The sequence below is a fragment of the Pleurodeles waltl genome, chromosome 1_2 (genome assembly GCF_031143425.1).
Source record: "Pleurodeles waltl isolate 20211129_DDA chromosome 1_2, aPleWal1.hap1.20221129, whole genome shotgun sequence".
Taxonomy (NCBI): Eukaryota; Metazoa; Chordata; class Amphibia; order Caudata; family Salamandridae; genus Pleurodeles; species Pleurodeles waltl.
The window spans coordinates 596,860,445-597,004,623 of NC_090437.1; the positions used below are offsets into that span (position 1 = coordinate 596,860,445).

Sequence of the window (144,179 nt, forward strand, 5' to 3'; positions counted from 1 at the left end):
CTGCCAGCAGGTAAGTACCCGCGCCTTCGGAGGGCAGACCAGGGGGGTTTTGTAGAGCACCGGGGGGGACACAAGTCCACACAGAAAGTACACCCTCAGCAGCGCGGGGGCGGCCGGGTGCTGTGTGCAAACAAGCGTCTGGTTTGTAATAGGAATCAATGGGAGTCCAAGGGGTCTCTTCAGCAATGCAGGCAGGCAAGGGGGGGGCTCCTCGGGGTAGCCACCACCTGGGCAAGGGAGAGGGCCTCCTGGGGGTCACTCCTGCACTGGAGTTCCGATCCTTCTGGTCCTGGGGGCTGCGGGTGCAGGGTCTTTTCCAGGCGTCGGGATCTGGGAATCAGACAGTCGCGGTCAGGGGGAGCCTCGGGATTCCCTCTGCAGGCGTCGCTGTGGGGGCTCAGGGGGGACAACTTTGGTTACTCACAGTCTCGGAGTCGCCGGGGAGTCCTCCCTGAAGTGTTGTTTCTCCACCAGTCGAGTCTGGGTCGTCGGGTGCAGAGTTGCAAGTCTCACGCTTCTGGCGGGAAATGCAGTTGTCTTTAAGTTGCTTCTTTGGAAACAAAGTTGCAGTCTTGGATGAACAGGGCCGCTGTTCTCTGGAGTTTCTTGGTCCTTTTAGAGCAGGGCAGTTCTCTGAGGATTCAGAGGTCGCTGGTCCTGGGGAAAGCGTCGCTGGAGCAGTTTTCTTCCGAAGGGGGGAGACAGGCCGGTAGAGCTGGGGCCAAAGCAGTTGGTGTCTCCGTCTTCTCTGCAGGGTTTTTCAGCTCAGCAGTCCTCTTCTTCTTAGGTTGCAGAAATCTGAGTTCCTAGGTTCAGGGGAGCCCCTAAATACAGAATTTAGGAGCGTGTTTAGGTCAGGGAGGGCAGTAGCCAATGGCTACTAGCCCTGAGGGTGGCTACACCCTCTTTGTGCCTCCTCCCAAGGGGAGGGGGTCACATTCCTATCCCTATTGGGGGGATCCTCCATCTGCAAGATGGAGGATTCCTAAAAGTCAGAGTCACTTCAGCTCAGGTTGCCTTAGGGGCTGTCCTGACTGGTCAGTGACTCCTCCTTGTTTTTCTCATTATCTCCTCCGGCCTTGCCGCCAAAAGTGGGGCCGTGGCCGGAGGGGGCGGGCAACTCCACTAGCTGGAATGCCCTGTGGTGCTGGAACAAAGGGGGTGAGCCTTTGAGGCTCACCGCCAGGTGTTACAGCTCCTGCAAGGGGGAGGTGATAGCATCTCCACCCAGTGCAGGCTTTGTTACTAGCCACAGAGTGACAAAGGCACTCTCCCCATGTGGCCAGCAACATGTCTCGAGTGTGGCAGGCTGCTAAAACCAGTCAGCCTACACAGGTAGTTGGTTAAGGTTTCAGGGGGCACCTCTAAGGTGCCCTCTGGGGTGTATTTTACAATAAAATATACACTGGCATCAGTGTGCATTTATTGTGCTGAGAAGTTTGATACCAAACTTCCCAGTTTTCAGTGTAGCCATTATGGTGCTGTGGAGTTCGTGTTTGACAGACTCCCAGACCATTTACTCTTATGGCTACCCTGCACTTACAATGTCTAAGGTTTGGCTTAGACACTGTAGGGGCACAGTGCTCATGCACTGGTGCCCTCACCTATGGTATAGTGCACCCTGCCTTAGGGCTGTAAGGCCTGCTAGAGGGGGTGACTTATCCATACTGCATAGGCAGTGTGAGGTTGTCATGGCACCCTGAGGGGAGTGCCATGTCGACTTACTCGTTTTGCCCTCACCAGCACACACAAGCTGGCAAGCAGTGTGTCTGTGCTGAGTGAGGGGTCCCCAGGGTGGCATAAGATATGCTGCAGCCCTTAGAGACCTTCCCTGGCATCAGGGCCCTTGGTACCAGGGGTACCAGTTACAAGGGACTTACCTGGATGCCAGGGTGTGCCAATTGTGTAAACAAAAGTACAGGTTAGGGAAAGAACACTGGTGCTGGGGCCTGGTTAGCAGGCCTCAGCACACTTTCAATTCAAAACATAGCATCAGCATAGGCAAAAAGTCAGGGGGTAACCATGCCAAGGAGGCATTTCCTTACAACAGTGTTTTGTTGATTGATACAAAATTAATTTATTCTGATTCCTTTGTTTTCCGTTTGGCTTTAGAAGGCTATGAATATTGGCTGAAGTTGATTGACTTAAAGAGTGTGCGTAGAACAAAAAATTGGCAAATAAGGGGAAAGGAAGCTTTATTTAAAGCACGCCTGATACCCCTTTATATGATATTTATAAATAAAACTGTACAACAGACAAGTTGTTTAGGCTTGGCACAAATTAAGGAATCAAATGTGCCCAGTAAACCTACCCCTGCTAAATTCTATAACGGGCAAAAATATAGCAATGCATCGGAAGATCAGCGGTCCAAAATGGAACATTTAACACATCACGTTCATGTCCTGGTGGGTGGTTATTGTGGCCAATAGACACAAATGGTTGACATTCACTTTTTGTAAACTCCTCGGGGGTGTTTTAGAACAAGTAGATCAGACCCTCGCTGTGTGTCATCAGAACATTCAGGTATAGTAACAACATACAATGTAGGAAAATTATGCCAGCAATGATTAAAACGTTCCTCACTATATGCTGTTAAAGAACACCTCAGTCTCATGTCAAACAACACAGACTTGCAGGATTTTCTGTTAGGCCCCAAAAGACAGCGCAAAAAGTGGTTCTTATATCTAGTTTATAATGAAATTTGGGAACTTTCCCAACAAGAAGCCGCTGCCCGGTTATGGCAGATAGATCAGGAAAAGTTACAGAAAGCATTAGACGTTGTAGATAACACGATTAACAACTTGTCCAACTGCACATACATCTTAAACAATATTGTTTCATCTGCATTAGACATTGTACAAAGTGACATGTCATTTCTACAACATGGACAGAGCCAGCTTAAGTCCATTATGCAGTTAGGATGGACACAACAAACATTAAAATCTGGTCGCGTTCACTAGCAACATGTTAGCACAAGGGACATCTTTCCAGCTTTCAACTTGACATGATAGCAACAAATAATGGCTAAGAAGAAGCGACTTATGTTATGGTAAGCATCAAAAAGTTAGAAAAGTTGCATTTTACTGTGGCTAAAATGCCATCTGCCGACTGGTTAATACATGGGGTTATCAATCTGCCTATTTCAACACTGCAATTCACATCCTGTTAAAAACACATTCCACTGGGCAAATATGAAAGGCTGGGAAATAATTACTTCCATGAGGTGTGGGAGCTACCCTTTTCACGCAATTGTCTCAATGGCATGAAAGAGGCCTTTCTTAACTGCAGTGAGTGCAGGACTTCTGTGAGCCATTCGATGGTTTGTAAGCAGCTGTATTTGCACGGGACGTGCAAAGTTTCAGCAGCAAATTTGGCTCGCTATCTGAAGGGAGATCCAGTCCCCTTAATTGAACCAGCATTCCAGGTGCTCTCTAATGGAAACTATGTGCTTCTTCATAGTGAGAGTTGTTGTGGAGTGTGAGCCGGAATTGCTTATGTAGTTTGGGTCTCCCAGATTGTCACAGTAATGTTCTCTTCCCCCCACGCAACAGACAAAAGTAGTAGATATTTGGCTTCATATTGCTATTTCAAATGTGAATTTTGAAAAGTTAAGCAGGCTGAAAGCATTATTGTTTCAAAAACGTGTAGCTGACATCTGCACATGAGACCTATGCGCTTAAAGTGGTAAGGTCATCTTCAGATATACAGTCCCTATTAAGTGCAAACTTTCTGAGACACTTTGGTTTTAAACACATCCAGTACTAGATGGATTGTCCGTTTCTTTAAGGCGTTGGTTCTGGTTCCGTCTGCACTTTCTCCTCTATATTTGGCATAATACCTTCAGCCATACCCTCAATATTTTTGAGTATTTCGGGGGATTTCCAATTATTTTGGCTATAATAGAAAGCATCTTGCCGGTTTTTGTTTGCAATGGCTGTCCCTTTGCAGCAAGGAGGATTGATGGCGCTTCCACCAGCACAACTGTGTTGTGAATGCATGTTTCAGTATTTCAGAGCACCACTCATGGAAGAACTGGAGTGTCACTAGTTTCTGTCATTCAGACAGGTTTTGGATTGTGTGCAGCCCATGTTTCAATGCCTCTGGTGCCTTTTCGAATGTGCACTAAAAGTTTGTCTTTCTATGCAGCGCTTACTTTCATTGGGCGCTGATCTCTTGTTCTCCCTGAGGGCTCATTACCAGACATGCTCATTGAGGGTGCGTTTGCTATGGGAATTCATCTATGAGCTGTCCTTCTTGGATCATTCAACTCTTGCCTCGACATCTGGCACAACAAGGAGTGCTGCTGCCTCAGCTGGGACTCAGGCTTTGGAACATGAGTGCTCTTTCATTTTCCTTGGCACTGATTTGGTCACATTACCACCTGCCGAAGTGGAACATTTCCTTGCTTCAATTGTCCTGGCTGTAATTGCTGATTTTCAAAATGACACTGTGTAGGAAGCTGGCCTGGTGTGTGGTGGATACCTGAGGTACTTACTCCTTATTCCAGGTCTCCCCTATTAGTGTAGTGTAGGCAGTGTCTAAAAGCCAGGCTCTCTAGCGGTAGCTGTGGATGAGCAGCCAAGGCTTATCTAGGAGACATGCAAAGCTCATGCAATACCACTGTAGTCACACAGCACGTATACACATGAAAGAAAACACTCGGTGTTACAAAAATAAAGGTACTTTATTTTAGTGGCACAATACCAAAATGTTCTGGAAAGTAACACACTAGATATGTACACTAGTAATCAGCAATAGGCATAGAAAGTGATAGAAAACAGTGCAAATGAAGATAGACAATAGTGAGCCTAGGGGGAGCCCAAACCATATACTACAAAAATGGAATGCAAACACAGGACCCCCACCTAGGTAAGTGCAATGTGTAGAGGGGAGCTGGGGGTAAATTACTACATTTCCCCCAAACCACCAAAAAAGAAGAAAATGTAACACCCAGACAAGAATTGAGCAGTGAGTCCAGGAGTCACAGAAGAGTCCAGGAGGAGTAGGAGCTACTACCCACCCAGCTGTGGTTGCAGGAGTTGATCGACGGTAGGACGAAGACGGTCAGGACTGCAGCCCTGGAGCAGGGAAACAGTTCCTGAAAGATACAGTAGACGTCCCACGCCGGATGGATGATTGCAGTTGGTCAGTAGTGTGGAAAAGCCACCAATAAGCCTTGGCAAAGGCAGAAGTCATGATAAAGCAAAAGTGGAGCTGCTGGGGACCAGCAAGGTCCAGGAGGACTCAAATCATGGGGGAGTTCAAGTGGGACCCTAAGCAAGGCAGAGAGTCAAAAGAAGAAGAGGCATCCCCCACAGTAGACCCACTGGTCATGGATGCAGATTGTCGATTCCTGGAGGGTCCAGTCATGGTTCCAGTGGCTAGAAGTCGAAGTAGAGGTTGCAGAGGAGTCCTGCTGGAATCTTTCAAGCCGAATCTGAGGACCCACCCAAGAGAGAGACCCTAAATAGCCCTGAAAGGGGGATTGGTCACCTAGCCAGGTGACCACCTATCAAGAGGGGGGTCTGACATCACCTGTCTGACCAGGCCTCTCAGTTGCTCCCAGAGGTCCCTGCCAACCTTGGATTCAAGATGGCAGAACACAATGACCCCCTGGAGGAGCTCTGGGCACCACCCTTCTAGTGGTGATGGAGAGGGGAGTGGTCGCTCCCCTTTCCATTGCCCAGTTTCATGCCAGAGCAGGGACTGGAGGTCCCTGAACCGGTGTAGACTGGTTTATGCACATAGGGCACCAAATGTGCCCTTCAAAACATACCAGTGGCTTGGGGACGTTACCCCTCCCAAGCCATGTAACACCTATTTCCAAAGGGAGAGGGTATTACCCCCTCTCCCAAAGGAAATACTTTGTTCTGCCTTCCTGGGCTTGATCTGTTCAAGCAGCAGGAGGGCAAAAATCTGTCTGAGTGGTGGCAGCACCTTGGGCTGCCCGGATAACCCCAGAAGGCTGGTAGGAGCAATGCTGGGGGTCCTCTAAGGATCCCCCAGAGGGCATGGAATCATGCCTCCAATACTGGAAACAGTATTGGGGTATGATTCCGACATGTTTGATACCAAACATACCTAGGTTCGGAGTTATCATTATGTAGCTGGACATAGGCAGTGACCTATGTCCAGTACACACATAAAATGGTGTCCCGCACTCATGAAGTCCATGAAAATGGAACTGGAGTTCGTGGGGGCACCTCTGCTAGTGCAGGGGTGCCCTCACACACAGGTAATTGCACCCTGCCCTCTGGGCTAGTAGGGACTGCCTTAGGGGTGACTTACAGTGACCTGTAGTGAAAAGGGTGCATGCACCCTTTCATGCAGGCTGCAATGGTTGGCCTGCAGATACACTTTGCACGGGCTCACCATGGGCGGCATAAATCATGCTGCAGCCCATGGGGATTCCCTGGTACCCCGATTACCTGAGTACCATATACTAGGGACTTACATGGGGGGCACCAGTATGACAAATGTGTGGTGTAAGTGACCAAGTTAGAAGGGAGAGGGCATAATCACTGGGGTCCTGGTTAGCAGGATCCCAGTGAAGACAGTCAAACACACTGACAACAGGCAGAAAATGGGGGTAAGCACCCAAGGAAAAGGGTACTTTACTACACACTGACTTTTAAATTGTGCACATGCTCAAGTAAGTTTGACTTGTCACAGTTGACATTTATGTATATATGTTTTACAGTATTGCATTTTTAGTTGCTTTTATCTTAGGCGCTAGGCTGCTTAACCACTTCTGAACCAATAAGGGGAGAGCATTGTCGAGCCATCTTAGTAATGTTTCTGGTCACATTGTTGTAGCAACTAAGCCTGCTCCCTATGCCGAGTAATGTTTCATTTTTTTTCATTTTATTCTTTTAGAAACTATCACAATGAGAAGTGGTACTCTGGGTCTCTAACAATTGAGAGAAAAATACGTATTTTTGCGTGGGGACACTTTTCTCAGAACACTAGCTGTTTTATCATAAAAACATCTCACTGTCCCATACATGTTAGAGGGAGGTTCCAGTCAGCTGACCATGACTGCATGCTGTCTGACTTTGTTACAGCTACTTGCTCAGGCTACCAGTTCCATATGGGGATGGTTTCTCTGTAGACAACAAGCTTCTCCACTACAGTCATACTCAGGTATGGGGGATGATGTGTTCCTGGGGGGATCGTGAAGGGTAGATTAAGGCTTATCCTGCTGTGCTCTAACAAAACAGTAGTAGCGTAGGTAGGAATCACACATCTTGTATAGTGACTGTAGGAAGCTGGCTCTGTATATACTATATCAAAATGATATATAGACCCTCATTACAACCCTGGTGGTCGGTGGTAAAGCAGCGGTAAAACCGCCAACAGGCCGGCGGCAAAAAAAAAGAATTATGACCATGGCGGAAACCGCCAACATAGACAGCCACTTTAACACTCCGACCGCCACGGTGATACAAACAAACAGCATGGCGGTCACCGCCAACAGACAGGCGGAAGACAATGTACCGCCCACACTATTATGACAGGCCAATCTGCCACCTTTTCCCGGGGCAGATTCAACGCAAACAAAAACACGGCGGAAACAGGACTTGGAAGGGAAAACACCCACCTCTACACAGCCCACGAGGAACCAGGACGCCATGGAGCCTGAACTCCAAATACTCCCTGCAATAGTCTTCCTGCTCCTCTACCAGGAGTACGACTGACAGCGGCGATGACCACGGTGAGTACTGCACCTACAACACAGGGGGGGAGGGAAAAGAGAGTGACACACAAACGCAACACGCAACACCCCCACCCCCAACTACACCCACAACAACACACACACCAATACATGCTGAAACATTACATTTCCAACCCCCAACCCTCCCTGTAAGAACGCAAGGACAAAAAGAAATGATTGTAACCATTGTAATCAATAAACATCCATTAATCAAAAACGTATATACACTATAAACAAATATGTACACCAAGAATTCAAGTCCAGGTACTGCACCTATATAGTCCGTGGGCCACTGGGCCCAAAATGCATGGGCGAGGCCCACACTCGATACCCTATCGAAATGGAGAGAACACTGCAGGGGCATCAAATTGAAATAAAACAGGCACCTCACGGGGAAGGGAAGAGGGGGCACCTCAGCCGGATGAGTGCACGACGCCAGCTCCACGAGGGGGCTCCATGCCCATTGATGTATCCTGGGGAGTGCAAAGCCACGGTCTCTTAGGTGGATGCCTTTCTCCACTGGTTCTGGAGGGGGCTTTGTGCCCAGAGTGCTTCATCCTGCCAAGAACTGAGGTAGTGTGTGCCTTTCTCCACTGGTTCTGGAGGGGGCTTTGTGCCCAGAGTGCTTCATCCTGCCAAGGACTGAGGTAGTGGATGTGACACTCCACTGACGGTGGGGCAACATCAAAGATGCCCAGGCCCCTGGAACTGACCACCAGCCTTGTACGAATTACCACTGGGGATGGCAGCCATGTCTGCGGTGGTGCTACTGGCTCAGGATGTCGCGTGGCCGCTGGCGGTGCTTGCGGCGGGGTCAGTAGCAGCAGTGCTTGCGGCGGTCATTGGGCCGGTGGTGCTGGCGGCGGGTTCACTGACTGCGGGTTCTCTGACTGCCGTGCTGGCGGCGGTGTCAGTAGCGGCAGTGCTGGTGGTGGGCTCAATGACCGCGGAGCTGACGTGGTGTCAGTAGCGGCAGTGCTGGTGGCAGGCTCACTGACCGCAGTGCTGGCTTCGGTGTCAGTAGCGGTGGTGCTGGTGGCGGGCTCACTGACTGCGGTGCTGCTGAAGGGCACAGTGTCTGTGGTGCTGGTGAAGGGCTCAGTATCTGGGTTGCTGGCGGCGGTGTCTGTGGTGGCGGTGCATGTGGCGGTCTTGTCCGCCGTGCAGGGTGGCGGCGACGTTGACTTCTTCTGTTTTTGTGGTGGGGGAATGACCTTGGACCTTGGGACAATGGCAACCCTGTTGCTTGGCGCACTATAGAATCCGGATATTGCTGGCACCAATGTGCCCGGTGATGTGGTGGCTGAGGTGCTGGGTTGGGACCTGGAAAGGCGGGCCCTAGGGGACGGACGGGGGTGGGAATGTGTAGGGAAGAGGTCAACATTTGAGAGGAAAAGCTTTTTTGACACACTGGGACGGGTAGATGGAGGGGGTTTGGGAGTGGAGGAAAAGGTAGTGGTTGTAGGAGGTGTTCATATGCTGACTTTGGGTGAAGGTGCATGGGCTGGAGACTGTCGTGAGGTCGATGGCTGTTGGGTGGGTGTGTGACTGCGTTTGTGTAGTTTGGGAGGAGGGCTCACAGACACACTGGGAGAGGACACAGGGGATGTGTGAATGGTAGTGGGGGTGGTGAGTGCACGTGAGTGGTGTGTGGTGATGGAGGTAGTGGCTGAAGATGTAGTGCATGCAGGTGTGAGTGGAGACGTGACAGGGAGGGAGGAGGGAGACGTGGAGGAGGGGGACACAGTCGAGGCAGTGTATGTTGGTATGTGTGCATGGGTATGATGCTTGTATGAGTGCTTGTGGGATGTGTGGTGCTTATGTTTGGCAGAGCCACCCTTGTGTGTTGACGTGTGTGCACGCTGGTCTTATGGTGTGCTTGGGATAGGCTGAGGTACTGGGGATTGGGTCTGGGTGGAGGAAGTTGGAGGGGGGAGGCTGGACACAGGGACAATGGCTGCCATCAGTGCAGAGGCCAGAGCCTGAAATGCTCGCTGTTGGGCTGCCTGGCCAGAATGAATGCCCTCCAGGTATGCATTTGTCTGGTGCAACTGCCTCGCTACACCCTGGATGGCATTCAGAATGGTAGACTGCTCAACAGTGAGGGATCTCTGGAGGTCAATAGCCTCCTCACTGATGGCAGCAGGGCTGACTGGGACAGGGCCTGAGTTGCCTGGGGCAAAGGAGATGCCCACCCTCCTGGGTGAGCGGCCACGGGACACACGCTGAGGGGCTGCTGGGAGGGCGGTGCTGGTAGGGGGTGTGGTGGCTGTACCTGTAGATGCGGTGGGCACAGAGGGGCCCGCCACCGCAAGGGAGCTCCCATCAGAGGAAGAGTCGGTTTCGCTGGTCTCAACTCCTGTCCCCGCAGTGGAGCTCCCCTCGCCCTCCGTCCCACTGGTGACTTCAGACTCCGTTGTCTCGCCCTCCAGGGCCATGTGGGATGCAGCTCCCTCCTGCTCCGGTGGCACAGCTCCTCTGCCTGATGATGCTAATGCACACAAGAACAGGGAGACCACAAAAAGGGGGGGAGAAAGAAGGAAAACATGGTCAGTGCATACAATACCGCTACTGTCGGCTGACACCACAGACACAGCAGCCCTTTGCACTACGCCATACACTTAGAGTTCACTTATTAATTACAGGGACATGGGGTACATGGCCTATGCCCGATTGCTGCACACATGGAAGTCACAGGAGCCTGACTAGGTGTAGATGGCTCTTACCACTGGTGGGGATGTGGTGCCACTTAGCCTGCCTCACAAAGGGTCCTTGCCTACAAAGCTTGCCTAGCCTAGGGGAACCCACTGTCCAGCTCCCCCAACCAGACACCTCGTTATGCATGCAGAGTCAGCTGAATGAGAGTGTACTCACCCCCTTGTGGCTGCTGTGATGCCCTCATGCGCCCATCCAACTCCGGATAGGGCACCGCCAGGATCCAGAGCATCAGGGGGGTCATGGTGAGACAGGCACCACTCCCACGTTGGGAGGCCATCCCCAGCTGGGCCTCCGCCGTCTTCTTGCTCCGGAGGCGAATGTCCTCTAATCTTTTACGGCAGTGGGTGCTCTGTCTGTGGTGGACCTGTAAAACCTTAACCATCCGGACCGTCACAGTCATTGTCCCACGTTCCCACCTTTGCCCTGATGCACATACACTCACCGTCCGATCATGCAGGCCCCATATCCCCCCGTATCTTCCATCCACACCACCCCAAACAGGCGTTGCCCATACATCATGCTCACAGTGTACTCACCTGTTTGTCTGGAGGACCGTAAAGTAGCGTGTCCTGGGGAAGGACCCCATCCACTAGTTTATCCAACTCCTCCGATGTGAAGGCAGGGGCCCTTTCCCCAGACACAAGAGCCATTGTCGCTTCCAGACAGGTCACAGCAGCACTTGCAGTGTAGGTCCTCTCCTGTCGAAGATCAGGTATCAAGTGAGTGAACAGACAGGAAATGGTGGTCACGTCCGCGGCGGTGCGTACCGTCACCGCCGGCGTACATCGTTATTGGCTCCTGGACCTTCCACTACCTACCGCGACGGTGTAGAACGCTAGCGCAGTTACCTCATATCCCCTTGTCCCACATTACAGGTCAGGCAGCCGCCATTTCAGGGGGCCACATAGTATTAATTTTAAATGCGTCACACATATATAGCCCTTGCATATACACAGAGACAGGCACATAGCGTATTGACAAATGTGTGCAATAAAATCGTTTTTTTACTACCTCAGTGTTGGCTGACTCTGTGCTCGCTGTTCTCATCCATAGGGCACGTCTGCTGGGGCAGGTGAGGAGATGGCGGCATCCTCTGGTGTGCAGACCGCTGGTGGACCTGTCGACAATGGAAGAGAGACATGTAATAGTCACCTACAGACTTGATCGTGCCACAATCCAGGAACTGTGTGCCCAGTTGGAGCCAGACCTGATGTCAGCTATCCACCATACCACAGGAATCCCCCCTCTAGTGCAGGACCTGTCAGTACTCCATTTCCTGGCAAGTCGGTCTTTTCAAACAACTGTGGCCATAGCATCAGGGATGTCCCAGCCTATGTTCTCCAACGTGTTGTCCAGAGTGTTGTCTGCCCTGCTGAAACACATGCGCAGCTACATCGTGTTCCGTCAGGTGGAGGATTTGCCTACAGGGAAGGGTGACTTCTATGCCCTGGGACACATCCCCAACATCATAGGTGCCATTGATGGGACACATGTGGCCTTGCCCCCCCCCGCAGGAGTAAACAGGTGTACAGAAACCGGAAAAGCTACCATTCAATGAATGTGCAGATGGTGTGTTTGGCCGACCAGTACATCTCCCATGTGAACGCCAAGTTTCCTGGCTCAGTGCATGACGCTTACATTCTGAGGAATAGCAGCATCCTTTATGTGATGGGGCAAGTCCAGAGGCACCGTGTGTGGCTAATAGGTGAGGACAAGGACCCTATACCCTGTGAATAGTTGTCTGGGTTTGTCCCTAAGGGTTAGTGTGTGTCTAACAGATTTCCCCCGACATTTGCAGGTGACTCTGGTTACCCCACCCTGTCATGGCTACTGACCCCAGTGAGAAATCCCAGGACAAGGGCAGAGGAGAGCTACAATGAGGCACATCGGCGAACTAGGAGAGTGATAGGAAAGGACCTTCGGCCTCCTGAAGGCCAGGTTCCGGTGCCTCCATATGACAGGTGGTTCCCTGCACTACTCACCAAAGATGGTGTGTCAGATCATTGTGGCCTGCTGTATGCTGCACAACTTGGCTTTGCGACGACAGGTGCCTTTTCTGCAGGAGGAGGATGGTCCAGAAGGAGGTCTTGTGGCAGCTGTGGAGCCTGTGGACAGTGAAGAAGAGGAGGCAGAAGAAGACATAGACAACAGAAACAACGTGATCCAGCAATACTTCCAGTGAGACACAGGTAAGAAAACATCACTGCCTCCAACATCTGATAAAATTGTTAGACCTATCATCTGTCTGTCACTTTCACCCAGTGTATGGACCCTGAATTGTCACTTTGCCTTTCCATTTCACAGATGTGGGTCCCACTGTGTGACCTCTACTATGTTACCTCATGGACTAGAGCTGTGTGACATAGGTATGTTGACAATAGAATGGACATTGCTATTTTCCTCAGTTATTGCAAATACACATTTGTGAAAGCACAGACTGACTCCAGATTGTTTTGTGATTAAAGGTGTTTATTTAAGTGATAAATAGTGGAGGGGGTTGTAAAATGGTCAGGGGTGATGGTGGAGGAATGTCCATGGCAGAGTCCAGTTATTTGTCTTACAGGTGCATTGTCCAAAGGGGCATAGGAAGTGGAGCTAGTGCCTCCTGTCCACTAGCGCCGGCGAAGGTGGTGGGCAGTTCATCGTCCAGGCTAGTGTCAGGGGCCCCTTGTTGTGCCACAGTGTCCCTCCTGGTGTTCACAAGGTCCTTCAGCACCCCTACAATGGTGCCCAAGGTGGTGTTGATGGACTTGAGTTCCTCCCTGAACCCCAAATACCATTCCTCCTGCAGCTGCTGGGTCTCCTGAAACTTGGCCAGTACCATTGCCATGTTCTCCTGGGAATGATGGTACGCTCCCATGATGTTGGAGAGGGCCTCGTGGAGAGTGGGTTCCCTCGGCCTGTCCTCCCCCTGTCGCACAGCAGACCTCCCAGTTCCCCTGTTTTCCTGGGCCTCTGTCCCCTGAACCGTGTGCCCACTGCCACTGTCCCCAGGTCCCTGCTGTTCTTGGGGTGGTGGGTTTGCCTGGGTTCCCTGTAGTGGTGGACACACTGCTTCTTGACGTGTCCTGGGGACAGAGGTATGGGCCCGCTGGGTGGGTACTGAGCTGGTGTTTCCTGAGGGGGGGAGGCTCTGTGGTGGCCTGTGACTGTGTCAGGGGAACTGACTGTCCTGAGGTCGCAGATGGGCCAGGCTGGTCATCTAGATCCAGTTGGTCAGAGCTGCTGTCATCACTGTGGGCCTCTTCTGCGGGGGGTGGACATGTCTGGAACCTCCTGTCCGGTGACGTTGGGTAGGGGTCCTGCAGGGGTGTAATGGCATGATTATTGCATCTGTGTGAACCATGGTGTGCAATGGGTGGGTGACCCTGTACCCCAGTGCTTACGTTCTTGTGTAGGACCTTGTGTGATAATTGTTTTGGGGTCTGTGTGGGTATTTGTAGTGGACATGCTTTGGTGATGGGTGTCCATGCTTTGTTGTTGCATGCAGGGTTTGGTGTTGAGATGTGTGGTTTGTGAGAATGGGACATATGTGAGGAGTTGGAGTGATGGGGGTGAGGGCGAGTGTGGGGGTATGTGATAGCATGCAGGTAGGGTGGGGGATATGGTAGTTAAAGATTTGACTTACCAGAGTCCATTCCTCCTGCTACTCCTGCGAGGCCCTCAGGATGCATTATACCCAAGACCTGCTCCTCCCATGTTGTTAGTTGTGGAGGAGGAGGTGGGGGTCCGCCGCCAGTCCTCTGAACCGCAATGTCGTGTCTTGAGACCAAGGAACGCACCTTCCCCAGTAGGTCGTTCCACTTCTTCCTGATGTCATCTTGTCTTATTGGATGCTGTCCCACTTCGTTGACCCTGTCCACGATTTTGCACCATAGCTCCGTCTTCCTAGCTATGGAGGTGTGCTGCACCTGTGATCCGAATAGCTAGGGCTCTACCCGGATGATTTCCTCCACCATGACCCTGAGCTCCTCCTCAGAAAACCTGGGGTGTCTTTGCGGTCCCATGGGGTGGTGTGGGTGATGTGTGAGGTGGTGTGTGTTGTGATGTGTGAGGGGATGTGTTTGTGTGTGTTGTGTGAGGTGCGCGTGGATGTTGTTTGAGTGATGGTGTTGAGTGCCTGTGGATGCTAGTTTGTTGATGGTGGTGTCTCTCTCTGGCCTTCTGTCGCAATTCTGGTCTTAAGGGTTTGTGGGTTATGTGGGTGTGTGTTTTATATTGTATTGAGTGTGTGGGAGTGGTGTGTGTATGTGTATCAGGTGTGTGTATTTCAAATTGTCCAATGTGGTAGTGGTTTGTAAATGTGTGTGTATTTTGAGCGCGGCAGTGTGTACCGCCAATGGTTTACCGCAGTTGAAAGACCGCCGCGTGGATTCGTGGGTCGTGATAGTGTGGACGTATTCCTGTTGGCGTGACGGTGGAGGTTTTGTTATCGCCAGTTTATCACTGACCTTTGGTGTGGCGGACTTGTGTAGGTGTCTGGATTTTGGCGATTCCGAGCTGTGGGTCGTAATAGCTGTAGCGGAATTCTGCTGCCATGGCGGTGTGTTGGCGGTCTTCTGCACGGCAGTAAGCGGGATTTACCGCCAATGTTGTAATGAGGGCCATAGTGTGCACAGAGTCCAGGGGTTCCCCAAGAGGCTTGACAGAGGCAATAATAGATAATACTAATGCTCTATTTGTGGTAGTGTGGTCAAGCAGTTATGTTTATCAGAGGGTAGTTTTAAGCATTTGTTGTACAGTATACTCACAAGCAATAAGTGAAAAAACACACTCAATGACTTTACTCGAGACCAATATGTTTTTTTAAAGAAAAATATTCTTTCTTAATTTATTTCTAGAACCACAAGATTCCTTTAGCAGGTAAGTACCTTAAATTAAAGGTACTTTGCATAGTAATACTTAGAACGTTGAATGGAATCAACAATGTACAGTTTTTCTTAAAATGGCAAAAAGCTATTTTAAAAGTGGACACTGCAATTTTCAACAGTTACTGGGGGGGGGGGGGTAAGTAAAGTACAGTTTTTGAGGTAAGTAACAAACTTTCGAGTTCAGTCTCCGGGGCATAGGTAGCCCACCGTTGGGGGTTCAAGATAACCCCAAACACCCAGCACCAGCAACAAAGGGCCGGTTAGGTGCATAGGTCAAACAGGAGCCAAAATAACATGGGCCCCTATGGAGACAGGGGGTACTCCGGTTCCAGTCTGCCTGCAGGTAGGTACCCATGTTGTCGAAGGGTAGACCAGGTGGGTTTAGAGGAGCACTGTGGGGGGCCCAAGTAGGCACCAAACATGAACCCTCAGCAGCACTTGGGTGGCCGAATGCAGGGTGCGAACAGGGCATTGGGTTCTCAATGGAACTCAATGGGCGGACCCAGGGGTCACTTAGGCACTGCAGGCAAGGCACACGGGGGCTTCTCGGGCAAGCACTGACTGAGCAGGGAGGAGGGCCACCTGCTGGTCACTTCTGCACCGGTGACCATTTTTTCTTGAGTCTGGGGGATGCGGGTGCAGTGCTTCTCCGGGCATCAGATATCTTTGTACCGGGCAGTCACGGTCAGGGAGAGCTTCGGGATTCCCTCTGTAGGTGTTGTCATGGAGGAGTGGAGAGGTCAGCCCAGGGTGGACACTTGGTCGGGATCACCTGGGGGGTCCTCTCTGGCTGGTTGGTTCCTCGAAACACGTGCCAGGGGCGTTGGGTGCAGAGTAGTTTGGAGTCAGGCTTCTGGAGTGAGGGGAGATCCCTTTAAAGATGGTTTCTTTGTCTTCTTGTTGGACAGGTCCACTGTCCACCAGAGTTTCTTGGTCCTCGGTGAGGCAGGCAGTCCCCTAGGGGCTTTTCAGGGGCCGCTGGTCCTGCAGGACGCGTTGCTTCTTATTGTGCAGCTTTTCGAATCAGTTGTCTCCTTCTCTTCTCTGCTGGGTTTACAGCTCAGCAGTCCTCCTTCTTTCTTGAGGTCATTAGGAATCTGAAGAGCTGGGTTCAGGGTTGCCCTTAAATACTAAATTTAGGGGTGTGTTTAGGGTCAGGGGCGGTAGCCAATGGCTACTGTCCCTGAGGGTGGCTACACCCTCCTTTTGCCCACTTCCTCGGGAAGGGGGGGCACATCCCTATCCCTATTGGTCCTAATCCTCCAAAGTAAGATAGAGGAGGGGGTCACTTCAGCTCTGGACACCTTAGGGGGGGGTCCTGGCTGAGGGGGTGACTCCTCCTTATTTTTCTCATTATCCCTCTGGACTTGCTGCCTAAAGTAGGGTATCGTCTGGGGGGCGGACATCTCCACTGGATGGAGTGCCCTGGGGCACTGTAACACCAGGCCTGAGCTTCTGAGGCTCACCGCCAGGTGTTAGTTTCTGCAGGGGGAGGTGTGAAGCACCTCCACCCAGGGTAGGCTTTGTTTCTGACCACAGAGTGCACAAAGGCACTCACCCCATGTGGTCAGAATCTCGTCTAGGAGTGGCTGGCTGGCATAGACCGAGCAGCCTTACACTAGTAGTTGGACAAACATACAGGGGGGCATCTCTGTGATGCCCTCTATGTGCATTTTTCAATAAATCCCACACTGGCATCAGTGTGGGTTTACTGTGCTGAGAAGTTTGATACCATACTTCCCAGTGTTTAGTGTAACCATTATGGTGCTGTGGAGTTTGTAATGACAAACTCCCAGACCACATACTCAGTATGGCTACCATGCACTTACAATGTCTAAGAATTGACTTAGACACTGTAGGGACATAGTACTCATGTGGTATAGTGCACCCTGCTTTAGGGCTGTAAAGCCTGCCAGAGGGGTGACTTACCTATGCCACAGGCATGGTTTGTGGGCATGGCACTCTGAAGGCTGTGCCATGTCGACTTTGTCTTTTCTCCCCACTAGCACACACAAGCTGCAAGGCAGTGTGCATGTACTGAGTAAGGGGTCTCTTAGGGTGGCATAATACATGCTGCAGCCCTTCGGGACCTTCCCTGGCCACAGGGCCCTTAGTAATAGGAGTACCTTTCACGAGGTGCTTAATTATGTGCCAGAGCTGTGACAATTGTGGAAACAAAGGTACCCTTTTAGGATAAGAGGATTGGTGCTGGGGCCTGGTTAGCAGGGTCCCAGCACACTTTAAATGAAAGCTGGCATCAACACTAGGTAAAAGGTGGGGGTGACCATGCCAACAGTGGCCTTTTCCTACACATCCCCCCCAAACGAAAGATGATGAGACTAACCTTTCCCTAGAGAGTCTTCTTCGTCTAAGTGAAAGAGCCTAGAAAGGCCATCTGCATTGGCATGGGCAGTCCCAGGTCTGTGTTCCACTACCAAGTCCATTCCCTGTAGAGATATGGACCAACTCAAAAGTTTAGGGTTTTCTCCTTTCTTTTGCATGAGCCATCTGAGAGGTCTGTGGTCAGTTTGAACAATAAAGTGAGTGCCAAACAAGTATGGCCTCAACGTTTTCAGGGACCAAACCACAGCAAGAGCCTCCCTCTCGATGGCACTCCAACGCTGATCCTGGGGAGTAACATCCTGCTAATGAAAGCAACAGGCTGGTCAAGGCCATCATCATTGGCTTGGGATTGGACTGCTCCTATCCCATGTTCAGAGGCATCTGTCTGCACAATGAATTGCTTAGAATAATCTGGAGCTTTTAGAACTGGTGCTGAACACATAGCTTCTTTTAGGGTGTCAAAGGCCTTTTTACAGTCTAGGGTCCAGTTTACCTTCCTAGGCATTTTCTTAGAGGTCAGGTCTGTGAGAGGGGTCACACTGGACCCATATCTCTTCACAAATCTCCTGTAATACCCAGTCAAGCCAAGGAATGCCCTGACTTGAGTCTGGGTTTTTGGAGCCTCCCAGTCCAGAATTGTCTGGATCTTGGGTTGTAAAGGTTGCACTTGGCCTCCACCTACAAGGTGGCCCAGGTAAACCACTGTGCCATGCCCTATCTGGCATTTAGATGCTTAGATAGCGAGGCCTGCAGCTTGCAGGGCCTGCAAAACCTTCCCCTTGTGGATCAGGTGATCCTGCCAGTTGGAACTAAAGACAGTAATATCATCTAGATATGCTACACTAAAGGACTCCAAACCAGCAAGGACTTGATTCACCAACCTTTGGAAAGTGCAAGGGGCATTCTTTAAGCCAAAGGGCATAACACTAAACTGATAATGCCCATCAGGTGTTGAGAATGCTGTTTTCTCTTTTGCTCCAGGTGTCATCTTAATTTGCCAGTACCCTGCAGTTAACTCAAAGGTACTCAAATATTTGGCTGCACTTGTTCTGGGTATGGGGTGTGAATCTGTCTTAGTAACAGAATTGAGTCCTCTGCAGTCCACACAAAACCTAATTTCTCTCTTACCATCCTTGGTATGAGGTTTCGGGACCAAGACCACTGGACTAGCCAAGGGACTGTCGGAGTGCTCCATTACCCCTAAATCCAGCATCTTGTGGACTTCCACTTTGATGCTCTGTTGGACTTGGTCAGACTGTCTAAGTATTTTGTTTTTGACAGGTAGACTGTCTCCTATGTTCACATCATGGGTACACAGGTGTGTCTGACCAGGGGTCAACGAGAAGAGTTCATCATACTGCTGCAGGCTTGCCTACAGTCAGGCTGCTGTTGGGCAGAGAGGGTGTCTGAATAGACCACTCCATCGACTGAGCCATCTTTAGAGTCAGTTGAAAGGAGGTCAGAGAGAGGTTCACTCTCTGCCTCCTGATCCTCATCAGTAACCATCAGCATAGTTATGTCTGCCCTATCATTATAGAGTTTCAGGCAGTTAACATGGATCACCCTCTTGGGTGTCCTGCTAATGCTCAGGTCTACTAAGTAAGCGACCTGACTCTTTTTCTCAAGAACTGGGTAAGGGCCACCCCATCTGTCCTGGAGTGCCCTGGGAGCCACAGGCTCCAGAACCCAGACATTCTGCCCAGGTTGGAATTCCACTATTGCAGCCTTTTGGTCATAACACAACTTCTTGAGTTGTTGGCTGGCCTCAAGGTTTTAGGATGCCTTTTCCATGTACTCAGCCATTCTTGAGCAGAGGCCAAGCACATAGTCCACTACATCTTGTTTAGGCTCATAGAGAGGTCTCTCCCAACCTTCTCTAACAAGTGCCAGTGGTCCCCTTGCAAGATGGCCAAACAGAAGCTCAAAGAGGGAAAACCCGACTCCCTTCTGTGGTGAAAAGCAAGCATGGCAGGAGGACATCCCATCTCCTTTTGAGTTTTTCAGGGAGCCCCATTATCATGCCCTTCAATGTCTTGTTAAACCTTTCAACAAGGCCATTGGTTTGTGGATGATATGGTGTGGTGAACTTATAAGTCACCCCATACTCATTCCAAATGTGTTTGAGGTAAGCTGACATGAAATTGGTACCTCTGTTAGAAACCACCTCCTTAGGGAAACTAACTCTGGTAATAAAATACCTATGAGGGCTTTGGCTACTGCAGAGGAAGTAGGTGACCTAAGGGGAATTGCTCCAGGGTATCTGGTAGCATGATCTACTACTACCAGTATGTATTGGTTCCCTGAGGCTGTGGGAGGTTGAAGTGGACCCACAATGTCCACACCAACCCTTTCAAAGGGGACCCCACCACTGGAACAGGAAGGAGGGGCCCTTTGGATGGCCACCTATCTTGCCACTTGCTTGACAGGTGACACAGGAACTACAAAACTCCCTTACTTTCTGGGACATGTTGGGCCGATAGAAATGATTCACTGATCTGCCCCATGTCTTGGTTTGTCCCACATACCCAGCTAGGGAGATGTCACGGGCCAATGTGAGGATGACGTCTCTATACACTTGAAGCACTACTACTCTCCTAGTGGCACCAGGTTTGGGATCCATTGCGTCAGTGAAAAGGAGCCCATCCTCCCAATAGACCCTGTGGGAGCCACTGACATCTCCCTTCTCCTTTTCAGCAGCTTGTTGTCTCAGGCCTCCAAGAGTGGGACAAGTCTTTTGTCCCTGGCACAGCTGTTCCCATGAGGGTCCCCCTGGGCCCAAGAGCTCCACCTAGTAAGGTTCCAGCTCCATGGACTCAGTTCCCTAAGGGGATAGGCCATCTTCCTGGGAAGAGAGGTCCTGTTTCTTTTGCTATACAGAGGTTGGTCCCCCAGTCCTCTTACCTTTTCTCTTGGAAGTTTGGGCCATTATTCCAGGCTGCAACACTTCTTTTTCACCCTGTGCTCTGCTCTGTGGTTTTAGTTTTACACACACCAGTTCAGGGACACCCAGCATGGCTGCAGGGGTTTTGAGTCCCATGCCGAGGACTCAAAATCATTCCCTAGCAAACATTCTACTGGGATTGCAGAAGAGACCACCACCTGTTTCAGGCCAGTAACCCCTCCCCATTCTAAAGTCACCATAGCCATGGGATGGACTTTAGTTTCATTATCAGCATTGGTAACTAGATATGTCTGTCCAGCCAAATACTGTCCTGGGGAAACCAGCTTTTCTGTTACCATGGTGACACTGGCTCCTGTAGCCCTCAGGGCTTCTACTTTTGTGCCATTTATCAAGAGCTGCTGCCTGAATTTTTGAATACCCCACCCTCAGAGACTAAAGTAGCTTCAGTGTGAACCCTGATTTGCTCTGGGCACACTGTTGATCCCATCTGGAGACTGGCTATTCCAATGCTAACTGGAGTAGAATTTGTCAGGCTTCTCTTGGGACAGGCCTTGTCTCCAGTTTTATGTCCATGCTATCTACAGGTGTGATACCAGCCCTTCGTGGGATCAAAGTTTTTACCCGTATACCATTTGTGGACTGTGAAGAGGCTTGGGGCCCACCACCCTGGGCAGGTTTTTGGGGCCCTTGAGAAGACTCTTTAGTTTTGTCCTTGGATGTCTCACTATCCTTCCACTGGGGAGGCTTTGTGACCCCTTTCTTTTGGTCACCCCCTGTGGAAGTCTGGGTCACCCTTTTCTTGACCCAGCGGCCTGCCTTCTTTTCCAATTCTTGGGGAGAAATTGGGCCTAGGTCTACCAGATGTTGATGAATTTGTCATTGAAACAGTTACTTAACAGATGTTCTTTCATAAATAGATTATACAGCCCATGATAGTCATGCACCCAACTGCCAGTTATTCAACCATCTAGTGTTTTGACTGAGTAGTCAACAAAATCAACCCATAAGTGGCTTGAGGTTTTGTGAGCCCCCCTGAACCTAATTCTGTACTTCTCAGTTGAGAATCCAAAGCCCTCAATTAGGGTAGCCTTCATGAGGACATAGGATCCTGCATCCTTACCAGAGAGTGTGAGGAGTCTATCCCTACACTTAACAGTGAACAGTCCCCAAAGGAAAGCTCCCCAATGAGATCTGTTTAACTTTCTGGTTGCATAGGCCCTCTCAAAAGCTGTGAACCATTTGGTGATATCATCACATTCTTCATATTTTGAAACAATTCCTTTGGGGATTTTTAGGATGTCAGTATTCTTTCTGACCCTATTTATGTTGCTGCCACCATGTATGGATGCGAAGCCCATTTCTGCTCTCTCTCTTTCTATAGCTAGGAGCTGTTTTTCCAAAGCTAATCTTTTGGCCATCCTTGCTAAAAGGATGTCCTCCTCATTGAGGCTGCCCTAATTGTTCACAGAGGAACCGAACTCCCCTGTGAAAGAACCAGAGCCTGTGAGTCTGTGGAGGCAAGGGTCTTGGAATCCTGGTCTCCCTAGTTAGGTTTGGAGGAGGGAGTTCTACCTCCTGATCCCTAACTTCTTCCACATCTGAGGGGAGGTCTTCCTCCTCAGTAGGATGGTCCCTGGTGTACTCTGTCAAGAGGTCCTGGGCCTTGACCTTGGTAGGGTTGGAACCAGTTTCGATCTGTCTTAGCTTACAGAGGGACCTTAGCTCTGCCATCCCTAGATGGAGGTAAGGAGTGAGGTTGAGTTCTATCACTATATCCTATGAGCCATTCATTATGTTTCTAAAGTTAGGATTACTTTTTTTCAGAAACTAAAACTATCTCTAATAACTAAATCCTAACTTTTACAAAATCTTTAAACTTATAAAGCGATGCTAACAGGGACTTACACAAGGCCCTAGCAGGACTTTTAAAAATTTAGAAAAATAGTAAAAATTCAAAAATCAGTTTTCTAAAGGCAATTTTGGAGTTTAGTTGTGTCATCAAGTATTGGCTGAGTAGTCCAGCAAATGCAAAGTCTTAGACCCCACCGCTGATGCACCAATGTAGGAAGCTGGCTCTGCATATAATATATCAAAATGAGATAAAGGGGGTCATTACAACATTGGCGGTAAAAGCCGCTTACCGCCGTGCAGAAGACCACCAACACACCGCCGCGGCCGTGGAATACCGCCACTGCCATTATGACCCACAGCTCGAATCCGCCAAAATCTAGACACCCATACAAGTCCGCCACACCAAAGGTCAGTGATAAACTGGCGACAACAAAACCTCCACCGTCACGCCAACAGGAATACACCCACAATATCACGAATCCACGCGGTATTCCATTGGCGGTACACACCGCCACGATCAAAATACACATTCACTTACAAAACACTACCACATTGGACAATTCGAAATACACACACCTGATACACATACACACACCACTCCCACACACCACTCCCACACATCCAATACAATATAAAACACACACCCACATCACCCACAAACCCTTACGACAACAATTGCGACAGAAGGCCAGAGAGAGACACCACCAGAAAGAACAATAGCATCCACAGGCACTCAACACCATCACTCATACAACACACCTCTACATATCACCCCACACATCACAACACATCACCCACACCACCTCATGGTACCGCAAAGACACCCCAGGTTTTCTGAGGAGGAGCTCAGGGTCATGGTGGAGGAAATCATCCGGGTAGAGCTGCAGCTATTCGGATCACAGGTGCAGCACACCACCATAGCTAGGAAGATGGAGCTATGGCGAAGAATTGTGGACAGGGTCAACGCAGTGGGACAGCACCCAAGAACTAGGGTTGACATCCGGAAGAGGTGGAATGACCTACGGGGGAAGGTGCGTTCCGTGGTCTCAAGACACCAGATTGCGGTTCAGAGGACTGGCGGCAGACCCCCACCTCCTCCCCCAGAACTCACTACATGGGAGGAGCAGGTCTTGGCTATACTGCATCCTGAGGGCCTCGCAGGATTAGCTGGAGGAATGGACTCTGGTAAGTCAAACCTTTAACTACTTCATCCCCCACCCACCTGCATGCTATCACATACCCCCACACTCGCCCTCACCCCCATCACTCCAACTCCTCACATATGTCCCAATATCACAAACCACACATCCCAAACCCAAGCCCTGCATGCAACACCAAAGCATGGACACCCATCACCAAAGCATGTCCACTGCACATACCCATACACCCCCCTAAACCATTATCACACAAGGTCCCACACAAGAATGGAAGCACTGGGGTACAGGGTCACCCACCCATTGCACACCATGGCACACACAGATGCAATAATCATGCTTTTACACCCCTGCAGGACCCCTACCCAACATCACCGGACAGGAGGGTCCAGACATGTCCACTTCACCCACAGAAGAGGCCCACAGTGATGACAGCAGCTCTGTCCAACTGGCTCTAGATGACCAGCCTGGCTCATCTGGGACCTCAGGACAGTTGGTTCCCCTCACACTGGCACAAGCCACAACAGAGCCTCCCCCCTCTGGAAACACCAGCACAGCACCCACCCAGCAGGCCCATACCTCTGTCCCCAGGACACGTCAAGCAGCAGTGTGTCCACCACTACAGGGAGCCCAGGCTAACCCACCACCCCAACAATACCAGGGACCTGGGGGCAGTGGTAGTGGGTACACAGTTCAGGGGACAGAGGCCCAGGAACACAGGGGAACTGGGAGGGCTGCTGTGCGACAGGGGGAGCACAGGCCCAGGGAAACTGGCAAATTTCAGGAGACCCAGCGGCTGCAGGAGGAACAGTATTTGGGATTCAGGGAGGAACTCAAATCCATCAATTCCACCCTGGGCACCATTGTAGGGGTGCTGAATGAACGTGTCAACACCAGGAGGGACACTGTGGCACAACAAGGGGCCCCTGACACTAGCCTGGATGATGAACTGCCCACCACCTCTGCCGGCGCTAGTGGACAGGAGGCACCGCCACAGGAGCACGACACCAGCGCCCCACCCCCTGCAGATGGAGAACCACCCCACAAGCGGTCCTGAGATCCAGGACAAAGACAGAGAACAATGCCAACACCCCCGCCAAGAAATGAGACCACCCTGATTGTCATCCTTCTGTCCCACTTTGTCACCCTGTCCATCCATCAACTTCCCCAGCTCCAATTCCTATGCCCCTTTGGACAATGCACCTGTGAGACTAATAGACTGGACTCTGCCATGGACATTCCTCCACCATCACCCCTGACCATTTTACAACCCCTTCCACTATTTGGCACTGAAATAAACACCCTTAAATCACAAAACAATCTGGAGTCAGTCTGTGCTTTCGAGAATGTGTATTAGCAATAACATTGGCAAAATGCTATATCCAATGTAATGTCAACATACCTATGTCACACAGCTCTAGTCCATGCGGAAACAAAGCAGAGGTCACAGAGTGGGACCCACATCTGTGAAATCGAAAGGGAAAGTGACAACTGAATGTCCATACACTGGGTGAAAATGACAGACAGATGAGAGGTAGAAGAATTAAATCAGATGTAGCAGGCAGTGTTGTCTTCTTACCTGTGTCTCACTGGAAGTATTGCTGGATCACCGTGTTCCTGTTGTCTATGTCCTCTTCTTCTGCTTCCTCGTCTTCACTGTCCACAGGCTCCCCAGCTGCCACAACACCTCCATTTGGACCATCCTCCTGCAGAAAAGGCACCTGTCGTTGCAAAGCCAAGTTGTGAAGCATACAGCAGGCCACGATGATCTGGCACACCTTCTTTGGTGAGTAGAATAGGGAACCACCTGTCATATGGAGGCACCGGAACGTGGCCTTCAGGAGGCCGAAGGTCCCCTTTATAATCCTCCTAGTCCACCCATGGGCCTCATTGTAGCGTTCCTCTGCCCTTGTCCTTGGATTCCTTACTGGGGTCAGTAGCCATGACAGGTTGGGGAAACCAGAGTCACCTGCAAATGTCGAGGGACAACTGTTAGACACACACTAACTCTTAGGGACATCCCCAGACCCAGACACCTAGTCACACTGTATTGGGTCCATGTCCTCACCTAATAGCCACACACGGTGCCTGTGGAGTTGCCCCATCACATAAAGGATACTGCTATTCCACAGAATGTCAGCGTCATGCACTGAACCAGGAAATTTGGCATTCACATGGGAGATGTACTGATCTGCCAAACATTCATAGAATGGTATCTCTTCCAGTTTCGGTACACATGTTCACTCCTGCGGGGGGGGGCACCAAGGCTACGTGTGTCCCATCAGTGGCACCTATGATGTTGGGGATATGTCCCAGGGCATAGAAGTCACCTTTCACTGTAGGCAAGTCCTCCACCTGAGTGAAAATGATGTAGCTGTGCATGTGTTTCAGCAGGGCAGACAACACTCTGGACAACACGTTGGAGAACATAGGCTGGGACATCCCTGATGCTATGGCCACTGTCGTCTGAAAAGACCCACTTGCCAGGAAATGGAGTACTGACAGCACCTGCACTAGAGGGGGGATTCCTGCGGGATGGCGGATAGCTGACATCAGGTCTGGCTCCAACTGGGCACACAGTTCCAGGATTGTGGTACGATCAAGTCTGTAGGTGATAATTACATGTCGCTCCTCCATTGTCGACAGGTCCACCAGTGGTCTGTGCACTGGAGGATGCCGCCATCTCCTCACTTGCCCCAGCGGACGTGCTCTATGGAGGAGAACAACGAGCAGAGAGTCAACCAACACTGAGGTACGTAAACACAACTTAATCGGAAAATGTTTTAAAATCGACATATGGCTGTATTAATGTGTAAGCAAGGCCTAGATATGTGTGACGCAGTCAAAAATAATGCCATGTGGCCCCCTGAAATGGCAGCTGCCTGACCTGTAATGTGGGACAAGGGGATATGAGGCAACTGCACTGGCGCTGTCCCAGGAGCCAATGACGATGTACACCGGCGGTGATGGTACGCACCGCCGCGGACGTCACTGCCATTTTCTGTCTGTTCAATCACTCGATACCTGATCTTCGACAGGAGAGGACCTACACTGCAAGTGATGCTGTGACCTCAGTCTGGAAGAGACAATGGCTTGTGTGTCTGGGGAAAGGGCCCCTGCCTTCAGCACGGAGGAATTGGATAAACTAGTGGATGGGGTCCTCCCCCAGTACACGCTACTCTACGGTCCTCCAGACAAACAGGTGAGTACACTGTGACCATGCTGTATGGGCAATGCCTGTTTGGAGTGGTGTGGATGAAAGATAGGGGGGGGAATGAGGCGTGTATGAAACAACGGTGAGTGCATGTGCAGCATGGCAAGGGTAGGGATGCGGGCCAGTGACTATGACGGTGCGGGCGGTTATATCTTCTCCTTTTCCCCTGTACTATTCCTGTAGGTCAGCCCCCACCAGAAGAAGGATATTTGGCGTGCCATCGCCAAGGAAGTCCAGACCCTGGGGTCTACCACAGATGGAGCACTCACTGCCGTAAAAGATGGGAGGACATTCACTGCTGGAGCAAGAAGACTGTGGAGACCCAGCTGGGGATGGCCTCCCAACGTGGGAGGGGTGCCCGTCGCACCATGACCCCCCTGATGTTCCGGATCCTGGCGGTGGCGAACCCAGAGTTGGATGGGCGCTTGAGGGCATCACAGCAGCCACAAGGGGGTGAGTACACTCTCATTCAGCTGATTCAGCGTGCATTGTAGGTATCTGGGTGGGGGAGGTGGGCTGTGGGTTCCCCTAGGCCAGGGCGAGTTTAGTAGGCAAGGTCTCTTCTTAAGACAGGCCATGTGGCAACCCACCCCACCTGTGTACAGAGCCAACTACACCTAGTCAGGCTCCTGTGACTTCCATATGTGCAGCAATCAGGCATAGCCTTGTAACCCAAGTCCCTGTGATTGATTAGGGAACTCCAAGTGCACGGTATAGTGCAGGGGGCTCCTGTGTCCTTAGTGTCCGCCAACGGTAGCGGTATTGCATGCACTCAACATGTCTTTCTTCTGTCTTCCCCCCCTTTTTGTGGTCTTTTTGTGCATTAGCATCATCAGGCAGAGGAGCAGTGGCACCGGAGCAGGAGGAAGCTGCATCCCACAAGGCCCTGGAGGGCGACACAATGGAGTCAGAATTCACCAGTGGGACGGAGAGCGAGGGGAGGTCCGCAGCGGGGACAGGAGCTGAGACCAGCGTCACAGACTCCTCCTCTGATGGGAGCTCCCTTGCGGTGGGGGGCCCCTCTGTGCCCCCGTATCTACAGGTACAGCCGCCACCCCCCCACCAGCCCCGCCTTCCAGCACCCCCTCAGCGTTTGCCCCGTGGCCGCTCACCCTGGAGGGTGGGCATCTCCTTCACCCCAGGCACCTCAGGCCCTGCCCCAGTCAGCCCTGCTGCCTTCAGTGAGGAGGCCACTGAGCTCCTCAGGTCCCTCACTGTTGGGCAGTCTACCATTTTGAATGCCATCCAGGGTGTAGAGAGGCAGTTGCAACAGACCAATGCATACCTGGAGGGCATTCATTCTGGTTAGGCAGCCCAACAGCGAGCTTTTCAGACTCTGGCCTCAGCACTGATGGCAGCCATTGTCCCTGTCTCTAGCATCCCCCTCTAACTTCCTCCACCCAGACCCAAACCCCTGTACCTCAGCCTATCCCAAACACACCATCAGACCAGCATGCACACACGTCAACACACAAGGGAAGCTCAGGCAAACATAAGCACCACACATCCCAAAGGCACTCACGCAAGCATCATACACATACAGACATACCAACAGCCACTGCCTCCACTGTGTCCCCCTCCTCCTCTTCTCCCTCCTCCCTCCCAATCTTGTCTCCACTAACACCTGCATGCACTACATCTTCAGCCACTACCTCCATCACCAGCACACACATCACCACACTCCGCTCACGTGCAGTCACCACCCCACTGCAATTCACACATCCCCTGTGTCCTCTCCCAGTGTGTCTGTGAGCCCACCTCCCAAGGTACACAAATGCAGCCACACACCTACCCAACAGCCATCCACCTCACGACAGCCTCCAGCCCATGCACCTTCACCCAAAGTCACCAAACGTACACCTCCTACAACCACTACCTCTTCCTCCACTCCCAAACACCCTCCATCTACCCATCCCAGTGTGTCCAAAAACTTTTCCTGTCCAACCTTGACCTCTTCCCCTCACCTCCCCGACCCCTTCAGTCTCCTAGGGCCTACCTCTCCAGGTCCCAACCCAGCGCCTCAGCCACAACATCTGCGGGAACTGTGGTGCCAGTAGTAACCGGCTTCTGGAGTGCGCCAGGCAGCAGGGCAGCCAGTGTGCCAAGGAGCCAGAGCACGGACAGTTCCCCACCTCAAAAGCACAAAAAGTTGCCCAATGCCCGTGGGAGAGAGGAAAAAAAATCTTCCACCAAAGCCTCTCCCAGAGGTACAGTTGGGAGTGTGGAGACAGCTGCGCCACCATCCAAGGTGGGGCAGGGGCACAGTAAAACAGGCAAGTCTGGGAAAACCTGCACGGCGGACAAGACTGCCACAAGCACCGCTGGCAAGGACACCGCCGCCACAAGCACCACTGCTAAGGACACCGCCGCCACAAGCACTGCTGCCAAGGACACCGCCACCACAAACACCGTTGCCAAAGACACCACCGCCACCAGCACCGCTGAACAGGACACCGCTGCCACCAGCACTGCTGAACAGGACACCGCCGCTACCAGCACCGCTGAAGAGGACACCGCTGCCACCAGCACCGCTGAACAGGACACCGCCGCAACAAGCACTGCAGGCCAATGAGCGCCAAAGATTCCGACGCTACTGAGGCCACCACAAGCAGGATGAAGCACTCTGGGCACAAAGCCCCCTCCAGAACCAGTGGAGATTCACACCTACTACCTCAATCCTTGGCAGGATGAAGCACTCTGGGCACAAAGCCCCCTCCAGAGATTCACATCCGCTACCTCTGTCCTTTTCAGGATGAAGCACTCTGGGCACAAAGCCCCCTGCATAACCAGTGGAGAAAGACATCCACTGGAGAGACTGTGGCTTTGCACTCCCCAGGATGCAGCAGTGGGCAACCCGCCCACTGGAGAGACTTGAGAGACTGTAGCTTTGCACTCCCCAGGATGCAGCAGTGGGCAACCCACCCACTGGAGAGACTTGAGAGACTGTGGCTTTGCACTCCCCAGGATAAAGCAGTGGGCAACCCACCCACTGGAGAGACTTGAGAGACTGTGGCTTTGGATTCCCCAGGATGCAGCAGTAGGCAAACCACCCACTTGAGTGACTTGAGAGACAGTGGCTTTGCACTCCCCAGGATAAAGCAGTGGGCAACCCACCAACTGGAGAGACTTGAGAGACTGTGGCTTTGCCCCCCCAGGATAATGCAGTGGGCAACCCACCCACTGGAGAGACTGTGGCTTTGCACTCCCCAGGATAAAGCAGTAGGCCAACCACACACTTGAGTGACTTGCGAGACTGTGGCTTTGCACTCCCCAGGATAATGCAGTGGGCAAACCACCCACTGGAGAGACTTGAGAGACTGTGGCTTTGCACTCCCCAGGATACATCAATGGGCATGGAGCTCCCTCGTGGATCTGGTGTTGTGCACTCATCCGACTGAGGTGCCCTCCCTTCCCTTCCCCCTGAGGTGCCTGTAGTATTTCTATCTGATGCCCCAGCAGTGTTCTCTCTGTTTTGATCGGGTATTGAGTGTGGGCCTCGCCCATGCATTTTGGGCCCAGTGGTCCACAGACTATGATGGTGGAATACCTTGGACTTGTATTCTTGGTGTATATATTTGGTTCTAGTGTAAATATATGTATATGAATGCATATATTTTTGATTACTGTTTTTGAATAGATTACAAGCGTTCGACTCATTTCCTTTTGTCCTTGCATACTTCCAGGGGGAGTTGGGGGTTGTTAATGTAATGTATCAACATGTACTTGTGTGTGTGTTGTAGTGGGTGAGGGTGGGAGTGTTGCGTGTTGTGTGTGTGTGTAACTTTATTTTCCCTTCTCCCTCCCCTGTGTCGTAGGTGCAGTACTCACCGTGGTTTTCGCTGCTGTCTTTGTTGTTCCTGGTAGAGAAGCAGGAAGATAAAGGCTGGCAGTATCTGGAGCTCGGGTTCCATGGCATCCTGATTCCGCATGGGGTGTGTAGAGGTGAGCGTTTTCCCTTCCAAGTCCTGTTTCCGCCGTGTTTTTGTTCGCTGTGAATCCTTCCCGGAAAAGGTGGCGGATTGGACTGTTGTAAAACAGTGGGCAGAACCTTGTCTTCCCCCTGTCTGTTGGCGGTTACCGCCGCAGTGTTTGTTTGTACCGCCGTGGCAGTCGGAGTGTTAAAGTGGCTGTCTATGTTGGCGGTTTCCGCCACGGTCATGATTCTATTTTTTTTTACCGCTGGCCTGTTGGCGGTTTTACCACCGCTTTCACACCGACCGCCAGGGTTGTAATGACCACCATAGTGTGCACAAATCCCAGGGGTTCCCCAAGAGGCTTGACAGAGCCAATAATAAATAATACTAATGCTCTATTTGTGATAGTGTGGTTGACCAGTTAGGCTTATCAGAGGGTAGTGTTAAGCATTTGTTGTACACACACAAGCAAAAAGTGAAAACACACACTCAATGACTTAACTCGAGACCAATAGGTTTTTATATAGATAAATATTCTTTCTTAATTTATTTCTAGAACCACAAGATTCCTTTAGCAGGTAAGTACATTAAATGAGAGATACTTAGCATAGTAATACTTAGAACTTTGAATGGAATCAACACTGTACACAGTTTTTTCTTAAAATAGTAAAAAGCTATTTCAAAAGTGCACACTGCAACTTTCAACAGTTCCTGAGGGAGATAAGTAAAGTACAGTTTTTGAGGTAAGTAACAAACTTATGGGTGCAGTCTCCGGGGCATAGGTAGCCCACCGTTGGGGGGTTCAAGATAACCGCAAACACCCAGCACCAGCAACACAGGGCCGGTTAGGTGCAGAGGTCAAACGGAACCCAAATAATGTGGGCCCCCATAGAGACGGGGGTACTCCGGTTCCGGTCTGCTTGCAGGTAAGTGCCCACATTGTCGGAGAGCAAACCAGGGGGTGTTTAGAGGAGCACGGGGGCCCAAGAAGGCACTAAAGACGCACCATCAAAGGCACTTGGGCAGCTGGGTGGAGGGTGCAAACAGGGCATCAGGTTCCCAATGGAACTTAGTGGGCGGACCCGGGGGAGTCACTTAGTTGCTGCAGGCAAGGCACAAGGGGGCTTCTCGGGCAAGCCACCGACTGGGCAGAGAGGAGGGCGACCTGCTGGTCACTTCTGCACTGGTGGTCGGTTTCACTCAAGTCTAGGAGCTGTGGGTGCAGTGCTTCTCCAGGCGTCGGATATCTTCATCCCAGGCAGTTGCGGTCAGGAGGATCCTCAGGATTCCCTCTGCAGGCATCTTCGTGGAGGGGTGGAGAGGTCAGCCCAGGGTGGACACTTGGTCGGGATCCCCCGGGGGTCCTCTCCAGCTGGTTGGTTCCTCTAGACACGGGCCAGGGGCATCGGATGCAGAGTAGTTTGGAGTCACGCTTCTGGAATGAGGTGAGAGTCCATTTAAAGATGGTATCTTTGTCTTCTTGTTGGACAGGTCTGCTGTCTACAGAAGTTTCTTGGTCCTCGGTGAGGCAGGCAGTCCCCTGGAGGCTTTTCAGGGGTAGCTGGTCCTTCGGGATGCGTTGCTTCTTCTTGTGCAGCTTTTCGAAGCAGGTAGGGCTGGGGCCGAGTCAGTTGTTGTCTCCTTCTCTTCTCTGTGGGGTTTTCAGCTCAGCAGTCCTTCTTTCTTGAGGTCTTCAGGAATCTGAAGAGCTGGGTTCAGGGTCACCCCTAAATACTAAATGTAGGGGTATGTTTAGGGTCAGGGGGCAGTAGCCAGTGGCTACTGTCCCTGAGGGTGGCTGCACCCACCTTGTGCCCACTCCCTCTGGAGAGGGGGGAACATCCCTATCCCTATTGGTCCTAATCCTCCAAAGCAAGATGGAGGATTTCTCTAGGAGGGGGCCACTTTAGCTCTGGACACTTTGGACACCAAACTTCCCAGTGTTCAGTTTAGCCATTATGGTGCTGTGGAGTTCGTAATAACAAACTCCCAGACCATATACTCAGTATGGCTACCCTGCACTTACAATGTCTAAGAATTTACTTACACATCGTAGGGGCATAGTGCACATGCAGCCATGCCCTCACCTGTGGTATAGTGCACCCTGCCTTAGAGCTGTAAGGCTTGCTAGAGGGGTGACTTACCTATGCCAGAGGCAGTGGTTTGTGGGCATGGCACTCTGAGGGTTTTTTTCTCCCCACTAGCACACACAAGCTGCAAGGCAGTGTGCATGCACTGAATGAGGGGTCCCTTGGGATGGCATAATACATGCTACAGCCCTTGGTGTCCTTTCCTGGTCACAGGGCCCTTGGTACCAGGGGTACCTTTTACAAGGGACTTAACTGTGTACCAGGGCTGTGCCAATTGTGGGAACACTCACACTGCTTGTGGCATAGGTAAGTCACCCCTCTAGCAGGTCTTACAGCCCTAAGGCAGGGTGCACTCTACCACAGGCGAGGGCATATGTGCATGAGCACTATGCCCCTACAGTGTCTAAGCAAAACCTTAGACATTGTAAGTGCAGGGTAGCCATAAGAGTATATGTTCCTGGAGTTTGTCAAACACGAACTCCACAGTTTCATAATGGCAAAGCTGAAATCTGTGAAGTTTGGTATCAAATTTCTCATAAATGCACACTGATGACAGTGTGGAATTTATTGTAAAATGCATCCAGAGGGCATCTTAGAGATGCCTCCTGAATACCAATCTGACTTCTAGTGTTAGGCTGACCAGTTTCTCCCAGCCTGCCACCATACGAGTTGCTGGTCACATGGGGAGAGTGCCAATGTCACTCTGTGGCCAGGAACAAAGCCTGTACTGGGTGGAGGTGCTTCTCACCTCCCCCTGCAGGAACTGTAACACCTAGCGGTGAGCCTCAAAGGCTCACCCCCTTTGTTACAGCGCCAGGGGGCATCTCAGCTAGTGGAGATGCCCACCCCTCCGGCCGCTGCCCCCACTTTTGGCGGCAAGGCTGGAAGAGATAATTAGAAAAACAAGGAGGAGTCACCCACCAGTCAGGACAGCCCCTAAGGTGCCCTAAGCTGAGGTGACCCCTGCCTTTAGAAATCATCCATCTTACGTTTGGAGGATTCCCCCAATAGGATTAGGGATGTGCCCCCCCCGAGGGAAGAGGCACAAAGAGGGTGTATCATTGGCTACTGCCCTCCCAGACCTAAACACACTCCTAAATTTAGTATTTAGGGCCACCCAAGAACCCAGGAAATCAGATTCCTGCAACCTGAAACAAGAAGAACTGCTGACCTGCAAGCCCTGCAGAGACGACGGAAGACAACTGCTTTGGCCCCAGCCTTACCAGCCTGTCTCCTGACTCAAAAAACTGCAACAGCAACGCATCCAACAGGGACCAGCAACCTCTGAAGCCTAAGAGGACTGCCCTGAATCTAAGGACCAAGAAACTCCCGTGAGCAGCGGCTCTGCTCAACAACAAGCAACAACTTTGCAACTTTCTTGCAACTTCTAAAGACTTCATTCTTCCCGCCGGAAGCATGGGACTTCACGCTCTGCACCCGACGCCCCAGCTCAAGATCCAGAGAACCACCACCACAGGGAGGACTCCTAGTCGACTGCGACCTCGTCTGTAGCTGGAAACGACCCCCCTGGAGCCCCACAGCGACGCATGCAGAGAGAATCCAGAGGCTCCCCCTGACGGTGACTGCCTGTAACAAGGGACCTGACGCCTGGACCAAGCATTGCACCCGCAGCCCCAAGACCAGAAGGAACCGAACCTCAGTGCAGGAGTGACCCCCAGACGACCCTCTGCCTATCCCAGGTAGTGGTTGGCCCAAAAAGCCCCCCTGTGCCCTGCCTGCACCGCTAGAGTGACCCCCAGGTCCCTCCATTGAACCCAATACAAAACCCGACGCCTGCTTTGCACACTGCACCTGCCCGCCCCTGTGCCGCTGAAGGTGTGTTTTGTGTGCCTACTTGTGTCTCCCCTAGTGCTCTACAAAACCCCCCTGGTCTGCCTCCTGAGGACGTGGGTACTTACCTGCTGGCAGACTGGAACAAGGAGAACCCCTGTTCTCCATAGGCACCTATGTGTTTTGGGCACCTCTTTGACCTCTGCACCTGACCGGCCCTGAGCTGCTGGTGTGGTAACTTTGGGGTTGCCTTGAACCCCCAACGGTGGGCTGCCTATGCCCAGGAACTGAGATTTGTAAGTGTCTTACTTACCTTACAATCTAACCAATACTTACATCCCCCAGGAACTGTTGATTTTTGCACTGTCTACTTTCAAAATAGCTTATTGCAATTTTAACAAAAACTGTATATATTATTGCTCTAATTCAAAGTTCCTAACTTACCTGTGTGGAGTACCTTGCATTTTATGTATTTACTTCAAATCTTGAACTTGTGGTTCTAAAAATAAATCAAGAAAAGTTATTTTTCTATATAAAAACTATTGGCCTGGAGTTAAGTCTTTGAGTGTGTGTTCCTCATTTTTTGCCTGTATATGTACAACAAATGCTTAACACTACGCTCTGATAAGCCTACTGCTCGACCACACTACCACAAAATAGAGCATTAGAATTATCTAATTTTGCCACTATCTTACCTCTAAGGGGAACCCTTGGACTCTGTGCACACAATCTCTTACTTTGAGATAGTATATACAGAACCAACTTCCTACCTTGGTGGATCAGCGGTGGGGTCTAAGACTTTGCATTTGCTGGACTACTCAGCCAATACCTGATCACACGACTAAATTCCAAAAATTGTCATTAGAAACCGATTTTTGAAATTTTTGCTATTTTTCTAAATTTTGAAAAGTCCTGCTAGGGCCTTGTGGAAGTCCCCGCTAGCACATTTCTTTTAGAGTTTAAAAGTTTGTAAAAGTTTGGATTTAAGTTCTAGAAGTAGTTTGTGGATCCTTAAAAAGTAATCCCAACTTTTAGAGAAATAATGTCTAGCACAGATGAGATGGTGGCAGAACTCAACCTCACCTCTTACCTGCATCTAGGGATGTCAGAGTTAAGGAGTCTCTGTAAGCTAAGAAATATAAAGACTGTGTCCAGCCCTACCAAAGTGAAGCTCCAAGAGCTTTTGACAGAGTTTGCAAAGGACCACCCCTCTGAGGATAATCCTACAGAGGGAGAAGTTAGTGGCCAGGAGGATGACTCCCTCCCTCCTGTCCTAATTAGGGAGACCAGGGTCCCTCAAACCCTGACTCCACAAATGATAGTCAGAGAGACTGGTTCTTCCACAGGGGAGACCAATAACTCTGGAAGCGTTGAGGGCAGCCTCAATGAAGATGACCTCCTGTTAGCCAGGATGGCCAAAAGATTGGCTTTGGAGAGACAGCTCCCAGCCTTAGAGAGGGAAAGAAAAGAGATGGGTTTATCTCCCATCAATAGTGGCAGCAACATAACTAGGGTCAAAGAAGATACTGATATCCTAAAAATCCCCAAAGGGATTGTAACAAAATATGAAGATGGTGATGACATCACCAAATGGTTCACAGCTTTTGAGAGGGCTTGTGCAACCAGAAAAGTAAACACATCTCACTGGTGTGCTCTCCTTTTTGGAAATGTTCAATGGAAAGTGTAGGGATAGACTCCTCACACTCTCTGGTAAAGATGCAGAATCCAATGACCTCATGAAGGCTACCCTGATTGAGTGCTTTGGATTCTCAACTGAGGAGTACAGGATTAGGTTCAGGGGGGCTCAAAAATCCTCGAGTTAAACCTGGATTGATTTTGTTGGCTTCTCAGTCAAAACACTAGATAGTTGGATAAATGGCAGTGGTGTAAATGATTATGATGGGCTGTATAACTTGTTTATGAAAGAACATCTTTTAAGTAATTGTTTCAATGACAAACTGTATCAGCATCTGGTAGACCTAGGTCCAATTTCTCCCCAAGAATTGGGAAAGAACGCAGACCATTGGGTCAAGACTAGGGTGACCAAGACTTCCACAAGGGGTTGTCAGGAATAAGGCCAGACGCGGTTCAGGTCTCGCCCAAAATTCCGCTGCGCAACTCTGCGGCGCTTTATGCGCACCACTGGTCATCCCTGCTTGTTCCAAGAATGCCCATCAGCGTCATCTGCCCTGTGGTAAAGCTCACATAGCTGCAGGTTCAGGGCATTGGTGGTCAAGATGCACTTATCAGTGTTATCCTATGAAAGGAATACATTTCCCATGTTTTTAGAGGCAGCAACCATCTTGGGGAGTGGCAGGCCTTTAAAGCACAGCCACACCCAAGCACGTTGCTCACTATTTTGATGACTTCGATGCAGCCAGACCTCGTGGAGGTTTCTCTGGAAAAGTCCAGAGCTCTGAATGGCAGAGTATTGTCTAACCAGAGTCCATGTGCATCCAAAAACGAGTAGGTCGTACTCGTTGCGGTAAGGCCTTGCTGAATGCACGTTTGGAAGAGGTTGATACTTCAAAGAGGTAGTGCACATGTAATTCATGGTGTTTCCGTTCACAGATATAAAGCGCTCTTTTGGCTCAGTGATTCAGAGTTATTCAGTTCACAGAGATAATGCGTTTAGTGCACATGTAATTCATGGTGTTTCCGTTCACAGATGTAAAGCGCTCTTTTGGCTCAGTGATTCAAAGCGATTAATTTCACAGCGATAACGCGCTTAGTGCACAAGTAATTCATGGTGTTTCCATTCACAGATGTAAAGCGTTCTTTTGGCTCAGTGATTCAAAGCGATTCAGTTAACAGAGATAACGCGCTTAGTGCACATGTAATTCATGGTGTTTCTGTTCACAGATGTAAAGCGCTCTTTAAGCTCAATGATTCAAAACGATTCAGTTCACAGAGATAACGCGCTTAGTGCACATGTAATTCATGGTGTTTTCGTTCACAGATGTAAAGCACTCTTTCGGCTCAGTGATTCAAAGCGATTCAGTTCACAGAGATAACGCGCTTAGTGCACATGTAATTCATTGTGCTTTCCGTTCACAGATGTAAATCGCTCTTTTAGCTTAGTAATTCAAAGCGTTTCAGTTCACAGAGAAAACACGTTATGTGCACAAGTAATTCAAGGTGTTTCACTTCCCAGATAAAAAGCGCCTCCTGGTGTTACTAAGTAAAGCGCCTTAGGTTTTGATTAGTAAAACCTTTTTGTCAGGTGTCATTCTGAATGTGAAAGTATTTTGGAGATAAAACTAATCAAAGTTTTCATTGATCTTTTAATAAGTTAAGATATGAAAAAACATTTAAGTCTTTGAGATTTTCTAAGTCATGATCAAAGGTTTATGATGTGAATATATAAATGTTACAGGATTGATATTCTGTGTAAAATCATAGTTCAATGTTCTTGCCATCTCTTTAATCTGAGGTCGTGTTTTCACAAGGGGCTTCGCCCCCATTTTAGAAGAGGTCTCCACCTGATATCTCAGAGACACATTTAGTCAAGAGTCTATAAACGATTTACGTTTTTCTATGAATGTGTAAATGCATATTGTTCTAACCATTCCTTTTCAGATCTCTCTCCCTGCTGTTCCCTTCCCTAAATTCCCTTCCCTAAATTCCCTTCCCCCGACGAGCTTCACCGTAACTCTGTGCTATTATGGCTTTCTGAGTTGGTGACGCTGGGAGGTGGACCTTTTGTTCAGCAACGTGCAGATCCTTAGGAAAGGAACCTGTGAATAGTGAGCCCACAAGTTTTATACTTCCCTCTTGGTCTGTACGGGGACTGCGCAAAATGGCCACTTTAGATACCCTTATGTAAGTAGTAACTCAGATGCAAAGGGATTTGACAGACTCTAAAACTGTTACAGCTGATTTAGTGAGTAAAGTAACTCAATTACAGAGTAAAGTAGATGGTTCTGAATCTGAGTCTTGTCCTACGCCTCCCGCATCTACTAACATAGCTGTGAATGTGCCGACACAGATTCCTTTCGCTGCACCAGAGAGGTTTTCTGGGGACCCCAATAAGGTTCAAATTTTTTTTACACAGGTGGAATTACATTTTACATGTCGGCCTAGTGCTTTTTCGGATGCACAATCTAGAACTGCATTCCTTATATCATACCTGAATGGTGATGCAGCTACTTGGTCAGTGCCATTAGTCCGATTAGACAGTCCTCTTTTGTACAACTGGCGTCGCTTTGTAGAAGAATTCGTAAAGGTTTTTGACAGACGCGCAATCACTATGACTGCAGACAAAGCGTTATTAGAATTACTTCAAGGAAATAAAGACTTGATAACGTATTTGTCCCACTTCAACCGGTTAGTGGTGGAAACTGCTTGGCCTGAGGAAAAAACGTCAGCATTATTTTATCAGGGGCTAAAAGACTAACTAAAAGATGTATTGGCCCAAGTTGAACCACAACCAGAAACTTGTACTGATTTAATTAACCTAACCTTACCGATAGATCACAGACTTTCGGAAAGAAAAGGAGCAAGGAAAAAATGGGAAAAAACTAATTGGCAAATGGAAAGGTCCAGACACCTTCAATTATCTTTGGATTCTATGATTGAACTGATGGAAATCGGAACTGTTCGCCCACCATTGACCAAAGAAGAGAAAGACTTGCAACCAAAAAATGGTCAGTGTTTGTATTGTGGAAAAAAAGGGTCATTTTAAAGGAGAGTGCCAAAAGAAACCCAAAGGCAAGATTGATCCAACAGTTGTGACAAAGAAAAAGATAGCAGTTGCTTCAGAAAATACACAGGAAAACTAAAGTGCCCAAGAAAAAATGAAGGGGACCTCTTGGGCGAATTGACAGTCTCTTCAGTGTGCTCTTGCACAAAGCGTTATGTCAAACATTTCCGAATCTTAGTACAAATGACGGTGCGGAGAAAAATACATAATATTCAAGTTCTAATTGATTCAGGGGCAACAGGAAATTTTGTGTACCAACAGACTGCTCTAGACCTGCATATACCCAGTGTCAAGAAAAAGGTTCCAGAAGTCGTGGTATGCAGTTGTTGGAAGTGAGTTGGCAGGAGGCCCCATTACTAACCAAACCTCATGAATACAAATGATTTGTAAAGATGAGAAGAATCAGAGTAACTATGAAATAATTAGTTTTGATATAATCCAAGCCCCTCAATATGGTTTCATCCTAGGAATGCCGTGGCTAATGTTACATAATCCATGCATAGACTAGCGCAACCAGGTTTTGCGTTTTTCCTCTTCTTGTGCAAATAAATATTTTCAATCAAAACTAAACAAAGAAGGAAATCTTCACTCCATAGCTACTGCAGTTGAGAAGGAAATCGAGTTACCATCACAGTATGCTGAATACACCGATGTTTTCAGTGAAAAGAAAGCAAGCTCTTTACCACCTCACAGGCCGTACGATTGTCTGATCGATCTTGTACCTGGCGCCAATATACCAAATTGTAGGATTTATGCTCTATCAGAGAAAGAAAATAAAGTCCTATGAAGATACCTTGATCAATGTTTATCCAACAAGCTAATCCGGCCATCACGATCCCCAGCGGCTTCTCCACTATTTTTCGTACCAAAAGCAAATGGCGATTTGAGACCTTGTATTGACTTTAGAGCAATTAATAATATCACAATTAAGAATAAATATCCACTACCTCTTATACTGGTCTTGTTAGACCAGGTAAAATCCGCTGTCATCTATACTAAACTTGACTTACGAACTGCTTATCATTTAGTTCGAATTTGAGAGGGAGATGGGTGGAAAACAGCTTTTAAGACTCGATATGGCCTTTTTGAGTATTCAGTGATGCCGTTTGGCCTGTGCAATGCCCCAGCAGCCTTTCAATATTTCTTAAATGATGTTCTGCGAGAATATCTAGACATCTTTGTCATCGTTTACATTGATGATATTCTGATTCATTCAAACTCTGAAGATATACATGAAGAATGTGTTTAAAAAGTGTTAACAACTCTACAAAAACATAATTTGTTTTGTAAACTAAGTAAATGTGAACTCCATACCAAAGAAGTTGAATTTCTAGGAGTCAGTCTAACACCTGATGGCATGCAAATGACTGAAAGCAAAATTCAAGCTGTATCCGAATGGCCCACGCCAAACTCAGTGCGTGATATTCAATGTTTTTTGGGTTTTGCTAATTTTTATCTACGTTTCATCCATCACTTCTCTCAAAAGGTGGCCCCAATCACCAAGTTGTTAAGAAAAAAGGCCGTCTTCAACTGGTCCCAAGAGACAGAAAAAGCATTTCAAGATTTAAAAAAGGTCTTTCCTACCGCTCCCATTTTAGCTCACCCTAATGTGGAAGAACCATTCATCGTGGAAGCTGATGCTCGTGCATCTGATGTTGCCGTTGGGGTCATCCTGTCTCAACATCATCGAGAAACGGGACAATTGCACCCCGTAGCGTATGCATCAAGAAAATTTAATGAAGCAGAACAAAATTACACGATAGCAGAAAAAGAATTACTAGCAATTCGTAATGCTTTTAAAGAATGGAAGCATTGGCCCTCATTACAACATTGGCGGTAAATCCCGATTACCGCCGTGCAGAAGACCGCAAACACACCGCTGCGGCCGCGGAATTCCGCCACAGCTATTACGACCCACAGCTTGGAATCCACCAAAATTTAAACACCCACACAAGTCCGCCACACCAAAGGTCAGTGATAAACTGGCGATAACAAAACCTCCACCGTCATGCCAATAGGAATACTTCCACACTATCACGACCCACGAATCCATGCGGCGGTCTTTCAACCGCGGTAAACCATTGGCGGTACACACCGCAGCGCTCAAAATGCACACACTCTTACAAAACACAACCAGATTGGACAATTCCAAATACCTGATACCTGATACACATACACACACCACACCCACACACCCACACCACTATAAAACACCCGCCCACATCACCCACAAACCCTAACTACCTAAAATATTGACGAAGGCCTGAGAGACAGGACAGCAAAGACAACACCACCATACAGAGGCACACAACACCATCACACATACACATCAATGCACAAAACACCACATACCCCTAAACATCACCCCACACATCACAACACACACCACCTCACATATCACCCACACCACCCCATGGCACCGCAAAGACACCCCAGGTTTTCTGAGGAGGAGCTCAGGGTCATGGTGGAGGAAATCATCCGGATAGAGCCACAGCTATTCAGATCACAGGTGCAGCACACCACCATAGCTAGGAAGATGGAGCTATGGCGCAGAATCGTGGACAGGGTCAACGCAGTGGGACAGCACCCCCACACTCACCCTCACCCCCATCACTCGAACTCCTCACATATGTCCCATTATCACAAACCACACATCCCAACACCAAGCCCTGCATGCAACAAAAAAGCATGGACACCCATCACCAATGCATGTCCACTGCACATACCCACACAGACCCCTAAACAATTAGCACACAAGATCCTACACAGGAATGCAAGCACTGGGGTACAGGTTCACCCACCCGTTGCACACCATGGCATACATAGATACTAAAACTATGCCTTTATGCTAACACCTCTGCAGGACCTCTACCCAACGTCACTGGACAGGAGGTTCCAGACATGTCCACTCCCCCCACAGAATAGGCCCACAGTGATGACAGCAGCTCTGTCCAACTGGATCTGGATGACCAGCCTGGCTCATCTGGGACCTCGGGACAGTCAGTTCCCCTCATACTGGCACAAGCCACAACAGAGCCTCCCCCCTCTGGAAACACCAGCACAGCACCCACCCAGCGGGCCCATACCTCTGTCCCCAGGACACGTCAAGCAGCAGTGTGTCCACCACTACAGGGAGCCCAGGCTAACCCACCACCCCAAGAACAGAAGGGATCAGGGGGCAGTGGCAGTAAGCACACGGTTCAGGGGACAGAGGCCCAGGAACACAGGGGAACTGGGAGTGCTGCTGTGCGACAGGAGGAGGACAGGCCCAGGGAACCCACTCTCCACGAGGCCCTCTCCAACATTATGGGGTCCTACCACCATTCCCAGGAGACGATGGCAATGGTACTGGCCAAGTTTCAGGAGACCCAGCGGCTGCAGGAGGAACAGTATTTGGGGTTCAGGGAGGAACTCAAATCCATCAATACCACCCTGGGCACCATTGTAGGGGTGCTGAAGGAACTCATGAACACCAGGAGGGACACTGTGGCACAACAAGGGGCCCCTGACACTAGCCTGGATGATGAACTGCCCACCACCTCCGCCGGCGCTAGTGGACAGGAGGCACCGCCACAGGACCACGACACCAGCACCCCACCACCTGCAGATGGAGAACCACCCCGCAAGCGGTCCCTGAGATCCAGGACAAAGACAGAGAACAATGCCAGACCCCGCCAAGAAATTAGACCACCCTGCTTGTCATTCTTCTGTCCCACTTTGTCACCCTGTCCATCCATCAACTGCCCCAGCTCCACTTGCTATGCCCCTTTGGACAATGCACCTGTGAAACAAATAGACTGGACTCTGCCATGGACATTCCTCCACCATCACCCCTGACCATTTTACAACCCCCTCCACTATTTAGCACTTAAATAAACACCCTTAAATCACAAAACTATCTGGAGTCAGTCTGTGCTTTCACAAATGTGTATTTGCAATAACAGAGGAAAATAGCAATATCCATTGTATTGTCAACATACTTATGTGACACAGCTCTAGTCCATGAGGAAACATAGCAGAGGTCACACAGTGGGGCCAACATCTGTGAAATCAAAAGGGAAAGTGACAAATCAGGGTCCATGCACTGGGTGAAAGTGACAGACAGATGAGAGGTAGAACAAGTGTATCAGATGTAGCAGGCAATGATGTCTTCTTACCTGTGCCACACTGGAAGTATTGATGAATCACGGTGTTTCTGTTGTCAATATCCTCTTCTTCTGCTTCCTCTTCTTCACTGTCCACAGGCTCCACAGCTGCCACAACACCTCCTTCAGGACCATCCTCCTGCAGAAAAGGCACCTGTTGTGGCAAAGCCAAGTTGTGCAGCATACAGCAGGCCACGATGATCTGGCACACCTTCTTTGGTGAGTAGAATAAGGAACCACCCGTCATATGGAGGCACCTGAACCTGGCCTTCAGAAGGCCGAAGGTCCTCTCTATAACCCTCCTAGTTCGCCCATGTGGCTCATTGTAGCGTTCCTCTGCCCTTGTCCTGGGATTCCTCACTGGGGTCAGTAGTCATGACAGGTTAGGGTACCCAGAGTCACCTGCAAATGTCGAGGGACAACTGTTAGACACACACTAACCCTTAGGGACAACCCCAGACAACTATTCACACTGTATAGGGTCCATGCCCTCACCTAATAGCCACACACTGTGCCTCAAGAGTTGCCTCATCACATAAGGGATGCTGCTATTTCTCAGAATGTCAGCGTCATGCACTGAGCCTGGAAATTTGACATTCACATGGGAGATGTACTGGTCTGCCAAACACACCATTTGCACATTCATAGAATGGTAACTCTTCCGGTATCTGTACACCTGTTCACTCCTGCGGGGGCGACCAAGGTCACATGTGTCCCATCAATGGCACCTATGATGTTGGGGATATGTCCCAAAGCATAGAAGTCACATTTCACTGTAGGAAAATCCTCCACCTGAGGGAACACGATGTAGCTGCGCATGTGTTTCAGCAGGGCAGACAACACTCTGGACAGCACGTTGGAGAACATGGGCTGGGACATCCCTGATGCTATGGTCGTCTGAAAAGACCCACCTGCCAGGAAATTGAATACTGACAGCACCTGCACTAGAGGGGGTATCCCTGTGGGATGGCGGATAGCTGACATCAGGTCCGGCTCCAACTGGGCACACAGTTCAAGGATTGTGGCACGGTCCAGTCTGTAGGTGACAATTACATGTCGCTCTTCTATTGTCGACAGGTCCACCAGCGCTCTGTACACCGGAGGATGCCGCCATCTCCTCACCTGCCCCAGCAGACATGCTATATGGAGGAGAACAGCGAGCAGAGGGTCAGCCAACACTGAGGTACGAAAACACAACTTTATTGCACACATTTTTCAATCCGCTATTGGCCTGTCTTAGTGTGTATTCAAGGCCTAGATATGTGTGACACATTTAAAAATAGTGCCATGTGGTCCCCTGAAATGGCGGCTGCTTGACCTGTAAGGTGGGACAATGGGATATGAGGTAACTGCGTTGGCGTTGGACACCGTCGCGGTAGGCGGTCGAAGATCGCGGCGCAATCCTGCATTGGTTAACATTGGGCCCTATGGGTCCTAGGAGCCAATGACGATGTACGCCGGCGGTGACGGTACTCACCGCCGTGGACATGACCGCCATTTTCTATCTGTTCACTCACTTGATACCTGATCTTCGACAGGAGAGGACCTACACTGCAAGTGCTGCTGTGACCTCAGTCTGGAAGTGACAATGGCTCATGTGTCTTGGGAAAGGAAAGGGCCCCTGCCTTCACCACGGAGGAGTTAGAGAAACTAGTGGATGGGGTCCTCCCCCAGTACACGCTACTCTACGGTCCTCCAGACAAACAGGTAAGTACACTGTGAGCATGCTGGATGGGCAATGCCTGTGTGGAGTGCTGTGGATGTAAGATACGGGGGCAGAATGAGGCGTGCATGAAACAACGGTGAGTGTATGTGCGTCATGGCGAGGGCAGGAACGCGGGGCAATGACTGTGACATTCCGGGCGGTTATATCTTCTCCTTTTTCCCCTGTACTATTCCTGTAGGTCAGCGCCCACCAGAAGAAGGATAGTTGGCGTGCCATTGCCAAGGAAGTCCGGACCCTGGGGGTCCACCACAGACGGAGCACCCACTGCCGGAAAAGATGGGAGGACATTCGCCGCTGGAGCAAGAAGACGGCGGAGGCCCAGCTGGGGATGGGCTCCCAACGTGAGAGGGGTGCCCGTTGCACCATAACCCCCCTGATGTCCCGGATCCTGGCGATGGCGTACCCGGAGTTGGATGGGCACTTGAGAGCATCACAGCAGCCACAGGGGGGTGAGTACACTCTCATTCAGCTGAATCAGCGTGCATTGGAGGTGTCTGGGTGGGGGAAGGTGGGCTGTGGGTACCCCTAGGCCAGGGCGAGTTTTGTAAGCAAGGTCCCTTCGTAAGGCAGGCCATGTGGCACCCTACCCCACCAGTGTTAAGAGCCAACTACACCTAGTCAGGCTCCTGTGACTTCCATGTGTGCAGCAATCGGGCATAGGCCTTATACCCCATGGCCCTGTGTTTAATTAGGGAACTCTAAGTGCATGGCATAGTGCAGAGGGCTGCTGTGTCTGTAGTGTCCGCCAACGGTAGCGGTATTGCATGCACTGAACATGTCTTTCTTCTTTCTCCCCCCCTTTATGTGGTCTCCCTGTTCTGGTGTGCAATAGCATCATCAGGCGGAGGAGCAATGGCACTGGAGAAGGAGGGAGCTGCATCCCACATGACCCGGGAGGGCGAGACTACGACTCCGAATTCACCAGTGGGACGGAGGGCGAGGGGAGCTCCACGGCGGGGACAGGAGCTGAGACCAGCGACACGGACTCCTCCTCTGATGGGAGCTCCCTTGCTGTGGCGGGCCCCTCTGTGCCGCCCGCATCTACAGGTATAGCCGCCACCCCCCTACCAGCACCGCCCTCCCAGCAGCCCCTCATTGTGTGCCCCGTGGCCGCTCACCCAGGAGGGTGGGCATCTCCTTCGCCCCAGGCACCTCAGTCCCTGCCCCTGTCAGCCCTGCTGCCCTCAGTGAGGAGGCCATTGGCCTCCTCAGATCCCTCACTGTTGGGCAGTCTACCATTCTGAATGACATCCAGGGTGTAGAGAGGCAGTTGCAACAGACGAATGCATACCTGAAGGGCATTCATTCTGGTCAGGCAGCCCAACAGAGAGCTTTTCAGACTCTGGCCTCAGCACTGATGGCAGCCATTGTCCCTGTGTCCAGCCTCCCCCTCCAACTACCTCCACCCAGCCCCAATCCCCTGTACCTCAGCCTATCCCAAGCACACCATCAGACCAGCATGCACACACCTCAACTCACAAGGGTAGCTCTGGCAAACATAACCACCACACATCCCACAGGCACTGACACAAGCATCGTACCGTGCACACATACCAACAACCACTGCCTCCACTGTGTCCCCCTCCTCCTCGTCTCCCTCCTCCCTCCTTGTCACGTCTCCACTCACACCTGCATGCACTACATCTTCAGCCACTACGTCCATAACCAGCACGCCCATCTCCACACACCGCTCACGTGCACTCACCACCCCACTACCATTCACACATCCCCTGTGTCCTCTCCCAGCGTGTCTGTGAGCCCACCTCCCAAAGTACACAAATGCAGTCACACACCCACCCAACAGCCATCCACCTCACGATAGCCTCCAGCCCATGCACCTTCACCCAAAGTCAGCAAACGTACACCTCCTACAACCACTACCTCTTCCTCCACTCCGAAACCCCCTCCATCTACCAGTCCCAGTGTGTCTAAAAAACTTTTCCTCTTAAATGTTGACCTCTTCCCTACACTCCCCACCCCCCCTTACGTCCCCTAGGGCACGCCTTTCCAGGTCCCAACCCAGCACCTCAGCCACCACATCACCGGGAACAGTGGTGCCAGCAGTAACCGGCTTCTGGAGTGCTCTAAGCAGCAGGGCAGCCAGTGTGCCAAGGAGCCAGACCACAGACAGTCCCCCATTTCAGAAACATAAGAAGTTGGCCACAGCCCGGAGGGAGAAGGGCAAAACACCTGCCGCCAAGAGCTCTCCCGGGAATACAGTTGGGAGTGGCAAGACAGCTGCGCCACCATTCAAGGTGGGGAAGGGGCAGAGAAAGAAAGGGAAGTCGCTGCCAACCTGCACCGCTGCCAAGGACACCGCCGCCACCAGCACCGCTTCCCAGGACACCACCAGCACCAGCACCGCTGCCAAGGACACCGCCACCACCAGCACCGCTGCCAAGGACACCGCCGCCACCAGCACCGCTTCCTAGGACACCGCCGCCACCAGCACCACTGCCAAGGACACCGCCGCCACCATCACTGCTTCCCAGGACACTGCCACCACCAGCACTGCTGCCAAGGACACCACCGCCACCAGCACCACTTGCCAGGACACCACCACCACCAGCATGCTGACTGAGCCATCCACCAGCACCGCAGGCCAATGAGCGCCGTAAGCACCGTCACTACTGAGGCCGGCGCAAGCACCGCCAGTGGCCACGCCACATCATGTGCCAGTGGCACCACCGCAGACATGGCTGCCATCCCCAGTGGTCAGTCGTACGAAGCTGGTGGTCAGTTTCAGGGGCCTGGACAGCTCCATGTAGGTCCACCGTCAGTGGAGAAAGACATCCACTACCTCAGTCCTTGGCAGGATGAAGCACACTGGGCACAAAGCCCCCTCCAGAACCAGTGGAGAAAGGCATCCACTACCTCAGTCCTTGGCAGGATGAAGCACACTGGGCGCAAAGCCCTCTCCAGAACCAGTGGAGAAAGGCATCCACTACCTCAGTCCTTGGCAGGATGAAGCACACTGGGCACAAAGCCCTCTCCAGAACCAGTGGAGAAAGACATCCACTACCTCAGTCCTTGGCAAGATGAAGCACACTGGGCACAAAGCCCTCTCCAGAACCAGTGGAGAAAGGCATCCACTACCTCAGTCCTTGTCAGGATAAAGCACACTGGGCACGAAACCCCCTCCAGAACCAGTGGAGAAAGGCATCCACTACCTCAGTCCTTGGCAGGATGAAGCACTCTGGGCACAAAGCCTCCTATAGAACCTGTTATCCACTTGTGAGACTGTGGCTTTGCACTCCCCAGGATGCAGCAGTGGGCAAACCACCAACTGGAAAGACTTGTGAGAGTGTGACTTTGCACTCCCCAGGATGCAGCAGTAGGCAAACCACCCACTGGAGAGACTTGTGAGACTGTGGCTTTGCACTCCCCAGGATACATCAATGGGCATGGAGCCCCTTCGTGCATCTGGCGTCGTGCACTCATCCGGCTGAGGTGCCCCCCCTTCCCTTCCCTTCCCCCCGAGGTGCCTGTTTTATTTCGATCTGATGCCCCTGCAGTGTTCTCTCCGTTTTGATCGGGTATCTTGTGTGGGCCTCACCCATGCATTTTGGGCCCAGTGGTCCACGGACTATGTATGTGCAGTACATAGACTTGAATTCTTGGTGTATATATTTGTTAATAGTGTATATATATTTTTGAGTAATGGATTTTTATTGATTACAATCGTTCAACTCATTTCCTTTTGTCCTTGCATTCTTCCATGTGGGGGTGGGGGGTGTAAATGTAATGTATCAACATGTACTTTTTGTGTGTGTTGTAGTGGGTGAGGGTGGGGGTGGGGGTGGGGGTTTTGCGTGTTGCGTGTGTGTGTCACTCTCTTTTCCCTCCCCTGTGTCGTAGGTGCAGTACTCACCGTGGTCTTCGCCGCCAGCGTTCCTGCTGCTGTTAGAGGAGCAGGAAGACAATGGCAGGTAGAATATGGAGTTCTGGAACCATGGCGTCCTGGTTCCTAGTGGGTTGTGTAGAGGTGAGCGTTTCCCCTTCCAAGTCCTGTTTCCGCCGTGTTTTTGTTTGCGGTGAATCCGCCCCGGAAAAGGTGGCGGATTGGCCTCTCATGATACTGTGGGCGGTACATTGTCTCCCGCCTGTCTGTTGGCGGTGACCGCCATGCTGTTTGTTTGTACCGCCGTGGCGGTCGGAGTGTTAAAGTGGCTATGTTAGCGGTTTCCGCCACGGTCGTGATTCCATTTTTTTTACCGCCGGCCTGTTGGCGGTTTTTCCGCCACTTTAACACCGACCGCCAGGGTTATAATGAGGGCCATTATCTGTTGGGAGCAAAACACACCATAACTGTATATTCTGATCATAGAGATTTACAATTTATGAGTTTTGCCAGGCTACTAACTCCAAGACAACTAAGATGGATGCTCTTCTTCGCAGAATTTGATTTCATAGTGACTTTCAGACCAGGAATAGATAATCGTAAGGCTGATGCATTATCTAGACAAGATTCCTCAATCACACCTACTGAAAAAAAAAAACATGCCTATTATAACACCCTCAAAAGTGTTGTGTTTAATAGCTGCAGAGAAATGTTTCGATCTCTTTCGTAATCATTTTCACATCACCAAGTGGCAAGAGTGGGTAAAACAAGACACCAAGAGGTCTAGTCAACAAGGCTTACCTCTCCACAAATCTTGTGTATTTTTGCCTACTGAAGAGTTATTCTTTCATTGGTTGCACAAGCATCCTCTGGCAGGTCATCCAGGTCCTCAAAAAACAATAGAAAAGGTATTTTTGGTGGCCTCCATTCATTCACAACCTTAAGCAAATGCTACAATCATGTGAAGTATCTGCAAGATGCAAAAGCGAACATAGTAAGCCCAAAGGTCTATTGATACCTCTACCTGTTCCCAATCATCCATGATAACATATCTCTATGGATTTTAGCACTGATCTTCCACAGATAAAACAATTTACAACTATTCTAGTGGTAATAGACAGTCTTACCAAATATGCACATTTCATTGCCTGTAAAGAACTCCCAACTTCCGATGTCTTAGCGACTATCATCTTAAAAAATATAGTTCGACTTCACGGACTTCCAAGATTTATCCTCTCAGATAGAGGAACACAATTTTCTGCACGTTTTTGGCAACAATGGTGCAAGGCCTTACAAATTGATTGAACTTTATCTACTAGTTATCATCCACAAACGGTTGGTCAAACAGAGACACTAGACCAAACTCTGAAACAATATTTACGATGTTATGTAGCAAAGTCTCCGACAACCTGGCTGGATCTCTTATGGCTTGCAGAACTGGCTTACAATAACTCTCACCACTTGTTAATAAATTTAACTCTTTTCTATGGTTTATATGGACGTCATCCGCATATTTTGCCAGTTACGTTACCTACATCTACTCAAACCACTCCAGCAGTCAAGGACATGCTAACACACATGCAAAAGATACATGCGCAACTACAAAAAAATCTTTGTCAAGCAAAGAAAAAATATAAAATGCAATATGACAAAAAACACCAGCCTGGTCCTCAGTATACAACCAAAGATAGAGTTTGGTTGTCCACAAAAAACTTTGTATTCAAAAACAAAAATATGTTTCATCCAAAATTCATAGGGCCCTATGAAGTAATATGACAAGTGAACCCAGTAACTTATAAGCTAAAATTACCGTAGTCAAGCGTCACACAACCTGCTCCTTTATTAGTTCAGGGTCATTGGGAGTATGAGGTACGAGCTATTCTAGACTCTAAATTTAGAGGTTCTTCCCTTTGGTACTTGGTGTCCTGGAAAGGGTAAGAACCAGAAAATGACTCTTGGGAACCTGCAAGACATGTCCATGCACCACGTTTGGTGCGACGATCTCACCTCCTCCATCCTACTAAACCAGGCCCTGGACCGTGCTTGGGAGAGGGGTGTAATGTCGGGAATAAGGCCAGGGGCGGTCCAGGTCTCGCCCAAAATTCCACTGCGCAACTCTGCAGCACTTTATGCGCACCACTGGTCATCCCCGCTTGTTCCAAGAATGGCCATCAGCGTCGTCTGCCTTGTGGTAAAGCTCACGTAGCTGCAGGTTCAGGGCATTGGTGGCCAAGATGCACTTATCAGTGTTATCCTATGAAAGGACTACATTTCCCATGTTTTTAGAGGCAGCGGCCATCTTGGGGTGTGGCAGGCCTATAAAGCCCAGCCACACCCAAGCACATTGCTCACTATTTTGAAGACTTCGATGCAGCCAGACCTCGTGGAGGTTTCTCTGGAAAAGTCCAGAGTATCGTCTAACCAGAGTCCCTGGTGGATCCAAAAACGAGTAGGTCGTACTCATTGCGGTAAGGCCTTGCTGAATCCAAGTTTGGAGGAAGTTCATACTTCCAAGAGGTAGTGTACATGTAATTCATGGTGTTTCCGTTCACAGATGTAAAGCACTCTTTTGGCTCAGTGATTCAAAGCGATTCAATTCACAGAGATAACGCGCTTAGTACATATGTAATTTATGGTGTTTCCGTTCACAGATGTAAAGCGCTCTTTTGGGTCAGTGATTCAAAGCGATTCAGTTCACAGAGATAACGCGCTTAGTGCACATGTAATTCATGGTGTATCTGTTCATAGATGTAGAGCGCTCTTTTGGCTCAGTGATTCAAAGCGATTCAGTTCACAGAGATAAAACGCTTAGTGCACATGTAATTCATGGTGTTTCAGTTCCCAGATAAAAAGCGACTCCTGGTGTTACTAAGTAAGGCGCTTTAGGTTTTGATTAGTAAATCCTTTTTGTCAGTTATTATTCTGAATGTGAATGTATTTTGGAGATAAACCTAATCAAAGTTTTTATTGATCTTTGAGTAAGTTAAGATATGAAAAAACATTTAAGTCTTTGAGATTTTCTAAGTCATGATCAAAGGTTTATGATGTGAATATATAAATGTTACAGGATTGATATTCTGTGTAAAATCATAGTTCAATGTTCTTGCCATCTCTTTAATCTGAGGTCGTGTTTTCACAAGGGGCTTCACCCCCATTTTAGAAGAGGTCTCCACCTGATATCTCGGAGACACATTTAGTCGAGTCTATAAACGATTTACGTTTTTCTATGAATGTGTAAATGCATATTGTTCTAACCTTTCCTTTTCAGATCTCTCTCCCTGCTGTTCCCTTCCCCCGAGTGGCTTCACCATAACTCTGTGCTATAATAGCTTTCTGAGTTGGTGACGCCGGGAGGTGGACCTTTTGTTCAGCAACGTGCAGATCCATAGGAAAGGACCCCGTGACAGGGTGACCAAAAGAAAGGGGTCACAAAGCCTTCCAAGGGGAAGAGTGTTGAGACATCCAAGGGTAAAAGTAAAGAGTCTTCTACAGGGCCCCAAAAACCTTCTCAGGAGGGTGGGTCCAAAGCCTCTTCACAATCCTCATTTGGGTGTAAGGGTAAAAACTTTGATCCCAAAAAGGCCTGGTGTTGCATCTGTACTCAGTATGGACACCAAACTGGAGACAAGGCCTCTTCCCAAGAAAAGTCCCACAACAACTACTTCAGTTAGCACTGGAATAGCCAGACTCCAGGTGGGATCAACAGTGTACCCAGAGCAAATCAGGGTTCACACTGAAGCTACATTAGTCACAGAGGGTGGGGTGGACCTAGCCACACTTGCTGCCTGGCCACCTAACATGCAAAAATACAGGCAGCAGCTCTTAATCAATGAGACTAGAGTAGAAGCCCTGAGGGATACAGGTGCCAGTGCCTCTATGGTGACAGTCAAACTGGTTTCTCCAGGACAATACCTGGCTGGATAGACATATCCAGTCACCAATACTGACAATCAGACTAAAGTCCATCTCAAGTCCATCCCATGGCAATGATAACTTTAGAATGGGGAGGGGTCACTGGCCTGAAACAGGTGGTAGTCTTGTCTGCAATACCAGTAGAATGTCTGCTTGGAAATGATCTGGAGTCCTCAACATCCCCGTATTCACTCCCTTTGTTTTCTTTTAATCTTGGCCTGAACCTTTCCCTGATTCATTAAAGTGACGTTTAAGGCTCAGAGCTAATTTTATTTCTTTTAGTCTCTCCCCTTGACAGTTTATCAATAGTCAGTATTCCTTTCAGACCCAATTTAAATTTGGCATACAATCTTCGGTACAGTACCATCCCTATAATAAGGGGTGGTCCGCCAGACATTTCAGCACCGGTCTGACGGGGAGATTGCCCAGTGATGAAGCTTGGCATCCTATTGGGTGTTTGAGGGCTCTCCTGATATCACTGACTCATTCCGACCCTGCAGTTTCTCATTATTATTTTTTGGAACAGTGTACTATTTCTATTTTACAAGAAAAAGGAAATGTCAGTGGAACCCACAGGGTCTATTGGGAAGATGGACTCTTTTACACTGAGGCAAGAGATCCCAAGCCTGGTGCCACTAGGAGAGTGGTAGTGCCTCAGGAGTTTAGGGAGTTCATTCTGACCTCATCCCATGACATTCCCCTTGCTCGGCATTTGGGACAAACCAAGACATGGGAGAGGTTAGTCAACCATTTCTATTGGCCCAATATGTCCCTGACGGTTAAGGGGTTTTGCATCTCCTGTGTCACCTGTTAAGCCAGTGGTAAGACAGGTGGCCATCCAAAGGCCCCCCTCATTCCACTTCCATTGGTGGGGGTCCCCTTTGAAAGAGTGGGAGTGGATATAGTGGGTCCACTTGAACCTCCCACAGCATCAGGGAACCAATACATCCTAGTAGTAGTGGATCATGATACTAGGTACACTGAGGCAATTCCCCTTAGGTCCACTACTGGCCCTGCAGTAGCAAAGGCACTCATTGGTATTTTTACCAGAGTGGGATTTCCTAAGGAGGTGGTTTCTGACAGAGGTACCAACTTCATGTCAGTTTACCTAAAACACACGTGGAACGAGTGTGGGGTGACTTATAAATGCACCACACCATACCATCCACAAACCAATGGCCTTGTTGAGAGATTCAACAAGACATTGAAGGGCATGATCATGGGGCTCCCTGAAAAACTCAAAAGGAGATGGGATGTCCTCTTGCCATGCCTGCTTTTTGCCTACAGAGAGGTGCCTCAGAAGAGAGTAGGGTTTTCCCCCTTTGAACTTCTGTTTGGCCATCCTGTTAGGGGACCACTAGCTCTTGTAAAAGAAGGCTGGGAGAGACCTCTCCATGAGCCTAAACAAGATGTGGTGAACTATGTACTAGGCCTACGTTCAAGGATGGCAGAGTACATGGAAAGGGCAAGCAAAAACCTTGAGGCCAGCCAACAGCTCCAGAAGATGTGCTATGACCAAAAGGCTGCTATGGTTGAGTTTCAGCCAGGGCTGAAAGTCTGGGTTGTGGAACCTGTGGCTCCAAGGGCACTTCAGGACAGATGGAGTGGCCCTTACCCAGTTCTTGATAAAAAGAGTCAAGTCCCCTACCTGGTTGACTTAGGCACTAGCAGGACCCCCAAGAGGGTGATCCATGTGAACCGCCTCAACTCTTTCATGATAGGGCAGATGTAAACATGTTAATGGTTACAGATGAGGACCAGGAAGCAGAGATTGAACCTCTCCCTGATCTCCTCTCCACTGACCCTTAAAGATGGCTCAGTAGATGGAGTGATCTATTCAGACACCCTCTCTGGCCAACAGCAGGCTGACTGCAGGCAAGTCCTCCAGCAGTTTGCTAAGCTCTTTTCTCTTACCCCTGGTCAGACACACCTGTGTACCCATGATGTGGACACAGGAGACAGCATGCCTGTCAAAAACAAAATATTTAGATAGTCTGACCAAATTAAAGAAAGCATCAAAGTGGAAGTCCACAAGATGCTGGAGTTGGGAGTGATTGAGCACTCTGGCAGTCCCTGAGCTAGCCCAGTGGTCTTGGCCCTCAAACCTCACACAAAAGATGGCAAGTTAGAGATGAGGTTTTGTATGGACTACAGAGGGCTTAACTATGTCACCAAGACAGATGCTCACCCCATTACAAGGGCAGATCAGCTAATAGACGAATTAGGTTCTGCCAAATACTTAAGTACATTTGACTTGACAGCAGGGTACTGGCAAATAAAAATGGCACCAGGAGCAAAAGAAAACAGCATTCTCTACACCTGATGGGCACTACCAGTTTACTGTGATGCCCTTTGGCTTAAATAATGCCCCTGCTACCTTCCAAAGGTTGGTGAATCAAGTCCTTTCTGGCTTAGAGTCCTTTAGTGCAGCTTATCTTGACGATATTGCTGTATTCAGCTCCAACTGGCAGGATCAACTGGTCCACCTGAAGAAGGTTTTGCAGGCCCTGCAACCTGCAGGCCTCTCTATCAAGGTGTCTAAATGTCAGATAGGGCAGTGAACTGTGGTTTACTTGGGCCACCTTGTAGGTGGAGGGCAAGTTCAACCACTTCAACCCAAGATCCAGACTATTCTGGACTGGGTAGCTGCAAAACCCCAGACTCAAGTCAGGGCATTTCTTGGCCGGACTGGGTACTATAGGAGGTTTGTGAAGGGATATGGATCAATAGTGACACCCCTCACAGAACTTACCTTAGAAAATGTCCAAGAAAGTGAACTGGACGGTGGACTGTCAAAAGGCCTTTGACACCCTGATGCAAGCAATGTGTACAGCACCAGTTTTGAAAGCTACAGATTACTCTAAGCAGTTCATTGTGCAGACAGATGCCTCTGAACATGGGATAGGAGCAGTCCTGTCCCAAACAAATAATGACGGCCTTGACCAGCCTGTTGCTTTTATTAGCAGGAGGTTAATCCCCAGGGAGCAGCGTTGGAGTGCGATTGAGAGGGAGGCCTTTGCTGTGGTCTGGTCCCTAAAGAAGTTGAGACCATACCTTTTTGGTACTCACTTCATAGTTCAAAGTGACCACAGACCTCTCAGATGGCTGCTGCAAATGAAAAGAGAAAAACCTAAACTGTTGAGGTAGTTCATATCCCTACAGGGAATGGACTTTGTAGTGGAACACAGACCTGGGACTACCCATGCCAATGCTGATGGCCTTTCCAGGTTCTTCTACTTAGGAAATGAAGACTCTCTTGGGAAAGGTTAGTCTGATCCTCTTTTGTTTGGGGGGGCGGTTGTGTAAGGAAATGCCTCCTTGGCATGGTTACCCCCTGACTTTTTACCTTTTGCTGATGCCAGTTATGATTGAAAGTGTGCTAGGACCCTGCTAACAAGGCTCCAGCACCAGCGTTCTTTCCCTAAACTGTACCTTCGCTTCCACAATTGGCACAGCCCTGGCACTCAGATAAGTCCCTTGTAAATGGTACCCCTGGTACCAAGGGCCCTGATGCCAGGGAAGGTCTGTAAGGGCTGCAGCATGTCTTATGCCACTCTGGGGACCCCTCACTCAGCTTGTGTGTGCTGGTGGGGAGTAAATGACTAAGTCGACATGGCACTCCCCTCAGAGTGCCATGCCAACCTCACACTGCCTGTGGCATAGGTAAGTCACCCCTCTAGCAGGTCTTACAGCCCTAAGGCAGGGTGCACTATACCACAGATGAGGGCATATGTGAATGAGCACTATGCCCCTACAGTGTCTGAGCAACACCTTAGACATTGTAAGTGCAGGGTAGCCATAAGAGTATATGATCTGGGAGTTTGTCAAACAAGAACTCCACAGTTCCATAATGGCTACACTGAAATCTGGGAAATTTGGTATCAAACGTCTCAGCACAATAAATGCACACTGATGCCAGTGTGGAATTTATTGTAAAATACACACAGAGGGCATCTTAGAGATGCCCCCTGAATACCAATCCAACTTCTAGTGTTAGGCTGATCAGTTTCTGCCAGCCTGCCACAACCAGACGAGTTGCTGGCCACATGGGGAGAGTGCCTTTGTCACTCTGTGGCCAGGAACAAAGCCTGTACTGGGTTGGAGGTGCTTCTCACCTCCCCCTGCAGGAACTGTAACACCTGGCGGTGAGCCTCAAAGGTTCACCCCCTTTGTTACAGCGCCACAGGGCATCCCAGGTAATAGAGATCCCCACCCCTCAGGCCACTGTCCCCACTTTTGGGGGCAAGGCTGGAGGAGATAATTAGAAAAACAAGGAGGAGTCACCCACCAGTCAGGACAGCCCCTAAGGTGCCCTGAGCTGGGGTGACCCCTGCCTTTAAAAATCCTCTATCTTAAGTTTGGAGGATTCCCCTAATAGGATTAGGAATGTGCCCCCCTCCGCTCAGGGAGGAGGCACAAAGAGGGTGTAGCCACCCTCCAGGACAGTAGCCATTGGCTACTGCCCTCCCAGACCTAAACACACCCCTAAATTTAGTATTTAGGGGCACCCAAGAACCCAGGAAATCATATTCCTGCAACCTGAAACAAGAAGAAGGACTGCTGACCTGCAAGCCCTGCAGAGACGACGGAAGACGGCAACTGCTTTGGCCCCAGCCCTACCAGCCTATCGCCTGACTCAAAAAACTGCAACAGCGATGCATCCAACAGAGACCAGTGACCTTTGAAGCCTCAGAGGACTGCCCTGAATCTAAGGACCAGGAAGCTCCCGTGAGCAGCGGCTCTGCTCAACAACAAGCAACAACTTTGCAACTTTCTTGCAACTTCTAAAGACTTCACTCTTCCCGCTGGAAGCGTGAGACTTCACCCTCTGCACCCGACACCCCCGGCTCGAGATCCAGAGAACCACCCACAAAGGGAGGACTCCCAGGTGACTGTGACCTTATGTGTAGCCCGAGACGACCCCCCTGGACTCCCACAGCGACGTATGCAGAGAGAATCCAGAGGCTCCCCCTGACGGTGACTGCCTGTAACAAGGGACCCGACGCCTGGACCAAGCACTGCACGCGCAGCCCCAAGGACCAGAAGGAACCAAACTTCAGTGCAGGAGTGACCCCCAGGTGACCCTCTGCCTAGCCCAGGTGGTGGCTGGCCCGAAAAGCCCCCCCTGTGCCCTACCTGCACCGCTAGAGTGACCCCCGGGCCCTCCATTGAACCCAATACAAAACCCGATGCCTGCTTTGCACACTGCACCCGGCTGCCCCTGTGCCGCTGAGTGTGTGTTTTGTGTGCCTACTTGTGTTCCCCCAGTGCTCTACAAAACCCCCCAGGTCCGCCTCCCGAGGACGCAGGTACTTACCTACTGGCAGACTGGAACCGGAGCACTCCTGCTCTCCATAGGCGTCTATGTGTTTTGGGCACCTTTTTGACCTCTGCACCTGACCGGCCCTGAGCTGCTGGTGTGGTAACTTTGGGGTTGCCTTGAACCCCCAACGGTGGGCTGCCTATGCCCAGGAGACAGAGGGTGTAAGTGCTTCTTACTTAACCAAACTTACCTCCCCCAGGAACTGTTGATTTTTGCACTGTGTCCACTTTTAAAATAGCTTATTGCCATTTTAACCTAAACTGTGTGCAATACTGTTTTAAATCAAAGTTCTCTACTTACCTGTGTGAAGTACCTTGCATTTTGTGTACTTACCTCAAATCTTGAATCTTGTAGTTCTAAAATAAATTAAGAAAATATATTTTTCTATATAAAAACTATTGGCCTGGAGTTAAGTCTTTGAGTGTGTGTTCCTCATTTATTGCCTGTGTGTGTACAACAAATGCTTAACACTACCCTCTGATAAGCCTACTGCTCGACCACAGTAACACAAAATAGAGCATTAGAATTATCTAATTTTGCCACTATCTTACCTTTAAGGGGAACCCTTGGACTCTGTGCACACTATCTCTTCCTTTGAGATAGTATATATAGAACCAACTTCCTACAGGAAATAACACTGGTGCTGGGGTCTGGTTAGCAGGGTCCCAGCACACTTTCTATCAAAGCTGGCGTCAACACTAGGCAAAAAGTGGGGGGTGGCCATGCCAACAGTGGCATTTTCCTACAGTGACAATATGGTGGGACTTTTCTTGTGTTTCACTTTTCTTGTTACAATTTTGCTATCATTAGGTTTTATCATCGTAATTATTGCAGTTTATTTTATTTTATCTAGGACGCAGCTGATTCAATAAATCTTATTGAACCATTCTCTGCTTCTGTATGTCTTTGCATGTGTGAGACGAATGTAACTACTCTCGGGCAGAGGTGAGGCGCTGCAAGTTGGCCGGAAACGGATTAGGCTGAAAGTTGTCACATGGTGTGGGATTGGACTCTGTTCCCCAAAGTTCAGGTGATGCTGCTGCCCTAATCCAGCAACCTCATTAGTATAATGAGTGGCACTGTGACAATGTGCTGTGAGGATCTCAAATCACTTCAGCTTTGATGGTGGGAGCACCAGCAGATGACGCTCTGGACCTGTTTGGAAACAGGATACCAAGGGTAGCAGCCGCCAGAGAGTTCTGCACAGAGGCTCAGGTGTTGGAGATAGAGGAGGAGTCCGATGCTGATACAGACAAGCCCCTACCTGCAAAGTTAGATTCAGTTACATTTGCTTTGAAAAAGACTGCAGTGAGTACTGACGTACCACCTCCCATCCCTTGTCACCCCCCAGAAGCAAAGCATTACCTTCAAGGGGGATCAGGCTCACAGGCCTGTCATCAGGCTTCCGGTATGCCTTGTTGTGAAGCTATGATCGGCATGACCTCCTGAGTCGGTCCTGAGGCCCGCCTGCCTCTTGATGTTGAAGCCCCCATCTCCAAATCACACCTTTCGACTTTGAGCTGTTCTTTGGCTCTAGCCTTGAAGACACGCACAAAGCCAGCTTTGCAGTCCAGACCTTTGGAGCTGAAATTGTCCTTCATGCCAGCTGGCCAACAAATATCCTTGGGTCAGAGAAAGCCTGTGTCCCCAGGGCAGCTTCCTCTGCTGCCTACAAAGATCAATATCAACCCATTCTCCAGCGCCTTCAAGAGGAGCTTAATTCCAGGCAGCAGCACATCCACATCCATCCTGAGCCTGGACAGATTCTAGCCAAGCCTACGCTCCAGGTAAAGAACTCTGCTCCTCCCAAGAGGAAACTAACTTCTGGGGAGGCTTTAAATCCACTCTTAGAGCCAGCACCTAAGAAAGTTCAGAGCTATGACAAAGGCACCATTCCACCACTTCCTTTGCCTCGCTTACCTCCTCACCCTTCTCATCTTTTGCCTTCCTCTCTACCACCTCCACACTGACTTCCCTCCTACTTCTACCAGTGGTCCCTTTGCTAGAATCACCTCAGGGTTCCCCTCCTACAGGTTTTGGGGGTGATAGTCCAAGGTCTCCTAATGACTCCCATTATACGTCATGACCCACAGCTCCATGATGTTCTATGGGATAATTATGATGTGCCCCTTGCCAATACTCACCCTGACCTCTATCAGGCTAAGCCTTCCCCGCTACACAACACCACTGTATACCTTGAGGTATCACAAAGGGAAGCTGCCTTCAACAAGGTGGAAATGCACAAACACCCTCAGGAAGATGTCATTCTCAGGGAAATGCTATCCACCACCCAAAGGGCCATGTAATACTTGCTCATGCTAATGGGGATGCTCAAACCAGCCTAGATGGTAAAGGCGTGAGTCATCACACTTATTGTAGACAAAGTGTAAGGCTGCTCCTTCTGACCCTCCCTGCATTAGGGGTCAACTGTCACCTGACACCTGACACCTTGTTGTGCACATGACCTAGAAATGTGCAAATTCGCAGGCCACTGGGGATGCTCCTTCCCAACTGGGAGAGTAAAAAGATAGGCAAGAAAGTATGTCGCTGCTCAGTCTGTTGAGCATTGGCACATTGCTAATTCTATGGGTTTACTCTCCCGATTAGGGCCAATTGGGACAAGATGAGGTAGTTAATGCAACACCTCACGGACCAGTTATAAGAGGAGGTCAAGAATTAGTAGAAGACGACAAAATAATATTGAAGAAAAACATTTGATATGACCTAGATGCAGCAGAAATGGCTGCTTGTGGGGTAAATATCAGTATCCTCTTGCACAGACAGCAATTCTTTAGTCCGCAAGTTGACCGAATGCTAGAAAAGATCAAAAGGGATACTGAGACAGCTGAAGCCATGGGTAATTTACAACTACATCAGGCCATGGCTCCTTTCATTCCACACAGTATCATACATGGGCTAAAACCACCACTCGGAGGCATCCACCTCCTTTCACATGCAGCATCAAACACCCTCTCTTGGTTACTACAAGGGAGGATATAAAATTCACTGTAGGGGTAAAAGTGCAGCCCCAAAAGGGGCTGCACCTCCCAAGCAGTGACTCCATTTCCCCTGACCTTTTAACACCTAGCTGGGGAAGACTCCAAATGGTTTCTCTCCCCTTAGACAAAGATCACCCTGGACTAGCAGGTTTTCGACATCATGGCAGATGCAAACCCAAATAAGCATTTGTTTCCTCCCCAGCAGACAACCGTTCTTCCTGGAACATCATTTTCTGCTTCAAGAGGAGATGCATGCACCACTTAGCAAAGGGGCCATAGAACCCATGCAGCCCCAACACCGAGAGGCATACTCCCAATACTTCCTCATTCCCAAGAAAGACAGGTCAATGGGGCCCCTCAGCAAGTGCATCCTGTCAGAACACTGCAATATAACACCACAGGATGTCATTTCTCTACTACAACAAGGCAACTTCATGACCACCTTCGACCTGAAGGATACCTACTTCCACATCCACCTTGCACATTGCCAGTTCCTCCAGTTTGTGGTAAGTGCTCACCATTATCAGTTCAAAGTGCTGCCATTCAAAGTGACTTCAGGTCCCAGGGTGTTTACAAAGTGTCTTGCCATGGTAGCCGCTCACTTCAGAAGGAACGGAACCCATGTCTTCCATGACCTGGATGGTTGGCTTATCAAGAATGCAATGAAACAGCAATGCTGAGTACACACCCAAGTCACCATACATCTCTTGCACAGCCTCGGCTTTACCATCAATGCCACCAAACCTCATCTCCATCTTTGTCAGCTACAGCCCTTTTCTCAGGGCCATATTCAACTCCTGAACATTGAAAGCATACCCCAGCTCTGCAAGGGTCCATATGGTGCTCCCTCTTTTTCAGCCAGATCACCAAGTAACGTTCAGAAACATCATGTGCTACCTGGGAATTATAGCCTCTTGCATTGCTATAGTACCATGTCAGGTTACACATGCGTTCGTTGCAGGAGTGACTAGCAGCAAAATGGTCACAAAGTGGAGGGTCAGCAGGAGGCTCTAGTGTTTATATGGGGTCGTACTCTTTGCTCTCTTCAGTGGTGGAAAGCCAACAACCTGTTGAAAGACAGGCCCTTCTTGGACCCAGTGTCACATGTGACCATTACAATAGATGCCTCTCTTACTGGCTGGGGGCCACATTTACAGGAGCTGAGTTCAAGGAAAGTGGTTGCTCAAACAATGGGGTCTGTACATCATTCACCTGGAATTGCTAGCCATACAGCTAGCCCTCAAAGCATTTTTCACCTGCATCCAACACAAGGTGATATCAGTTTGAACAGACAACACAACTGCCATATTTTACTTACAGAAACAGAGTGGCATGCACTCCCTGCGGTTATCCGTTCTAGACCAGGGCATTTAGTGGTGGGTAATACATCAGAGTCCATCTCCTAATAGAGTACGTACCTGGGGTGGACAGTGTTTTTGCACATATACTCAGCAGGATGCAAGAAAAAGCCCACGAGTGGGAACTTCACCTCTGGGTCTTACTCCTGTACTCTGTGCTGGGTGTTTCCCCACATAGATCTGTCCACCACCCCAGAAAGCGTAAATGCAGATTTCAGCACTCCAGGAGCAATGAACTATGGATGAACTGGTCAGGAAAATCTGCCTATGCTTTTCTGCCTCTCCCACTGCTTCTGTTTGTGGTTCGCAGGCTTCTGCAAACATTCCTAACCCTCATCCTAGTAGCCCCAGTCTGGCCCAGGCAACCATAGTTTACTGCTCTCCTCAAACTGTCTCTAGTGACTCACGAGCAACTGCCTAACTGGCTGAATCTTCTGTCACAAAATCAGGGCAAACTTAGGCATCTCAACCCCCAACAGCTCAATCTTGCGATTTGGCTCCTGAAGTCTTAGAGTCTGGGTACCTCAGTCTGCCTTCAGAGTACACGAGCAACCTTTTTTTTATTCATTTTTTTTAATAAGTCTTTATTTTTCCTGGCTCGTAGTATATAATACCATCAACATACAGTGAAAATATATGGCTGCACAAAAGCATAATATTGACTTAGAATACCGTTATCATGAGAAGTCAGTGCCAGCAATAGTGATTATGCAAGCATAAGATGTATATAGAGACCATCCTTGGCCTGTTCTATGAGGAGATAGGCTTTGTGTATCTGGCCTACATGGAATGTTAAAAATGAATGTTAGTTGCAAGCCATATTTCCCCATCTGGAGTGGCTGTCTCTGAGAACAAGGTCATTTCATCTAGTCCTGAGTATTGGAGAAAGTATGGTAGGACCTCCCATATATCTGTTTCCCATCTTCATATAGGAGCAGAGCATGCATTTTCTCAAATTTAGATGGAGTGCCATGTATTAGTGGTGTTAGTTTTTCTATTTGCATAGACTGACCATACTTTAGACCACCAAACATGATGCGGGGGTTCAGGGCCTGTTTTAAAAAATGAGCCATTGTTAAATGAGCTGCTAGTAGCAACTGAGTTATGAGTTTGCCAGAAGGGTCTACAATGGATATACAGAGTTGTCAGAGAGATTATACAGAGAGATTTTTATGCAGAGCACAATCCACCAGAAGATGGTCAAATTTTGCACTGCCTTACCTTTTTCCGCTCTAGTGAACCCACTAAAAAGCTAATTATTCACCCAGTGTTGTGTAAAAAGAGAGAGCTCTTTTGGGGTCCAAACAATGGAGTCTTTCCTTCTCTTCAGAAGGATGATTTGGAACAAAAAATGCCTGCAACGTAATGTTTTGGCCAACATGGAAGTGGAGTCACCACCTTCGGCAGGAAGGAGGCCTGGATCCAAAGAACCCGTTTGTCTTGGTAGAAGCTGGTGTAAGGGGGTTGAACCCAAAGAGCTAGAGTCTCGCCCCCTCTCTGGGATGAAGTAATTTCCACTTGAAAGGCTGTCTTAGGTGTTAGAAGCCTCAGGGGTAGAAGCGTGTGGGTTCAAAAAGTAAACACTTAAGAAAAGTTGACTAAATGATGGTCCCACTGGGGCATAATAAAAAGGTAGGGCAGGGGAAGGTGGGAACAGATGCTGTAACCTTAAAACATGCCACAACAGGTGAGTGAAACAGAGAGAGATGATTTTGCAACCACAAAAAAGTTGAAATGTCAGAAATGTAACCTTCCAGAGTGTCCAGGGCAGGGCCTTGCTGGGCAAAGGACAATAAAAGCAATACCACCTCCACACTGGAGTCACCAACTGGGTCAATATGTTGTAAGGAGCACCAAGCCACACACTTGTTCCAGAGGCAGGCATATACAGTCTTTGTAAAGGGACGCCTGGCAGCCAGAATAAGATCACAGATATAGGAAGGAACATTAAAGATACTTAGCTGTCTTCATTCATTCTCCTCCTGAATGGGGTGCCTAATGGAGGACAAAGCATGTCCAGGAGTTCTGGATACCACACTCTCCATGCCCAGTCTGGAGCCACAATAATGACTTGTTCCCAGTCAGTCCTCATCTTCATGAGAATTATGAGCAGAAGTGGTATCTGCTGAAAGACATACACAAGTCCCAAGTTCCACTCTAAACTAAACTGAACTCATAAGAGTTGCTTTAGTACCCCAGGGCGTACAACTGCTGGCATTGCACGTTCTCAGCAATGGCAAATTAATCAAGCCAAGATTCAAAGACTTTGAGCCACCTCTGGATGCAAACGCTATTTGTGGTCCACTAGGCATTGATGGCTGAGTTTGTCTGCCCTGGTATTCAGGTGATGAACAACCAGGAAGATGTCCTGGGATTCCAGTCATGGCCAGAGCTCCCTGACAGAATTCTTGATCCAACTCTCTTTCTTGCAGTATTACATGATGGTGGAATCCCTGAACATATGAACCAGCCTTCTCTTGATGGATAGAAGGAAGCTTGCTCAGTGGCAAAACATTGATATGGAGCTGAGACTTTGCTGGAGAACAGTTCTCTATCCCCTCTCCATCAGGCCGCTGCTTCTTTCATTGCACACAATATCATACATGGGCTAAAACTACCACCACAGACATCCACCTCCTTTCACATGCAGCAGTAAACACCCTTGCTGAGTTAATACAGAGGAGGATATAAAATTCACTGCAGCGGTAAAGATGCAGGCCCGAAAGGGGCTCCAAGCAGTGATGCCCTTACCCTTCCCCCTGACCATGTATCACCTAGTTGGGAAAGACTGCAAGGGTTTCTCTCCTGCTGGACAGAGATCGGTCCTATCCCAGAAGTAATTCTTCTGTCACCACTGTCAGTTCAGGGTGGGGAATGGAGAGGGTCTGCTACTGATCCGTTTGGGGTTTGTCAACCACCACTGCAGATCAATACAGTCTCCTCTGAAATCTGGAGCACGTCTGAGAGATTGTCCTTGTGCTGTGCCCACTAGGACTTCATGTCCCTCTGGCATGTTTCACCAGAAGGATGCATGAGGCCACAAAGCCCAGCAGCCTTAGAGTCACTCTACTCAGCTTCAGGGCTGAAAAATCAGGATTATAGCCCAAATGTACCAGACTGTCTGCTCTGTAGGCTAAGTGCAGAACTGCACCGGGTCCAGACGGGCTCCAAAAAAGGGGAGTGTTGGGGAAGGAGTCAGGTGTGACTTTGGCATGCTGATAGTCAATCGCAGCGAATGCAGGAGGTTCGCTGTACTCTATAGGTGGGTGATGGCTGCCTGGGTGAACTCCTCATTCAGCAGCTAGTCGTCAAGGTAGGGGAAGACTGCGACCCCTGACCTCCAAAGAAATGCTGCGTCATCACTTTGGTTAACACCCGAGAGACACTAGTGAGGCCAAAAGGGAGCACAACTAACTCAAAATCCTCCTGGCGTACCGTGAACCACAGGTAACACCTGTGGGCCTATAGGACGGGAATGTGGAAATACACATACCGGAGGGCCAACGCTACCATGCAGTCTTCAGGATACAGTCCAGAAAAGACCTGGGCCTAGGTGAGCATTTTGAATCCTTCTTTTCGTAGGAAGCCATTGAGAGTGCACAGCTCTAGGACGGGGCATAGTTCTCCGTGCCAGTGATAGCAGCTACAACCTAATTCTGATGTAGGTCCCCTCTGCAGGAAAGTACCATCTTGCCTGGCATGTTACCCCCATTTTTTACTTATATGTATGTTTGTTTTTGCCTGTGTCACTGGGATCCTGCTAGCCAGGACCCCAGTGCTCATAAAGTGTGCCCTGTATGTTTCCCCTGTGTGGTGCCTAACTGTATCACTAAGGCTCTGCTAACCAGGACCTCCGTATTTATGCTCTCTCTGCTTTTAAAATTGTTACTGCAGGCTAGTGACTAATTTTACCAATTCTGATTGGCACACTGGAACACCCTTATAATTCCCTAGTATATGGTACCTAGGTACCCAGAGTATTGGGGTTCCAGGAGACCCCTATGGGCTGCATCATTTCTTTTGCCACCCATAGGGAGCTCAGACAATTCTTACACGGGACTGCCACTGCAGCCTGAGTGAAATAACGTCCACGTTATTTCACAGCCATTTTACACTGCACTTAAGTAACTTATAAGTCACCTATGTGTCTAACCCTCACTTAGTGAAGGTTAGGTGCAAAGTTACTAAGTGTGAGGGCACCCTGGCACTAGCTAAGGTGCCCCCACATTGTTCAGGGCAATTTCCCTGGACTTTGTGAGTGTGGGGACACCATTACACGTGTGAACTACATATAGGTCAATACCTATATGTAGCGTCACAATGGTAACTCCGAACATGGCCATGTAACATGTCTAGGATCATGGAGTTGTCACCCCAATACCATTCCATGCATCCCCGGGGCTCCAGCATAGAGCCCGGGTACTGCCAAACTAACTCTCTGGGGTTTTCTCTGCAGCTACCGCTGCTGCCAACCCTCAGACAGGTTTCTGCCCCCCAGGGGCCTGGGCAGCCCAGTCCCAGGAAGACAGAACAAAGGATTTCCTCTGAGAGAGGGTGTTACACCCTCTCCCTTTGGAAATAGGTGTTAAGGGCCTGAGAGGAGTAGCCTCTCCTGGCCTCTGTAAATGCTTTAAAGGGCACAGATGGTGCCCTCCTTGCATAAGCCAGTCTACACCTGTTCAGGGATCCCCCCAGCCCTGCTCTAGCGCGAAACTGGACAAAGGAAAGGGGAGTGACCACTCCCCTGACCAGCACCTCCACAGGGGAAGTGCCCAGAGCTCCTCCAGTGTGTCCCAGACCTCTGCCATCTTGAATGCAGAGGTGTGAGGGCACAATGGAGACCTCTGAGTGGCCAGTGCCAGCAGGAGACATCAGAGACCCCTCCTGATAGGTGCCTACGTCTCTCTGTAGCCAATCCTCCTCTGAGGGCTATTTAGGGTCTCTCCTGTGGGTTTCTCATCAGATAACGAATGCAAGAGCTCACCAGAGTTCCTCTGCACTTCTCTCTTCGACTTCTGCCAAGGATCGACCACTGACTTCTCCAGGACGCCTGCAAAACCGCAACAAAGTAGCAAGAAGACTACCAGCAACATTATAGCGCCTCATGCTGCCAGCTTTCTCGACTGTTTCCTGGTGGTGCATGCTCTGAGGGCTGTCTACCTTCATCCTGCACTGGAAGCCAAGAAGAAATCTCCTGTGGGTCGACGGAATCTTCCCCCTGCTAACGCAGGCACCAAACATCTGCATCACTGGTCCTCTGGGTCCCCTCTCATCTTGATGAGCGTGGTCCCTGGAACACAGGAGCTGGATCCAAGTGTCCCCGACAATCCAGTGGCCCTTCTGTCCAAATTTGGTGGAGGTAAGTCTTTGCCTCCCCACGCCAGACAGTAATCTTGTGTACTGTGTTAACTGCAGCTGCTAGGGCTTCTGTGCACTTTTGCAAGACTTCCTTTGTGCACAGCATAGCCCAGGTCCTCAGCACTCCGTCCTACTTTGCCCAACTCGCTGAGTTGGACTCTGACTTCATGGGACCTTCTTATGTTGTGCTGAGACGTCCACCGTGCTCAGATCTTTTGAACGCCTGTTCAGGTGCTTCTGCGGGAGCTGCCTGCTTCTGCAGGGGCTCTCTCTGTTGCTGAGCACCCAACTCTGTCTCCTCCTCCAAGGGGCGACCTCCTGGTCCTTCCTGGGCCCTGGCAGCACCCAAAATCCTCAACCACGACTCTTGCAGCTAGCAAGGCTTGTTTGCGGTCTTTCTGCATGGAAACAACTCTGAATCCTCCAACACGCAGTGGGACATCTTCTGACCAAAGGAGAAGTTCCTGGCACCTTCCGTTGTTGCAGAATCTTTGGCTTCTTCTACCAGGAGGCAGCCTTTTTGCACCTTCATCCGGGGTTTAGTGGGCTCCTGTGCCCACTGGACACTTGCGTGACTCTTGGAATTGGTCCCCTTCCTTTGCAGTTCCTGAGGTCCAGGAATCCATCTTCAGTGCTTTGCAGTCAGTTGTTGTCTTTGCAGAATCCCCTATCTCAACTTTATTGTCTTTCTGGGTTAGTAGGGTAACTTTACTCCTACTTTTCAGGGTGTAGGGGTGGGGTATCTTGGACACCCTTAGTGTTTTCTTACACTCCCAGCAACCCTCTACACACTACACTAGGCCTGGGGTCCATACGTGGTTCGCATTCCACTTTTGGAGTATATGGTTTGTGTTGCCCCTAGGCCTGTTGTCTCCTATTGCATTCCATTGTGTTCTACAGTGTTTGCACTACTTTTCTAAGTGTTTTACTTACCTGATTTTGGTTTGTGTGTATATTTTGTGTATTTTACTTACCTCCTAAGGGAGTATATCATCTGAGATACATTTGGCATATTGTCACTAAAATAAAGTACCTTTATTTTTAGTAACTCTGAGTATTGTGTTTCTTATGATATAGTGCTAAGTGATATAAGTGGTACAGTAGGAGCTTTGAATGTCTCCTAGTTCAGCCTAAGCTGCTCTGCTATAGCTACCTCTATCAGCCTAAGCTGCGAGAACACTTCTAATCTACTAATAAGGGATAACTGGACCTGGCACAAGGTGTAAGTACCACAAGGTACCCACTATAAGCCAGGCCAGCCTCCTACACCCTCTATATGGCTTCTTTGGCCAAAAGAGCCTGCCAGAGCAGGAGAGATGGTTCTCTGTCAGACAATCTGAAACAGGTGTCAGGGAAGGCAGTGTGTCCAGAAATGGAAGGGAATAACCCTGCTAGGAGATTTGGAGCACCCACTTGTCCTATGTTATTGCTCGCCTGATCCTGCAACCAACAGCGTGACTGTGCTGCGTAGTCAGCATGCTAAAGGGGCTTGGAGGCCACAACTGCTGGAGGGGCGATGAATTAGGCAGTATGCTGGCTTCATAGCCACAAAACGTCTGGGAAGCCTAATGAACTGATTCTCCTTAAAGCGCTGAATCAGCCTTATCAAACAGACGGGAGCATGTCTGATTGGATCTCACTCGAAAAGCTGGTTGACCTCAGCCAGACCTGGTGATGAAGTGTCACTGAGGATAGCCCCGCCCAGTAAGTCTGTAGTGTCCATCTCACACCAAATGGTGAACTTTGCTGCATCCCTGTTGTCAAGGTTGGGATGGCTACCTATGGCTCAGTCCTCTGACTAGACCATGGGCGGCACTTGCCACATCTATGTACCACAAGGTGTGGGTCTACCAGCCCAAGAGGCATGCTGTGTTCACAGATCGCAATACTAGGCTGTTGGAAGAGAACATTCTCTTCTCAAAGGTGTCCAGCCTCTTGGATCCCCTATTCTGAGGAGTGGTAGGGACAACGTGGGATTGATTTTGGCGGTCACTGCTTGCATCACAGGCTCTCAGGTGCTGGGTGAAGAAAACTGGGTCCCCAGGAACAGAGCTGTTACAACGGGCAATCATTCTGTGCACTAGAACACCTGTGCGGGCCTTTGCCCAGGCCTCCAGGAGAGTGTCCATGAGGGCTTTGTTAAAGAGAAGCAGGGGCTCAGCAGGGGATGGCCATGATCAAAGCAGATCTGTCAGATGTCGCTCTTGTCCTGGATGAAAGGGAGCTGTAGGTCAAGGGCCTCTGCTGCCCTTCTCCCCGCCATGGTGAAGGAACCACCTGTAGCCAGTCCCAGGCCAGAATATGGAGGAGTGTCCAGTTGACTAGCATCTCCCAACACCTCATACCAGTTGTCTTCCTGGTAGGAGAGGGCCAACACATCAGAAGATTCAAGAAACTGCTAGGGGTCATCATTGCAACCCCCTAAGATTCCACTCTGCATTTGGCCTTTCAAAAATCTGGGGCAGCATGTCCAAACCCGGATGGTGGGCATGGTCTGAGCAGCACCAAAGTCTACATTGAATGGCTCCTTGCCACAGCTGGACAGGAAAGTTGTAGGAAAGTACCCTCTTTCTTGGGCTACACCCATTTTCTGCCTCTAAGGCAGACCATTCTAGCCCAGAGAGCAAGGTGCAAGTACCTTTGTGTGAGGGCACCTCTGCATTAGCAGAGATGCCCCTACGAACTCCAGTGCCATTTTCATGGACTTCGTGAGTGCGGGGATGCCATTTTACGTGTGTACCAGAGATAGGGCACTACCTATGTCCAGCTACGTAATGGTAACATTGGTATCAAACATGGTGGAATCATACTGCAATACTGTTGCTAGTATTGGGAGTATGATTCCATGCAATCTGAGGGCTCTTTAGAGGACCCCCAGTATTGCTCCTACCAGCCCTCCAGGGTTTTCCACGCCACCCAAAGTGCTGCCACCTCTCAGACAGGTTTCTACCCTCCTGCTGCTTGAACAGCTCAAGGCCAGGAAGACAGAACAAAGGATTTCCTTTGCGAGAGGGAGTAACACTCTCTCCTTTTGAAAATAGGTGTTACATGGCTTGGGAGGGGTAGCCCCCCCAAGCCACAGGTATGCTTTGAAGGGCACATTTGGCACCCTCTGTGCATAAACTAGTGTACACCGATTCAGGGTCCCCAGTCCCTGCTCTGGGGTGAAACTGGACAATGGAAAGGGGAGTGAAGACTACCCTGCCCATCACCATCCCAGGGGTGGTGCCCAGAACTCTTCCAGGGAGTCCATGGGGTCTGCCATCTTGAATCCAAGGTTGGCAGGTACCTCTGGGAGCATCTGAGTGGTCAAGCCAGGCCAGTGACATCAGAGCCCCCTCCTGATGGGTGTCCACCTGGCTAAGTGACCAATCCCCCTTTCAGGGCTATTTAGGGTCTCTCCCTTGGATGGGTCCTCAGATTCGGCTTGCAAGATTGCAGCAGGACTCCTCTGCAACCCCTACTTCGACTTCTGGCCACCAGAACCGCGACTGGACACTCCGGGAACTGACAATCTGCATCCACTAAGAAGACTCTTCTTACAACATTGTTTCCACGGCTCCTTCCAGCTTCTGCAACATTTCCCTGGCTGTGCATCCTCTGAGGGCGGCAAGTCTTCAGTCTGCACGAGAAGGAAGGAGGAATCTCCACTGGAGTGAAGGAGCCACTCCCCTGCATCCACAGGCACTTACTACAACGACCACCGGCTGCGTGGATCTCCTCTCATCCTGAGCTGCTTGGATCCTGCATCATGGGTGGTGGCCCGAAGTAGTCCCCTTGGTCCTCTCTGCGAGGTGTTCAACTTTGGTGGAGGTAAACCCTTGCCTTCCCAAGCAGGGCAGAACCCAGGTGCGCTAAGTCTCTTGTCGCTGCCAAGGTCTGTTTTCATTTCCTCCAAGGGATCTTCAGGCTAAGTATAGCTCTAGCACCCAGCACTTCTTCCTGCGAGGCACAGCCCTCTGCGAGGTTCTCCTGCGGCGTGGGACCCTTCTCCAGTTGTGCTGCGTGGCCTCTTCTGCGACTCCTGTGTCTCTGTCCATTGGGACGGCTGGCTGAATGGATCTCCTCTCATCCTGAGCTGCGTGGATCCTGCATCATCGGTGGCGGCCGAAGTAGTCCCCTTCGTCCTCTCTGCCAGGTGTCCATCTTTGGTGGAGGTAAACGCTTGCCTTCCCTTGCAGGACAGAACCCCCGTGCACTATGTCTCTTGCAGCTGCCAAGGCCTGTTTGCATCTCCTCCAAGGGATCTTCAGGCTAAGTGTAGCTCCATCCCCAGCACTCCTTCCTGCGACGCACAGCCCTCTGCGATGTTCTCCTGTGGCGTAGGACCCTTCTCCAGTTGTGCTGCGTGGACTCTTCTGCGACTCCTGTGTCCCCATCCGGTGGGACTCCTGTGGGTGCTTCCTCTGCTCCTGTGATCTCTCCTTGTCGCTGAGGGTCCCCTCTGACTCCCCCTCCTGGGCTGAGTCCTCCTGGGCCTTGTTGTTCCTCGGCAGCTCCACTTTCTGCCAAATGCAACATTTGCATTTACCAAGGCTTGTTGGTGGAATTCCTGCACCAACACCCAACTGCAATTCTTCTTCCTGCGTGAGACATTGTCTGAATCCCTCAGGAACTGTTCACCGACTCCAGGGCTGCAGTGCTGACCTTCTTCACATCACTGTCGACCAACTCCTGCACCTCAGCTGGGTGGGTAGTAGCTCCTGCTTCTCCTGGACTCTTCTGGGACTTCAGGACTTGGTCCTCTTCTTCCACAGGTCTTCCTCTTCAGGAGTCCACCGCTGGTTTCTTGCAGTCTTGTCTGAGTGTTGCATTTTCTTCATTTTCTTCCTTTTGGGTGCTTTGGGAAAATCAGTAACTAGGGGCCAGATGTAGGAAGCCTTTTGCACGTTGCAAACTGCGAAAAATGCAGTTTGCGGCGTGCAAAAGGCCCAACGCGATGCACAACCTCAAATTGCGAATCGGCACCGACTCGCAATTTGAGGCTGCGACTCGCAAATAGGAAGGGGTGTTCCCTTCCTATTTGCGACCGCATCGCCATGCTGAGTTGCTTTGTGACCGCGAATGCATTTGCAAACCAACTCGCAGTTACCACCCACTTGAAGGGGGTGGTAATTCATACGCAAAAGGGAAGGGGTCCCCATGGGACCCCTTCCCCTTTGTGAATGCGGATTTTTTTTTTTCAGAGCTACTCTGAAAAAAACGAAACCAAATGGTTTCGGATGTTTTTCTTTTTGCAACTCGTTTTCCTTTAAGGCCACCATCCCTGTGCATGGACTCGCTATGAGGTTGCAAACTGCTACCCACCTCATTAATATTCATGAGGTGGGTCTTTGCGACCCCATAGCGAGTCTCAGAAGGTGTCTGAGACACCTTTCTGCATAACATTTTGCGAGTTGCAATTTGCGAGTCGGTCAGACTTGCAAATTGCAAGTCGCAAAATTATACTTACCTACATCTGGCCCTTACTCCTTTCCTCCTGGTCGCTAGGGGGCACTGTGGTACTTACCTTTGGGTATTTCCTAGTACCCTCAGCTCCACTCTCCACATTTCACTTACCTAGATGGGGGTCCTGTGTTCGTATTCCATTTTTTAGTATATGGTTTGGGCTCCCTCTAGGGTCACTATTGTGTAACTGCATTTGCACAGTCTTTTATCACTTTCTATGCCTATTTCTGGTAACTAGTGTATATATTTAGTGTGTTATTTACTTCCTATTGGAGAGTTGCCTCTCTAGTACTTTTTGGTATTGTGTCGCTAAAATAAAGTACCTTTATTTTTTGTAACACTGAGTGTTTTGTTTCATGTGTGTGAGTGCTGTGTGAGTACAGTGGTACTGCATGAGCTTTCCTTGTCTCCTAGATAAGCCGTGGCTGCTCATTCACAGCAACCTCTAGAGAGCCTGGCTTCTAGACACTGCCTACAGTACACTAAAAGGGGATACCTGGACCTGGTATAAGGTGTAAGTACCTTAGATACCCACCACACACCAGGCCAGCGTCCTACAAGTCTTGGAGTTGTTTGAGACCACGCAACCCAGGGTTCAGAGTGTCCAGCATGTAGCAGGAAAACTCATGTTGATTAGTGTCCAGCACATGTATTAACATGGTTGCTCTGTTCACTCATTATGTCTCAGGCTTTGCAAGGACACAGTGGGAGCATATTGCTCATGCAGCTATGCCCTCAAATGTAATATGGAACACCCTGCCTTAGGGCTGTAAGGCCTTTCAGAGGGGTGTCTTACCCATAGTAAATGTAGTGTATGGTGGACAGGGCACACAGGTAATGTGCCATGTCGAGTTTGTGTTTTAGGTTTGCACCAGGACACTCAGCCTGCAATGGCAGTGCTGGGTGCATCTGGATGCAGGGATTTAGAGCGTGGCACAATCAGTGCTGCTGCCCTCAGGGGCCTACCCTTAGTACCCCATGCCCTAGGAGCATAGGTACCCATTTACTAGGGACTTATAGTGGTAATTTAGAGTATATCCAATTTTGCCAGTGCATCACAACAGTTTAAGGGAAAAAGCTCTGGCACAGGGAACCTGGTTAGCAGGGGCCCTGGGCACAAAATATCTAGGACACATCAACATCTGCCAAAGAGTGGGGGGCTAACCATGTCAAAAAGAGGCCTTTTCTCACAGCAGAGTGGAGTCGTGGATTGTTTGTCCAGAGGCTCTGTGCCTCTGGATGTGGCTGGAACATCATGCCATAATCATGGTGGTTCAACATCTGGCAGGCGCTCTGAACGCCAGAGCTGACAAAGTGAGCCGTCAATGCATAGTCAATCACAAATGGCGTCTCCATCAGGAGGTGGCACAAGGCCATTTTCAGCAGTGGGGAGAGGCTTGGTTAGATCTGTTCGCCTCCGCAGAGAACGCACAATGTCAACTGTTTTGTGCGTTAGAGTTTCCAAGGCAGCACTGGCTCGGCAATGCTTTTCGTCTCGAGTGGAACTTAGGCCTCCTTTACTCCTTCCCGTCTATACCACTTCTGACCAGAGTTCTGAAGAAGATGAAGAGAGGCTGGGCACAAGTAATCATTGTGGCTCCAGACTGGGAAAGAAGAGTATGGTATCTAGAGCTACTGGGCATGGCTATGGATCCTCCTATCAGACTGCTTCTTTGGGAGGGTCTTCTGTCTCAGCAGCAGGGGACGGTTCTGCACCTGCACCTGTCCAGTCTTCGCCTTCTTGCGTGGAGATTGAGCGGCGACAGTTGACAGCTTTCGAACTTCCGCCCGTAGTCTGTGATGTTGTTCAGGCAGCCAGGCGTCCCTCCACCAAAATGGTATACACTTGTCATTGGCATAAATTTGTGGCATGGTGTACCAGCAAGTCTGTTGATCCCCTTTCTGCTCCTCTCTCTGAGGTTATCTTGTTCATTCTTTCTTTGGCCCACCAGGGCTCTGCTTTGGGCACCATTAAAGGTTACTTATCGGCCATTTTAGGCTTTCTTAGATTGCCAGACTTAATCAAGTCTCCTATTGTTGGAAGGTTCCTTAAGGGACTCACCCATTTGTTTCCTCTGACCCCGTTCATTATGCCTCAGTGGGACCGGAACCCGGTCCTAACTTACCTTATGTGTGCCCATTCTGAGCCGTTGCACAATTGTTCCCCTGCAGCTCCTAACAATCACAACTGCTTTTCTTCTTGTCATCACCTCTGCTCTCAGAGTAAGTGAGCTTCAAACTCTTTCTTCCAAGCCACCATTTTTGTCTGTCCACCTTGACAAAGTGATGCTCCATATAAGGCCTCCTTCCTTCCTAAGGATGTTATAACTTTTCACGTAGGCCAATCCATCACTTTGTCTACTTTTTCCAAATCCCTCTCATGAAGAGGAGAGACTCCACCGTCTGGATCCAAAAAGGGCGTTGGCGTTCTACCTCAATCGTACTAAAGATTTCCTGTTGGATATGTGGGTGCTAAGAAAGAGAAGGCAGTGCAGAAGTGTACCATCTCACGATGGGTACTGCTCTTCATCAAAATGTGCTATGCTTTGGCAAAAAAGCAACTCCCTGAGTGCTTCGGTGCTCACTCCACCAGAGCAACTGCTGCCACTACAGCGTTAGGACATGGAGTTCCTGTCCTGGATATCTGTCAGGCAGCAATGTGGGCATCCCTGCACACATTCACTAAACATTACTGCCTGGACAGTGAGACCACAGAGACAGCTTCTTAGGCCATTCGGTCCTGCAGGACTTTCTAGTATGATCTTGATTCGCAGGCCTAAGCTCAGGATGGTATTGCTTGAGTATCTATTCTAAGATAAGGAATCTGCAACTAGAAGTCTCTATCAGATGAACAGGTTACTTACCTTTGGTAACAATTTATCTGATAGAGACATATTCTAGTTGCAGATTACTTACCGACCCGCCTATCCTCCCCTCACTGCAAACTGATTTCTAGGGAGGGATTCCCTTTTCAGGGCCCTAGTTTTGGCACACCATTCTCAGTGTTCTCCATGGCTCTGTGCTACTGGTGTGGAAAGTTGTGAAAAGAAACTGATGTCAGCATGCCGGGGTGGCGCCTAAATATGACTGCATCATCATCACAGTGACCATGATGCCAACGACGCATGTGGAGTCGACCAGCACCACCTGACGGCGCACAAGGGTTCTGCTTGAAGAAAAAATCTCCAGCTCTAGTCTGACGCCTGGGGGAAATTCTAAGGAAAGGAATCTGCAATTAGAATATGTCTCTACCAGATAAATTGTTACCAAAGCTAAGTAACTTGTTCGTCTGGAAGCTAGGTCCAGTGCAACTGGCATTTTGCCTATTTAGTCCTGCAGGACTTTTGGTTTGAAGTAGTTCACAGACCTGGGAGGTACTGCTCTGGTATCTAGTCTAAGGTGAGAAATATGCAGTTAGAAGTCTCTATAAAGAAGTGGCGTGACTTGCAGCCCCAGTGGGATGGCCCCACTGTTTTGAGCTCTGGCAAGCCACTGTAATTCCAGAGACCTGTGTCCTTTCCTACAGACATTTCAAAAGATCAGGACGCGTAGCAGTGAGGTGAAGTCTTCCTGTCCCATGGCTGGTGTTTTGGAGCCCTGGAAGACAGTGTTCTCTACCAGTTGTGTTTATTGAATCAGAGTCATGCAGCTCTCAAAATATCAAAAAGAACAGATGATGGACAGAATGCTGGACAATGCAAACATTCACCCCCAGTCACAAAGATCTGGGTTTAATCCATCGTTTTTTTGCTCACCGCTCCACCCGAGTTTGGACCCAGCCATATGCAAATCCGTCTTGACCTTGTTCCCCATGGGAACAGTCCAGCCCGAACTGCCAAGCCAGTTCCTCCCTGGACCAGAAACAAGTATCCTAGGACCGGTTTCAGAATATTACCCTTCGTCAGCCAGGTAGTTGTGAATCCAGTGGATGTTCCTGTGCCAGCACCATTCATCGAATCACCCACCCAGAACTAAACTTCCACCAAGATCCATTCACCAATCCACATCCTCTCCATTCAGCACCCTACTCTCAATTCATCCATCAATCCATTCACCCAACCCGTACCCATCCATTCATTCATCTATCTACCCAAATAATAATATTAACAGAAACATCAAAATTATTTAACAACATGGTCGGAATAATTAAAAACAGTGAAGTACTTGGTTAAAAAAGACCCTTAAAGACTCAAGAAAGCAACCTCTTTTGTTATAAAACCAGCGGATAAGGGGGGCAATGGAGTGCTGTGGGACGCTACTAAGTATCAACAGGAAGTTAAGAGACAATTGCTCAATCCAGGCTGTTATGAGGTATCAACAATGTCAGCTTACCGACATTCTATAAATAGGTTCCATGATTTACTCTTTGAAGGTGTCAGCAGAGGTCTGCTTTCAGATGATTAGTATAAGTTCTTACTGGTACGGAAACCAGTAGCACCTTGCTTCTATCTGTTACCTAAGATTCACAAGGATATTGTGAACCCTCCAGGTTGACCTATTGTGTCAGCAAGAGGTAGCTTATTGGAGAACGCTTCCATTTATTTAGATTACTTTTTGAGTCCGTAAGTATTTAATTTAAATTCATTTTGCAGAGATACCACGGATTTTCTGACAAAAATACAGGACATTCCTTGGCAAACCAATTATATCATGGTAACTGTAGATGTAGTATCGCTATATACTTGTATCCCACATGAGAAGGTAATTCAGGCAAGTCGACATTTCTTTAGGGACAAACCGATTCGATTTTTGGAACACTCTGAATTGCTTCTGAGTATGTTAAGGTTTTGTCTAGAAAACAATTTCTTTATATATGAGGATCAATGGTATAGACAAACAACCGGGACTGCGATGGGAAGCTGCTTTTCTCCCAGTTATGCCTGTCTGTTTATGGGGTGGTGGGAAACACAATTGGTGATGTCAGATGAAAATGTGAAATGGTTCCAACATATTATTTTTTGGACACGATATATTGATGATATATTGATGATATGGGATGGTCCTGAATCAGCATTATGTGATTTTCTGAATTTGTTTCCAGACAAGGATTTGAATTTGCATTTTTCACACAAAACACACAAACAGGTTATGGAATTTTTAGATGTAGAGGTTAGTGTAGAAAAAGGCACGCTTCACACTAAACTGTTCAGAAAAAGCACATCTGGGAACAGTATCCTACACGCCTCAAGTCACCACCCACCCAATGTTAAATGGAGTATACCCTATGGGGAATTGCTGAGAGCCAAGAGAAATTGTAGCACCCCACAAAGCTTTGAAAGAGAACAATTGATAATGATACAGAGATTTAGATCCAGGGGATATGCACATAAAATAGTGAAGAATGCATGCCGTAAGACAGAAGAAGTTCAAAGGGCTGAATTATTGGTTCCCAGAAAGAGAGAAAAAGGCATCAATACCCCAAGATTTGTGACAATATTTAATGCATATTCTTCAGAAGTTAAGAAGATCCTTATGAAATATTGGCATCTCATTAAGGCTGACAGAATAATTGGTCAGTTAGTCAGTCCTACTCCAATGATAACTTACAAAAGAAGCAGCTCTCTGAGAGATATTCTCATACATAGTTACATAAGGAAGACAAAAGGAACCTTCTTAGATAAAAATCAAGGTTTTTACAAATGTGCCAAGTGCAAAGCGTGCAGATATAGTTCAAATCGTAAGCAATATGAGCTACCTACGGGTAGGCAAGTGAATATTAAGAAATATATAAATTGCAACTCAGATTTAGCTATTTATGTAATTGAATGTCCGTGTGGATTGCAATATATTGGAAGCACAATATTTTCCTATGAAAAATGTATCCTTAAGCATTGGAGAGCAATATTGAATAAGGATGCTGCTTATCCAGTAGCGCAACACTGCAATCTGAAACACGATGGCAAAGTAGAAAAAATGAAATTCTTTGGTATTGACAGGGTTCTAGGTACTCCGAGGGGTGGGGACAGAGAAAAACAATTAAGGAGATTGGAGTCAGAATACATTATTCAGCTGACTAGCCGACATCCTTGGGGATTAAACAAGGATGAAGAACTTTTTATTCATATTGGTTAGTCAGATGGTATAGAGGTATGTGAAAATTGTAACAGTCTCAGATTAGGTTATTTTTTATTTTTTAATTTAATTTCAACCTGATGATTCTATTGGTTTATAGAGGGAAAATATTTTTGTGGCTCATCCAATTATTATAATATTGTCTATTACATGTTGGTATTGTTTAAAAGGGTTAGGTTATATGTGATGGATATCTAAAATTACAATAATATAATCATGAATTAAATTATAGTTTAAAAAAAAAAGATTTTTTCTATGTCTATAGACTAGTGGATATATAGAAAGTAGGAGGGGCCACATTTGTTGTATGTTTGCAAGAAGGGCCAAGGAAGAAGACCGTGATGGTTGAAACGCGTCGCCCTATGTTTTGTTCAATGGAATTTTTGGAATAAATAAAGGCCAGTAATCTGCATGGAGTGCTAGTGTTTGAATTTCTTATGGAGCAGATATATATATATATGTACATATTTACAAATGTACAGCAAGGGCCATTGGCCAGTCCATAGACAATAAATGGCCACAGGGCAACTTCCATGGCCCAACTTGACTCCTGACATCCCAAGTCTCTCCACTGGGCAGGGGCATCATGGTGATGTTAGGCAGGCACCTCAAGAGGCGGGGGAGGGGGTTCCATTTTGGGAGGGGGGGGCCTTGGGTTTGGGAGGGGGCGGCTCTTTACTCTTTTGTTTAGGGGGCGGAGGAGTGGGATTGGGGTGGGGGGCCGGAGTGCCACCCTTTTGCCCCTTAGTGGTTGGGAGCTGGAGGTACTGGGCTGGGGGAGGGGGATCTTTCTCTTACGGGCAAGACGGGGGAGGGAAGAGGTCAAGGCGGGAAGGAAAAGTTTCTTAAGACCAATGGGCCAGGTTGTGGGAGGAGGTTTGGGAGTGGAGGTAGAGGGAGTGGTTGTAGGAGGTGTAGGTGTGCTAGACTTGGGTGCAGGTGCATGGACAGTGTGCATGTTTGAGGGGGATGGCTGTTGAGTGTCTGAGTGGGAGTGTTTATGTGTAACTGGAGGGGGTGGCAGGCACTGTGGAAGAGGACAAACAGGACGTGTGTATGTATGTTGTGGTGGTGTCTGCAAGTGAGGTGGGTGTGCTGCATGAGGTTGTGATGGTGGTGGTGACTGCGCATGTGCTGTGTGGGGTGCTTGTCTGCGTGTCTGATGTTGCGGTGACTGTAGGCAAGGCTGTACAGGTGGCAGGATCTGGGACTGATGATGCTGTGTATGCAGGTGTGAGTGTTGATGTGACTGTGAGGTAGGAGGGGGGAGACAGTGGAGGCAATGGCTGTTGTTGTCTGTGCATCTCGGTGTTGGCTGTGTGTGTGCTTGTTGAGTGAAGTGCGGTGCCTGTGTTAATCTGTACAAGTCCTATCTATTGTTTTGGGTGCATGCCTGTCAGATTGTGTGCGTGGTATGGGTTGGTGAGAGGGTTTTAGGACTGGGAACAGGTAGTTGGAGGGGGAACAGAAGAACCAGGGACACTGGCTGCCGTCAAAGAGGAGGCCAGAGCCTGAAATGATCTCTGTAGGGCAGCCAGCCCCAGTGAATGCCCTCCAGGTAGGCATTGCATTGCATTGCTGCATCTGGGATGACAGCATATGGATTGCATTCACTATAGTAGATTGCCCTACATAGATGGAACTCAAGAGGGCAAACGCCTCCTCACTGAGGGCTGACTGGGACAGGGCCTGAGGTGCCTGGGGCGAAGGAGACGCCCACCCTCCTGGATGAGCGGGCACGGGCAACTGGCTGGGGGACTACTGGTAGGGCGGTCCTATTACAGAGGGTGGCAGAAGGTCTTGTAGCTGGGGTGGTCTCAGAGGGGTCTGCCACCATCAGGGAGCTTTCATTGGAGGAGGAACTTGAGTTAGATGTTGTTGCTCCTGTCTCCCCCGTGGTGCTCCCCTAGCCCTCCAACCCACTGGTCCCCTCAGCATTGGTGGACTCTGCCTCCCGGGTCCTGTGGGCTGCAGCTCCCCTACTCGTTGGTGCTCCTGCTCCTTCACCAGATGATGCTAATGCACACAAGAGAGAGGGTGGGGGACAAAGAAAGGGAGCACAGGATCAATTACAGCACCAACAGCACAAATGGCATACACATCACAATAACTCACTAGGACTAACACTGTGCAGTATGGACCAGAATGTCAAACCATTACCTGGTACAACAGCAGTGAAGAACCCAAACACTCCATATGCACACCTACTGGGACTCACTAAGCCATGTCTGCCATGGTATGCTAGCTACGTAACAATACCAAATATACATACCTCCCTACATTGCTAAGCAGGACCACACAGGAATAGCTAAACCGGCATATTGGGGCATACACTGACTGGAACCCTGCACACAAACCTCATGGCAAGCAACCAAAATCAAAATACCACAATCTGTACTCATCCCCTTGTGGCTGCTGTGCTGCCCTCAAGCGCCTGTCTAACTCAGGATTGGCCACTGGCAGTATGTGGGCCATTAGAGGGGTCAGGCTTCGATGGCTTACATGCTGTATATGACCCACATTAAGCACACACATGACCCGTACGTCTGCATACACATAGCACGCAGCCAAACCCCCCCAAATGACACACTGCCAGCACACACATAAATCTCCATGCAGCCATGTTGCATCCAACATACCCATGATGTACTCACCTGTTGGTCTGGAGGCCCATACAACTGCCCATAAAGGGGTAGGACCCCAACCACACGCTTCTCCAACTCTTCGGATGTGAAGGCTGGGGTCCTGTCCCCAGTAGCACGGGCCATTGCAGGTTCCAGACATGTGGTATGTGGCCATTAACAGGACCCATATTGCTTTGGTCCCTCCCAGGGCAAATGAGCAGGTCTCCAGGAACAGGAGGAGTTACCACTTTGTAAATGTCCAGTTGGTGTGCCTTGCAGATGAATACATCTCCCATGTCACTGCCAAGTTTCCTGGATCTGTGCATGATGCCTATGTATTGAGGAATAGCAGCATCCAACAGGTGATGGCACGACTACGGAGGCATGGAGTGTGGCTCATTAGTGAGCTTTAGTCTTCACACAGTGTATGTCAGTGTATGTCAGTGTATGCCAACTGGAGTTGTACTCCATGTCATTGTACATGAGTAATGTGTGTCCCTCACTACTTCCAGGTGACTCCGGATACCCAAACCTGTCCTGGCTGTTGACCCCTGTGAGGAATCTGATAACAGGGTCAGAAAATCGGTACAATGAAGGACATGGCCATACCAGGAGGGTTGTAGAACGCACATTTGGTCTACTGAAAGCCAGGTTCTGGTGCCTCTATTTAACAGGTGGATCCCTATGCTACGCCCCTAAGAAGGTCTGCCAGTGGTGGCTTGCTGCATGCTGCACAATTTGGCCCTCAGACACCATGTGCCCTACCTGCAGGAGGAGGGGGGGCACAATGCACCTGTGGCAACAGAGGACACTGAAGACAGTGATGATGATGATGAGTAGGAAGAGGACGTGGATAACAGGATGCCTATCATAGAGCAGTACTTCCAGTGATACTCAGGTAAGACTGTTATTCTGTTTATGTCTCCATTTCAGTTAAGTGCTGTGTGCCAGCTGTGTTATGCCAATTAATAGCTTTTTATTTCAATTGACTGTCACTTATGCCTTCCCTTTTTGCCGATGTTGGTGTGGTCACAACTGTGTACTGATGTGATGACTACAGACTGCTTAAGCATATTTGTTGGATGGATTCACACCTTCCAGGACATTTGCACAGGATAATACAGTCCACTACAATGCAAATTCCTGTATGATAAAGCACAAATACTCCAGTTGTGTTCAAGAGCGTTTATTGAAGTGACAAAAAGGAAGGGATAGTGCAATAGAGTGGGGTGATGGTGGATGAAAACCTGAGTGTGGTAGCCCAGTTGGTTTGTAGCACAGGTCCAGTGTCCATGGGGCCATAGGGAAAGGAGCAATGGCAGTCCAAAGTGAACAAAGTGACTCTGTGGCACACAAGGGAACATTCTTGAGGGGCTCATTTCCTGGTGGTGGTCTTGGCAACAGTCTCTGGTGTCTGTCTGGGTCGCAGGAAAGGTTTGCGGGGTGGTTCACCTTCTGCAGGGGGAGGGGTGTTGTTAGCCTGAGGGTGGTGTTGCAGGTCCTCCTGTCCACTTGTTGCAGCAGATGTTGATGGCTGGTGACTGGACTGGCTAGTGGAAGTGGGCCACTGGTGTGCTCTATTCTCCCATATGGTCCTGGCCATGTCACCCAGCACCCCTACAATGGAGGCCATGTTGGCATTTAGGCCCTGCAACTGCTGCATGACCTCCTGCTGGTTTACCCTCTGCAGCCGCTGGTTCTCCAGCATCATGGTTATAACCTGTCCCATCCTGTCCTGGGATTTTTTGGTATGCGCCCAGGACATGTGTGAATGCCTCCTGGGCAGTCGGTTCCCTGGGCCTAGCCTCCTCCTGGCGCACAGCTGACCTCCCACTGTCCCTGGCCCCTGTGCCTGTGTCCCCTGAACAGTGTGTCCACTCCCGCTTACACCAGGACCTTCACTATCTTGCCTGTGTGGTGTCGACTCGGGTCCCTGTACAGGTGGGCACACTATTGATTAACGTGTTCTGGGGACAGGGGTTTAGGGACATTGGGTGGCTGCAGTGGTGTTGGAGTCAGAGGGGGGCCATGTGGTGGACTGACTGTAGGATGTGGAAGCCGACTGACCTGTGGTCCAAGATGGGCCAGGGTGTTCATCCAGCTTGTGATATCCAGGGTTGCTGTCATCGCTGAGGGCATCTTCTGGTGGAGGACTGGGTTCCCATGGCACCTGCTTGCTGCTGACATTGGCTGGGGCACCTGTGGAGATGTAAGTGATTTGTTAGGGTCATTGTCTGCCATATATACCGCATGTCTGGCTTTTACTATGGGTTTGGTGTTGTCCTCCCACCTTTGGTAGTGTATGGTGATGGATTGTGGGATTGGTAGTTCTACATGTTGTCCATGTGTTGCTGTTGTGTGTGGATGCAGAGCTGGGAGGGGTGTATTGCAGTGGGTAGGGCATGCAGGGGTACACAACTTAGTGTGATCATTGGGGTGGTGCACTGTATAGGATGGAGTGAGGTGTAGGGGGTCAGGGTGAGCGGGTGACATGCCATGCAGGTATCGCTGGAGGTAGATTAGTAATGGTGACTTACCAGTGTCCAGCCCTCGAGTGACTCCAATGAGGCCCTCAGGATGCAGGATTGACAAGACTTGCTCCTTCCATGCTGTCAACTGTGCTCATGATTGTGACCTGGTGCCTTGACGCAATGGAACGCACCTTCCCCCGTAGGTCGTTCCACCTATTTTGAATGCTGTCCCTTGTACATGGATATTGTCCCACGGAGTTCACCCTGTTCACGATCCTCCGCCATAACTCCATCTTACTGGCAACGGAGATCTGTTTGACCTGTGCACCAAACAGCTGTAGCTCTACCCTGACAATTCCTTTCACCATCACCCGCAACTCCTCATCAGTGAAATGGGGGTCATTTTATGGGGACATACCTATTTTTTGGAATCTATCTTATATTGTGTGTAATTGTAATACAATTTTAAAATAAAAACTTACATATTGCCATTGCTTTCTGTTTTAGGCAGCCATCTCATAGCACCATAAACACACGTTAATAATCCCAAGGCCTCTGGATTTGTGCGATTTTGCAGCTGTAGCGTTTTAAACATAATTATGGAGTTGCCACATAATCCATCATCTGAAGCATAACCTGCAGATTTTAACATAATTGCTTCTTGCTCAAACAGATCAAAAGTTACTTAGGGTGTGTCAAAACATGTTGCTGCACTGTGGAAGGCCCTTTACAAAAGTTTACTCGTTCTCTTTCTGTTGCTTATTCCTATATTTGGGTCTTAGACTGATTCTTACTGGGTGAAACCTTTGCCCAGAAAATGTGATTACAAAATGTGAAACATTATGCAGCAGAATTTGCCTTTTCTTGCAGCACAATTCAGTAAACCATGCTACACAATTTGGTCCTCTCCTACTGCATAATTCAAGTGTGCCTGACTATTCCCCTACTGCACCAACTAGGATTCAATTCTGTGGCTTATACGTACAGACAGCTGCAGTGAGCGCATTAACCAACTGAAATTTCATAACTTGAAAAGATGATTTTTCATTTAAATTGTGTGTGTTAACCTTCTATATGCTGTTCCCTGAAGGTGAATGTCAAATAAAATAGCTACATAGTCACAGAATGTTTTGTTCTTTTTTTGCCCGTCACTGACTCTGTGTCAAACACTTCCAGCAAATGTTGCGGGTCATGCATTTCTAGCAATGCTGGCAGAGCTCTCTTTATTGCCAATATGAGAGAAAGAAGTGACAAACTGTGCAGTTCGAACATAGTGGACAAACCCAATCTGAATATGATTGAAAGATTGGAGTCTGTGGTTACTCTGGTTTCTCACTTGGCTGAGTTGCTTGGTGGCTGGTCAGGTTGCTGAGGTCATCATGTGGCATTTGATCCATTTGCTGCATATGAATATTTTGATTTGTTACATGTTTAGTTTCTTGTGATTAGAGATCTTCCTTTATTTAACCACTCAAAGCATTGTCCATTAAGTATGAGTCAAAGTCAGATGGGTTTTCATACTTAAATGTGATTTTTGTATATCTGCATAACAATAATAGCTGAAACTGAAGGGGGAGATAAGGTCTGGTGGAAAGCAAAGGCAAGTGCTGTATAATAGGAGAACTGTTAGGTACATTAGTTGTGAATTGAATGGAGCTGACCTAAAGGGATAAAGTGAGATGATGATCTATCAGATAAAAAAGATGCAATTTGCTTCAGTTCGCCTCCATTTGTTTAGAAGTCTTGGTTAAAGCTTGGGATGATGAATAGTATCAAAGGCAATGAAGAGGTCAAGTAATAAGCCTGTTAGTACTCCAAAGCAGATATTTGTCCTAAAGCAGATCATTTTATTTTGTTTTACTAAAACAGCCTGTGTTTGGACAGAAGTACAAAGGATCTCTTGTTTCAAGGCATGTTTGTTTTAGGAGGAGTTTATGGAAGACATTTAGGGGGTCATTACAACCCTGGTGGACGGTGTTAAAGCAGCGGTAATACCGCAAACAGGCCGGTGGAAAAAAAAAGGGAATTATGACTGTGACGGAAACTGGCAACAAAGACAGCCACTTTAACACTCCGACCGCCACGGCGGTACAGACAAGCAGCGCGCCAACAGACAGGCAGAGGACAAAGTACCGCCCACAGTATTACAACAGGCCAATCCGCCACCTTTTCCGGGGCGGATTCACTGTGGATAAAAACACGGCGGAAACAGCCATTTCAATGGGAAAACGCTCACCTTAACACACTCCATGAGGAAGGAGGGCACCATGCAGCCGGAACTCCAAATACTCCCTGCGATATTCTTCCTGCTCCTCCATGATCATCAGCAACGCCGGCGCCGAAGACAACGGTGAGTACTGCACCTACGACATAGGGGAGGGGGGAGGCAAAAGTCAGGGACACACACATGCAACACCCCCACCCCCACCCTGACCCTCGCACACTACAACACACACCAATGCATTTCCAAACATCACAGTAACAACCCCCAACCCTCCTGGAAGAATGCAAAGACAAAATGAAATGAGTTCAACCATTGTAATGTATCAAAATACAGTAAGCTAATATATACAGATATATATACACATTCAAAAAATTATACATCACGATTAGTAGTGCAGGTATGCACCATTCAATGTCCGTGGACCACTGGGCCCAAAATGCATGGGCGAGGCCCACACACGATACCTGTCCAGAAACGGAGAGAGCACTGCTGGGGCATCAGATGGAAATACAACAGGCACCTCAGGGGGAAGGGAAGGGGGGGCACCTCAGCTGGATGACAGCACCATGCCAGATCCACGACGGGGCTCAATGCCCAGTGATGTATCCTGGGGAGTGCAAAGCCACAGTCTCACAAGTCTTTGCAGTGGGCGGTTTGCCCACTGTACCATCCTGGGGAGTGCAAAGCCACAGTCTCACAAGTCTTTGCAGTGGGTGGTTTGTCCACTGCTTTATCCTGGGGAGTGGAAAGCCACAGTCTCACAAGTCTTTGCAGTGGGTGGTTTGCCCACTGTACCATCCTGGGGAGTGCAAAGCCACAGTCTCACAAGTCTTTGCAGTGGGTGGTTTGCCCACTGCTTTATCCTGGGGAGTGCAAGACCACAGTCTCACAAGTCTTTTCAGTGGGTGGTTTGCCCACTGTACCATCCTGGGGAGTGCAAAGCCACAGTCTCTCAAGTGGATAACAGTCTCCACTGGTTCTGGAGGGGGACTGGTGCCCAGAGTGCTTCATCCTGTTAAGGACTGAGGTAGTGGATGCTGTTGTCCACTGGTTCTGGAGGGGGACTGGTGCCCAGAGTGCTTCATCCTGTTAAGGACTGAGGTAGTGGATGCTGTTCTCCACTGGTTCTGGAGGGGGACTGGTGCCCAGAGTACATCACTCTCCCCGTGACGGTCCCAGTTCCGTCACTGCCCCTGCCGCACATGGGCTAGCGGTGCTTGAGTTGGCGGTGCTTGCCCTGTTCAGCGGTGCTTGCCATGTCGGTCTTTGCCCTGTTCAGCGGTGCTTGACTTAGCAGTTTCTGACCTGTTCAGCGGTGCTTGCCATGGCGGTCTTTGCCCTGTGCAGCGGTGCTTACCCTGTTCAGCGGTGCTTGCCCTGTTCAGCGGTGCTTGCTATGACGGTCTTTGCCCTGTTCAGCGGTGCTTGACTTTGCTGTCTCTGACCTGTGCAGCGGTGTTTGCCATGGTGGTCCCTCATTGCCCAGCGGGCTGTGGCTGCCGGGGCCCTCCTGAGCACTGACTCTGGCGGTGGTCTCCTGACCAGTGACGATTGGGCTGCCCTCCTGGGCACTGACTCTGGCGGTGGTCTCCTGACCAGTGACGATGGGGCTGCCGGTGGCGTCCTGGGCAGCGGGGATGATGGCGGCCTTTTCTGCCGTGCTGCTCTTCCCGCCGTGCTGCTCTTCCCAGACTTTGGTGCTTTCTTCTGCCCCTTCCCCACCTTGGGAGGAGTCACAGCTGACTCGACACTCCCCCCCGGGATCCTTGTGAGTGGCTTTGCCGGCAGGAGTCTTCCCCCTCTCCCGTCGGGCACTGTCCAACTTCTGGTGCTTCACAGGGGGGGAGGACTGGCTGTGCTTTGGCTCCGTGTCACACTGGCTGCCCTGGTGCCCGGTGCACTCCACATACCTCTAACAGGCACCACTGGTACCGGAGTTTTTTTGGCTGAGGTGCTAGTACGGGACCTATGAATTGGAGGGGGGGGTGGTGGGAAAGAGGTCATCGTTGCTCAGGAAAAGTTTCTGACGAACACTGGGACGGGTAGCTGGAGGGGGTCTGGGAGTGGAGGAAGAGGAGGTGGTTGTAGGAGTTGTAACTTTTGATGATTTGGGGGCAGATGCATGTTCTGGAGGCTGTCGTGAGGTGGATGGATGTTGGGTATGTGTGTGCCCGCGTTTGTGTACTTTGGGAGGGGGCGTCACAGACACACTGGGAGAGGACACAGGGGACGTGTAAATGGGGGTGGTGAGTGCAGGTGAGCGGGGTGTGGTGGTGGGTGTTCTGGTGCGAGTCCTAGTGGCTGTAGTGGTAGTGCATGCAGGTGAGAGTGTAGACGAGACTGAGAGGGAGGAGGGAGACGACGAGGAGGGGACACAGTGGAGGCAGTGGATGTTGCTGTGTCTGTATGTGGGTGATGCTTGTGTGAGTGCCTGTGGGATGTGTGGTGCCTATGTTTGCCTGAGCTGCCCTTGTGTGTTGAGGTGTGTGCAGGCTGGTCTGATGGTGTGCTTGGGATAGGCAGAGGACTGGGGACTGGGTCTGGGTGGAGGAAGTTGGAGGGGGGAGGCTAGACACAGGGACAATGGCTGCCATCACTGCTGAGGCCAGAGATTGCAGGGTTCGATGGTGGGCAGCCTGACCAGAATGAATGCCCTCCAGGAATGTATTAGTGTGTTGCAAATCCCTTTCTACACCCTGGATGGCATTCACAATGGTAGACTGCCCAACAGTGAGTGACCTGAGGAAGTCAATGGCCTCCTCACTGAGGGCAGCAGAGGTGACTGGGGCAGGGTCTGAGGTGCCTAGGGCGAAGGTGATGCCCACCCTCCTGGGTTAGCGGGCACGGGGCGAAGGCTGAGGGGCTGCTGGGAGGGCGGTGCTGGTAGGGGGGGTGGCGGCTGTACCTGTAGAAATGGGGGGCACAGATGTTGCCGCCACCACAATGGAGCTCCCATCGGAGGACGAGTCCGTGTCGCTGGTTGCTGATCCGGTGACCGCCGTGAAGCTCCCCTCGCCCTCCGTCCCACTGGTGTATTCAGAGTCCGTGGTGTGGCCCTCCATGGCCATGTGGGATGCAGCCCCCTCGTGCTCCGGTGCCACTGTACCTCCGCCTGATGATGCTGATGCACAAAAGAACAGGGAGAGCACAAAAAGGGGTGGGGAAACAGAAGAAAGACAGATTGAGTGCATGGCTTATGCTACCGTTGGCGGACAATACAGACACAGCAGTCCCCTGCACTACGCTGCGCTGTTGGGCTCTACAGATGCAGTCCCTGGGATATGGCCTACATGGCTATGGTGGACATCTGCACACATAGATGACATAGGGGCATGTATACCTGTACTTGGCACTCTACAGAGGTGAAGTGGAGTGCCACATGGCCTGCATTACGGAGGGGCCTAGCCTACAGAACTCGCCCTGGCCTAGGGAAACCCATAGCCCCCTCCCCCACCCAGACCCCTACACTGCGCGCAAAGTCAGCAGAATGAGAGTGTACTCACCCCATTGTGTCTGCTGTGATGCCCTCATGCGCCCATCCAACTCAGGGTAGGCCACCGCCAGGATCCGGAACATCAGGGGGGTCATGGTGCGACGGGCACCCCTCCCATGTTGGGAGGCCATCCCCAGCTGAGCCTCCGCCGTCTTCTTGCTCCAGCGGCGAATGTCCTCCCATCTTTTACAGCAGTGGGTGCTCCGTCTCTGGTGGACCCCCAGGGTCTGGACGTCCTTGGCGATGGCACGCCAAATATCCTTCTTCTGGTGGGCGCTGACCTACATGAAATGTACAGGGGAAGAAGAGAAGTCATTACCAACTGCACCGTCGAAGTGAGTGGCCCACATCCCTACCCTTGCCATGTGGCACATGCATTCACAGTCCTTCATGCTCGCAAAACTCTGCCCCCTTCCTTCTTACATCCAGCCCTCTCCACCCAGCCATAGCCCATACAACTTGCTCCCTGTGTACTCACCTGTTGGTCTGGACCGTAGAGTAGCGTGTACTGGAGGAGGACCCCGTCCACGAGCTTCTCCAACTTCTGTGCAGTGAAGGCAGGGGCCCTTTCCCCAGACGCATGTGCCATTGTCTCTTCCAGACCGAGGTCACAGCAGCACTTGCAATGTAGGTCCTCTCCTGTCGAAGATCAGGTATCGAGTGATTGAACAGATAGAAAATGGCGGTCACGTCCGCGGCAGTGCGTATCATCACCGCCGGCGCACTTCGTCATTGGCTCCTGGGACCCATAGGGTCCAATGTTAACCAATGCAGCATTGCGCCGCGGTCTTTGACCGCCTACCGCAACGGTGTACAACGCCAGCGCAGTTACCTCACATCCCATTGTCCCAGTTTAGAGGTCAGGCAGCCGCCATTTCAGGGGCCCACATGGCTTCATTTTCAACTGCGTCACACATACCTAGGCCTGGACTCAACACACATACAGACAACTTTTTACATTTTGTTTCATGTTCTGTGTAGCTGTGGGTACATACCTCTGAGTTGCTTGACTCTGTGGTCGCTCTTGTCCTTCCTAGGCACCGTCAGCTGGGACATGTGAGGAGATGGTGGAATCCTCCGGTGTACCGACCGCTGGTGGACCTGTTGACAATGGAGGAGCGACATTTAATCATCACCTACAGGTTTGACCGTGCCACAATCCAGGAACTGTGTACCCAGTTGGAGCCAGACCTTATGTCACCAATCCGCCATCCCAAAGGAATCCCCCCTCAAGTGCAGGTGCTATCAGTGCTCCATTTCCTAGCAAGTGGGTCATTTCAAACAACAGTGGCCATGGCATCATGGATGTCCCAGCCTATGTTTTCCAACGTGTTGTCCAGAGTGTTGTCTGCCCTGCTGAAACACATGAGGAGCTACATCATTTTCCCTCAGGTGGAGGATTTGGCTACTGTTAAAGGTGACTTCTATGCCCTGGGACATATCCCTAACATCATAGGTGCCATTGAGGGGACCCATGTAGCTCTGGTCCCCCCCCACAGGAGTGAACAGGTGTACAGGAACCGGAAGAGTTATCATTCAATGAATGTACAGATGGTATGTTTGGCAGACCAGTACATCTCGCAGGTAAATGCTATGTTCCCTGGCTCAGTGCACGACACCTACATCCTGCGGAATAGCAGCATCCCTTATGTGATCAACTACAGAGGCACCGGGTGTGGCTATTAGGGGACTCTGGTTACCCCAACCTGTCATGGCTATTGACCCCAGTGAGGAATCCCAGGACCAGGGCAGAGGAACGCTATAATGAGGCCCATGGGCGGACTAGGAGGGTGATCGAACGCACCTTTGGCCTCCTGAAGGTCAGGTTCAGGTGCCTCCATATGACAGGTGGTTCCCTATTCTACTCACCAAGGAAGGTGTGCCAGATCATCATCGCCTGCTCTATGCTTCACAATCTTGCTTTGCGACGCCAGGTGCCTTTTCTGCAGGAGGATGGTCCAGATGACGGTGTTGTGGCAGCTGTGGAGCCTGTGGACAGTGATGAGGAGGAAGCAGAGGAAGAAGACATTGACAACAGGGACTCAGTCATACAGCAATATTTACAGTGACACACAGGTGAGAACACTTTCTTTACTAATACATTTACTTTCACACTTCTCCCTCTATCCTGTCTGTCAATTTCAAGCAGTATTTGGTAACTGAGTTGTACATTTCCATTACGGTTTCACAGGTGTGGTTACCAACGTGTGTCATCCGCTTGCATCCTTCATGGACTTGTGATGTGTGACATAGGTATGTTGACGTTACATTTTCGAACGGATTTTGTCATTGTCATAGCTAATACACATTTTCAAAATCACAGACTGACTCCAGATTGTTTTGTGCTTCAAGGGTGTTTATTGAAGGGCTAATTATTGGAGGGGGTGGTAAAATGGTGATGGGTGATGGTGGAGGAATGTCCATGGCAGAGTCCAGTCTATTAGTCTCACAGGTGCACTGCCCATATGGGCATAGGAAGTGGAGCTGGGTAGTTCCAATATGGACAGGGTTACAAAGTGGGACAGTGGGATGACAATCAGGGTGGTCTCATTTCTTGGCGGGGGTCTTGCCATCGTGCTCTATCCTGTTCCTGGATCTCAGGGACCGCTTGAGGGGTGGTTCTCCGTCTGCAGGGGGTGGGGTGCTGGTGTGGTGGTCCTGTGGCGGGGCGTCCTGTCCACGGCGGAGGTGGTGGGCAGTTCATCGTCCAGGCTAGTGTCAGGGGCCCCTTGGAGTGCCACAGTGTCCCTCGTAGTGTTCTGTATGTCCTTCAGCACCCCTACGATGGTGCCCAGGGCGGAGCTGATGGTTCTGAGTTACTCCCTGAAGCCCAAATACTGTTCCTCCTGCAGGCGCTGGGTCTCCTGAAACTTGGCCAGGACCGTAGCCATCGTCTCCTGGGAGTGGTGGTATGCTCCCGTGATGGAGGAGAGGGCCTCGTGGAGAGTGGGTTCCCTTGGCCTGTCCGCCCCCTGTCGCACAACAGCCCTCCCAGTTCCCCTGTGTTCCTGGGCCTCCGTCCCCTGGACCGTGTGCCCACTACCACTGCCCCCAGGTCCCTGTTGTTGTTGGGGTGGTGGGTTATTCTGGGTTCCCTGTTGTGGTGGACACACAGCTGATTGACGGGTCCTGGGGATGGAGGTATGGGCCCGCTGGGTGGGTGCTGTACTGGTGTTTCCAGAGGGTGGAAGGTCAGTGTTGGGCTGTACCTGTGCGAGGGGAACCGACAGTCTAGAGGCCCACGATGGTCCGGGCTGGTCACCTGGATCCAGTTGGCCAGAGCTGCTGTCATCACTGTGGGCCTCTTCTGTGGGTAGGGTAGAGATGTCTGGACCCTCCTGTCTGGTGACATTAGGTAGTGGTCCTGCAGGAGTGTAAAAGCATGATAATTGCATCTGTGTGTGTCATGGTGTGCAATGGGTGGGTGAGCGTTTACCCCAGTGCTAGCATTCCTGTGTGGGGGCTTGTGTGATGATGGTTGGGGGGGTGTTATGGGTATGTGCAGTGGGCATGCTTTATTGAGGGATGTCCATGCTTTGTTGTGTCATGCAGGGCTTAGTGTTGGGATGGGTGGTTTGTGTTATTAGTACATTAGTGAGGAGTTGGAGTGATAGGGGAGGGGGTGATGGTGGGGGTGTGTGATAGCATGCAGTTAGGGTGGGGGATATCATAGTTAAGATTATACTTACCAGTGTCCATTCCTCCACCGACTCCTCCGAGGCCCTCTGGATGTATAATGGTCAAGACCTGCTCCTCCCATGTTGTTAGTTGTGGGGGACGAGGTGGGGGTCCGCCGGCAGTCCGCTGAATCGCGATGTTGTGCCTGGAGACCACTGAACGCACCTTCCCCCTTAGGTCTTTCCACCTCTTCCTGATGTCCTCCCGATTTCTTGGGTGCTGTCCCAATGCATTGACCCTGTCCACGATTCTTTGGCAAAGCTCCATCTTCCTAGCTATGGAGGTGTGCTGCACCTGTGATCCAAATAGCTGTGGCTCTACCCGTACGATTTCCTCCACGTTGACCCTGAGCTCCTCCTCCGAAAACCTGGGGTGTCTTTGGCGTGCCATGGGGTGGTGTAGGTGATGTGTGGGGTGGTGTATGTGGTGATGAGTGTGGTGATGTGTAGTGGTGTGAGGTGTTTTGTGGGTGGATGTTGTGTGGGTGATGGTGTTGTGTGCCTCTGTGTGGTGGGGTTGTCTATTGCTGTGCTCTCTCTCGCCTTCGTCTATAATTTTTGGTCGTAGGGGTTTGTGGGTGATGTGGGTGTGTGTTTTATATTGTGTTGGGTGTGTGGGAGTGGTGTTTGTATGTGCATCAGGTGTGTGTATTTTGAATTGTCCAATGTGGCGGTGTTTTGGAGATGTGTGTGTATTTTGAGCGCAGCGGTGTGTACCGCCAATGGAATACCACGGTAGAAAGACCGCCGCGTGGATTTGTGGGTCGTAATAGCATGAGTGTGTTTCTGTTGGCGTGACGGTGGAGGATTTGTTTTCGCCAGTTTATCACTGACCTTTGGTGTGATGGACTTGTGTGGGTGTCTGAATTTCGGCAGATTCCGAGATGTGGGTCATAATAGCTGTGACGGGATTCCGCGGCCGCGGCGGTGTATTGGTGGTCTTCTGCACAGCGATAAGCGGCTTTTACCGCCAATGTTGTAATGACCCCCTTAGAGTTCTGTTGGGAAGATATCTGTAATCAAGGAGTTGTTGCCAGTTTTTGGTGGATTGGCTACAGAGGTATTTAAGAGGACATTGGTCTGCAGGGTCGTAGCTTAGTTGTTGATGCTCGTCGGATGTGAATCTCGCATTTCCCAACAAAGCAAGTAGGAAAAACCAATGGAGGCATAGCAGACCTGATTCTAGGCCCCCAGAACCAACTGCCAAGCCAAGAATGCATTTATTTAGGGGCAGTGTCACACCCTCCCTAAAGCTATGTTTCTGTTGGTCTGCTGGTGATTCTGCCACCCTACAAGTGTTTGCAGCATTGATTAGGTCTTCTGTGGTTAGGAGGTTAGCAGGGTTAACTGTGTTTTCATGTTTGGTTCTCTGGTGAACTGAGCCGAGTTGCTGGAATTGTGGTTGAGCAGTGGGAAGGCAAGGAGGGAGACTGACTCTGGTGGGCAGTGCTTAATTTGTAAATAAAACGTGCAGGTGCCCAAAGCTCTCCTCTGAAACATGCAGCTGCTGCAATTAAATGTGTGAGCACGGAATACTGAAGCCATCTTGGGCCACTTTAATCCATTTAAAGGCACTCCCTGCACCTACAGCTCACTCTTGCAGCCTTCTGCTTTCTCCCTTTGTGCTGCTTTTTTGTTTTTCTCTTCCTCGTCTGTCTCTTGTGTCTTTTGCTCTCAGTAAATGCTTGAGGCAGAAAAATAAGTGCTGGCCCTGTCGGAGGCTGGCCCTATATGTAGTGTGCAAAGCTAGGCACACTGTGCAGTGGGTCCAGGCAACCACACTTTGGTTTATAGAGGTAAAACCTAAACAACCCTCTGCTCTAATTTTTATGGTAGCTTGGTGGAGCAGTTAGGCTAATCTTGGAGAAGTGCAAAGCATTTGTTGTACTCACAATATCAATAAATGAGACCACACACTCAAAAGAATAACTCAAGACTAACTTACAAAAATACTTCAGATTTTTATAAAATACTTTAAGACCGAGATCATCAAAATCGGGTAAGTTTATAAAAAATTTAAGACCAAGATCATCAAAAGTACTTTTTAAGTTTTGATTTTTTGAATTTTTAATAAAAATAGTCTTTTTGTGTGTAATTATGCACCATATGAATCAATGGAGAAAATACTTTGAAAATGCATATAAAATCAGGCAATGCGATTACTAATGTCTCCTTTTGCAGGTATGTGGAGGTTGTGGGTGGACACTATGGGCCAGCTGGAGCAGTTCTGGAGGCTCCTGGTTTCAGCGGGAGTAGCTGCAGAAATTTGTTGGAGCTGTTGCCAGGCCGGTGCAGGGGGATCACTTGGAAAAGCACTGCACAGGTAGACTTAAAGGTAAGTCCTGTGGGTCCCCTTGGAGTGTTGCGGTCAAAAGGGGTGGGGGACGCTTAGGGCACAGCTGGATCTTTGGTGCAGGGCACAGGACGGCCGGGTGCAGAGCCAATCACTGAGCCAGGAGCTGTGTGCATAGGTGCCTTTGGAAGCAGAAGGTAGGTTGCTTTGAGGGTTGCTTGCAGATCAGCAGGGGCAGTCTGGTGGGAGGTCTTGGTGGTTTCTGAAGTGGGGCTTCCTCCTCGTCCTTTTACATCCAGAATGGACTGTCCTTCTTGGTGTCTGACGTGAGGTGACCAGTACCTAGAGCTGTTGAACGATTTGGCCACTGGAGGGTACAGTGCCACCAAACTTGGCACACTTGCAGGGTTTGTCCTCATGGTCTGTCAGACGGAGTTTGGTCTGGCTGTGGCATCCAATTCCTTGGTCAGCAGCTAGTCATTAAAGTGGCCCTCACTGGGTCTTTGGTCTTTGGTTCCAGGAGAGTTCACTCTTACTTCACTCTGGAGGGAGATCTTTGGTGATTTTCAAAGAATGGAGGTCCTCTGGGGGTTTGTAGAGTCTGTTTAGTGTCCGAGCATCCCCTCAGCAGTAATTGTCAAGTCCAGGGTGCAGCAGGCAGGGTTTGGCATGTTTTCTTTGTGCATCAGGGCTTCAGTTTTCAAGCCTTGAGTCTTCTTTGTTTCTGGTCTTCTTTTGCCATTAGAATCTGATTTCTTGGTCTAGGGATACCAACTAAATACTGTATTCAGTGGGTTTTTAGGAGAGTACCTAGTAGTGACTAATCGGCCATCTACCTTAGGGAAGCTACACCCACTAAGGGCCTTAGTATGAGTCTGGCGGTATTCAGACCGCCAGACCCATGGTGGCAGTCAGACCACCACATTATGACTGTGGCGGAGCAGCCAAGGTCTGACCGCCGACACCGCCGGACTGCCGCCAGCCTGCAGCCTGGCGGTCCCGGCAGTTGTAATCTGCCAGGGCAGCGCTGCCCTGGAAATTATGAGTCCCCATACCGCCAGCCTTCCCATGGCGGTTACACGACCATGGAAAGGCTGGCAGAATGGGGGCATCAGCCCAGTGGGAAACTCAAAATAGGGCCTGCTGGATTTAGCCCGCAATGGCGGTCTAGTAGCAGTATTACGCCATAAATGACCACTTCCTGTGGGCTGAGGTCACATCCTTACACCTGATTGACTATTTTCCCTCAATGCAAGATGGAGGAAAATGAAATGGATGGGTCACCTAGCATGCAACACTTTGGGGGTGGTACAAGCTGGGGATGGCCACTCCTCTCCTTTGTGTTGTTTCCTGCTGTTGCTCCCGGCAAAAGGGGGAGGGTTGCAACAGGGGTGGCCATCTGCTGCTAGCAGCAGGCTTGGGGGTTGAGTTTCAAGGGCGGTAAGCCCTTTGAAGCTCGCTAGCCGGGCAGTGCAGATTCCTGAGGGAGGGGGGCGAATGCACATCTACCCAGGAAGGGCTTTGTTCTGGGGCCTAGAGAGCAGAATCTCTCACCCCAAGAGTTCCGGAATCTTGTCTGGTGGTGGCAGGCTGGTTGTGACCAGCCAGCAACCATGCCAGGGTAGTTAGCTTTTGCAGGGGGCACCTCTAAGCTGACCCCTGGTTACATTTGGTAATAAATCCAATACTGGTTCCAGTTTGGATTTATCATTCTGAGTTGTTTGATACCAAACAATCCATGGTTCAGAGTAGCCATCATGTAGCTGTGAAACTAATACTGGTCAGTGTCCAGCACATGTATTAAAATGGCTGCTCTGTTCACTTACTGTGTACCTGGTTTGGCAAGGACACGGAAGGGGCATATTGCTCACGCATCTATGCCCTCCCAAACAATATAGTATACACTGTCTTATGGCTGGAAGGCCTGCCAGAGGGGTGGCTTACCTATAGTGAATGCAGTATATAGTAGACCGGGCGCACAGGCTGTGTGCCATGTAGAGTTTGTGTTTTAGAATTGTATCTGAACACTCAGCCTGCAATGGCAGTGCTGTTTGCTTTTTGGTGCATGGCCCTAAAGGGTGGCACAATCTGTGCTGCTGCACTCAGGGACCTACCCTTAGTATGTCATGGGCTACTCGTGGTTTATGTCTTTGGCCCAATGGAACTGCAGAGAGGTCTTGATTCTTGTAGGTTCTGCCTTGACCCAGGTAAGGGCGGCCCTTTATGGTAGCCAAGGTGCTTCCGACGGTGGAATGCCAAAAGCAGCCCATGCCCTCCAGAAGGAGTCCCAGAGGAAAAAACCCAAAAGGGAAAAAACCTCTAAGCAGGAACTCCATGGAACAAAAAAGAAGCAAAAAAGTAAGTCTTCCAACAGGAAAAATAATACTGAAAGAAGATGGAACAGGCAAGGAAAAATATAACTGGTGAAAAAAGTAGCAGGAGCCAAGATCACCACCAAAGGAAGTGTTGCAGCGCAAGGAGAACAAGAATCACCCACCTTACATAGCCAAGAACAGGAAATGACCAACAGGATTAGAAAATCAACATATTGGATTGGGAGAGAAACATATAGAGAAAAGACACCATGTTAAAAAAGGTTCCTGAAGCATGCAGGGAAAAAGAAGGCATGCTGGGAAGAAGAAAGAACATGGCAACTGAAGAAGCACATAAATACAGGAGGAAAGGAAGAAAAAAAAAGAAGGAAAGAAAAAAGGATAGGCTCACCAAGTAAGTGAAGGTTGTGGGGGAAGGTCCCCAAGGAAATATTGAGGGCGCGCCGCACCCAAAACTTGCCGAGGCCTCATACCAAATTTGGAGCCTCGAGCAAGAAAATAGAGTACAGCAGGGACGCTTACACCCAGCCGCCACGGATCATGGCCGCACCTGAGCCGAATGCTCGGCTTGCGCTGCGGTCCGCCCCGGCGCAACATAGTACCCCATGCACTGGGTATCTAAGTACCATTTACTAGGGACCTTGAGTGGCAGCTGAGGTGTTGCCAATTGTGCCAATGCATCACAACAGTTTTAGGGAAAGAGAACTGGCACAGTGAACCTGGTTAGCAGGGGCCCAGGGGAACAACTTTGGCGCTACATCAAATACCAGCCACAAAGTGAGGGCTAACCATGACAAAAGAGGCCTATTCTCACAGGCCCTCAAAAATATGTGCTGTGCCCCGCACCAGAAACCACAGGCTCCAATTAAGCACTGCTGGTGGGTAGGAAGCAATTCAGATGTGACGTGCAATCAGAAAGGGTCAGTGATGAGGAGGCCTTTTGCTGCGTTGCCAAGGAACCAAGATCCCTTAGGTACTACTACTCCAGGAATTGTGGTTGAATAACCCTTTTTCCTCTGAACTCTTCTAGAGGGGTTGTTGTTTGTGAAGTTTAGGCTCCTCATCAGATATACAGGTCACTCAACAGCTCTCACTATTCAGATCTCCTTTCCTGTAGAATGTGTTTTTGGCCACTGTCAGCTCACCAGGTCTCCCTGAAACAAGGCAGACATCAGGTATTGTGATTTGTTAACTTTACTTGCTTCAGTCAGCTTTCCTCACTACCTTCTCCAGAAGGAAAAAATGAAACGTCCACCTAGCTCACCGTATAAACCCTGTGGAGTGAATACTACTGCATGTGTGCATGGAAATAATGTATATTTAGACCAAAGACTATACACTGAGATGCGCATATGTACTTGTTTAGTATCCACAAAACATCAGATTTACAGGAGTCAACTAAACATGTACAGAGTGAAAAGATATTAAGAGAATCCATATTAATTAGGAAAACATGATATTGCCAGATCATGGTGTTGTGATGGGAATGTCCCCTGCGGGGTATACAGTCAAGTTTCCCTATCCTGAATGCAAAACTGTAAGTATCTAGTTTTCCACATTATGGCCCTCAAAATGAGACCGCCAGACTCACGGTGGCGGGCGGTCAGCCCGCCATATTATGACTGTGGCGGAGGGAGGCACCACTGTCGAAACGCTGCCACCACCAGGCTGCCACCACCAGGCTGCCTGGCGGTCTTGGGTAGCACTGCAAGCACCACCATGGAAAGGCTGGTGGAATGGGAGACTAGGCCAAGATAGTAAAGATTAGGGAGGAGAGCCTACCATAGGATTGATCTGGCAACAAATGTGGATAGATCTATTGAATGCTGGAGTAGAGAAGGAATAAATGGAAGGGGAAGCCAACTAGTTATTTACTCAGCAAGTATAAGGAATTACAGTGTAGACAGAAGGAGAATACTCCCCATAAAGAAGAGCCCTCTGCACTTCTTGCAGAGGAGGGGGAGGAAAAGAAAACTGTACCAAACAAAGGGACGAAAGTACCAATCTCAACCTCATATCCAGACTTGCCCAGTAATGGCTGGGTAGTCCCAGAGCCCCTATGAAGGTTGGGCCAGGCCCCAGGGATCAGAATAATGCAAGAGGTAAGCACTGAGGACAGGAGGCTATACATACTTCTGACTATTTATCACCATAAAGGAATACAACATGTAATGATATGCTTGATAAATGTGCAGAAGTAACCTTAATAAGCTGAAACCCCCAAATGTTACCAGAAGAAAGTATGATTATCAACAGTTATGGGGGTGCTGAGGCAGAGGCCAAACCTTCTAAGATAACATTGTTAATAGGCAAAGGAACACCATTTACAGCTCAGATCTTGGTGGCTGAGGTACAAGTACATTATTGGTAAGGACTCGCTACTGGGCTAAACTATTGAGACAGAATGGGGGAAGTTTACCTCCAAGACATGAGGAACAGCCACATAAAGTTCCCGGTTGAGCATGATAGATGGAGCCCCTTGCATGTGCCCCTCCCACTGAGCCCGTCTACATTAAACAATACTGTATACCCTATATGCCTTAAGGGCACAAAGAAATTTCAGAGACTATTCAGAAGTTGTGGCAGGTGGGTGTCCTCAGACCAGCCATGAGTCCTTTTAACTCCCCTATAGGGCCCTTAACTCCATATGTGTGTGTTAGCCACATGCACACCCCCTCAGGTGCGTCTGTGAGCCATTGGCCGACACTGGAGTGCATTTAAAGGAATCCTCCAGTGTTAGCTACTGGGCTGGCTTTAGGGCAGGCACCTGGTGCGAACACACTGGGCGCTGACCTCGGGAGGTGGTTGCTGACCTTGGGTGGGGGGGGCCTGTGTTTGGCAATAACTTATAAATTAAAAACACCTGCTGCAGAGTTTCTTGCACACTCAGCTTTCAGGCAGCAATAAAAACATCAAGATAACTCTTGTCATTATGGGCCAGATGTAGGTAAGTTTTCTTTTGCGACTTGCAATTTGCGAGTCACAGCGACTCGCAAATTGCAACTCGCAAACGTGCATGCAGAAAGGTGTCTCAGACACCTTCTGCGACTCGCTACGGGGTCACAAAGACCCACCTCATGAATATTAATGAAGTGGGTCGCAGTTTGCGACCCCATAGCGAGTCCATGCACTCACAGGGATGGAGGCCTGCTGGAGACAGCAGACCACCATGTCCGTGACTGCTTTTTGAATAAAGCAGATTTTTTTTCTTTTTGCAGCCCGTTTTCCTTAAAGGAAAACGAGCTGCAAAAAGAAAAAATTCCGAAACCATTTGGTTTCGTTTTTTTCAGAGTAGGCAGTAGTCCATAGGACCACTGCCTGCTCTGAAAAAATATTTTTATTGACATTCACAAAGGGGAAGGGGTCCCATGGGGACCCCTTCCCTTTTGCGAATGAGTCACCATCCACTTCAAGTGGATGGTAACTGCGAGTTGGTTTGCGATCGCATTCGCGGTCCCAAAGCAACTCAGCATGGCGATGTGGTTGCAAATAGGAAGGGAACACCCCTTCCTATTTGCGAGTCGCAGCCTCAAATTGCAAGTCGGTACCGACTCGCAATTTGCGGTTGTGCATCGTGTTTGGCCTTTTGCACCTCGCAAACTGCGTTTTTCGCCGTTTGCGAGGCGCAAAAGGCTTCCTACATCTGGCCCCTTGTTCCTATTAGTGCAAAAGAGATGGCGTTTTATGTAGTCCCAGTTTTGACTCGCCATAAGGAGCGCAGAGGGTTAATATGCCTGCTGCAAAGAACAGATTTGTATTTTATATGGAAAGCTGAGTGGATTAGTAAAGCCACCCTTTACCCGTGCTTTATAACAAATCAAATGTATGTGAGAGAGAGTCTATGGAGAGACGAGGGGCACTTTTGTCAGGTGGTAGTGAGGGAATCTGAGGAGGAGGTAAAAAATGATTATCGCACTGGGCGCCACCAGCGCTGAAGGCTGTAATGATGAGTATGTGGCAAGGTGATGTAATACTGTGTGTTTTTTTTTCTCTTTTTTTTTACTGTCTTTGGAGAACCTGCAGATTTAGGAAAGAAGACAAGGTAAGGTGACTTTGTCTTTATTTACTGTTGCCTACATCACTCACACACACACCCACCGACTGTTTTAGAAAAACAAATCTGCCTTCTAAGTAGAATAGTGTTTTAGCTAGTAATAGAGATGTCATCTTGGTGGATGACTGCTCATCAAGCCCTAACTCAGGTTATGGAGGACAGCTCTGAGGCAGGATGAGAGACTGAGACAGCAGTTACTGAGACAGCATCTGAGGGAGAGGAAAATTGAGCAGAATCTGGAAGGGATTTTTCAGTCGACGGAGTTCTATCCGATGAGTCATCTTCCAGTGATTGTGAGGGGCACAATGATGACAATTGTGCTGTCCCTTCTCAAGCACAGTCTGCGCAGCGGGACAACAGTAGCAGGTTAGACCAGCCCAGAGAGCAGGCATGTGCAGGGGCTAGAACAGATGGAGTGCTCTCTTGGCAGCCACCCAATGTAGTTCAGCCCCAAATTGCACTTTTCACTGGCGATGATGAATGTGGAGTTGATACAGCCAGCTTTTTGGCAATTGACTACATCCATCTCTTTTTGAATGTTGACTGCCTTGAGCGAATTTTGCAGCAAAAAAATATGCGTGTCGAACAATTTCTAAGGGGCATGGATGCACTTTAGTTCTTTGTTCTAGGGCTCGCCATTGGACTCCCATTTCGCTTGAGGAGTTGGAGATATTTTTGGACCATACGCTCAAAATGATTTTAATGCAGAAATCAACCTGGCAGTCCTACCGATCTACTTGCAGGGTTTGGGTAACCCCCATCTTAGCACCGTACATGAGCAGAGATAGTTTTTTGCTATTGCAGCACAGGCTGCATTTTAATGACAATTCTTCTGGTCCAACAGACCATGAAAGGTGGCCAGTTGTGGAACATTTGTCCATCAGGTTTTCAGAGATCTATACTCCTAGATTGGATATAGCCATTGATGAGTCTTTGATGTTCAGCCACTTCTTCTCAACGGTTATAACCTGTATGTGGACAATTTCTATACAGGGGTAGAGCTGTTTAGTGAGCTGTACAAAGCTGGCACTGTGGCCTGAGGTACAGATCATTGTCACCGCAACAGATTCTCACAGGAGCTTGTTTGTAAGAAGTTCCAGAAATCCCAGAACACTGCATTGCGTTCCAACGAACTGCTCGCAGTCAAGTTCTCAGATAGGTGTGATGTGTATGTGCTCACTACAATTCATGATGAGAGCACTTCCCCTGTCACAGTTTGGGGTTAGATGGCCAAAGTTCAGAAGCCCATCTGTATACTTGATTACAACATGTACATGGGAGTAGTGGATAAGAATGGCCAGGTTCTTCAGCTATACCTTTCTTCATAGTTTATGATGGTCTCTTTAGGGGAAATCGGCTGTATTCTCCAGCATGTTTGCCGTAGTTTCAAAGGTAGATATGCACACTTAATTTAAAGAATGACACCTTGGAGGCATACTCGGACACCGCAAACTTGCATCCACAAACTGTAAGGAGTAGGATTTACCACAGTGAGTGCGTTAAAGACGCATGTAAGACATGTCTTCCTGAGCACCATGTGTCTGTCTTGGTAGCCATTAGTAAAGGTTCACCGGGGATGATTCAGTAATGTTCAGAAAGAAAGAAGCTGTTACTTGACAGGTGGTAAAATGTAATCACTGATTCTGTCTTTTGGCATATGAATGTGATGGGCTCCTGGATGGTGGCGGTATGTTGATCTGAGTTCACTGGTCAATTGGATTGGGCCGGCGGCCGGTGAAATGAAAGTCTTGTGTGTGAAGCATGATTAGCATGTGAATGGACAATAAAGCGTTTTGTGCCTTGATGTGGCCTTATGGCTCACCTTCAGAAGTCTTGTTTTCAGTATTCAGATACTTTGTTAAGCGTTTGTGCCTTGAAGCCATCATTTCTGGAGGTGCTAAAACCAACCAGTGTAAGTGGTGGATTAACTTTAAAAACTTTAAAAAATGTGCACCAGATTATATCAGTAGCGGTAAGATGGTCCTTACTAAGAACTCCCTTTTTTCTCATTGTGGGTAGCTGTGAATTTTGGGCCCTAGCTCAGCTGGCACCTAGGCAAACCTGCACATTTTTGTAAAACTAGACAACCAGGGAAGTACAGGGGTGCATGACTTGTGTGACTCTGACTAAGTAATATTATCCAGAACCACTTGCAAACGCCATTCCTACATGCCATGCGGGCGCCTTATTTAAGGAATTATGTTAGCCCGTGCTGCAGACTGGTCTGAGTAAAAAAGAAATGACTCAAATCAGGCAGCGCCGGCATAGGGGAAAATGGGGGTTGTGCATCAAAAAATGGTACAAGTCAGGTTTGAGGCAAATATCATGCCTCAAACCGGACTTGCGCCATTTGTTTACGCACAACCCCCATTGAAATAACTCCTATCTTAGCAAAGACAGGAGTCATTCCCCCTTGCCCAATGGCCATGCCCCAGGGACATCTGTCCCCTGGGCATGGTCATTGGGCACAGTGGAATGTAGGGGGGCCAAAATTAGGCACCCCCTATGCCACTTTAAAAAAATAAAAAAAATAAAAATAAAAAAACTAATTAACTCAACTTACCTGTACTTACCTGGGATGGGTCCCCCATCCATGGGTGTCCTCCAGGGGTGGGCGAGGGCGCCAGGGAGTGTCCCTGGGGGCAGGGAAGGGCACCTCTGGACTTTTTCCATGGTCAGAGACCATGGAAGTGAGCCCCACAGGTCTCTGAACGCCTGCCCCGACCCAGGCGTTAAAAAACGGCGCACAGCAGGCTGTGCACCGTTTTTTAAGGCCTGCCCCCTCCTGTGCGTCAAAATGAAACTGGAGTATAAATAAGGCGCACAGGCCTTAAAGTAATTTTTTGGGCGGGAACGCCAACGTTGCATGTCATTAACCCAAGGCAATTTCCCGCATCCAAAAAATAATGCACATGGAGGAATTTTGATGTCCGCGGGCTCGGGCGTCAACGTTTAAATATGGTGCACGGTTTGCGCTGAACGTGCGTCAAAATTTTTGACGCACATTCGGTGTGCGTCAACCTTTTTGACGCACATTTGGCGCAAACAGAGTGTAAATATGCCCCTAAGAATAGTGGAACATTTGTTATTCCGAATTGGATGTCGCTGCATTTGTGACTTTCAAATGTAAGCCAGTGTATAAAAAAGATGATATTTAGAAAAATACCCTCTAAATCATACAGTAGCACTGGTACCCAATTTAGAAATACATAGGTTTCTTTGACACCCATTTATCACTCTGTCTTTTTCGATAAATGAATTGGTCTATACGAGGTACTCAATGAAAAAACATTGTACGGTGCAGCTCAGTTGTTGGCTCTGGGTACCTTGGGTTCTTGAAGAGCCTACAAACCCTATATAACTCTGCAACCGGAAGGGTCAGATGTACTGCTATATTGCTTTTTTTAAATCAGGCCTCGTGACAAAAAGTTGCAGATGAAAATGTTGTAACAAATGCTTGAGTGTTCTACTCATTTTCAATATTTCTTTATTTCAAAATTTATTTTCCTTGGGTGACCTTGAGGGATCTACACATATGACCCTTGATGAATTCAGAATTGTGTCTTCTTTTCAGAAATCTATAGCTTTTCTGGATCGCTCATGGGTTTCACCTTGGTTTCTACCACAAACTGAAAGTAGGTTGAGAGCACAAAAAATAGGGAAAATGGGCTACTTCTTAAAAAAATGACAAAACTGTTGTATAACTAGGCTTTTTGATTGAGCTCTGCATGTTCCTGAAGGCTGGGAAGATGGTGACTTTAGTACAGCAAACCATTCATGGATGTCATTTCTAGGGGGAAAAAACAGACACTTTTATCTGGAGCACTTTTTCGTTATTTTTCTAAAAAAAAATTCAACATTTTGATATATTTTGCTTACTTTCTCGGTCCCCTCCAGGGGAATTCACAAACCCTGGATAGCTTTGGAATCCCCAGGAAGTTGGTAAAAAAAGGACACAAACTTGGAATGGATACCTTAAGTGGAAAAAAGTTATGGAGCACTAAGCATGAACTGCCCCAAATAGCCAAATAAGTGCTCAGGACTAGTGGGGTGGGGGATAGGCTCAGCAGCTAAGGTGTTAAAGAAACCAGATGGGACATACAGAGTGATTGTTTATTACTGACAATTGAACAAGTAGCCCCCATCTTTGGCATCTGCTGTTCCTGACAGCATCATCCTGGTTGAGAATTTGAGCAAAGAGGTGGGGAAGTGGCATGAAGTAATTGCCTAAGCTAATGCATTTTTCTCCACCTACATCGATGAAGCCAATCAGGATCAATTTGCCATAAGCTTGCAGAATAGACAGTACACTTCTAGATGCCTACCTATGGGGTATGTGCACAGTCCCATGTTGTGTCATGGATTGATAGCCAGGGACCTGGCCAACTTCTCAGAGGGGGACTCACAACTTGCACACTACATTGATGATGTCATGATTATAGGAGATACAAAAGAACAGGTCACCGAGACTTTAAAGAGGTTGATTGCCTGCTTACATTAGAGAGAGTGGGCTGACAACCCCAAGAAGGTGCAGGGTCCCACACAGGAGGTCACATTTTTGTCCACTATCTGGTCAGGACAGATGAAAAGAAAACCATAAAAAGTGATTGATATAGTTCAGCAGCTAATGGTTTCTACAACAAAGGCAGAGGCACAAATGTGCATTTGGTTGATGGGGTTTTGGAGACAGCACAACCCTCATGTAGGAGTAATACTGAGACTATTGTGCCAGGTGACTAAGAAAAAGCATGCAACAAGAAGCCTTTGAGGAAGAAAAGGATACATTGCACAATTACTTTGTCTTAGGTCCTATCACAGAGAGGGATCCATTTGAGTTAAACATGGTGATACAGGTTGATGTGGCAGTGTAGAGTCAGTAGCAAAGGCAAGGAATAGGGTCCTGCAGGGGTTCTGGTCCATAAAACTGACCCTTTCAATGAGTAATTACACCCCTCTAGAGAAGGAGTTGGCAGGAGGATACTGGGCACTAGCAGAGAAAGAGTTTATCAATGGGGACCGACCAGTCTCCCGAAGAACACAAGTCCCACTGTTCGGTTGGGTGAGATAAGGAGGAGCAGGTGCCTGAGTAGGCAGAGCACACATGTCTACCACTGTAATGAGGGAATGGTATCTGCAGCAGAGAACAAAGCCCGGGCCTGCAGAAGTGTCTAAGCTGCAAGAGGATATGTTCGGGCTGTCGACTTGCAGACAATAGCCCCTCTGCAAGAAAGGACTGAAATGGAGCCCTTTTCATTCAAAACTGACCCATTCTTTGAGCAACTCAGCAAGCAAGAGCAGCGGAATGCATGGTTTCCTGATGAAACAGCTCAATAACAGCAGGTCAAAAGACAATGGCAAGCACTTGCATTCCAACCTGCTACAGAGACAGTGCTGCTGAAAGGAGGAGTCAATAGTTCGAGCCAGTGTGCTGAATTGCAAGGGTTGGCAGCAGTGATTGAGAAAGCCCCTGTGGCGAAATAACTATTGTGTATACTGACAGTTGGGCCAGTTATTCAGGACTGGTAAGCTGGGCACTGACATGGCACAATGATGGATGGAAAATCAAAGGCACCCCTGCCTGGGGTAGTGAGCAGTTGTGGGAAGAGATGTGGAAGAAAGGGCAGGAGTGTCAAACCTATGTGGATTATGTGGATGTCCACTGCTCATCAGATACCTCTCTGTTCATCAATGAGGCGGATCAAATGGCCAAAGCAAGATCAGTGGTCATTAATTTAGAAGCAGAAGTGGCCTTAGCAAACTGGGCTCACACAATGTCAGGCCATCTGGGAGAGAACAACACTTATGTATGGGCGAGTGCAACAAGCAGTAAAGGAGTGCCCTACGTGTTACCAAATCAGACAGATGCCTTTGCACAAGAAATCAAGCAGGCATATCAAAAGAGGAACTGCAACTGCCACAATGTGGCAATGGACTATATTGGACCACTGCTGAAGGAAGGGAGCAAGAGATATGTATTGATTATGGTGGACACTTATTCTGGCATCATGCTGGGTTTTCCTTGTAAGTCTACAGACCAAACATCCACTTTGTAGGGCTAAATTACCTGATTGGACACTATGGGATTCTGGAAACAATCCAGACAGACAGAGGCACAGGTGTACAGGACTGGGTTCAGTAACAAGGAGTGAGATGGGTGTTACATCTTAGCTATTACCCACAAGCAGTCGGAATGATTGAGAGATACAATGATCTGCTAAAAGAACAGATAAGGAAATTATCAGCACATCAGAATTTGCAAGGGGGGAGTAAAAAGCTAAAAAAGGCATTGTTTGAGTTAAACAATAGGACAGTAGGATAACAGAATCTATTAATATGAATTACATGACAAGACAAGAAACTGAAACTACACCCATTATGATTATCTGGAAAACAGACCCCTGAGCCAGACTTCCATTACAGGCCACTCCTGGTAGTATAGTATTAGACTTAGTTGCAATAGAAAAGGGTGAAATTCAGACAATAAAGACAAAACTAATACGTTTGGGAGTAGGAGTGAAAGTGCCAGCAGGAGCATATGGTAGGATTGCCAACCAGTCTAGCCTAGCTATTAAAGGAATATGCGTGTTAGGAGGAGTTACTAATCCAGATTACATGGGCAAATCAAAGTGGTGCAACTGAATCAGGGAGATTCTGTTGTAGCATATCAAACACATGACAGAATTGCACAGTTAATCTGTGAGAAAGTGCAAATCCCACATGTAGAGGAAAGACATGGACCCCCAGATACTACCCAAAGAAGGAAGGGGGATTTGCAAGTACTGGAAGGAAGGTATTGGTGCACCATCCAGGTAAAAGACCAGTAGCTGGAGAGATATTAAGTCAGGGATTAGGACGAACATATGCTGTGCTTTTGAAAAATATTAATGTGCATGTATTTATACCTGTAGTGAGACTTACTCTGCTGCTGTAAATGATGAAAACCATGCTAAAGATGTGGTTCCTGTTCGCTCCGATGATTGTAACTCTGGGAGCCATACGCATACAACTGAACGTGTACGAGAATATCACCTGTGACCTCCATGTTGTTTGTGCACCCCGAGCAACCAACCCTAATGCCAACTAAGGCATGGTCCCACCCTTTAACGAGCCTGGAAGCGGATGGATGAGTGCCAAGGTAATGACTTAAAAGATAACAGGATTATTAATCTGACACATTGATTGATTAAATAAATTGCAAGGGTGCAGGTGCTGAACTTTATCCTGAGCATGATGAGCACATATTTTAATGTAATTGTGCCTTTTGTGCCAGCATCAGGGTATCCATGCGATCAATACGAGTGCCCTAAGGAGCAAATCATTTTACCAGGGCACATGGTGATAGCCACTATGCACAATGGTACAAAGGAGGCCAAAGTTCCAAACCTCCAGCATTTATGTATTGCATAGGTGAGAGGCACATGGTTAGCAATTTAGGCAATTACTTTGTGGTTAGATATAAAATAGTATGTAAACAAGCCTTGCATGCAAATATCATTAATCAAGTCATATTACAGATCATTGTCACTAAGGGAAATGTTACAAGCTATGATCTGCTATGTGCTGAGTGGACACCACAGTTGTGGCCCTTGCCAAAATTGCGAATTAAATGAGATTTGGGATCTCTAATAGCCGGAGTGACTGGAACAGGAGTAGGATCTCTTAACTCCTTTGAAAGTGAAGCCATTAAAAAAATTTCATCAACAGGATATAGTATAGGTGAAGCTATCAAAGTCATATCTCAGTGGGGCCCCATCCAGTCACACAAAGTATGGAAAGTCCTGTGGGGACTATATCGAGATTGGCAATGGCACAATTTCACATATGAGCAGTTTAGAAGGTTTTTCAGGAACAAATGTACATTGAACAAAGGCATCCAATGTTTATTTTGGCAGGATGTTATGAATCAGCAGCTTATAGAGTTCAAAGCCAAGTGGGGACAGTGAGGGGGGGAATACTGGAGACAACAGTTATGATTACCCCTCCTGTGCATTAATAGGAAGAGAAGGCTTGGTGACCTAGGCTGCGGCTGAAGTGGGGACCCTGGAAGACCTGTTCCATGATGGAGTACTTATTTCCTTTGACCAACTGCAGGAAGAATGCGAGTTGCCAGTAGAGCACTTGGCTTATGGCAATTTAACAGAGGTATACATCATTGTCCAAGTAGAGACCACAATCCTTTTGAGAGTAAGTCACACAGTCCAAATGATCCACTGCCCACACTCTGGTAGGTTGGCACTGAGCAGTCAGGTGTAAGTTAGTAGGCAATGTGTAAAGCACTTGTGCAATAAATCATACAGTAACACAGTGAAAACACCACAAAAATACACCACACAGGCTTTAGGAAAATAGATAATATTTATCTAAATAAAATAAGATAAATAAGATAAAAATGACAAAGATCCAATAAGCACAAGTTGAAATATCACTTTTAAAAGGTTTAAAAGAGTCTCAATCCTTAGAAATCAATAGTTGTTTCTTTGTAACACACAGTAGCTGGGATGTGTCAAAAATAGCGATGCACGGAGATGGCAGAGGAGGAGTTGCGTCGGATTTTCTGGCTTGGCACAGATGATGCGTTCTTTCTTTCCATGGTGGAAAGGGTTGCGTCGTTTTTCAGGCATGCAGTCTTGGTTCCTCACTGAGATGTGGGGATATTTTGACGCCCAGGGACGATGCATTGAAAATCTTTGACATGCTGATAAAAAGGAGCAGGCACTGAGTCGAACCGGTAGGCGATAAGTCGAATTTTCCATTGGGAAGTTGGTGCTGCATCATATCGGTCGGCGGTGCGGCGATTTTCCATCCGCGATGCAGGCTGGGTGTCAATTTCTGCAGGCTTTGCATCGATTTTCGACACACAAGGATTTTCTTGAAGAGGTGAAGTCTTTGTTGGCCCTAAAACTTCAGAAACAGGATGCAAGCACAATCCAAGCACTTGGAGAGCACTTCAGGAAGAAGGCAGAGTCCTTGTAGTAGAGTCAAAGGCCAGCAGGGCAACAAGCAGGACAGCAGTCCTTCTCAGCAAAGCAATCCAGATGAGTCCTTTGGGTGGTCAGGCTGTTCCTCTGACAGAGTGCAGGTGTAGGTCCAGAAGTGTCTGATTTGGTGGGGTCAGAGAGTTTATATACCCAAAAATCCCTTTGAAATGGGGGAAACTTCAAAGAGTGATTTTGAAGTTCACAAGTTCCCCTTTCAGCCCAAACCTGTCTGCCAGGATACCTGTGGGGGTTTATCAGTCCTTTGTGTGAGGGCAGGCCAACTGGCCTTTGAAATCTAGGTGTGAGTCCCTCCACCCTTTCTGCAGAGGAAGACCCATTAAGTATGCAGATGAGTGCATTTGTGACAGAGTGTCCTGTGCTTGTTGTTGTCTGGGTGGAATGCATAAGGAGAGCTGTATACCAGCTCTCCAACCAGACGTGGCTTGGAGACAGGCTGTAAGGTACAGATGGCAGTAAGTGCAGAGAAATGCTTACTTTCTAAAAGTGGCATTTCTAAAATAGCAATGTGAAATCCAACTTCACCAGTAAGTAGGATGTTATATTGCCATTCTAGCAATGCCAAACATGACAGTGATACTCCTTCCAGATCAGAATCTACTACTTGAAAATACATGAGGGCAGTTCTAATGCTAGTCTATGAGAGGAGCAGGCCTCACAGTAGTGGAAAATAGATGTATCAGTTTTCCACTACAAGGACATGTAAAACACATAGGTACATGTCCTGCCTTTTACTTACATAGCACTCTGCCTTATGGGTTACCTAGGGCCTACCTTAGGGGTGACCTATATGTAGAAAAGGGGAATTTAGGGCTTGGCAAGTAATTTTAAATGCCAAGTCGAAGTGGCAGTAAAACTGCACACACAGGCCTTGCAATGGCAGGCCTGGACATGTCTAAAGGGCTATTTATGTGGGTGGCACAATCAGTGCTGCAGGCTGACTAGTAGCAGTTAATTTACAGGCCCTGGCACATGTAGTGCACTTTACTATGCACTTACAGGTAAATTAAATATGCCAATTGGGTAGAAACCAATGCTACCATGTGTAGGGGAGAGAACATATGCACTTTAGCACTGGGCAGCAGTGCTAAAGTGTGCAGAGTCCTAAACCCTGCAAAAACAGGGTCAGAAAAATGGAGGGAGGCAGGCAAAAAGTTGAGGGATGACCACCCTAAGACTGTCGGGTCTAACAGAAGGGTTTTCAGAAACATATTTATATTGACCAAAGGCGACCTATGTATGTTGTGGCAGGATGCTGTGACTCAGCAGCTTACAGAGTTCAAAGCCAAGTGGGGACAGTTACTGTAGGAATACTGGAGACAAAGTTACGGTTACTCTTGTGTGCATTAATAGGAAGAGAAGACTTGGTGACCTCGGCTGCAGCAGGAGGGGCCCCAGGAGACCTGTTCTGTGATGAGTACTTATTTCCTTTGACCAACTGCAGAAAGAATGTGAGTTGCCGGTAGAGCACTTGGCTCATGGCAGGTTAACAGGAGAACTGGGCAGGCTGTGGCGCATCACCAACACAGAGCTGACACAGCATCCACTAGTGCTTGCGGTTCATGTCAGGGGGACTGGCCGTAGACTCATTACATCATTCACAAGGGCACTGGTGTACACTACCGGGGACCCATTACTGCAGTTGCACAGGTGTTGGGAGCGAAACATAGGCTGACACCTGACACCCAAAGCCTGGGACAATGCATTACAGTACTGACAGAAACTGCCCTGTAATGCTAAATGTCAATATATCCAGCATAATATTCTCCATAGGACCTACCTAATACTGATGAGCCTCCATGGAATGTGTGGGCTCTCCTCCCTTTACCCAGGTGCAGTGCATCCAACGCTGACATGGCACACATGTTCTGGGACTACCTGATAGTTGCTATACTGTGGAGGGAAGTTACGGAGGCGCTATCGGAGGTGACGGGCCACAATGGTCTCTCATCCATGGAAGGGGTGTTACCAGGCCTGTTTCGGTGGAAGAAAACAGAAAGGGCAACTAATCATGTTTTGGATTTAGCATTATTGATAGCTCACAGCTGCATAACAATGCACTGGAAAGCTGCCACACTTCTGAGCCTACAGCACTGGTGCACTGTAACACTAAAGTGGGGCAAGCGGAGGTGGTGGTGCTGAGGTGAGAGGGTTGTGCAGGGTTCCCATTGCAACCTCGTAGGATGACATGCATGTACAGGTATTCAAGGATGCGCTGGATGATTAATCAGAGGGTTTATTAGGCAATCTTGAACAGTACTGTTGATATGACCCTGTTTGTGGCCTCACTCCCCTTCATGATCACCCTTGCCTGCCCTCTGCTCATGGTGCACACCATATGCTAGGGCAGCTGGGTGCTCTTACAATGACAATGTTTGCTGGGGTGTACCTTTAAGGGAGGGGGAACAACACCATGGTGGAACAGTTCATGGATGTGGCCATATGGATAAACAAAAGGGGCCCTGCGCTATAGTGTTCCATAGTTTACAAATGTTTGATATGCATGTAATGAACCAGACACTTCAGCCATTATGTTGTTTGCAATGTACGTATGCAGATTTTGTCACAGATACTGTATGTTCAGATGCATATTATTGTGCTTATATAGCAACATTTAATAAAAATGTTTAAAAAACAGTTATGATTACCCAAAGACATATGGGCCAATACAATACAATTTCAGCGCGAGGAAGAGATGTGTTATGCCCACTTTGATGTATCAAGACGTAACCATCCTCCAGAGATATGGGGTCCCTTTATATTACTTCCAATAGCAATAGGGAAGGAATGGTGGGTACCACATACAGACAAGGCATGGATTGATCAGACTAATCACACAGTAGACACTACAAAATGTGAAGACTGGTCAAAGGTATGGGTATGTACCCACACAGGGAGAGCCTTAGATCCATGTCCACATACTATACCAGGAGAATGAGTGGTTACCCTATCCCATGAACGGCACAGACCTATATCAAGTGGGGACAGAAACCATTTGTTACGTTATCAGTCACCCATTACTCATTAATGGATTCATACAAACTGCAGGAGAGCACATGATGTGTATTCATAGTGTGGCCAATGTAATTGATATAAGCACCCACATACTGTACCAGCCTACTAAATTTGCCATGACTAAGCTGGGTGTGCATATTCAAGAGTTACTTGAATCGTAAGTCCTACTCACTAATAAATTACCTAGACTAGAGACTACTAGACAGTATGCAGAGGTCGCTTTTGCTAAATGTGACAAGGCAGCTAAGTCCACCAAAGACACAGCTATGACTACTGATGCCAAGCAACTTATGCACACCGCCTCCCATATTCAACAGTCAACTGAGCAACATTGGTATGACATAGTTTTTGGCTGGGCTTATCATTGCCTTTACTATATTAGCTTTTATAATGTGGCGATTGTACGCACTAAGCAGATTTATTTCAGAATGCAGACACTCAATACGTATACCAGGGTCCATAGCAACCTAGCTGTGAGCACAATCAAATAATTGGTTTTCGCACACATTGGCACTCATCAAAAGGGGTGGTCTGCAGTATACTCCTAGTGTGTGGAAGACATTGTGACGCGAAAGGTTAACTAGCTTAGACGGTGTTTGTTGATGAATGAAAATGCATGCAGAAAACCTGTGGACTGCGCTGAGCTTGTGACGCTTGTTTTTTTGCCTTTACATGGACACAACTATCTGCCAAGGGGGTTTTGTTTACGGTCCCAGACCGAGGCATGTGAATCATGGGAGACATACTGTTGAGGTTGTACTGACCCTGAAAGGTCCTGGAAGGATGATCGATGGGCACCAGTAAGAGCAAGTCATAAACACTGATAACAGTACGAGAATCTACGAGAAGGGAACATAATGTTGCGTAAGCCAACTTTTAGTATATAAAAGGTTGGGGACAGCTGCCTTGGGGAAGTTCACAAAAGGAGTTGTGCAGATCTGCCATCGCCCAACACTGCCCCCCCCCCCACTACACCGTTTTCGAGAGAGAGGGCATTCAGAGCTGGCTTCCCAGTGTTCACAACTAAGTTAGGTACCAGGGTTTGATGGACCAGATTCATCTGTTTTTCCTTGTGATTTGATTTACTGCATTGTGAATGATTCAAAGATTGTTTCTTTCTTGTGCTATTATTGAGATAGCATTGTACTATCAATATACACGAAACCATTCTGCTACTGTATAACCATCATTGCTGGTATTTCATTAAAGGAAATTGAATTTGCTACCTGTGTGGTGATCCTTACTGAGTGTCCATATTTATTTGTAACTGATTTACATTGTTTGGGTTGGTTGCCAGCAGCCAGTCCCATACATCTGGTCAGAGACTTATATACTGACTCTAGGCCACTGTCATTTTCAGAACACCAATCGAAATTTGGGCTAAATAATATTAACTTTTACAACTTCCTGAAAATTAAAGTCAAGATTACAAAAATTGGTCCTCTTTATGATCCAGACATAAACACACACTTTAAGTTGGGGTACTCCACATGTAGCATCCAAGGCCTTTGAATTTATAAACAATAGCACATCTGGGGGCTCGCCTCAGATTCAAACCAAATGGGCTATTACGATTTAAGCCCCTCTTCTGTGGAAACCTGGAACCTAATCTGTGACAGGGCATTGAGAAATAAGATTGTACTGGCCTTAACTCAATCTAGATTTTTCACTGTGCAGCTCTCACACTGAACTCTGGTTAAACTGTATATATTGCAATTCTCTGAAACTGATGAGTACTGGAATTGTAAGGCTGGGAAAGAAATGTTGAACACTTGTTATTCAGTTGCAAGTATAGTAAAGCTTTCTGGGACTTTATTGGTGTGCAACTTAACATCATCTTCAGTGCCAATGTTAAGCTTGATTATCCAATGGTGATATAAGGTCCTTGGGTTTCCATTGCAGCTTTCAACATGGAAGAAAAGGTTTACCTACTCAATCTCTGTTGGACTTGGCTCTCTCATCAGGGTCATTCACAAATACATTTTTGCCATAAGCCTTCAGTTTTTCAAAACTATTTTTGTTGGTTTTTAGGACTGTGCACACTTTACCACTGCAAAACAGTGCTAAAGTGTTTGTACTCTCTCCTTTAAACATGATACAGTTGGCTTTACACCTAATGGGCACATTTATTTTACATGTGAGACCCTAGTAAAGTGGTACTACATGTAGTAAATTAAATGCTATTAGCGGTTCAGTAACACTTATTGTGCCATCCACTTATGTAGCCTTTTAAACATCTCAGGTCTGCAATTGCAGCCTGTGCTTACAGTTCTACAGTGCCATTTGAACCTGGCAAAATAAACCCTGAACCTCGCAAAATAAACCTTATGCCAGGCCCAAACTTTCCTTTTTAATACACATACGACACCCATAGTGTAGGTCCTAAACAGCCCATATGCAGTGTATTTAAAGAATTGGACATGTACTTTAAAGACTTACATGTCCTGGTAGTGAAAAATTTGTAAATTAATTTTTCACTACTGCAAGGTATACCTCTCTCCTAGGATAGCATTGGACTACCTTATTACATTTAACAAGAGAAACTTTCAAATGGGAGCAGGTAGGACTGCCAAGTTTGAAATCTAAAGAATTGTAATTTAAAACCCTCTTAAATGGTTAAGTCAGATTTTAAGTCACAATTCTGAAAATGCCACTTTTAGGACATTGTTATTTTCTTGTCCCAACCATTTGGTGCATACAGTCTGTATCCCGGGGCATGTGACTTGGTGTAGCTGGTAGTTGATCTTTGTGTATTGCTCCCAGACAGTGAGATAAAGGGGGAATAGGTGTTGGGAGGATGGGCCATGTAGGAAGCTGGCCTGGTCTGCGGTGTGTACCTAAGGTACTTACACCTTATACCAGGTATCTCCTATTAGTGTAGTGTAGACAGTGTCTAGAAGCCAGGCTCTCTAGAGTTAGCTGTGGATGAGCAGCCAAGGCTCATCTAAGAGACATGCGTAGCTCATGCAATAACACTGTGGTCACACAGTATTCACACACATGAAGAAAAACACTCAGTGTTATAAAAATAAAGGTGCCTTATTTTAGTGTCACAATCTCAAAAAGTGCTAGAGAGACAACCTCCAATAGGAGGTAAGTTACACACCAAATATAAACACTAGTTATCAGCAATAAGCATAGAAAGTGCTAGAAAACAGTGCAAATGCAGTTAGAAAATAGTGACCCTAGGGGGAGCCCAAACCATATACTAAAAAAGTAGAATGCGAACACAGGACCCCCACCTAGGTAAGTGGAATGAGTAGAGGTGTACTGGGGGTATTAGGAAACCCAAAAGGTAAGTACCACAGTGCCCCCCAGGGACCAGGAGGAAAGAGTAAATTACTAGATATTCCCCATGCCACCCAAAAGGAAGAAAAAGAAGACACCCAGACAACACTGCAAGAAACCAGCGGTGGATTCCTGAAGAGGAAGACCTGTGGAGCTACTACTCACCCAGCTGTGGATGCAGAAGTTGGTCCACAGTGAGAAAAAGATGGTCAAGAATGCTGTCCTGGAGCAGGTAAAGAGTTCTTGGAGGATGCAGTCGATGTCCCATGCCGGATGAAAGATTGCAGTTGGTCAGTGGCGTGGTAAAGCCGCCAACAAGCCTTGGCAAAGGAAGAAGTCACGGTGAAGCAAAAGTGGAGCTGCCGGGGACCAGCAAGGTCCAGGAGGACTCAACCCACATGGGGAATCCAAGGGGGACCCTCAGCAAGGCAGAGAGTCCACAGAAGAAGAGGCAGCCCCTACAGGCGACCCACTGGATGAGGAACCAGGAGTCACAGAGGTGCCCATGCAGAACAATTGGAGAAGGGTCCCACGCCGCAGGAGAAGCACGCAGAGGGCTGTGCGTTGCAGGAAGGAGTGCTGGGGGCTCATGCTACATGGAGCCTGAAGATCCCTTGGAGAAGATGCAAACAAGCATTGGCAGCTGCAGGAGATGCGGTGCACAGGGGTACTGTCCTGCATGGGAAGACAAGGGCTTACCTCCACTAAAGTTGGACAGCTGGCTAGGAGGACCAAGAGGACTACTCCGGACCACCACCCGTGATGCAGGATCCACGCAGCTCAGGGTGAGGAGACATCCACAAAGCAGGTCGTTGTTGCAGTTGGTGCCTGCGGATGCAGCGGAGTGAGTTCTTCACTCCTAGGGAGATTCCTTCTTCCGTCTCATGCAGACTGAACAGTTGCTGCCCTCAGAGGATGCACGGCCAGGGAAATGTTGCACAAGCTGGAAGGAGCCGTGGAACAATGTTGCAAGCAGAGTCTTCGCCGTGGATTCAGATTGTCAGTTCCTGGAGAGTCCAGATGCGGTTCCAGTGGCTAGAAGTCGAAGTAAAGTTGCAGAGGAAACCTACTGGAATCTTGCAAGCCGAATCTGAGGACCCACCCAAGAGAGGGACCCTAAATAGCCCTGAAAGGGGGATTGGTCACCTTGCCAAGTGACCACATATCAGGAGGAGCTTCTGACGTCACCTGCCTGGCCTGACCACGCCACTCAGATGCTCCCAGAGGTCCCTGTCAACCTTGGATTTAAGATGGAAGAAACCAGAGACCCTCTAGAGGAGCTCTGGGTACCACCCCTGGGGTGGTAATGGACTGGGGAGTGGTCACTACCCTTTCCATTGTCCAGTTTCATGCCAGAGAAAGAACTGGAGATCCCCACACTGGTGTAGACTGGTTTATGCATGAAGGCCACCAAATGTGCCCTTCAAAGCATACCAGTGGCTTGGGGAGGCTACCCCTCCCAAGCCATGTAACACCTATTTCCAAAGTGAGAGGATGTTACCCCCCTCTCCCAAAGGAAATCCTTTGTGCTGCCTTCCTGGGCTTGAGCTGTTCAATAGCAAGAGGGGAAAAACCTGTTTGAGGAGTGGCAGCAGCATGGGCTGTCTGGAAAACCCTAGAAGGCTGGTAGGAGCAATGCTGGGGGTCCTCTAAGGAGCCCCCAGAGTGCATGGATCATTCTTCCAATACTGGCAACAGTATTGGGGTATGACTCCAACATGTTTGACACCAAACTTGCCTATGTTCGGAGTTACCATTATGTAGCTGGACATAGGTAGTGACCTATGTCCAGTACACGCATAAAATGGTGTCCTTGCACTCACGGAGTCCATGAAAATGTGCATTGGAGTTTGTGGGGGCACCTCTGCTAGTTCAGGGGTGCCCTCACACACAGATACTTGCACCCTGCCTTCTGGGCTAGGAGGGCCTTCCGAAGGGGTGACTTATAGTGACCTGGTGCAGTGACCTATGGTGAGAAAGCGTGCCTGCACCCTTTCACGCAGGCGGCACTGGTGGGCCTGCAGATACACTTTGCATGGGCTCCCCATGGGTGTCATAATACATGCTGCAGCCCATGGGATCTCCTGGTACCCCAATGCCCTGGGTACCTGGGTCCCATATACTAGGGACTTACATGGGGGAACTAGTGTGCCAAATGTGGGGTGAAAATGGTACAAGTTACAAAGTTAGAAGGGATAGAGCATAATCACTGGGGTCCTGGTTCGCAGGATCCCAGTGAACACAGTCAAACACACTGACAACAGGCAGAAAATGGGGGTAACCATGCCATCAAAGAGGGTACTTATCTACAGGCCATCCCTGACTTGATAAGGGGATGGAGCTTTCACCTACCACACTTGTAAATCACAAAGACTTTCCCTCAGCACATTCACAAAGGGTTTGACACTAGTGTTTCATGGCCCTAGATAAGATGAAGACAGGAGTAGAGAGGCATGAGATCCCAAGCACCTCTAGGGGTGGAACCCTCTAGAAACACCTCCTAGTTCAAAGCTGGCACCAAGGATAAATAGTGGACCCTCAGACCCAACTTTTCCTTACACTCCTTGACTTGTGGATACTACAGAAGAAGGACATCCTGCTACACTGCTGGTTAGGCCTACCCTGCTTGCTGAGAAGGAAGACTGGACTTGCAACCTTTATGTCCGGCCTAAGTGACTCTAAGGGTCAGCTGATCAACCTCCTGTTCCGAGCTACAGGGACATAACAAGCTCCAGAGTTTTCCCCTGCATGTGCCCAGCTGACCTGCTGCTTGGAGTTGCAACTGGACCTGCAACTAGAACTGCTTGAGCTCTGCTGACCCCCTGCTGGTTTCTGCTGGAGTGAGTTCCTGATCCTCCAAGAGGTTCCCCTCAGGTCCTGGACTCTTGGTGTGGCATCAGTTGAACTCCACCTCCAACAAAAGGAGAAATCCTGAAGTTTTGGGCTCATTGCAACTGTGAATGGGTCAGTGTATGCCAAGATCTTGCTGCCCAGGCCAACTACAAATGCGAAGCTCCAGTGAACCGGACTCTTTGGTCTAAAGTGACTGCCAGCAAGGACCAGCAATGCAAAATGTGATCTGCACTTTGCCCCACAGCATCAGCAGTCTGCAGTGTCCCCTAAAGTGAATCTCCAGCAACGACCGTCTGCGACACTCAATGCTGACCTGTGCTACGCGCTACAGCAACAACCATCTGCAATGTTCCCCTGACTTCTTGCAGCCACCTCCACCATGAATGGAACTCTGCACACTAGACTTTAGAAGGTAACTGTTTCAGCTGGACTAACCTGGTCCTGGTATTCAGCTTGTGCTCTATCGTGATTGACCTGAACCTGTGGCTTTCACTCGGTGTTGCATGACCAGATAACGGCGAGTGGCACTTTGTGTTTTTAGATGCTACACGTATCTTAAACTTTAAAATTGCAGTTCTACGGACTGAATTTTTGTCTATTTGGACTCAGATAATGCATTCATTTTGTTTCCATTTTTCTAAATTGGTGTGGGTTTTTTGTGTGGTGTTTTCGTTATTATAACTGTTTGAAGTGCTGCATAAATACTTTACACATTGCCTGTAAGTTAAGCCTGAAATCTTTTGTGCCAAGCTACCATAGTGTTAAGCGTAGGTTAATTTGGGGTTGCTTGTGACTTCACCCTGACAGGAAGTGTGGTTGCTGCTTGAATAGGGTACCACCCCCTTCAAACAGTAACCCAATTTCTTACAATCTCCTTTTAACTGTTTCAATGAAAATCATTCTTACAGAATGGAAATCCTATAAACAAATATTTTACCACACATGGTGGGCTTGGGTTACTTATATCTGGAGCGCACGCACGTAAGTCACAAGACTTCCTTCCAGGAAATCCTAGAATGTCTCAGAACCGATGGGATTCATTAGACAATTTCATTCAAAAATGTCCTCTTGTATAGAAAGGCATGATGGTGACTCAATATATTGTTGATCACTCTGTGATGATCAGTGGTCTTGACCCCATGCCACCTTTTCTTTCCTGCTTTTTCGCTCCTTTCCCTTCTCAATGTAATTTTAAAAACCCATCAGATACTCATTTTAGGTACTCATTTTAGGTTTTCATTTATAAGCTCTGTATCAAGGGGTCTCATACATCTCATCATACATTACTTGATGTTTCATGGTTTATCTATGGTCATCTAAGATGTTGATTCCCTGCATTATGCAAATAGGAGTTACAATTGAGGTACTATTTCTAACAGAAAACGTACCTAATGTATGTTGTACTCATAGATATAAACAGTATTTTCTCTACTATACTTTCTTTATTGTTATAGAAAAGTCAATACAAATGTATTGAAATCCAAACAATAGTCACTATCAGTAGAAAAATGCACTTACTTTTGGTAATGCTTTTTCTGATAGAGGGACTATCTAACCACAGTTTTCTCACCGACCTTCCCATCCTCCCCGATCTATGAACTGGACTCTTACACCCTAAAAGATCCCAATCTAGGAATCTGCACACATGACTAATTTGATTTTACCTGTAGATGTGGAAGAGTCACAAAACAACTGACGTCAGGGGCTTGAGTGTTGCCTATATAAACATGTGCACGCCACATCTGCTGAGGATGACACAGACTCAAAGTTTTTCAGATCCAGTCTGATGCCTAAGGAATGTTCTAAGGTCTAGAATCTGCTGTTAGACAGAGTTTCTACAAGACAAGGTTTTACTAAAGGCAAGTAATGTGTTCTTCCTGATATAGGACTGATATTTCAGGCTCTATCTTGGGTGAGGTAGGCTCTCAGGTTTCTTAGACTATTGGCCTTGGAGTATCAACATTGTTTGCACCATTCAGGAGTTAGCACAGCTGAGGGGTCATTGTGTACCCCTTCACTTGCCAAAGGGGCGACCAAGTTCTCCCACAGTAAAAGAGACAGCTTAGTGTTTTTGATGTCAGAATATGTCAAATATATGCTCTGCCCATGAAATATGCTGCACCTCGCCTTTGGACTTGGTAGGCCTGCCATAGGGGTGATTATCACATACTGCAGGGGGAGGCTTGGCTTTGCCATTGCTTTAAATGACAAAGTCAGGCTAGCAGTTCGGAACTGCTCTTCCAGTCTGCAATGGCAGACTGTGAGTCTTGTTCTACTTGAGTCATAGCCACAACTCTTCTCTGATTTGGTGTGCTGTAGTTTAGAGTCTTCCAAACAGATTCTGAAGTGTGACCTGGATTCCGCTGGCATGATAGCTTGAACTGTTGACACAATGTTCTCTTTACACAGACACACCTGGATCATTTGAACGGGCTTCTCGGTAGATGTCAAGGCAGCACTAATGGACATGCCCTTTATAGTGCAAGGCCCTGGGAGAGAAAACTGACTCCTCCCTTGAATGCTTCACACAGAGCCATGCCACGGCACGTTCACTGGGGCTTGCTTCAGATGTGAAACTGTTTCACCTATTATACCATAACTTCTGTGGTTTCTCAACAGGGCATCCCTCATCCCAACTTTAATTTTTCCAACCAGTCCAGACCACATAGCAGTTCTACCAATGCTTTCAAGGCAGGGGTGGATCTAAAGGACCACAGCAACAGTTTGTCTCCTATATTTTCTGCTGGATCTGCTTCCTCAAAAACACTGGCGGCTCAACTCCATCAGCAGCTTCTGGGATAGGCAAAGGACTCCCATTTTACCACCTCTTGGGAAACTGTTAAAATGGATTGCTGTATGCTTTAGCTGATCTGAAAAAGATATTCCCTCTCTTTTCTCTTCCCCGACTGGACTATCCTTCTGAAAGAAGTGCTCTCCAAGGTACTCCTCTAACTTGGATGTAGAGGTTGTTCCCCTGATGAACAATGGGGCTGTTGAAGTGGTGCTAATGGTTCCCTGATCTATTTTGGACTGATTCCTCTTTATTCCCTTGGTCAAATTCAAAAGAATGTCTCTTGGCTAGGAGCTGCAATGGATTGGATAGTGTCTCTGTATCTCCATGTTGACTGTTACCATCTGCTAATCATCCCAAATCACAGGCCCTACCTCCAGTTGAGTGATGTGACAGTCCTACCAATTCTGTGGTACTGCCCTGTGGTCCTATCATTGTCGTAGGGGTTTTTACCAAGGTGTTGTCAGATTGGTGGCGGCCTCACTCTAGAGTAGACTCAATGCATTTCTGTTCTTGGGTGAATCGCTGAAGACAGGGGTCCCCTGTGCTGATCATGGACCATCTTCAGCATGCCATGACCATTCGCCTGGGCTTCTGCAAGGACATCTAGATGTCCCACCTCATCCCATCTGTGAGGCTGAGCATCATCAGTGCAGTTTTAGACACGACCTGCATTAGAGCTTTTACCTTTGGAATGTTGCAATTATGTGGGATATGATCTGGTGTTATTGAATTGGGTTCTGTTGCACTGCTGCACATCATCCACTTACTGTGCTTGATCGGCTTGTGCATTCTATTTGTGCTGCATGCCAAATGGTGATTAAAGGCACTTCAGCAGTGCCCGAGACAATAATGGCTCCAGAATTAGGTGAGTCTTTCTACTCATGTAGAGGTGTTACATTCTGCCTTCCCGGTGAATGTGCCCTCCATTCTGACAGAGAGTTGTTGCTTCAGTCCTCTGCTGGAGCTGGCCACTGCTGTTATGGGGACCGCATCTTTGGACTGGAGCACTCACCTGGGGAAGTTGACAGTGCTATGCTGTTAGTCCACATCATAAAAGCTGCGCATACTTTGCTGGAGTTGCAGGAAGTCCACCTTGCTCTGGAGGTCTTTCTCCTTTCCATCTCTCGGATGACCATTTTAATCTTTTTGTACAACACAACCACTGTCCGTTATATCAGCAGACATGATAATGTAAGTTTTTGTACCCTATGGTGGGAGGCCCTACATGTATGGAGGTTGAGGATGGCTCTACTGTGGGGTACTTTTTCCAGTTGGTGGCACACTTAGAGGGCACCCTTGATGTGAGGGTGGATGCCTTGAGCACCCACCAGGGGACCAAGATTGCAAGCCTGCAAACTTTATCCTGAAGTTGCAGACATTGGGGGTCATTCCAAGTTTGGCGGGCGCCGGTTGCCGCCCGCCAGACTTACGCCGCCAATTGGCGCTCCGCGGTCAAAAGACCGCTGGGGCCATTCAGACTTTCCCACTGGGCCGGCGGGCGCCCACCAAGGGAGCGCCCGCCGGCCCAGCGGGAAAGGGCCTGCAACACAGAAGCCGGCTCCGAATGGAGCCGGCGGTGTTGCAGGTGTGCGACGGGTGCAGTAGCACCCGTCGCGCTTTTCACTGTCTGCTAGGCAGACAATGAAAAGCTTAATGGGGCCCTGTTAGGGGGCCCCTGCACTGCCCATGCCAGTGGCATGGGCAGTGCAGGGGCCCCCAGGGGCCCCAGGACACCCGTTCCCGCCATCCTTCACCGCCAGAAATAGGCTGGCGGGAAGGGGGTCGGAATCCCCATGGCGGCGCTGCTTGCAGCGCCGCCATGGAGGATTTTCCTAGCCGGGGCTAATCTGGCGGGAAACCGCCGGACCCGGTTTTCCGACTGCGGCTTTACAGCCGCGGTCGGAATGGGCACTGAAGCACCGCCAGCCTGTTGGCGGTGCTTCCGTTGCCCGCGGCCCTGGCGGTCTTTGACCGCCAGGGTCGGAATGAGGGCCATTATCTTTTCTATATTGCAATGTCCCTGTGAAATCTCTTCACCACAGCCCAGAACATGAAGTGTATACTCTTCTGTGTTCTACACTTCCCTCTGAGTGGTTCCCTAAGGCCACAACTTCATGCTCAGCTGGTCACAGACTCTCTTCTACATGTTTTCTCCTATCCCTCTGCTTTCAAGGGTTCTACATAAGATGTGAGCAGATACAGCACAGCTGATCCCGATACCCCTGTATTAGAGAAGGAAGAATTTGGCATGCTGACCTATTGAAATTCAGTATTTGGCTACCTCTTGCCCTCAGAATTGATCCACTATTAAAACATGATGGCCTGGTCCTCTCTACCAGTCCTTAATTGCCTTGTCTGTACTGGTCAAGATTCGAAAATCTGCTCCCAAGTCAGTCTATGCGTGCTGCTCAAAGGCTGCTTGATGTAATTCCGCAGGCTTAAACCCCTTCCTGTACGGTCACTCGATGTTCTGCATTTTGCGCTCTCCTTTGGGATATTTTAGCTGCTCTCTATGCCTTCCTGTGTCTTCTCAATCAACCCTCAGTGTTCGGGGTCCTTCGAGAGCCTGACAGCAAGATGGCCGCCACTCTGTGAGGCTCTGCTGGCTGAACCAGTTTCTCCGGCATTTATCCCCACTTCGTGGAGGTATTGGGGGGGGGGATACAATTTCACCCTGTGAGTCCCGCGATGGTGCCATTTGTGCTGACTGAGAAATGACAGTGAAGCAGTGCGGCTCACTGTGAAGCCCTGAGTGGCAAAAGTGCAAAAAAGTCCTAATTTTTGTGCATCGGAGGACCCTTGGCTGTGAGGAGTGACTACTGGTGGCAAGTGTGGTGACCCGCTGCACCAGCTGAGAGTTTTTCAACATATTGTCACCTTTTAGTAGTGGGGCTGAGGAGATGGAGGAAGTGATCTGACTGATCCTGTGGCGGTGAGTGCTTGCGAGAGCAGCTGGGTGCTGTCCTGGAGGCCTGGGGAGGATTTACTATGCACGGTGACAGGTGGAGAATTGAAAGGTGAGAGACTCCCTTTAGTGCTTATGTCGTGGCTCCCTGGTTGGGGTGCATGCTGAAGAGGGAGAGCTCGCTGGCTTCGGCTGGCCTGGTTAGTGCCTATGCCTTTGCCCCCCTTCCTAGGGCTCCTCAGTGATGGTGCTGGTGGCAGTGGGAAGCGACCACTGAGACGGTCTGCCTAGCATCACTTTGTTATTCTGGCCCCTGGGTGCCAGGACTGACCTGCTTGGGCTGTCAGGCCCTGATAGACGCTCTGCATTGAATCTTGCTGTGACACTGTGGCCATTGGGCTGGTGTGTTGGCATTTGATGTGTCTGGTGCCCTGCCTGCTACCTCTGGTCATTTCGGCCCCTCGGATCTGGGAGTCTCAGTGCCACACCCACTCACAAAGGACTGATGCCTTGGCCCTACTGCACTTGCCTTTGGCACCTACTGCCAACAAACCATTGAAAGCTTTCATCCTTCCCTGTTTGCATCTACCAAGTGACAGGGGGACAAAGAAATGCTGGAACTCTTCTTTTGCTTTTGGAGCCGCATGTGAGCGCTCATCACCTGCACTTCCCATTAACACACCTGTTTTAATCTAGGCCTGCTCATGACCCCTGTGAGGTGGTTGGTGGGGTGTAGCAGACCCATGTCTGGATGTGATCTCTTCCCCTGTGAGTCCAGCGTCCTCCTCGGTGGGCCTCTGTGAGATCCTCATTACCACCTGCTGCCTCATTGTGAACTAAGGCCCATATTTATATTTTTTTAGTGCTGCATTTGCGCCGCTTTTTGACATAAAAGCGGTGCAAACTTACAAAATACAATTGTATTTTGTAAGTTTGCGCCGCTTTTGCATCAAAAATGACTCAAATGCAGCCCTAAAAAAGTATAAATATGGGCCTAAGTGACTGAAGTTCCATGAGACAGTTGGTCTGCTCGTGCCCCCTTTGGTGTCCTGCCATCCATTCCATCTGACTTCTCACCAAAGGTGCATTCTTACTTTCCTGAATATGGACAAGTTGATGCGGCTCCAGAATGGGGAAAGCAGACACCAGCTTTCCTTTGAGAACTGCAAGTGGACCTGGGGGGAGATGCGAAGCAGGCATCTGAGGACATTGGCCAGACTCACTGGATGAAGAGGCCTCTTCCCAGACGTTTACTATTCGCTCCATGTACCTGGACCTTAAACACAGCCTTTCTACCATTGATTCTAAAATGTAGCTACCTGCGGGCAGAATGGATCACCTCAAAGAAAAAGGCCGTCTTGACCAGCTGGCACGCTGGACTTCGGATGTAGACGATGGACAGCATACCACGGGTGAAAAATTGTTCCTGATGAAGAGGGTCTTAGATGTCATCTGCAGTAAAAATGAAAATTTGGAACTGAGATCCAGAAAGAACAATTTGCGTATTCTTGAAGTTCTGGAGTCCACCTCCATGGGCTGTATGAAGGATTATGTGTAGACCATGCTCCGCTTCCTTTTTGCAGACGTTATGTCTGCTTTACTGGTTGTTAAGTGAGTGCATAGATCCCTTGGTGAACAATCCCCCAGTTTGGTGGACCTGCCTGCCCCAAATTTGCTAGACTGCTAAATTATAGGGACTGGGACACAGTTTTGAGACTGGCTCGCAACAAAAAACCCTCCAATATCAGAACAACATAACCATTTTCCCAGGCTACACTCCCGCCGTCCAGGCAGTGAGGAATGACTTCATGCCTAGCAAACACTCCCTGCTAAAAACAGACCTTCTTACTTGCTGATCTACCCTGCTAAGCTGTGGATTTGACATGGGAAAAGACCCATTACTTCAGAGATTCTAAGCAGGATGCTAAATTTGTAAAAACTATCCCACGTGCTGATGACAGAGCCCTGCCTGACGACCATGGTGTCACGCAAGTCCAGCTGAGTAATAATGATTGAAACCAGCTAGTGACCCTAATGAGAGCTGCCAGGGCCCCAGGAGTCCTTCCTTTTCACCCTCTTCTTATTTGCCCCCTGATGCTAGAAATATTGTGCTGAAATTACTACTATGCACGCCTTGGTTGCCTTTCACCATTCCTGCTCGATGGCTGCTTGCCCTCCGTCCGGGCAACTGCTCCTTCTGACTGACCTTTCTTTGGCTTCTTGGCTACTACTTAGCCGGAGCAGTTGGGACTCTGGTTCACCCTATGGATGTTTCCCATGTTACTTGTTCTGTTAATCTCTCTTGGGATGCTTTTGGGGTGGGATAGTGTAGCCTGGTCCTATTGGCGGGCTGGCGTGGGTGGTAGGAGAATATCTAAGAATTGAGTTGTTATTAAGTGCCTTGGTTGTATTACTGTTTTTGTGTCCTACCCTTCCCATTGCAGTCAGCCACTAGGATTTCTGCACCCAAGAACCTTTGTCTGTATACTCAGTGCAGTTATTGCTGTGCTGCACTCCGTCATGCACATGATCAAATGCCTGACTTGAAATGTTAGGGGTCTGAATGATGCACGCAAAACCAGACAGGTCTTCACTTACTTGCAGCATCACATCTTAGATATATGCATGTTGCAATAGCTACACATCACAAAGGACACCAGGGTGTGCATGCACGTGGATTGGATTGTGGAGAGTCACACAGGATTCCTTTCTAACTATGCCTGTGCGGTAGCTATCATTATTTGTAAGGGGTTGCCTTGGCGAACTTGCGAGTGCTGTGCAATCACCAGGACAGATACGTGCTATTAGCGGGCACGCTGTCTGGACATCCACACTGTCTTCTCTTGATATATACGGCTCTAATTCAGATAGACCTGATTTATTTACTGACATCTGGTGCCTGGCTGGCACACTCAGCCCAGGCACGCTTCTCTGGAGCAGGAACTTTATGTACTTCCTGTTCCGAACATTGACCGAACAGTGACAACAGGCTCCTGCAGCAGGGAGCTGTGGCATTGTTGCGCCTGATTATGACAGATAATCATCTGGTTGATCTTTGGTTCTCTAGGCATGGGTCTGACAGGGATGGCAATTGTATAACTACCATGCACAACACATAGTCCTCAATAGATTTTTGGCTTGCTACGCAAGATGTTGAAACATGGAATCTTGGATTAGACTACCTGCCGTACACATTTTCCAATCATAGTCCAGTTTTACTTAAGCTCTGCTTTCCTGACACATAACCCAAGCATTTACTTGGAATCTCCCATCTGGAGCCTTGTGATAGCTGTGATTTACGCACACTTGTGGCAATCAGGACTAAGCTAAGTGAATTTGAGTAGGCAGCACAGAGGAAGGTGCATTACTTGGGCCCAGAGGCTTGGAGGAATGGCGAGGAGGTCAGAGCAGGCAAGACGTTGGCCAATCTCTTGCCCAAACCCTGGGCAAGTGACTACATAAGTGGAGCTTGAAAATGTCCAAGTGCAGTCACATGTCAGTACCGAAGCAGTACAGCGTGTGATGGCTTCCTTTTTTTCCTCCCTATACACGTCTGTACAATCTACATCCTCCAAAGCATTCACTGCCTACTTTGACTTGGGGATGGTCACAGGAACTTTCTAGAGGAACCCTTCACTGGGGAGGACATTGTCCAAGTAATTCAAGAACTTCCCGGAGACAAAGCTCCAAAATTGGATGACTTTATGGCCCCCTTTTATAAAAAAATATGCATTGCTGTTGGCTCCCCATCTACTTGAAATGTATCAAGAGTCCCTGGAGGTGCGTGTCCTCCCCACCTCCTTGCACGAGGCCTTGATTGTAACTATTTTGAGACCAGACAAGTATCCCTGCAAATGTGAATCATACTGCCCCCTGTCCATGAAAAATATCTATAATAAAATACTGGCTAAGTTGATTGCCTCTCACCTGCTACCACTTCTGCCACTGATTGCTCCTCTGGATCAGTCGGGTTTTGTACCAATTTGCTCACCTTTGTTGCCACTATTAAGACAATAGATCCAACACTTAAAGCTGCAGCAGTATTCCTGGACGCCACCAGAGCATTTGACTCGCTGAAATGGCCATATCTTTTTGCCCTCCATGCTCGTCTTGGTTTGAGACCCAAGTTTCTCCGGTTAATTGCCCTCCTGTATGAGTAGTCAGCTGCCTGACTGCGCCTCAGTGGCACTGTTTTGGCCTGGTTCTCGTTATCAAGAGGCACCCGACGGGGTGCCTCCTCCCCCCAAATTATTCACCTTGGCAATGGAACCTCTTGCAGCAAGACAACACCATTCACACAGGGGACTGGCCTTTACGCCACGAGTGGTCTTGGTTTCTATGTATGCAGACTATATCACTTTATATGTAAACAACCCATAAGATTATTTGAATGCTTTGATTTGTAAATTTATCAGCTTTGGCTGCCTCTCTGGCATAAACAGTAATTGGGCTAAATCCATTTTATTCCCCCTTTTGGAGAGTACTGACAAATTTACATCTGAATTCCCGCTTGTCTGGGCAAGGGAGCCGGTTCGAAATCTGGGTATATGGTGAGCAGAAATCTTGACGAATTATGCTGCACAAACTATAGGTGTGCGATCTCATGGTTAGAAGCCTGCTTAGACATCTGGCGTAAATTACCACTGTCCCTCACTGGGCGATAGTTGATTACGAAAATAGTGGTTCTCCCCAAGTTCCTCTATTTGTTTTTAAATCTACCCCTGGCCCTACTGCTCTGCTTTCGTAAGTGGCTTCGATCTTGTCTGGTGACTCTTGCCTGAGCTGGAAAGCAACCTAGGAATTTGTGAGAGTTCCTCACATTCCCTTTCGAGCAAGAGGGACTTGGAGCCCCGGACCTGAACCTATATTATTACTGTACGCAGGCGCAATTTGCACAGTACTGGCTTCACCCCACGCAACTCTAACCGCATACAGCACAAGAACATGACCACATAACTCCATGTCCTCTAAATAGGGCACTGTGGGGGTCATTACAACCCTGGCGGTCGGTGTTAAAACAGCAGTAAGACCGCCAATAGGCTGGCGGTAAAAAGATTGCAATTACGACTGTGGCGGAAACCGCCAACAAAGACAGCCACTTTAACACTCCGACCGCCACGGCGGTACAAACAAACAGCTTGGCGGTCACCGCCAACAGACAGGCGGAGGACAATGCATCGCCCACAGTATCACAACCTACCAATCCGCCAACTTTTCCGGGGCGGATTCACCGCGGACAAAAACACGGCAGAAACAAGACTTCGAAGGGAAAACGTTCACCTCTACACACCCCACGAGGAATCCGGACACCATGGAACCCGAGCTCCAGATCCTGCCAGCCCTCATCTTCTTGCTCCTCTACCAGGAGAACGAACGCCGGCGGCGAAGACAACAGTGAGTGCTGCACCTACGACACAGGGGAGGGGGGAGGAAAAAAACAGGGACACACACACACGCAACACCCCCACCCCCAACCTCACCCACTACAACACACACACTAATACAGCATGATACATTACAATTACACCCTCCCAAACCCCCCTGGAAGAATGCAAAGACAAAAGCAAATGAGTGCAACCATTGTAATCTATTAAAATCCAGGACGCAAAAATATATATACACTATAATTCCTGCCAAGGACAGAGGTAGTGGATGTATCTCTCCACTGGTTCTGGAGGGGGCCTTGTGCCCAGAGTGCTTCTTCCTGCCAAGGACAGAGGTAGTGGATGTATCTCTCCACTGGTTCTGGAGGGGGCCTTGTGCCCAGAGTGCTTCATCCTGCTCGTGACGGACTCAGTAGCGTCAGTGCCCTTGGCACTCATGGGCCAGCGGTGCTTGTGGCGGCGGTGTCCTTGGCAGCGGTGCTTGTGGCGGCAGTGTCCTGTTCAGCGGTGCTTGTGGCGGCGGTGTCCTTGGCAGCGGTGCTTGTGGCGGCGGTGTCAGCGGTGCTTGTGGCGGCGGTGTCCTTGGCAGCGGTGCTTGTGGCGGCAGTGTCCTGTTCAGCGGTGCTTGTGGCAGCGGTGTCCTTAGCAGCGGTGCTTGTGGCGGCGGTGTCCTTGGCAGCGGTGCTTGTGGCGGCAGTTTCCTGTTCAGCGGTGCTTGTGGCGGCAGTGTCCTGTTCAGCGGTGCTTGTGGCGGCGGTGTCCTGTTCAGCGGTGCTTGTGGGGGCGGGGTCCTTGGCAGTGACTCAGCTGCTGGCGGTCCTATCTGGCCCAGCGGGGCTGGTGCTGGCGGTCCTGTCTGGCCCAGCGGGGCTGGTGCTGGCGGTCCTGTCTGGCCCAGCGGGACTGGTGCTGGCGGTCCTATCTGGCCCAGCGGGGCTGGTGCTGACGGTCCTGTCCTGGGCAGTTGGCGGTGGCCTCCTGGGCAGCAGAGCTGGTGCTGGCGGTGGCCTCCTGGGCAGCTGGGCTGGTGCTGGCGGTGGCCTCCTGGACAGCAGGGATGGTGGCGGTGGCCTCCTGGGCAGCGGGGATGATGGCAATGGCCTCCTGGGCAGCAGGGCTGGTGGCGGTGGCCTCCTGGGCAGCAGGGATGGTGGCGGTGGCCTCCTAGGCAGCGGGGATGATGGCGGTCTTCTCCACCGTGCTGCTCTTTCCAGACTTGTTGACTTTCTTATGGCACTTCCCCACCTTGGAAGGTGTCGCAGCTGACTCCACACTCCCACATTTACCCCTGGGAGAAGCTTTGGTGGCTGGAGTCTTCCCCCTCTCCCGCCGGGCACTGGCCAACTTTTGATGCTTCAGAGGTGGGGGACTGTCTGTGCTGTGGCTCCGTGCCACACTGGCTGCCCTGGTGGCTGGTGCACTCCAGATTCCGGTGACTACAGGCACCACTAGTCCCGGAGATGTTGTGGCTGAGGTGCCAGGTTGGGACCTGGAGAGTCGGGCACTAGGAGACTGACGGGGTGGGGGAGGTGAGGGAAAGAGGTCAAGGTTGGATAGGAAATGTTTCTTGGGAACACTGGGACGGGTAGCTGGAGGGGGTTTGGGAGTAGAGGAAGAGGTTGTGGTTGTAGGAGGTGTTCGTTTGGTGACTTTGGGTGAAGGTGCATGCGCTGGAGGCTGTCGTGAGGTGGATGGCTGTTGGGTGGGTGTGTGCCGGCGTTTGTGTATCTTGGGAGGTGGCGTCACAGACACACTGGGAGAGGACACAGGGGACGTGTGAATGGCAGTGGGGGTGGTGACTGCACGTGAGCGGGGTGTGGTGGTGTGTGTGTTGGTGATAGAAGTAGTGGCTGTAGATGTAGTGCATGCAGGTGAGAGTGTAGATGAGACTGGGAGGGAGGAGGGAGACGAGGAGGAGGGGGACACAGTGGAGGCAGTGGATGTTGGTGTGTCTGCATGTGTGTGATGCTTGCGTGAGTGCCTGTGGGATGTGTGGTGCTTATGTTTGCCAGAGCTTCCCTTGTGTGTTGACGTGTGTGCATGCTGGTCTGAAGGTGTGCTTGGGATAGGCTGAGGTAGAGGGGATTGGGTCTGGGTGGAGGAAGTTGGAGGGGGGAGGCTAGAGACAGGGACAATGGCTGCCATCAGTGCTGAGGCCAGAGTCTGAAAAGCTTGCTGAAGGGCCGCCTGACCAGAATGAATGCCCTCCAGGAATGCATTTGTTTGTTGCAACTGCCTTTCTACACCCTGGATGGCATTCAAAATGGTAGACTGCCCAACAATGAGGGACCTGAGGAGGTCAATGGCCTCCTCACTGAGGGCAGCAGGGGTGACTGGGGCAGGGGCTGAGGTGCCTGGGGCAAAGGTTATGCCCACCCTCCTTGGTGAGCGGGCACGGGGCAAAGGCTGAGGGGCTGCTGGGAGGGTGGTGCTGGTAGTGTAGGTGGCGGCTGTACCTGTAGATGCGGGGGCACAGATGTGACCGCCACCACAAGGGAGCTCCCATCAGAGGACGAGTCCGTATCACTGGTCTCAGCTCCTGTCCCTGCCGTGGAGCTCCCCTCGCCCTCCGTCCCACTGGTGAACTCCGAGTCCGTTGTCTCGACCTCCAGGGCCATGTGGGATGCAGCTCCCTCCTGCTCCAGTGCCACTGCTCCTCCGCCTGATGATGCTAATGCACACAAGAACAGGGAGACCACAAAAAGGAGGGGGACGACAGAAGAAAGACATGTTGAGTGCATGCATTACCGCTACCGTTGGCGGACACAACAGACACGGAAGCACCCTGCACTAAGCCGCACACTTGGGCTCCACTGTTCAATCCCTGGGATATGGACTACAATGCTATGGCCGACATCTGCACACATGGATGACACAGGAGCCTGACTAGGTGTACTTGGCACTGTACACAGGTGGGGTGGGGTTCCACAGGGTCTGCCAGAACAAGGGGACCTAACTAGCACACTTGCCCTGGCCTAGGGAAACCCACAGCCCACCTCCCTCACCCAGACACCTCCACTGCACGCAAAATCAGCAGAATGAGAGTGTACTCACCACATTGTGGCTGCTGTGATGCCCTCAAGCACCCATCCAACTCCGGGTACGCCACTGCCAGAATCCTGAACATCGGGGGTCATGGTGCGACAGGCACCCCTCCCACGTTGGGAGGCCATCCCCAGCTGGGCCTCCGCCGTCTTCTTGCTCCAGCGGCGAATTTCCTCCCTTCTCTTACGGCAGTGGGTGCTCCGTCTGTGGTAGACCCCCAGGGTCTGGACGTCCTTGGCAATGGCACGCCAAATATCCTTTTTCTGGTGGGCACTGACCTACATGAATTGTACAGGGAGAAAAGGAAAGTTATTACCAACTGCACCGTGACAGTCATTGGCCCCCATCCCTACCCTTGCCATGTGGCACATACACTCACCGTCGTTTCATGCATGCCTCAATCTCCCCCCCCCCCTATCTTTCATCCACCCCACTCCACACAGGCATAGCCCATACAGCATGCTCCCAGTGTACTTACCTGTTTGTCTGGAGGACCGTAGAGTAGCGTGTACTGGGGGAGGACACCATCCACGAGTTTCTCCAACCCCTCCGATGTGAAGGCAGGGGCCCTTTCCCCAGACGCACAAGCCATTGTCTCTTCCAGACCGAGGTCACAGCAGCACTTGCAGTGTAGGTCCTCGCCTGTCGAAGATCAGGTATTGAGTGATTGAACAGATAGAAAATGGCGTACCGTCACCACCGGCGTACATCGTCATTGGCTCCTGGGACCCATAGGGTCCAATGTTAACCAATGCAGAATTGCGCCGCTGTAGTGCTTTCCTCTTATTTTAGTTTCTAAGCACTAACATAACACAACAGAAATGCACTTCTGAGGTCAAAGAAGACTTTTATTGTTATTTTATTCTTCCCCAACCACAATGTTTATGAATGAATGACGAATTAGTAGCTTTCAAGTCCGCGTTAATCAAACAAAATATATCAGTTTGCAATATACACAGCAGGTTATATTTATAAGATATTGAATGCAAAGCAAAACAAATACTTCACCGTGTAGGAACTATTTACAGCTACATCTTTCTAAGGTCTGCAAGCTGAGACCCCTGTCAGCCGCGAGAAAGAGTGTCATCTACCCACACGGGATGCTGGCAACTGGCGCCAAGCTCCAGCACGAGGTCCGGCAGATTCGAAGCTGACTCTCTGCAGCCTGTTACATTCGTTACAAAGGTGTGCCCCCTCCTCTCAGACCTGGGAAACTGAGCAAGCCTTTTGGAGACTGGCCAGGTCTCCAAGACTACTCCTGTTCCCAAGCTCAAGGGAAGAGAAACGACGCCCATGTACTCTCTCTTATCAAGTCTAGTCTACTGTGAGAGCAAAACATCTTGGTTCTCTGGTGCAAAAACACAGCTTGGAAAAATACAGAACTCCACGTTAAAGGCAATGGGCAGCTAACCTAAATATCAAATGCAATGTCATGTTAAAGGCAATAGGCAGCTAACCTAAATATCAAATGCAATGTCTAGTGTCATGTCAAAGCCAATAGGCATCTAAGCTGAATACAAAATACAATGTCTTATATCATGTCAAAGCCCATAGGCAGCTGAGCTGAATACAAAATGCAATGTATAATATCATGTCAAAGCCAATAGGCAGCTGAGCTGAATATCATGTCAAAGCCAATAGGCAGTTAAGCTGAATACAAAATGCAATATATAATATCATGTCAAAGCCAATAGGCGGCTAGACTGGATACAGCATGTCAAAGCCAATAGGCAGAATACAGAATGTAATGGCTAATGCAATGTCAAAGCCCATAGGCGGCTCAACTGAACAAAACATACCATGTGCTACTGGTGAACATTGAGCAACTAATATGCGCAGTGGTGAAACACAAAGTCATTGGTCAAAACAAAACTTTATCAAATGGCAGGACATTCCGCCCTTTGACCAATGAATTTTTGTTTCACATATCTCATATTTCAAACAAACAAAAAAAAAACATCAGCACAAAAAAAAAAACATTATGATCAAATCAAATTTCAATGATCAAAGCAATCCCTGTAAAGCAATAGAAGTGAATTAACACATTGATCTCATAACCTTTCACATCAGATACATCTACATAGAAAAGACTGGGCAATTTTTTTTTTTCTTTTTCTGAATGAGTCTCTAATTCAACAGTGTTAGCAATTTGATGTGGCATGAGTTCTGCTCATGTAAAGGTGCACGGTCCACCTGAAAGGTTTTCTGGAAGGTAAGCAAAAGTCAGAGTTCCATACGAGAGGGGAAAAAAAAAAAACACAGCAAACAAGTTGAACTTGAACTGAAGGCGCAGTTTGCGCAAAATGGATCCATGGTGCTGGCACTTTACTCAGCCAGGTTCAGGTTGGGGATTCGGTCCCTTCCCCGACCCCACACGCACACACCGGAAGGGGGACCACACAGCGCACTCAGGGACAGTGGCGAAACGTGGTCGGATCTGCAAAAGAAACAAGTATGACTTTTCTTGCAAATAACATTTTTCATTTAAACTGCACCCTTCCTCTTTCTTTCCCTGTTTTATAATCAGCAGGACGTTTTTGGGGCCCTTTGTTATATTTTCTGCAGGTTCTGGAGGGTCACTTGGGGCTTCAGCCCACACATCAGTACTGAGGTTTTTATCTGCTGCGCCACAGCTTCCTTTTTCTTGCACTGTCAGAAGGGCTGGGGCAGACTCATTCTTTACCAAACCTCCATTCACTGCACTTTTGTCAATTTGGGCCATTCTGTCTCCAATTTGTATGAATGAATCAGATTCTTTTCTAGGTATCAGCATAATTTCGATTTTTCCTTGGTAATTTGCAGCAATCACTCTCCCTAAAACCTGATCAATTTGCCATTTCTGTTCTGGTAACTTTCCTCTCCCCAACTGCTCTGTGACTGCTTGCATGACAGATTGCTTTTGTGCGTGCTGCACAGTTTTTATCAAATCTAGGGGAATGGGCATCTCTCTCATCTCTGCCCACCTGTAAGTGGCCTTTTCACATTTCTGGGGCACCCACATAGCCATCCCCACTAAGGCAGAATTCTGGGTGAACACTTCTCTCTCTGCATTTTTCTCATTAACATCTGCAAGGTAATTGAACCAGTTAGGTGCTAAAACATTATCAAAGAACCAAAAATCAGCATAAAAATGACACATCTCACGTAGCTCTTGCTTTAAAATCTGACACACATTATACAACTCTGTTCCTTCTACGGTGCCAGAAAACAACATTTCAGTCAATGAATCATCAGTAAAACAAACATGCTTTTTATCTTCAGTAGACACGAATTCAAATGGTGCACACAATTTCATTGGTAACTCTTTTATCTGTGGTACTCTAGCCCTGTCTTGCAAGTACCAGATCCATTGTATGATTCTAGCTAGGGGCAGTATTTTCTTTCCTTGTTCATGATTTAAATGTACATCAGTTTTTCCTTCTTGCACTGCGCAGAAACCTGAAGTCTGCATTATTTCATTTGCCAAATCACAAGCGCGCAGCTGCATATAATTTTTCACAGTGACCATATACAAAAGTGTTAGGATTTCACTCAAATGAGGGCTATTCTTTTTCCAAAAATCAAACAAGCTAATGAAACTCGCGGTGTCTTGCTCTAAAATCCTTCGTTTTACTTGTGCATTTTGCAACGGTAACTCGTAAATCACATTCTGGTCTCTCTCCTCCCTGTTATCAGTTAAGGAATGCATTTTGGCTGCCAAAAACCCTGGCTCACATGGAAACTCAGTGCAGCTCGGAGCTGTCTTAACCCCCTCATTACTGGAATGGGACAAGAAAGATTCTTCATTTTTATAACTTTCAGCATTATTTTGAATTATTGTATCCTGGCTAATTTGCTCACGTAAATTCCTATTTTCATGTTCCAACTTCCTACATTTCTCCTGCATTTCTCTGTAAGCAGATAAAGGTATCCAGACCTTTCTGTCATCATTACTTCCAAAACACACTTTTTCTACATATATACAACGGGAATTATTTCTCAAAACATTATCAGGCCTTTTAGCTACACATGCATTTTCTTCTGTAATTCCCCAAACAGAAAACAATTCACAGTTTTTCTTAGCACCATCAGGCAGTTCATCAACACATGTATTCTCAGACATGGTCTGCCGTGCTACTGTGATTCTCCAAACAGAAAACAATTTCTGTAATTCTCCAAACAACAAAAAACAATTACACTTTTAAAGTGTGCACTTAGAAATCTACTAACTCGTCAAACCCCTTCTTAATCACCTCTTAATGACCGACCCCACTCCTGGTACCAATTGTAGTGCTTTCCTCTTATTTTAGTTTCTAAGCACTAACATAACACAACAGAAATGCACTTCTGAGGTCAAAGAAGACTTTTATTGTTATTTTATTCTTCCCCAACCACAATGTTTATGAATGAATGACGAATTAGTAGCTTTCAAGTCCGCGTTAATCAAACAAAATATATCAGTTTGCAATATACACAGCAGGTTATATTTATAAGATATTGAATGCAAAGCAAAACAAATACTTCACCGTGTAGGAACTATTTACAGCTACATCTTTCTAAGGTCTGCAAGCTGAGACCCCTGTCAGCCGCGAGAAAGAGTGTCATCTACCCACACGGGATGCTGGCAACTGGCGCCAAGCTCCAGCACGAGGTCCGGCAGATTCGAATCTGACTCTCTGCAGCCTGTTACATTCGTTACAAAGGTGTGCCCCCTCCTCTCAGACCTGGGAAACTGAGCAAGCCTTTTGGAGACTGGCCAGGTCTCCAAGACTACTCCTGTTCCCAAGCTCAAGGGAAGAGAAACGACGCCCATGTACTCTCTCTTATCAAGTCTAGTCTACTGTGAGAGCAAAACATCTTGGTTCTCTGGTGCAAAAACACAGCTTGGAAAAATACAGAACTCCACGTTAAAGGCAATGGGCAGCTAACCTAAATATCAAATGCAATGTCATGTTAAAGGCAATAGGCAGCTAACCTAAATATCAAATGCAATGTCTAGTGTCATGTCAAAGCCAATAGGCATCTAAGCTGAATACAAAATACAATGTCTTATATCATGTCAAAGCCCATAGGCAGCTGAGCTGAATACAAAATGCAATGTATAATATCATGTCAAAGCCAATAGGCAGCTGAGCTGAATATCATGTCAAAGCCAATAGGCAGTTAAGCTGAATACAAAATGCAATATATAATATCATGTCAAAGCCAATAGGCGGCTAGACTGGATACAGCATGTCAAAGCCAATAGGCAGAATACAGAATGTAATGGCTAATGCAATGTCAAAGCCCATAGGCGGCTCAACTGAACAAAACATACCATGTGCTACTGGTGAACATTGAGCAACTAATATGCGCAGTGGTGAAACACAAAGTCATTGGTCAAAACAAAACTTTATCAAATGGCAGGACAGCCGCGATCTTCAACCGACTGCCGTGGCGGTGTACAACGCCAGCGCAGTTACCTCACATCCCATTGTCCCACTTTACAGGTCAGGCAGCCGCTATTTCAGGGGACCACATGGCTTAATTTTTAACTGCGTCACACATACCTAGGCCTTGCCTCAACACTCATACAGGCCAAATTTCGGATTATGATTCGTGTTCTGTGTAAGCTGTGGGTACATACCTCTGAGTTTGTTGACTCTGTGCTCGCTGTTGTCCTTCATAGGCACCGTCCGCTGGGACATGTGAGGAGATGGCGGCATCCTCCGGTGTACAGACCGCTGGTGGACCTGTCCACAATGGAGGAAAGACATGTGATCATCACCTACAGGCTTGATCGTGCCACAATCCTGGAACTGTGTGCCCAGCTGGAGCCAGACCTGATGTCAGCTATCCGCCATCCCACAGGAATCCCCCCTCAAGTGCAGGTCCTGTCAGTACTCCATTTCCTTGCAAGTGGGTCATTTCAAACAACAGTGGCCATAGCATCAGGGATGTCCCAGCCTATGTTTTCCAACGTGTTGTCCAGAGTGTTGTCTGCCCTGCTGAAACACAAGTGGTGCTACATCGTTTTCCCTCAGGTGGAGGATTTGCCTACAGTGAAAGGTGACTTCTATGCCCTGGGACATATCCCCAACATCATAGGTGCCATTGATGGGACACATGTGGCTTTGGTACCCCCCCCGCAGGAGTGAACAGGTGTACTGAAACCGGCAGAGTTATCATTCCATGAATGTGCAGATGGTGTGTTTGGCCGAACAGTACATCTCCCATGTTAATGCCATATTCCCTGGCTCAGTGCATGACGCTTACATCCTGCAGAAAAGCAGCATCCCTTATGTGATGGGGCAACTCCAGAGGCACTGTGTGTGGCTATTAGGTGAGCACCTGGAAGCAAGTCAGTGGGAAAGGTTGTCTGGGTCTGGGGATCTGGGGATATCTGGGGATAGGGGCTATCCCTACAGGTTAGTGTGTGTCCCTCGCCATTTGCAGGTGACTCTGGTTACCCCAACCTGTCACGGCTACTGACCCCAGTGAGGAATCCCAGGACAAGGGCAAAGGAACGCTACAATGAGGCCCATGGGCGAACTCGGCGGATTATAGAGTGGACCTTCGGCCTCCTGAAGGCCAGGTTCAGGTGCCTCCATATGACAGGTGGATCCCTATTCTACTCACCAAAGAAGGTGTGCCAGATCATCGTGGCCTGCTGTATGCTTCACAACTTAGCTTTGCGACGACAGGTGCCTTTTCTGCAGGAGGATGGTCCAGATGGCGGTGTTGTTGCAGCTGTGGAGCCTGTGGACAGTGAAGACGAGGAAGCAGAAGAAGAGGACATCGACAACAGGATATCGGTGATCCTGCAATATTTCCAGTGAGACACAGGTAAGAATACAAACCTGCTTACTACATGTACTTTAACACTACTACCTCTCAACTGTCTGTCGTTTTCACTCAGTGTATGGTCACTGAGTGTCACTTTCCCTTACGATTTCACAGATGTGGGTCCCACTGTGTGACATCTGCTTTGTTTCCTCATGGACTAGAGCTGCTGTGACATAGGTATGTTGACATTACATTTGAAATAGCATTTTGACACTGTAATTGCTAATACACTATTTTGAAATCACAGACTGACTCCAGATTGTTTTGTGCTTCAAGGGTGTTTATTTAAGTGCTCAATATTGGAGGGGGTTGTAAAATGGTGAGGGCTGATGGTGGAGGAATGTCCATGGCAGAGTCCTGTCTATTAGTCTCACAGGTGCATTGCCCAAATGGGCATAGGAAGTGGAGCTGGGGCAGTTTGAGGATGGACAGGGTGACAAAGTGGGACAGAAGGATGTCATTCAGGGTGGTCTCATTTCTTGGCGGGGTTCTTGGCATCGTTCTCCGTCTTTGTCCTGGATCTCAGGGACCGTTTGCGGGGTGGTTCACCCTCTGCAGGGGGTGGGGTGGTGGTGTGGTGGTCCTGTGGCAGTGCCTCCTGTACACTAGCACTGGCAGAGATGGTGGGCAGTTCATCGTCCAGGCTAGTGTCAGGGGCCCCTTGTTGTGCTGCAGTGTCCCTCCTGGTGTTGAGGTCTTCCTTCAGCACCCCTACGATGGTACCCAGGGTGCAATTGATGGATCTGAGTTCCTCCCTGAAGCCCAAATACTGTTCCTCCTGCAGGCGCTGGGTCTCCTGAAACTTGGCCAGTACCGTTGCCATCGTCTCCTGGGAATGGTGGTAGGCTCCCATAATGTTGGAGAGGGCCTCGTGGAGTTTGGGTTCCCTTGGCCTGTCCTCCCCCTGTCGCACAGCAGCCCTCCCAGTTCCCCTGTGTTCCTGGGCCTCCGTCCCCTGGACTGTGTGCCCACTGCCACTGCCCCCAGGTCCCTGTTGTTGTTGGGGTGGTGGGTTAGCCTGGGTTCCCTGTAGTGGTGGACACACTGCTGATTGACGTGTCCTGGGGACAGAGGTATGGGCTCGCTGGGTGGGTGCTGTGCTGTGCTGGTGTTTCCAGAGGGGGGAAACTCTGTGGTGGCCTGTGACTGTGTCGGGGAACCGACTGTCCAGAGGTCCCAGATGGGCCGGGCTGGTCATCTAGATCCAGTTGGACAGAGCTGCTGTCATCACTGTGCGCCTCTTCTGTTGGTGGTGTGGACATGTGTGGACCCTCCTGTCCGGTGACGTTGGGTAGGGGTCCTTCAGGGGTATAAAAGGATGTTTATTACATCTGTGTGTGGCATGGTGTGCAATGGGTGGGTGACCCCGTGTACCCCAGTGCTTGCATTCCTGTGTGGGTCCTTGTGTGATGGTGGTTTAGGGGGGTGTATGGGTATGTGCAGTGGCCATGCTTTGGTGATGGGTGTCCATACTTTGTAGTTGCATGCAGGGCTTGGTGTTAGGATGTGTGGTTTGTGATGTTGGGACATTTGTGAGGAGTTGGAGTGATGGGGGTGAGGGTGAGTGTGGGGGTATGTGATAGCATGCAAGTAGGGTGGGGGATGTGATAGCTAAGATTTGACTTACCAGAGTCCATTCCTCCATCTACTCCTGCGAGGCCCTCAGGAGGCAGAATCGCCAAGACCTGCTCCTCCCATGTTGTTAGTTGTGGGGGAGGAGGTTGGGGTCCGGCACCAGTCCGCTGAACCGCAAGGTGGTGTCTTGAGATCATGGAACACACCTTCCCCCATAGGTCGTTCCACCTCTTCCTGATGTCATCCGTATTTCTTGGGTGCTGTCCCACTGCGTTGACCCTGGTCACTATTCTGCACCATAGCTCCATCTTCCTAGCTATGGAGGTGTGCTACACCTGTGATCCGAATAGCTGTGGCTCTACCCGAACGATTTCCTCCACCATGACCCTGAGCTCCTCCTCAGAGAACCTGGGGTGTCTTTGCCATGCCATGGGGTGGTGTGGGTGATGTGTTGGGTGGTGTGTGTAGTGATAAGTGGGGTGATATTTAGTGGTGTGTTGTGTGAGGTGCGTGGAAGTTATGTGGGTGATGGTATTGTGTGCCTGTGGATGCTTGGTAGTTGTTTGTAGTGTCTCTCTCTGGCCTTCTCTCTGTAATTTTGTCGTAGGGGTTGGTGGGTGATGTGGGGGGTGTTTTATATTGTAATGGGTGTGTGAGAGTGGTGTGTGTATGTGTATCAGGTGTGTGTATTTCGAATTGTCCAATGTGGTAGTGTTTTGTAAATGTGTGTGTATTTTGAGCGCGGCAGTGTGTACCGCCAATAGAATACCGCGGTTGAAAGACCGCCACGTGGATTCGTGTGTCGTGATAGTGTGGGCGTATTTCTGTTGGATTGACGGTGGAGGTTTTGTTTTCACCCGTTTCTCACTGACCTTTGGTGTGGCGGACTTCTGTGGGTGTCTGAA

General features: G+C 48.9%; 1 protein-coding gene across 1 annotated transcript; it reads right to left on the reverse strand.

Annotated features, from left to right (window-relative positions):
• Positions 1–136,576: 136,576 nt before the first annotated feature.
• LOC138301769 (uncharacterized) lies at positions 136,577–140,082 on the reverse strand. The gene is made up of 2 exons (XM_069242277.1): positions 137,859–140,082; positions 136,577–137,332 (listed from the first exon to the last, which is right to left on the reverse strand). The coding sequence occupies exons 1-2, from the start codon at positions 138,995–138,997 to the stop codon at positions 137,221–137,223; spliced, it is 1,251 nt and encodes a 416-aa protein (XP_069098378.1). The 5' UTR covers positions 138,998–140,082; the 3' UTR covers positions 136,577–137,220.
• Between the last annotated feature and the right edge of the window lie 4,097 nt (positions 140,083–144,179).

Excerpts from the sequence above, each read along its gene's own strand:
- LOC138301769 (XM_069242277.1), bottom strand. The coding sequence starts at position 138,997 with ATGTCTGAGAATACATGTGTTGATGAACTGCCTGATGGTGCTAAGAAA. Across the intron at positions 137,333-137,858 it reads TGTGAAAAGGCCACTTACAG|ATCCGACCACGTTTCGCCAC; the intron begins GTGGGCAGAGAT and ends TTTCTTTTGCAG.